This window comes from Drosophila gunungcola, assembly GCF_025200985.1.
Source record: "Drosophila gunungcola strain Sukarami chromosome 3L unlocalized genomic scaffold, Dgunungcola_SK_2 000005F, whole genome shotgun sequence".
In the NCBI taxonomy this organism is placed as follows: Eukaryota; Metazoa; Arthropoda; class Insecta; order Diptera; family Drosophilidae; genus Drosophila; species Drosophila gunungcola.
The window spans coordinates 4,659,501-4,789,005 of NW_026453180.1; the positions used below are offsets into that span (position 1 = coordinate 4,659,501).

Genomic DNA, 129,505 nt, shown 5'->3' on the forward strand with positions numbered 1-129,505 from the left:
TTACATATTACAAACATTTTAATTAAACTTATTTCTTACAAATTTATTTCTTATAATTTATTAGTACTAATAAGTCTTAGCCTTAATTTTTTCCTGTGCATGTTCGTGCTGTACTCAAATTGTTGTTAGAATTCCGCAATTTAGCGGTTTTATGGCCGCGCTTTTGATTTGATCACGAACCCATAAAGCAAATACTACATATTTCGACTAGAAGCCAAATTTGGAGAAACGCAAGTTTTCTTCATCAAAGGGGCGCGGCAGGTGCAGATTTTATTTTGGTTTTCCCACGCGCCTAGAAGCTATTTTTCGGACGAGGAATAGTCCCCCCAAAGGGGGTTCCCCCGCCATTGTTTCGGGTGCAATCTGCCATCTTGGCAGTTGGTCCACACTAACAAGCTGCCGAACGGTTCGCTCAGTTCCACCTTTATTATTTTTAATTGGACTGATTTCCCGCTACAGATACATTTGTATCTGCGCGTGCGCAGCGTTGACATATGGCATCCACTCGAGAGTCGTCGATCCAATCATCCTAGGCCATCACCCATCGACGTCCATAAAGCAAGACGCGACTGTACAGTAAGGCAGCTGGCCAAGGACCAGGAATCGAAATGGGAATCGGAATCGGAGTCATCTTGACCAGCTGTGTGTGTGGCTCCTTTCGCCGGGATCAAGGGAGGCCAAGGGTTGTCGTTCTGGGTTCTGGGATGTCAGGGTTGCTGCCACAAACTTTTCCCACGATTGCGTCAGCATCAGCTGCACTTTTGCTCGCTGTTTTCATCTGGATGCACTGGGGAAAAAATCACTATATGATTAAAATAACAAAAAAAATATCAAAAAATAAAACATGAAATAAAGGTCATGATATCTAAATATGAAATGTGAATTATGAATTGTAAATCATGAAATGTAAATCATGAAATGAAATACAATCATGCAATGTAAGTCACAAAATTTAAGCTATGAAATTTAAATCATGAAACGTAAGTCTTGAAATGTAATTCATGTAATGTTAAAAATGAAATTTAGATACGTAAAAGTGAATAATGAAATGTATATCATAAAATTTTTATTCATAAATAGTAAGCCATCAAACCATCAAAATAAACCATGAAATGTATATCTTGAAATGTAAATCATGAAATGGTAATTAAAAAACTAAATCATTAATGGTAATTCATATAGTGAAGGTCCTGCAAAAATAAATCATGAATTATAAATCAGAAGTGTCATTAAATTGGAATTATGTAACACTGATTAAAAATCTCAAATCAATTCCGTTACATTAGAAACTATAAAATTTACATATATTACTATATCTAAATACTATTTTAAAAACCTTAAAGTAAATAATATTAAATTAATTTAGCATATCTGTGACATTTGCTATTCTTGTTCATGTTTTTAAGCCTTTTCTATATTTAAAGTTCCTTAATTTTTGCCAGTGCACGCTATTTGATTTTCGCTTTTTTTCCGCGATTGTTTTTTGCGCCGCCCGGTGAGTCCTGGCGAGCGTCCTTGGGGTAGAAGAAGAAGTCGACAGCGGCTGTGGCAAGCGACAAGCGGCAACCTCAATTAGGGGTTGTCATCTGCCGGATCTCGATAAAGGAGTCGCTGACATACTGCGACATTGTGACGTCACAATGTGATTCACCGCATTGTGATTTCCCAGATATTTGCATTCATCCAATGCCCAGGTGTTTAGAGGCAGGACTCGACGCCTTCCAGTCAGCGAACGCCTTTGTCCTCCGCTTGACTTGCCACAAAAAGGATTCCTCTTTATCGACGGGAAACGCCTCTAAAATGGGTGTGCTGTTTTGCCCCGTGGGTAAAAGCCATGGGTTAAGCCTAGATTATGTGGGCATTTTGTCGTTATTGATTGCTAGCGGGGATCACAAATATATTAAACGATTAGGACTATTAAAATCCATGGGAAATTGCTGCTTTATAATAATAAACTTTTGCCGATCAAAAATGTGAATATATTTTATATTATGGAAAAACTCCTTGAGAATTGTATTTAATGTACGGATATTTGACGTGATAATTAAATACATATGCAATCAATGCCTTTCTGATACATAACTAGTTTTCTTTTTGTCTTAAACTTTTTCTAGTGCTTAGATTGCTAGCAAAATAATAGTACTAAATATTAATGAAAACATGTTCCCAATGCAGTTCCTCCGCTGCCATCAATCAACTTAAATTTTGTAAAACCATTTTTAATGCAGGTATTATCTGCATTATTAAGTAAATAGATTAATTTAACCCCATTCGCCGGGCCGAAGATCAGCCAAAACTGTCATCGATCTTTCTCCGATTTTCTCCGCGAAAAAAAAAAACAAAAACTGTCAAACGGCAGCTCCATTGCCGAGTTGTTAATCAGCCGAATCAAAAGTGTGCCAACCATTTAGACATTGAAGTCGGCTCAAGGATTTTGACAGCTAAGCTGACATGCAGAAAAGCGAGGGGCCGGCAAAGAAACAAATCCATAAGTCAGCCGGAGATGCAGGGAACACATGTCGGGTGTCTCGGAGTTTCACGAGTACATATGACTGGCAACCAGGTGAATATGCCAAGCTCAAGCCCAGTGCTCAAAATGCAATGAAACAATCAATCAAAGCGCTGAAAGAGGCTTGTCGAGCAGAGATCGAAGCGTAGAGTGTATGGCTATGAGAGCTATAGTAATGGGCCTGGCCGCCCGTCTAACGGTGGAACTGCGCACAAAAGGCACAAAATCAAATTACCGGCAATGATTAATCAATCAGCACGGGCACACTGCTTTTCTGAGATCACAAAACGAATATCAAGCTCAAACATCCCATTCCCATATATGTATGCTGGCGATACACTATTGCAAAAATAAGTAATTAGTACAATTATTAACAACTAAAAATCTTAACAGTAAATTTAACCTTCAATGTAATACCATTTGTTCTTTTAATTTGGGTAAAGTGATTCTGGGATTAAAGTAGCAATTAAATTTTAAAACTTGCCAAAGTTTCCAATACGTAACTGGCAAAAAATTAAAATACATTTCAAACGAATAACAGCAATTATTATTAATGAAAAAAAAATATATTTTAGATTAAAACTTTAATAGAAAATTAATCTCAGGTTGCATGGAATTTTTTTAGTTCGAGTTATTAGAAAATGTAATTATAAAAACTAAAGTTTTTATGTTCACAATACGTTTTTTTCTCTTTTAACAGCTAGTAAATCAGAGTGTTAACAACTTTGTCGTTTTTAAATATAAATTATTGTGATTAAAAACTATGATTATTTCATTAGGAATTGAGGTAAAATCTTCTTTTTTCTGTCTGTGTGGTCGTAAAGCCACCGCATGAACACGATATTTGCCGCTGGCCTCGTCTGGACCCGCTGATTGTGGGTGTGTGTGCGGGTGTGTGCGGGTGTGTGTGTGTGCCGGCCAAGTGGGTGCGTTCTCACAGCTGGATGCCCGGCGTCCAAATCCAAGTCCAAGTCAAAGCCCAACTGCCAGCAATCACGATCCAAGTCCAGAGCCAAAGCTACAAAGAGCGATACAGCAGCACACACCTGCGATCTCTCACTGCCCGCAGTCCCCTGAGCACTCCTCAAAACACATGCCACAACCCCATGAAACCCCCACCCCCCAACTCAAGCCCCCATCCCATATACCATATACCATATACCATACCATTCCGTATCCACGTGTGCGTTCTGCCCGACGTCTGGCCATTGGCAATACCAATATCCAATGCCCAATACCAAATGCAACTCCAAATCAATGCTCCTAGTCGCGGGCTCCTTGTGGCGGCTTCTTCCCAAAAAAGGTTTGTGCTCAGCGATCGTGCCAAAAATGGGTTTGCAACTGGAATTCGCTTTTAGCCAAGCAACATACTCGAACGTATGGGGACCAGGTTCAGCATCTCAGATCCAGCTCTAGCACCAATTGATGCACTTCAAGAAAATATTACGTTTGTAGAATGTCGAATAATTGTTATATCCTTGCAGAGGGTATAATAAAATGGGTGAAAAGTTTGTAAATTGTCTATTGTCTTGATCTGCATTACTAGACAAGTTGATAAAGCCATGTCAATTTGCTTATATGCATGTTGCGACCTTAGTTTTCTTCCGTTCTCGTTTATTTTTACACTTTAGTAATCTGCATGTAATTGGTTAGTTAACTATGGACTTTTAATTTGAAGTTCCTTTAAAGGATCAATATTTCTGCGAGTGTAAGGCCTCTGGCAGATCTGCCAAACTCCCAAGTGCAGGTGGCGATTGGCCAAGTCCAAAACTGAGATCGAAAGAGCAGCTGGTGGTGTGAACAGCTAGAAAGTTTTAGTGCCGGCATACCCGCAGCCATACACCGCAACTCCCCATCATCTGCTAGATCCTGAAATCGTGAGAATCAGTGCGGCAAAGCGAAAATTTATTTGTGTGCTGGCCTGGCCAAAACAAATGCCGCGTGATTTCAATCTAATGAAAATTTGACAAATAGCAAATGGGCAAGCTCTGGGTTCGGGGCCAATAACATACATCATGATCATGATCATGATCACATTGGCGAAAAAGGCACTTCCGTCAATTGATTGAAGTGCCTGGGCCCATGGCTGGGCACTGGCATACAGTGCCGATCCCGAGGAAATCACAGATCTCGAGCAGTCTGTCAAAGTCCCCGCATCAAGTTGTTTGGCTGCTCCGATTTGTGTCCGCTCGATGGAGTCAAAGTCGTGACCCGCGAACATTGAACTCCCAATGAACTGATCTTGTTGTCTACTGCGGAGCTCAAATTATGTGGATTCAACCAGGGGTTTTTCACTGAGCAAAATAAAGCCCATCTTAATTTCGTTTCTTTCATTACAATTTTTGTGAAATTGGATGAGCCCTTTCTATTCCAATGATAGGTTTTGAATTTTAATTTAATGATATAAATAATGTAATAACAAATATAACCTTAAAAATTAGTAATTATTACATTTTATTTACGCAGCATTTTCGGTTTTGGCCGCTGTTTATAATTTTTGGTTCATTAGGATCTTAACAAAATCAAAACGGCTTTGAATAACACTCAAGTAACTTTTCTTTTTGGTCAGATTAATCATAACCTAGTCCATCCTGTTAAGGTTGTATTTTATAGACTTAAAAGTTTTTTTTTATAACTTCCAAGTAACTTTTATTTTTGGTAAGACTAATCATAACAAAGTAATTATAATGAGTTATTATTGAATTTTATTTAAAGGATTTTTGTTCACAATGTATATTTTTTTATTCATTACTGGTTACTTTTTAAAGGCTTTAAAGTTTCCTAAATCCTTAATCAAGTTCAAAAATACTCCCATTTCCTTCAGTGGTTAGATGAAATATAAACCATACTGGTCGATTTTTTGTCTTCCACTAACTAACTACGGGACTTGAGGTTTTTGGGGCCCAAAGGCAGCGCCACACATTTAAGCGAAATGAATTAGAAATCCGTCTGCACGAAGTGCAATTTTCAGGCAGGCAGGCCCGAAAGTGTTATTACTGTGGGAGCTGTTCAACATAATGAAGCCATTGCCATGGGCAGCCGCTAAACAAAATCAAAAAAGAAAAAGAAATAGAGACCCCCGAACCATTGTCAATCATATTCAAGAGTTGATTTTCCCACATTTTATGCCCCGCTGATCGCGTTTTGGTCCGACTCCTCATGGGAAAATCAGTGAGTTGGCTTCGCCTAGTTGCGCAACAATTATTTGACTCTGGTTTTGGTAGGGATGTGTATATACGGAGGGTCTACAGAGTCCAGACACCTTCTACAAAGTTGCGCTTCGCTGAACCCCCTACCAAAACTTATGGAAAAAGCAGCAAAGTCACTCTTTCTGGGGTTGCAACTACTATGTACTACTGTTTTTTTTTAACATTTCACGGTTATTATCTGGTCTAGAACGGAAGTGCGCTTCTTGAGATCTTCTGACCAACTTTTTCACACATTCACCTGGGAGCACAGGTGCTACTGAAAAATATGCCAAAACATTGAAAACAATGTGCGTATGTAAATTTTTGGTTTCATTTTGAGCGGAAATTAGATGGACATGCTCGATTGGTTTGCTGGGGATAATGGGCTTTGAATTAGATTCCACGATATGACTTTTAATGGCATAAAATTCTACTTGGCTGTTGCCCAATAAATTAGCGGGCTAAGTATTTTCGAATAAGCAAGTTAAGGTAACAGGATGACGTAACCCTTGATCAATTAAACTTGTTTAAAAACATAAACAAATTTCTAGAAGTCTATATACAATATACAATTTTTTTTGTTATACACCCTTTTTCTTTTAAAAACTAATATTTAATTCATCAATAAAAATATTTTTTATAAAATTACTTAATATTTAGGATTTTTACATATTTTATTATACACAATGTAGTACAAAATTTCACGGCGACATCTAGTGTGCTTTACTAGAACCGCTGTTTAATTCTTTTTTATTCCAACAGATGGCAGCAGAGCACTAACTAACTTCTTGCTTTAGACGTTTTTGAAATTCTTTAACATCTTAGCAGGGTGAAACTATTTGGCTTTCATACATATTTTAAAAATCATTTTTCATTTTCCTTTAAGAAGTAACAAGGAAAGGATGCGATTTCATAAAAATGTTGTTTAAGGGTTTGTATAGAAAATAGTGCAGTGTCTTTTGATATTGAAAATTGTTTGGAAAGAATATTGAAAAGCAATATATTAATCAATATTCATGAGAGCATAAATTGAGGCTAAAAATTATAAAATTTTTAATTTTCTTTAACCTTGAGTTCCTTTTTCTGTGAAAAACGCAAAAAGTATACATTCATACATGTACATTTTTTTGTTACACCGTTGTTTTTAATTTAAAAACTTTGAAGGTTAAAGCTGCAATTTAATGATTTATTTTGGAGTTTTTGTGTTGTAGGCAGAAGGACTATTGCACAAAACCAAAATTAAGGATCATCGATCAAGAACTTTACCCGGGAATCTCTGAGAATCTACCAAAAACAATTTTCGGAGGAAAAGAATTGAAGTTGGTAATAATAATTTTCACAAGACTTGGAAATTGAATACTTAAAGTAATATATTAAATTATAAGCTATATTTAAGTAATAAGCTAACATACGAACGCGAAATTCCATCTCCAGTTTGTGCTACCTAAACGATAGTTATCGATTGATACCAAACGGAACAGCTGCTGGGATCATGATACCTTCCCCCCGCGATAACAATAGCCACGCCGTCGCTGAAATGGGCAGCCTAGGAATCAATACAATACTTTTTCGTCATTGAGGGAGGGTTGCTATTGTAAACAATGGACTTTAAAAGTAAGTAGAATATTTGAAAAAGTACTCAAAAGCTAAGCGTTTCTGTTACCTAAAAATCCAGCTGATGAAAGGAAGTGGAATTCAGCAAATACCCAAATGTTGCTATCCCTTTACAATGAACGACAAGCTGAATTCCGAGATCCAAAGAGAAAGATCAAGGAAGTCTGGGGCGATATGGTCGAGGCTCTACAAAGTGAGGGAATGCTGGATATTGATGCCGTTCAGCTGGATCGGAAATTCAGGAACCTGAAGAAAACCTACTACTGTATAAGGAACAAGCACTTGGCCAAGGGTCCGCAGTTCCATCCGAACTGGCAGTTCTACGACCAGATGTCGGCGATTCTGAAAGATGACCCCATCCCGTCGCAGCCTCTTAGCATGGATAATTTCTCGGCGATGAGAACATTCCTGTGCGACGGCGACGATGATACGGCGGACAATATGGTAATCAGCGATACGCAGGATGGCAGGGTGGTATCCTTGGGCACTGTTCAAAAAGTCATTCCCGGCCAGGTTCGTCAATACCGCAAACGAAAGTCGGCGGATGCCGGCCGACTGGGGATGCAGAAAATCCGAAATTTGCAAGCGGCGGAACCACCAAGAGAATTGGATCACATCACGGTCTTTAATGCCGCAGAGCCCGAAATGAACGATTCGGGGGCCAAGGATGATGAGCTGTCCATCGGCAGCATGGAGGAGGCCTTAAGGCACCTGAGAGCCCTTCAGGAATACGCCATGATCCAGGACAATTTTCGTGCCATCGGATTGCTCATGCAGGCGGAAAATGCCATTAAATATCCGCCCAAGAGCAACGATTTCGAAGAGGATCAAACGTAGTTTTTCCATAGATAACCATAAAAACTAGCTAGTACAGGAAAAATATATTTAATTAATTTTATTTCAGTAATGTGTTTGTATTGAGGTTTTAAAACGAATTTATATCGGTAAAGAATGGCCATAGTAAAATGGTTTAATATGAGTAACAAAAATGTGGTTTGAGTATTAGCTAAAGTCAACTTCGGCAATCTGGCATTTGGCAGCTCACAAACATTGTTGTGGTATGTAAAAAAAATTTATAATAAATAAAATAATTAAATAAAAATTAGTAAGAGGCTGGTAATAACTGTCTATAAATAATGTTTAATATAGTGAAATGTAATCGAAATAGTGTATTGGCAAAACAATCAGCAGACGCATAAAATGTGGTTGAAACATAGACTTAAGCATACCAGTCTGGCAACATTAATGATTACATATGGCAGCGCAAAGGCGCATTCATTGGTTGTAGGTAAAATAAAAATTAAAACAAAACTAAATGAATTAATTTAATTTAAGTAAGACAATTTTTAAACTAAGAATTTTAAAATTTCCTAAACTTTATTGATTTCCTGATATGTAATCGATAACTGCGAACTGGCAACACCCAGTGAAGCAGTTTGGCAATATCATTCGCAAAGTACGGCAGCCCAAAACACATCTCCGTGAAATTTTATTTAATATTGGGCCATGGAAAAACAAGCGATAACGGAAATATCGAAGTCAAGTATATTCGCCTTGGGTCCTGCCCCACCAGGATTTCAGGCTCCGAATGCGGTGGCTTTCGCCACCACGGAGTCGTCTCTTCGTGATGTCATTCGACACCTTAAAGATACGAACCAGAGACTCGAAAATGCTCGTGTTTCACTTCAATCGGAGAGAAATCCGGTGAAGCGGCAGGCTTACAAGGAGAAAACGATGATATTCGCCAAGGAACAGATACGGGCGAAGAAACTTATCGTCATTTACCAACGGAAATTGATTGACCTGCAGGATGCGGAGATCTCAAAGGTCACCCGACACCTGATCCAAATGGAGGATCTCCTCCGAGACGTAAACAATCGTTTGGGGAACTTGAGGTTCAAAATTAAAGCGGAAACCGATCCCAAAAAACGTGAGATGTACGTGGGCAGCTCCTTCTACATGGTGCGTGAGCAGCACAAGACGAAGGGTCTATGCGTGCGATGGAGAGATCGCCTGGAGCAGCTTAAGAAGGCCAGGATTAGGAAGGACCCACCAGCTAAAGATAAGCCACAGTTAGCCAATGTAAGAAATATTTGGACTTATCATTAAATTATTATTAGATCACCAAAAAGTTTGATTTACCAAGTGATTTTAACTCGAAAGTTTTATATCTGATTTTTACTTGTTGAGGAGCAGGTGATTTAAATAAATATTTAATTGAAAATCAAGAACAGTATTATTCTTATATAATTGAATTATATATAATAGTTCGCAAGTCATAACTAATTGAAAGCCTTAATAATTAAAAACCAATTTTGTTTCAAAACAAAAATGGAATGAAAAAAATAAAACAATGTTTTATAATTTAAATGTTCTAAAAAATTCCCGGTACGGATCTCAATACTTTTTAGAAACCTCAAGAAACAGCGAAAACGGAGCAAGCCCTGGTTTTAAAAGCATCAGTAAGTAATATTGAATTTTTTTTAAATTTAATTCTAAAAATTCTTAAACCAATTTTAGGAACCAAAGGCTGACCAAAATGAAACTGGCTGCAAAAGGTGTGCCTTCCTTACGAAGACGAATAAACAAGGACAAACTAAACTTTGTAAAATTTGTAAAAAATGGGCTGAAGATAAGAACAAGCTGAATATCAATTTGGTAAGATATAATTAAATTAAAGAAAGTGCCCATATATAATAATGCTATTCTTGCAGACTGAGCCAAACGAATTAGAATTAAGACATTGTGTAGATTCTAGTTTAAATGAATCTACCATTAAAATTGAGATCGAGGTGGGTTTCCCTAGTTAATTTTTAGTAGCTTAAAAACTTAGCCAGTTTTTTTTTAGCCTGTTGAAATGACTGAGATAGAGGAAATGAAGTCTTTGGAAAAAGAAACTGCCTCGAATGCCAATGTTAGTAAGGTGAGTTTTTTTATTTAAATTTTAAACTCATTTTTAATCTTTGCAATACGTTTCCATAGCCTTCGATAGTACCCATAATCGTAGCTGTTAAGTCCGAAGCCGAGGTGAGTTAATAAATCAAAAATCATTGGAGTTAATAATATAAAATTGCTTTATCATTAGGAGGAGAACAATGTTAGAAATGATGATTTGGTCGACCCTCAAGTAATCACATCCTTACAGAGTACACTTAAATCAATTGACTGTAAAAATATGGCTCTGGCACATCTGAAGATATTACAAGAGTACGCCATGTTAAATGATAACTTTCGGGCCATAGGCCTGCTTACTGAAGTTGAAAAATCAATCATTAACCCTCCCCAGAACGAAGATTTCGATCTCTGATTTGCTTCTTATAAGGAAAACATTAATCCAATCGTCAAAGAAAAGTTTTATTTGTTAAGTCGAAAAATCTAGTTGTTAAGTTTTTTAAGAAATTAAAAACACAAATGCAATTCACAGAAATAGTTTGAAAATATCGCTGTGATCAACATATCCCTTTAATTCCAGTTAAATTTTCTATGCCATAATACTATATATATATATGCATACACGTTTAAAATGATGATTGCAAACGTTTCAAGGGGTTAGAAACAGACAGAAGGGGCAAGACTATAGACTTAACTGGCCTAGTGTTGCTGTTCATCAATATGCAAAATTATTTATTTAATAGAGGCGAAAATGTCTCTTTTACTATAACCAAAAGTTTTTATACCCTCTGCGTCGCTATAAAATGTTGATGTAATGCTTACTTTATTAAAACTCAACAGATAATAGGAAGTCTTAGTTGTTGTTTTATTGGAAAACAAATTACAAGTTAAACAAAGCCCCTGCGACAAATTGGCCTGAAAAATAAATAAAAATGTAAAACCAGTTCTCGGTTAGATTACAGTGATAAGGCGATTGGTCTATTTTGGCATGAAAATCCACAAACCAGTTATAGCCGCTTTTGGGAGAGTCAAAACAACAAAACGACGCTCACTTACCAAGCACTATTTACTCGATCCGTTTAAAAATAAAACCCAAGCAAACCATTCCATACCCACATAGAAATGTATAATACTATAGCTCTGTTCGGGAGGCAAAGAGAGCTTAATCTCTCTCTCTCTCTTAAATATAATCTCGTCGAGCGCGTTTTTTATTCTCCGGCGAGCGTGAGAGAGAGTCGATCCCATCAAAATTTTTTGGCTCACATGTTCATGTATTAGTCTTCGATTTGCATTCACTGGAAACGTGCCTCCGATTTGTAAAGTTAATGTGCCTAAAAAACTGCTTCACATTTGTCCAAAACTAGTTTAAATAAACTAACAGGTGCAGCTAAGAGGTAAGAAATATTTACGTAAGAAGTATTTTTATATCTCTACTATATCTTTCTTTATGCACAGACTTTCTCAATAGCATTGCATGAGGGAGAGGAGAGCACGCTAAAAGAGAGTGGAGAAGAGCGGGACATTGTTTTTGTGTGTGAGTGGAAATGTACTCTGACGTAAGTACTTTTGCAGTACTATGATTCGATAATCAAAATGTTACTCAGTTTTGACTGTTGTATCAGACTTTTTTAAGAACATGCACTGGAAAATATTCTAAGAAGCATTTAAAATAAGGCTGTATTTCTTTTAGAAAGGGAATATTTAAACAAGACTTTCAATAAATACAATTTTGTATATTGCCGAATTATGTTAAAGAAAAAAAACACAGAAATGGTTTAATATATTACTTACAAATAATTTAATTGTTTTAAAGAATCAAATAAATATTACTTAAATTAAAATCTTTCAAAAATAATAGATTTAGCAATCAAAGATCCTGACAAATTTAGGTTATTGTGGTAAAAGTTTATAATTGGTAAAAATAATAGGTTATACTTGGTAAAAGTAAACTATTTTTGTATTTTTACATGTATTAATTTCTTTATTTTATCTGATATATGAAATCATTTTTTTATTTAAATTTTTAATTTTATTCTGATGTTGACCTGTTTAAATATTTTAAGGAGCACAACGTTGTTTTTCTTTAAAATACATAATTTTCGTTAAATTAGTATTGGTTTAAAAAATGTATATTTTCTTCTATTTCCGTGGCTATTAATTTTGACTCCATTTCTTTACTTGAACTTTTCAAAGATACGTATGAAATTGACCACGATCCAATTGCAGAATGACGAGACGCACGATAACTCTAGTGGATCACAGCGCATCCGGAATGTGTTGACTCTGGAGGAGCGGGTGGCCGTCATCCGGCAGTACGACATCGTGCCCATGTACAGCAAGATTGCCCGGAACTTCAACTGCAGCTGGGAGCAGATCAAGAGCATTGTGTCCAATCGCGAGGCGATTCTGGAGTTCCACGAGGCCACCAATCGCATGAGCCAGCCGGCCAACAAGGACGGCGAGCTGCGCCGGCGCAAACTGAACTTTCTGGGCCACTGCCTGTACGAGTATATCCAGAGGGCCCAGTTCTATTTGCACAGCGATGTGAACGAGGAGATGATCCGCAACCGGGCGATAGAGTTCCGTGACCTGATGAGAATCGAGGGCTTTGTGCCGAACAAGCCGTGGATCAATCACTTCAAGGCCGCCTACAATATAACCCTGTCGAATCGTCAGATCACGATAACCCGTCGACCGCCACGATCGATGGATTTGAGGGACATAATGTCCTATTGTGGGCGACATACGTCCATGGCTTGTAGTTTGGTGCCCCGATCGCCGGAACCCAGCGCTCCCACGACCAGTGACCAACGGGCCATCGATCGACCTTTGTATCGCACCAAGACATTGGTCACCACATCGTGTCAAAATCAGGCCACCTCGGATGAGGTGCATCTGCGACGCAAGCGGAAGATAACCTTTCTGGAGAAGTGCTTGTACGAGTACATCCAGCGATCGCAGCTGCATCACAAGGGCAGACTGGATTTGGACAACCTGCGAACAGTGGCCATTAGTTTGAGGGACATTCTGAAGATCGAGTCCTTCTTTCCCGACAAAGTGTGGTTCAATCACTTCAAGAGCCGATACAACTTTACGTTTTCCGTGGGCGTGCCGATGACCAATCGCCGAGTGCCTCTTTCCCTGGACCTTCGGGATGTAGTCAGTTATTGTGGTCGGAATGAACATAAAATTACCCTGGCCCACAAGAAAACACAGGATGAGCTGGGAGCTGGCTTTGTCCACTTACCGCCGGTGGAACAAAAGCACGAAGAATTGGAGCCCGAGGAGGATGACGATTGTGTGGCAATAGAAGTGCCGCAGGAACTCATAGAAATTAAGGACGATGAGGATGACGAGCCACCGGAGAGGATAGCTAAACGAAGATTGGAGGAAGATGATGGTGATCCAGTAGCCTGTGGCCTGAAGATACAAAAGATTCAATCACTTAGTGATATGCAAATACCACCCGCCCATAGTCCCGGTCACTATTCAGAGACCAGCGATGAGGCGCATCTGCCACGTTGCGTGGAAAGCTACAGGGATGCACTGCGCCTGCTAAAACCCCTGGAGGAGTTTGCTCTGATGGAGGAGAACTATCGAGCCATCGGACTGCTCACCCAGCTGGAGAAGATCTTTGAGAGCGGAGCAAAAAAACATGCCGAAAAGGACACCTCCGTAGAATAGGAAAACAACCATAAACTTGTGCCTTAAGTTCAAAGATGTAACATACCATAGGTAGTTTGTATGTCGCCAACTATATCAGGAAAATCAAGACTATGAGCCCAAGAAAAGAATAATCGAACTGATCCAATCAAAAACTATATTCACACAACTGAAAGATAATAATAAGCGCATTGCCGAATTGGACTCTGAAATAAAGTTCCTACATGAAGTATTCGCTAAACTAAATGCTGCTCATCTCGAAAGTAGAGAACAACTGAAAGAGAAGAAAAGAATACAAGTGCAGGAAAATCAAGATTGAGATCGAGAAAAGAGTTAACTAACAGATCCAATCAAAAACTATAACCAAACTAGGTGAAAATGTGGCCAACGACGCATGTATCCGCTTCAAAAATAGCTTATAACTAAGTGAAAGAGAACAATTTATATTGAGCAAGTCTTTTTACGAACGATGTCATTATTTACAAACCTTGAATCTGAGATGAGGGAAGGTCATAATTTGAAAATTGAATTTGGAATATAATAAAAAATAAATATATATATATTTATATATTTGTTAGAACCCTTATTTACACTTATTTGTAAGAACTCCAAGGGTATATTTCGTGTTCGTTTCCTTTTAGGTAAACGTTAAATCCATTATAGGGATTGTCAAGCTGACAAAAATATCCTTGATTTTGGGGGTTGTTCCCCCGGCCTTTGACCAGGTCTTATAAATATAATCGCCTGTCATTTTTCTACTCGCCTTAGCGAGAAGCACAATCAGCGCCAAAACTTTACGTTCGTCCTCTAAAACTTTATGCGTCCTGCCTGCCAAAGGATGCGGGATGTGGGATGAGATGGAACGAGTCCGAATGACCTGCAGCGAAGTTGAAGTGGAGCGTGCGTGGAACAGAAGCTCCGGAAGTGGGCAGATGGAGAGGGAATGGTGCCCTGTAGGTGCTACATCAATTCTATATGGGTAGTACAGCTAGAGGTGGGCTAAAAATGAAAGGGGAGGGGCGAAAAGCGAAGGACGAAAGGCGAGGAGCGGATGCCAGCAGCGTAGCATCCCGGCGAGGGAGCTTGCGGTGCCAGGAGGTGGACGCTCCTCACAGTCGCCATCACAGATTGTTAAGCATATAGAGGCACTGAAAAAAACAGTAACACATCCTGTTTTGAAAGCGTATAAAGTTAAGGATGCTTACTTTGAAGTCCTTAAAGCCCTTAATATTTGTATTTATGACAGAGTAAACCAAAATGTCGGTTGGTTTTAAGATTAGAATTTAACATGAACCAAATAAAAAAGGTCTATTAATTTTAATGTGTACGACATTGTTATAACAATGTTCTTTGGCTTCTTATTGCATTTGTTTTAATTTTTATTTAGAAATTTTTGCAAGAAAATGCAAGTTTAAGTATATTTTGCCTTTTCCTTTACTAAAATGTCAATTTTCATTCGCAAATGTAAGAAAGTGCAGCAAATTTTTCCATAACATGAAGGTGTACTGAAGTTTTTGCAGTGTAACTAAAGACTCCTTTAGTTTTCTCCCCTCGGGCATTTATTAAGTGATATTTAGTTATAAATTTTGCAGTGTCGATTGAGGGCGCTACGGTAACACAATTGGGTCTATGAAACGTTGCAAACGCCACATTGCCGTCAACGATTGCTGCAAAGTTTCGCCATACGATGGCAACCCTCCTGGGCAGCAGAAAATGAAGCTGAAGCGACGGGAGCAGGAGCTTCAGGACTTTCGTTTCAAGGATTTCCGACCGACGTCGTCCGACTCGTCTGACGGCTTGACTATAGCACTCGCAGAAGCGGAAAACCTACGAGTGTGTAGGGTTAGGTGTGCGGGGCTTAGGGGTTGAGGGGTTGAGCGGGGTCTTCCCCGATAAACGTGGAAGAAGCAACATCAATGCAAACACAACAACTTTGGCTCAGGTTACTGCCACACGGCTGCGCCCCAAAACAAAATTGAAACCCCAGCGCGTTAAGAGCTCTGACATAAAACCCTGAAAGCGGAATTGCCGCTGAGGGATATACGACGAGCAAAGGACAGACTATATATACCTCTACCTCAACTTCAACTTCATCCTCATTCTCGTCCTCTGTCTGCCCGCCGCTTCTTCTTCTTTTTCCCTCGAGAGTTGTTGCTGGGGTTCGGTATATATACATATATAGTACGGTAGAGTACATAGGCCAATCGCAGGATGGTGAGGATGTATAGCCGGAGGGCATGTAAAAATGTACACGGCCATGAGCTTTTTGATGTTACGCAATTGTTTGTGATCGCTGAAATTACAGAAGTATATAATAGGGGTAGTGCATTGAAGGGATTTTGGGGTGAAACAGGAAAAATACATTTGATACTCTTACAAAGAGTGCTGTTATCAAATCGATATCTTCCGAAAGGGATTTTATAAAAAAAAAGTCAAGAAAATATGAAAAATAAACACAAGTAACATAGCTGAACAATAAAATCTCATTATATCCAATTCTCCTCAAAGTTATTCAAGGTCTTAAAAACATCCTTACTTATACCAAGCATACGAAAGAGTATTTTAATGTTTAACAAAAGTCAATGCTTACCATCCTTTTAATAGACTTATATTTAAGAGCCCTTTGCCATTTAATTGTGTATTGCATTAAATTGGTGAACGTTTTAATTCCTCTGTATTTATAAGAAAAATCGTATGGCGTAGCATTTTATTAAGATTATAAATGTTAGAGCCCTGGGGCCTCTTCTATTTATAGCATTTATATGGCGCTCCTGGGTGTAACTTTTTTTGTTGTGTCAGAATCATCGAGTCCCAGTGGTTCCAGGCACTTTATTCACCCACAAGGGTGGGTATCGAGTATGGCGTGACTGACGGCCATGCAATGATTCCCAAGGTTTATGAAGGTAATTTTATCTCCTATATATATAAAAAAAAGTTTTTCATTGTTTAATCTGCAGATTTTAAGTCTGAAGATACAAATATAAGGAAATAATATTAATGTACAAAAAATAGTAAACAACAAAATTCAAAGAATTGTGATTTACCTTTATGTGGTTTTTCAACTGGAGAAACCTAACCACCATATTAAAACTTTGCCTATTTCGGTTAGTCACCTTCAAGAGATCATTCGCAATATCGGGGAAGTTTCCACGGGAAGAACAAAAGTCAACCATTCAATTACCTATTTCGTCATCTCCCCTCTATCCATTGGCTTCCTGTAAATGTATTCCATTTCATTTATTTACTTTGGCCGGCGGTTAGTTGCATATATAATATTGATTCTTTTACCATACCAGACTCACCCATTCGACCCCCTTAATCCACAAACATACATATACGATGCCATAATCGTTTCCATTGTATGCCAAATATGAACGGCTCGCCAAAACTGTAGACCCCGGCTTAAGAGCGACTCTACGAATACCCGTTCATCTAGAGTGCAGATATATATACTCGCATATATACATTCCGAGCGGAAAACGTGAGAACCTGGACTGGATCTGAGATGACTATGGCAATGATGGCGAAACAAGTCTGTTGGTTCTCTGAAACTGAGTCTCTGGTTCTGCTATTTAGCTTTATACCCCGTACTTCTTATTTGGGTTGTCTCTGTTCGGCATAAGCCTCTTGGGCTTTTCGAAGCGGCAGGCAAACGATGACGACGATGATGGCCCTTGAGCTGAAACTCTGGAGGTTCTGATGATAATGACGATGTGCTGCCCTCAGCTTCCATTTCAGTCCCCGGCTTTCAGTCATGCGCCGCTTCAGCGTTTCGAGTTCGTTTTCTGTACTCGCTCTTCGTTTTCCTCGTTCTTGCAGGCACCCAGCTTTCGATAGATGCTAATCTATCTTTATTGTGCAAAAGATGTCGAGAGGATTCGAACGAGGGTACCTCCAAGAGCCGCGTTTCCCTCCAAACCCCCGAAAAGACATACCACGAAATAAAATCTGACAGCCGGGCACTCTGTCAGTCCCTCAATCTCAATCCCTCAGTGGTTCCGACTCCTTTCGGAAGGCCGCTATAAATACCAATCCAACCGTCTTGGCCAACGACATGTATTGGATTTCGCTGTTGGGTTCGCTTTTGGTATGAACAAATCGATTTGTTCGTTTTATGAATTGAAAGTAAATCAAACAGTTTTTGCGCATGTTTGTCTTGCTAGAGATGACTAACCCAAGGGATGACTAACCCAAGGGATTCCCTACAACATATTAATGACAGTAAGGGGATTTGTATGTACCATCAGGGGCTTTAAATTTTTAATTGGCATTTACTTAATATTATGAATTCTATTTAAGAAAAAACAAATATAAAAATCTGTTGTATATTATTTATAGATTTAATTAGAAAGAGGTATTCATTTTTTTCTTAATACATATTTTTAAATATCATACAATATTATATTTATTTGTTTTCTATGATCGCTATGTGTGGTATACTATAAATTAGTTAAATATATATAATCATTAAATAATTTCAATAATTAATACTTTTCGTAAATCATAGTTTATTGGTGGCATGGGTGACAAATCGCAGCAAGAGTATTGATGGACCGCCTTAGATTTAATCAGCTTTGTTTTTATTTCCAGTACTCGTTTCTTTTATTTGCAGGCAATTATCGTTTCGTTAGAATTGGTAGGCATCACTTAAACACATGAGAATTTGTATTGCGGCACTATGACTAAGCGCCACCTACAAACAATTATGGACAAAAAATTAAAAACTATTTTATAGTATCTTAACTTATCTTGTTAAAAATTTTTAAAATTTTCAAAAGTAAAAGTAAAAGTAAAATACACAGCTATATAGATTAGTTACAACTTATTAGTAAGTGATAATATTACAACTAACCCTATTTTAACAAATATAAGTAATACACCCAAAAAAAAAAACTAAAAATATAGATTTAATAAGTGTGTCTGGAAAATAAGCTACAGACAGTATTAAAGTAGTAACATTAACTCAGAACTTTTGAGAAATTTTTAATACGCAATAGTTTAAAATTTATGTAACAATAGCTTAGTTTCTATGACAATATTTTTTTTTGGGTGTAGATAAAATAGTTATTTTTGTTGATCGCATACATTTCATAATCTCCAATCCGAAACTGATTTTCCCAATATTCAGTTGCCACCACCTCAGTGTAAATGGAACGATATTACACCACCGAGTAGTTCAGGGCATAACACGAGATGTAAAACCCCGATATGGAAATAGCAATAAACTCGTCGTAGTAGCGACAGCAATGAGTTCACATGGTACATGGACGGTGGCAGGGGATTGGAATCGGAATCGGGATTGGGATTACTAAACAGCGGCGTCGACTGTGCTAACAAGGGGGCAGTGGCACGGAATCGAGAATCGCATTCCAGGCGCCAGGGGAAACTGGAAACTGGAGGGCAACTGGAGTGGCAAAAGGCACAAAGGAAATTACCAGGAAAAATTCAGGTCCCTATGGTGCTTTTGGGTGCGACAGTCGTCGCATAGATACTCACACACACAGCTACAGCTACAGCTACAGCTTTATAGGGACAGATAATCAGGAAACCCGACTGAACGACCGACTGACGCTGCAGGCGGACATCACATATAGATTATAGCGAGCAGCACAATGGGGCACAATGAGCAAAAGATGCAGAGATACCAGTGGAGATACTCGCGTACATACCTTCAGCATTCGGTCGAGGGACCGAAAACGGAACACTGAGACCGAAACCGAAACCGAACCTCAAACTGGCATCGCATCGCAATGGAATCCAGCGAATAACAGAGGCCAAGGCCCGGGACCTAATCAAAAAAGGTAATGGAAAAATACTATCTCGGGTCGTGGCAGCGATTTCACAATGCTCACTCTGTCTCCCGGGGGATGGCGGATAGTGGGGGAGGGATGCGATGCTAGGTTCAATATAATACATAACCATAATAAATTCCGTGGCTAAATCCCCGCATCTGGCTCTCCAAAAAAAGGTCATAATAGATGAGCTTAGTCGAGCTCTGGGCGAATGGGCAGACCTCCCACTCACAGTGGAACATTATTGTATATAGTTGTGTATTATGTCATTATGTTTAGTTTCAATAAAACAAAACACTTTTTGTTTGTGAGGCACATACAAGGAGTTATTCCACAAATATTTTAACGATCTAAGTCTATGACAGCTATACAAATAAAAAAAAATTATATTAGCCCCATTTATTTATCAAAATATTTACAGTATGATTTTTTTTCTTTGGAAAATATTTATGTTTGTACTTAATTAAAATAAAGCTTCTTTTGATTTTTACTCCACCTTGAATATTTCGTATCTAGAAACGTTTAAGTTGAGGCTAAGAAGTCCAAGCTGTACAAAGCTTATCATTAAACCCTATTACCACTCAATTTTCCTCGACATTCGGCTTAGTGAAATGCGATTTATATGTTACTGTGCAAGTCCAAATGTGTGTGCTTGAGGGTGTGTGTGTGCTTGTAGGGTTCCTGGCTCATCGCAATCACTTCGGATTCGAATTCGGAGTCATGAAATGGCAAAAGGAAAGGTCATTTTCTTCGATGCTCCAGCTCGTTTTCTAAAGGTTGCCAAGGGCTTTTTACCCCCCCGCCGCCACCGCCGCAAAAAAGCATTTGTGGAAAAGTTTCCTTGGCTGGTCAGTGGCGGATAGCTGCTGGAATATAATATAATAGAGTCGAGTCATCGTCAAGCATCCGAGCATCCGAGGAAACCCGGAGTCCCCAAGCGCACAGACCACCACCAAACTGTGAGCCACCCACCCATCAGCACCACCCGCCGCAGAGGTTGATGCTGTGGTTTTATACCTTTTCCAATACTTTTCCTTTTATATATACACATACCTAATATATATACTAGCTGTGGGATATATGCTATGTGTGCGACTTCCCACCACCACCGAAAAGCAAATCGAAATGGAAGGGAACCGACCGAAAAGTACGAACCCAAACTGAGTGTTATCCATTTGTATCTTCAACTTGTATTAAGACTAATCCATCAAAACGTTTTCGACCTCTGCCGACGTCGCTGTCGACAACCAAGTGAGCTTGGTCCCAATCTCAAACCCAATCACCTACCAAACCGGGCAGCGATACTACAAGTTACAGCATATATACAAGATACACATGGCCACGGTATGTCAGCTACCCAGCATCTCTAAGATATGTATGTGTTTTGGCTTGGAATGGATTTTCAGTTCGTGCACTCATATATATACACATTATAGTTGCCCTGGCACTTTGCTAGCGGATGAGTGTCTCCAATGCCTATAATGAATGTCCCAAGAACCCGATCCAAGCATCTCAGCTTCACGACTCGCTTATATGGAGTATCCATAAGAAAACTTGTTTAAATTGGCCCGATGCCAAACGAAAATTAAAGCTTACAAGCCGGGCCATTCAAGTGGACCAAAAAGCAGGGAAACTCAAAGAAGATCATTTTGGTTAATAGGTCATTAATCTGAGTTATCTGAAAGAAAATGGAAGACTCAATTCTACATTATTTTTGGTGGTTCAAAAATATCTAGATTTTAAAACTTTTTGAGCTCAGTCAAATATTTCACGTTGAACAATTTCCAAAAAAAATAATCAAATTTACCTCATAGAGTGTACCCAAACATGGTTCACCCCAAAAACGATTTATATAGTCGAAAAGTCAATAATTATACCCAAAAATAGATATAATCACCAGTGTTTGTGTGTAGGCATCATACACATTTAAGATATATAGATATACCTGGCTCAAGCAGATAGATACCGGAATTCCAAGCGAATTTCGTCAGACCCACAATCAAAACCACTCACCCACCTTAAAAAAGCGATATTCAGATACACACAAACATGGCGAGACGGATGATATAGGAGTGGAAGGGAGGCAGTTTCCATGACGGACTCTACGTAAGCCCGAAAACCCGAAAGACCCATCAGAGAGCTCTATGTACCAGCGCCCCAACCTGAAGCCGTACAAGTAAAACGCACCCCAAAGGTAGGACGAGACGAGATGACAGGTTGTGGGCTTCGTATTCGTTTTAGTATTCAGAGTCGGATTCTGGTTCGGTTTTCGGGTTCGGTTTGGATTTAGAGTTCGGTTCTTCGGGCATATATCGCCGACGGCTGACAGACGAGACGCCCGACAACTGACACCACCCCTGCTTTTGTCTGCCTCTCTGCCTGTCTGTCTGTCTGGCGGTTCCACGCTCAGTCGCTCGTTCAGTTTTTGCTACTTTTGTTGTTGGTCGCTATGACTGTTTGTTTTTCACGTCTTGCGCCGACGCCAGCGTCGACTGCGGCGCCCCCTTATAGAGTAGATCTGAGGACATGGATATTTTCTGGCGCCCTTTGTTTTTTTTAAGTTTTTTAATATTGTTTTCAATATTACCCTTCGTTGGGCGCCAAAAATAATGCTATAACTTTTTGGCAGGACCTTCAATGATTTAGAACTAATGGAAGATTCTTAATTTTTCCAACTAATTCTAACAATTTAAGCTAAAATTCTTAAACATTTAAAAGTTTTATTAAAAAATAACTTCTTAATCATAATTTCTATCATTTTGATTTCTATAAACCAAAGTGTTGGTGTTTAAGAAGCTTGACTGTATTAATAATTTTTTCTATGGATAGCTAACTCGAACGGCTATAAAGCTATATGTAGGTATTAATGCTCTTCATTCGTTATTTACTGATACTAAGGGGTATCTGTTCAAAGGTATTATGAAAAAACGAGGCAATCAGACGAATTGTCTCATGCCGTTCCAGACTCGCTTGAAATTCAGCTATTTCCATAGCATCTTTGGCATCTCAGGTCGAGAGGTTCTTGGCATCCAGCCGTCCTTGCCGTCGTTTCTTCGCTTCTTCAACTTCTGCTGCTGCGCTGCCGGCGCCTCTGCCGCATCGCTGCCACTGCCACCGCCTTAGGTTTTTGGTTTGGCATGGCTTGTTTGGGATTAAATATTTCCTATAGATGGGAAAAACGAGTCGGTCGGGGTCGTTCGTCGAGTCGTGGCTGTTAGCCGTAGCCATAGCTGTAGCTGTAGCTGTAGCTGTAGCGATGATGATGTCGCTAGTTTCGTACACTCTGTGCTGAACGTTCGTTGGCGGTGGTTCACGCATCGCGTTCCGCAGGTTTTTTCCAATTGATTCCCGAGTGGTTCGAAATATCGTATATATATATCGCGAGAATACCATACTTATAGGGGCCTGGATTTTTAGACCGGCGCATGTGGATATATCTGAACGCATTTGCGTTTTTCGGTGACACTGGATGTGAGTAGTAGTGGCCACTGGGCGGATGGTTGATAATACGCCATGTGAATAGTGGGGTGTAAACAAACGGGGTCTTGAGATTCTGTCGCCGCCGCTGCCGACGCCTTTGTTGTTATGGTTATCGTGTGTTTGCAATTAAAAAAGCCGCATTTGCATGTGCGCTTTGTTGTGTTGGTGTTGGTGTGTGTGCTTTTGAAAAAACCACGCTTTTGTTTTTATTTGAGTTCCTTAGACGGAGCGGCGGCAGAGCGGTTTGTTTTGGTTTTTCGCATTTGTTTGATTTTACGCCAGTTTATTTATTTTGGTGTTTGGCTGGCGAGTGAGTGGCTGGGCTGTGTTTGTGTGTGGCTGTGGGTGTGATAAGGGTACATTGCCCGCTGATTTGGCGCCAATTGAATAAACGTGCTCCTCGGCAAGAGAGTCCTTGAAACGGCCAAGGACAATTGATAATTGAAGAGGGTGTGTCAGTGGGGCGGAAATGGGTGTTTTTGGATTAAATGGGGCATGACTAATATGTAAAGCTGCCTATTCATAGGCACTTTATTGAATTAAAGTAGTCCTCTTTATAATAAAGTGCTTATAATTGTTTACTTGCCTTTTTTAAAACATGTTAATACCTTAAATTACTAAAGTGCTTTATTATTCGAAGAATTTAGGTTTTCAATTATACGGGGCGGCCTACAAAAAAGTTGCGTTTTCAACACAGTTGCTATAAACACAGTTCGATTTTATAAAAATATTTTGTATTTATTGAATAGGCCAAACACTTAATTTGTGAAAGCCCATTTGTATTTATTGAAAATTAGTTTTTTGAAATTTCTTTGTCCCATTAATGAATAAATAATGATGTTTTTATCCCATCAAAACAAATTGGGTAATTCATATATTTTGTTAGAAACTGTTGTTATATTAGTCATCAAGTTAATGTATCGTTCAAAATATCGACAACAAATATATTTTATGATGAAAAACATTACTCAAAATCAATAATTCTCACTCGAAAGCATAACATCCAATATAACGTCAAAAAAAATGACCTCATAGACATAAAACCGAGATACAAACACACATAGTACATGTACCCAGCATAGACATAGTCTGTTTCTTTATTCCCATGAGTATATCTTCCCCCCAAATCTGAACAAACTCACAAACACAGCGACAGACCACAGACCGAAATTCGAATCATGGCATGCCATGCTATATAACATCCATTTATGCGCTGCTGCTGCTAAACCAGCCCAAAAAGGTCCGACCAAACCACCTTGAGATATAAGATAAATAAGTAAAACTCATGCCAGATACCGAGCCCAAGAAAGACGAAAACCAATCGCAAAATTACCTGACATCGTGAACCGAGTGAAACCCAAAACTACCAGCTTAATCCCCAGAGCGACGGGTATGGGCATGGGCATGGGAATCCGGATCGGGGGAATACTTATACTTACTTGTATATATAGAGTATAGTATAGAGTATGGACGAAAAAGGGCGCGAGGCAGAAGGTAGGTAGAACGTATAAACGAACCGAGCGAGCCAAAAAACCGAACCGAAAACTTCCTAGGCGAACAATGGCTGGAGATACTGCGATACAGAGATACAAAAGATATGTGGCCAACAAAGGGAACCCATGGGTTCGGTTCGGTTCGGTTTGGCTTGGCTTGGCTTGGTTTGGCATGGTTTGGGAACTGGAAACGGGATTGGGATTGCGACTAGGACAGGGACTTTGACTCAGGCATCATTTTGATGGCTCCGATGATAATGACGCTGCACGAAATTTCACGAAGAACCCAGGAGCTAAGGCAGCCCAGCCGACATAGGCGGCCATTAGGGTGAGTCTGTGGGAGGGGAATCATCGGACTCGGAATCTGCGGATGGGGAGGAGGAGGACTCGGCACGGGGAATCCCCCCGGGGGCTGGCGAGGGACAACTCTCGAGGCGATTAAGATAAAGTGCCAATCGATATAAGGGAAAGAAAGGCAAGAACTGAACAGGCGAACTGAACTGAGCGAGCTTAGATGTCGAGATACTTGTACTTGGAGCTACATTCACGTCCAACGTCCGCATCCGATGCTCTGTATATATTTACAGACGCCGCCAAAATAATAGCGGCTTTAACAGGATATCCATTGAAGTTTTTAGTACTTTTAAAAGTTTTTCTATAAATTGCAACCTTATCAAGTATTAAAATTAACCCTACCGTGGTAATCTAATGGAAATTAAGGCAGTTTTCAAATACATTTTTAGCTACACCATAGTTACATTTTAAGAATTTGCAAAATAAAAGATTGGCGATCATCAGTTGCAAAAATTAAATAAATAACTACAAATATAATGTTAAAATATTTTAATTACAGTTTATATTCCTTTAATAAACTTTGTGTATTACAAATTTATATAATACACCCCAATCAAAAAGTTTGGTTCACTTTTGGTTCAAGACATTAAGATTTCTGTGGTAATTCTGGAACACCAACCACAATTTTTTTATATAATTTTTTAAATTTAATTTAAATAAATAAACTTTCTCATATCTCGAAAATTTTTGAAAACCGACCACTATTAGTTTGGCCGCTGCTGTAAATATATAGCCATACTCAGAGTCTGAGCCATTGCCATAGCCATAGCCATAGCCATAGCCATACCCATAGCAATAGCAATAGCCATAGCTTGGGCCATAGAGAGCGACATAAAAGGAAATATAAAACCATTTATAAAGCGAGTCAGTCAGGGGAGATTTGAATTGGAATTGATGGTGTAGTGCACTCGACCATGCCTTGGTGTGCGTGTGTATATCCACATACACACACAGATTCCCACACACACACACACACACACACACACACACTTGTCCAAGCCATAGACGAAGCGCAGTCGCGTTGTGTGTGTGTGTCAAGGTGCGAGTATCTTCAAGATGGAAAAGTGGAAGGGTTCCTTGGGCTTGGGCTTGGGTTTGGATTCCTGTTCCTTCGGTTCGACTGAGTTTGGGTTTCTCGGGCTGCGAAACTTTGACGTTGGCAGCGCTGCTGCCAAGAAGTTTCCGGCACAAAAACTTTGCTCAAGTAGAGCGCACAGCTGCCCGAGGCACGGCAAAAAGGGACGGGAATCGGAATCTGAATCAGAATCAGAATCAGCCAGAAAGAGCGATGGAACAGTGAGCAACCCCTAAGCTGGCCGAGGAGATAAAACCCAATTCCGTAAATCCGTGTCAACAACTTGGGAAATGGATGAAAGTGGTGTTTCCCCCACCGGACGTAACCCCGAGTCAACCACCCTGGGAATTGGGCATCCGTATCTGTAAAATTAACATGAAATCTTCAGCATTTACTTCCGAAATGAGTGTAACAAAGGAAATATTTTCATTATTAGCAAATCTAAACGGATCCTGAGATTAGCCAAGTTGTCATATCAATTTTAAAAAACTGAAAGTTGACTCAAAAAGTTGATACTAATGATAAGTACTATAAAATTATTCTCTTTTACACACCTAAGCAACAGTTGCTCCCCTTTTGATTAATTTTATATATACTATTTACTATTATTTATGCAGTAATAGTTTCTGTAATGTTAAATTAAATAATGACAATAATAAATGTATATTAGATTGTTAATATAGATTTTATTAAAAATCTTTCTAAAAATCATGTAAGCACTTTTATAGTATAGTGAAAGTAAAATCATAAACTCAAATCCAAATGCAAAGAAATAAATCTCAGTTGTTTGACCCGATTTTAGTGTGAGAAAAAAAATGAAACGGACATGCTGTTCGCATTAAGTCATTTGGATCTCGTTCTCGATCTCTGGGGGGTTGTGCTAATCCAAAGACCGGCTCTGACTCAGGCAGGTGGGCTTGGACCCATGACTCAGCTAAGATCTACAGATGTATCTCTGTGGCTCCGAAACTCTGGGGGCGTTCAATAAGGGGCGCGGCCCAGAGTCGTTCGCTTTAGCCAGGCACCTCTGTTGAAATCTCCAGTGGTGTGTATCTGAAAGATATAAAGTACACGATACCAGTGGGTGTGTGTTGTGAGGTTCTGGAGGTATGGCTTTGGTTCTGGTTTTTTGGGGGCTGTATCGATTTCCGAAGGCGTGCGCATCTTTTCCAACTATCAGCACTTTGAAAGCTTTCTGTAGTGTGGTGTATATCTAAATCATTATCTGCCCTCGTATTTCTCTTGCGTACTCAAACTCTCTGAAGTGCTATTGGCAGATGCTATTTTGAGGCCTCGAGGCCTCGTCTATATAAGATACTCTGATATATTTTTGTGTATTTATGCATTTGGGTCGGCAATATTTTGATGAGTCATGTGCTAGAGCTCAAGTCCCATGAAATAAACACTAGCTTGTTCATCGAATTGGTTATGCATTTATTATAGTTGTCCTTCTCGAAAAGCTGATTCATTGAAATATCTGAGTTCTGAGAATCTGAAATCGAACGGGGAATTTACCCATGTTAATGATTCGATCGAAATCAAATTATACGTGTTTTTTATAAAATCAATAAGTTAGTTTTGTTGCCGCTTGCAAAATAGTCTTTATTTCTAAGTAATTAAATAAATATATCAGTAATACAATAATTTAAAAATATTATCATTGCCAAAATTGTTTTTTTTTCAAATGGTAAAATAAAAGATGTATTTTAATTTTAGAATTATAGACTTAAACAAGTCTTAAATAAACTGACAACCTATAACACTAGTTTTCATTTTATTTTAAGTAATATGGCTTACTTTTTTAAATAGATAAATGCAGTCATTTAATCAAAAGCAGAGTGCAAACACTTGTTGCCTACATACCGCCAAAACAAAGGGTTCAAAGTTGCCAGACCGCATTTAATCAATTCAAAAAAATCTTTCCAAAGCGGGCAAATCAAAACAATGCCCGACTGTTGTCTATGGTGTTCTAAAACAACATCAATAATATTTTCATAACCTTCTCTTTCAGATTCCGGTGACGTTGTTTTAATTTTCTTTTCATTTTGTGGCCTGGCGAAGCGTGAGCAACGCCAGCACCTCAACATTTAAGATTCGGGGCCAACAACAATTCCATCCGCAGGTCGAGATGCCGACCATTCGGCGTTGCTGCATCATCGGTTGTCTGTCCAACTCGCGCCAGCATCCCAGCATGCAGTTCTTCGCCTTTCCACGGCCGGAGAACCCATTCCACAAGTTGTGGAAGGAGGCGTGCCACGCCTCTTTGCGTAGGATTGTGCCCTTCAAGAAGCCGGTGGTGTGTGCCCTGCACTTTGACCCCAGTGTTTTGGGCGGCAGGCGACTGCAGTCGAATGCTCTGCCCACCTTGCGATTGGAGGTACCCTCTAATCTCGAGGCCGTGGAGCAACAGGCCATGGTGGAGGAGATAGAGAGGAGCCGGAAGTGCGCCTACATCAACGCCGTGGTCTACGAATGGCTGGTCAGAGCCAACATTAATCCCCAGCTGCGGGGCAGCATCACTCATGGCATGATCAAGGATAAGGCGGAGAATGCGAGGCAGGTCGTGGGTAGCACCTCCTTCATAGCAGACAATCGATGGTTGAATCGCTTCCGGGAGACCCACCTCCAGGGATTTGCCCAGAAGCTGGCCAGCAATCAATTGAAGCCCCTCGGATCCTCCCTGTGGATTCCAGACATTGTCCAGGATCTGGCCCATCTCTTTCCGCCCGCCAGTGCTGAAAGAGTGGCCAAGCTGGAGGAGATGCCCGAGCAGTACATGACCTATATGCAGCAGTATGGCGAATACGAAGAGGATGATGACAGCATGGATGTCAAGGAGCAGAGCTACCAGGAGCAGCAGCAGCATCAGCAGCAACAGCAACACTTTGCCCTGCAGCAGCAGCAGCAGCAACAGCACATGCAACAGCAGATTGGTCATCCTTGGCCACCATTTCCCGGACATCCGGGACATCCTCCACCACCGCACCCAGGATTCGCCAGCTTTAATGACTTTTATTTCGAAAGGCATCAGCAGCAAATGCAGCAGCAATTGCAGCAGCAACAGATGCAACAGCAGGCGCAATTTCCACCCACCATGCCACCGCAAAGGGAACCTTTTCAGCCCCAATTGCCGCCAAATGTTCCTCCCCAGCGATCGAGTCCCTTCCAGCCTGTTCAGTTGGCCAAGAGGCCCAAAATGGAGTCGCCCGATGACGATGAAGTGCAGGAGATCAACTCGTCGGTAACATCTCCACCGCTTCCCCTCGCAGAATCCACCTCAACCGGCAAGGACAGCCGGAGTTGCAGTCCCAAGGAGCAGAACAACAACAATAGCGGGGGCAGGGATAGTGCCAGTAGCAAGGAAAATGCCCCCAAAGCAGGCGGACCGAGTGGCAAGTCCACACCCGCACTCTCTGCCAAAGGAAAGGATTCACCGGCTCCAGCCAAAGCAGCACCCTCTTCTGCACCCGCCTCGCCCAAGAAGATCTCGAATGGAGGAGGAGGAGGGGGAGGAGGCAGTACCAATGGCCACTCATCGTCCCCTGAACTCGAGGATAAGAAAGCATTGGCCATGCTCAAGGAATTGGAAAGCTATCACCAGGCCTTGGAGTACCTAAAACCTCTGGAGGACTTTGTGCTCTTCAAGGAAAACTTCCGGGCAATTGGTCTGCTTTCCCAGTTGGAATTGGTGCTCCGCAAAGGTGACAAAGCCACGCTGGTGGACGGTTAAGATGCAAGGGTCGTATCGCAGGAGAAGCACAAAAAACAAAAATGTGATGAAAAATGTACATATGTATCAAGTAGTATTATTAATTCGTACTACCACCAAATGAGATGTCTAGGATTACGAAGAATCTCAACTCGCATAAAGCTGAACATAATTCATTAATTTATTAATAACTATAAGGACATTAAAATTAAATTTTAATAATGATGCAACAGTTTGTTTGTTAATTAAAACTTAAAAGGGGGGCTTTCACTTTAGAATCAATTAAATCATGGGGATCAAGAAGATTTTTAGGACCCAAAATACTCCAGTTACAAATACCTTTGAATCGGCTGGAAATAAACAATTCCAAAGAACTTACTTTAATCCTTGAAATTGACAGTCTGGCAATGCTGTCTTAAAATCAGAGTGACCAAGCTCTACAAATACGTTAGGATTTTTACCCAACCCATAACTCGATCACACTCCACCAATGTTTACGTTTTTTTTGTAGCGAAAAAATCAAATCCTCAAGTTACTGCTAAACAAATCAAATTAAAAAACAACAGGAATTAAACCGCACAAATGTCGCTGCTTGAGCAATACGAACAGCAGTATGCCTCATTAATAGCCGAAATAACGGCCCATATTGGAAGACTACAGCAGCAAAACAACAGCAGTGAGTGTGTGTGTTGATTTTCCAGGGACATTATGTTTAGTTTTTTCCCAATTTCGCCCCAGGTGAACGCCATGATTTGTGCAGCAAGATTGACAACAGTTTGCCCGAGGCCCAGGAACTGCTGGAGCAGATGGGCCTGGAGGTGAGGGAACTGAATCCTGGACAACGGAGCAGCTTCAATGGCAAACTGCAGGTGGCCCAGGCGGAACTGAAACGCCTGCAGGCGGAATATCGGATGACCAAGGACAAGCAGAAGACCCAGTCGAATGCATTCACCACTCTGGATTTGGGTGACAGCTACGAGGATGTGTCCATCAGCACGGATCAACGGCAGCGCCTGCTGGACAACTCGGAAAGAATCGAAAGAACGGGCAATCGCTTGACCGAGGGATACAGAGTGGCTGTGGAAACGGAGCAACTGGGCGCCCAGGTCCTAAATGACCTTCATCACCAGAGGGAAACTCTGCAAGGGGCCAGAGCACGTCTTCGGGAAACCAATGCCGAATTAGGCAGAGCCTCCCGCACGCTCAACACCATGATGTTGAGAGCTTTGAGGGAGAAGGTGGTTCTGTACGGTGTGGGTGTCTGCTTTGTGGTGGCCGTGGGTGTCAGTCTTTATTTGACTTTTGCACCCAGCTCCACCAGCTCCGTCACCTCGTAGTAATTTTAGCTGCGAAACCAAAGATAATACCTTTACCTAGCCCAAATTTAGAGGGTATAGAATCGACTTCCCATTCCAGAGTTTTGTGAATTGATTATTTATTGTTTAGCAAATTGTATCTTTACGAGATATTCTGTGGAAGAAAGCTGCAGACTTATGCACTAATCTATATACGATAGGATGGGTTCATTACTTTCAATGCGAATCATTTTTACTTATTCATTAAAAGTGTAAAATTATAGCCAAAAATAGGGAACTTTTTAAAAATATTTACTTAGGTTATTAAAATGACATAACCATAAAGTACATATTATCATAAGTTATTCTGCTTTTAAAAGCTTTTGTATTTTAAGGATACTAATTTAATCTCATTCATTTAATTTCAACTCAAAATTCAGTAGAACTGCTTTCTTTGTTTTACGTGTATTAACCCATCCTAGTTTACGTGTACAAAGTTTAATTGGTTAATGTTTGGCGTCTGTTTAATAGTAACTAATCCTACTCTATGACTCGTGTTTGCATTCGGGACGTATTTATCGCATAAATTCGAAATGAACATGTATCTAAAAACCATAAACATAGCCGAGAACTGTTAATAAATAAAGGAAACAGAAAAAATGCATCTCTGCATGGGGCATTGAGCCTGGCCAATGGAAGTGTGGATACCTAGCCAAACTCAATGTTCCCCAACTGCTAGCAGCCGCAGGAGGAACCATCCTCCTCGTTGATCGCCCCATTGCTGCCCGAGGTGTCCACCTGGAAACTCTTGTGCTCCAGAGCCTGTAGCTCCATCTTGGAGCGATTGGCTTGGACCAGTTGCCTTGAGATGTCGCGAAACATTTCCTCAACGCCGGCACCGCTGCGACAGGAGGTCTTGTAAGTGGCACTGATCAACGAGTGGCACTGCTCACAGAAGGCCTCCACCTCCTCGTCGCTGACCTCCGACTCCCTGCCTTCCAGATCGCTCTTGTTGCCGCAAATGAAGATCTTCGCGTTCTCCGCATACGTCACAATGTCCAGCAAATGCTGGGATAGCGAGTGAAACGATGCAGCATTGTCCAAAGCAAAGACCAGGATAGCTCCCTCGGCGAACTTATAATACGAGGAGGTCACCGATGCCACGCGCTCCATGCCACCAGTGTCCCAAAGTTGGAGCTGTCGATTGGAGTGGGTTTATCAATGGGTTATCATACGCTTAATAGGTATATCTATATAAGTTCGCCCAAAGTGCTAAAAAGTGTTTTAGGATAGCCAAGTGCACAAATTTATTTCTTGAAGAAATTAAAATGTGTTTATAAATTTAAGGCAAAATAACTGGAGACGGTAATTGAGAATTATTATGGATTAATTACACTATACATATTTCAGCTTAATCTAAAGAATTCGGGGACCAATTTTTTTCTTGTAAGGACGTCACCATGGATGTCAGTTTACCTTGATTTGCTTCTCATTGACGCTGTATTCCCTATCGATGTGGTCCAATCCCAGCGTGGACTTGCGATCCGTATCCGTGACAAAGGTGTTGGTGGCGAATCGCCGGAACAAGGAGCTCTTGCCCACTCCGTAGTCGCCGCACAGGATCACCTTCTGTTTGGGTATGCGCATCGTGGCCATGGCTGTGACTCGCTTTGATTTATCCCCAACTAATCCAATTACTTTATTAGTTTGCACCTTCAGACACAAAGCGACGAAAACAACAAAGCGACAACAGCTGTTCTTGCAAAAACAATGTCCATTACAGCGTTGCCAGAATTTAAAACATTATCGACAGCCGATAATTAATTGGTTATTCATCGAATTTAAATTGTCTTATCAGTTCTTATCATATTCTTGTCTACTTGTAAAACTGATGATCACACAATGTTATTCCGTTTACAGTTTTTTTTTGGGAGAGTCTGATAATCCCACGGAATGTGGTCTGCACAGACTTTAATTTATCATGCACTCTTTAAGCCAAATTCTCATCTTTATTATTGTATATTTATCTATCTGGTAAAGAATTGGCTGAAAAAGACTTTAAACAGACTCTGTTCAACTTTTAAATACATATACAAAATTACAGTAGACCTACTTGTGTTGGTTACTGTGAATTTCAGACATTATAATACCGATCAATGATGAGACGGAGATTCCAGAGAACCAGTTCGATGGATGTGTCTATCACTTTTTAAAAACTATTATCGGATGGCCACTGCTACTGATAATGACTTACCCTTTAAATAAAGCCCCAAACCCCATTGTCACTCCCAGTTGAAGATGTCGATTTGGCTGGTAACATTCTTGGCGTTTTTCGCCGCCTTGGCTCATGGTAGGAATAATAAATCAAGTGTTATCTTTTAATGGAAAAACTAAGTTAATAGCTTATCATATTGTAAATTGTAGGAAAGCCAGGCTACGGACCTGGAGATCAGGATTGGGGCTACGTGGATGTGCGTCCTGGTGCTCATATGTTCTACTGGCTGTACTACACCACGGCCAATGTTTCGAGCTACACGGAAAGACCACTGGCCATTTGGCTTCAAGGAGGTCCTGGTGCCTCATCCACGGGTTACGGAAACTTCGAGGAACTCGGACCTGTCGATCTGTACGGCAATTGGCGCAGTTGGACTTGGGTGAAGGACATGAATGTCCTGTTCATCGACAATCCCGTGGGTAGTGGCTTCAGCTATGTGGACAACTCGGCCCACTACACGGCCACCAATAAGGAAATTGCCCTGGATCTAGTGGAGCTGATGAAGGGTTTTTATGCGCTGCATCCGGAATTTGAGGAGGTACCGCTGCACATCTTCTGCGAAAGTTACGGCGGCAAGATGGCCCCGGAATTTGCCCTGGAACTTTACTACGCCAAGGAGCGGGGAGAGGTGAAGAGCAATCTCAATTCGGTGGCTTTGGGCGATCCTTGGACCTCACCCATCGACTCTGTGCTCGCCTGGGGACCTTTTCTCAAGGAACTGGGCATTGTGGATCACGAGGGATACAAAGCTATCCAAGAGGCGGCGAACTTCACGGCTCAGTTGGTGGAGGAGGAGCGATGGATCCAGGCCACCTATCAGTGGGGCAACACCCAGTGGGAGGTGATGAAGGCCTCCAAGGGAGTGGACTTCTACAACGTTCTTAAGGAAACAAAGGGAGGTCTCTACCAGCGGCAAATGTCCTTGACTTCCGAAGGTGATTTGCTTATTTCCATACAAGACTATCCATTTAACCCTGCTCCTGAAATTCTAACTGCAGAACGTCTATATCGCACAATGGTAAAGTACGATATCGATGAGGATCGCGACAAGTTGCTGGAGGATCTGATGCGAGGTCCTGTGGCCGAAACCCTGGGAATTCCCTCGAATGTCGTCTGGGGATCGCAGAGTGGTACTACCTTCGACATCCATAGAACCGACTTTATGAAGCCCGTCATACACATAGGCAAGGATCAATATATCATACTTTTGAGAGATATTCATAACTGTGAGCATTTCAGTGAACGAATTGCTTGAGAAGACTCCTCTGAAGGTGGGCGTATTCTCCGGTGGCCTGGACCTGATTTGTGCCACTCCGGGTACTGTCAATTGGATAGCCAAACTGGACTGGAGCCGCAGGGACGAATACTTAGCTGCTCCAAGAAACGCCATTTCCGTGGATCGCATATTAGAAGGCTATCAAAAGTCTGGCGGCAACTTCACCATGTTCTGGATCAACCGAAGTGGTCACATGGCCCCGGCGGACAATTCGGCGGCCATGAGTCACGTCCTGCGAGAGTTTACCACTTTTGGATAAATTTTTTCTGTTGAAATTAATAAACTCAGTATGCAAAACGTTTGTGTACTCTATTGGTTTAATTATATTTGTTCTGTTGATCTTAAAAGGCTCAGTATACAAAATATTTATATACATCATTGGCTTAACTAGACCCACTTTTTCTTTGTGTATCTCTACAAAACATTTGGCCAAATGTATTTATATAATGCTCATAATTATGTAATGAGAGAGATTGGATTATGCAATTTTAAAAACTTTGCAAGGCTAAAACTGGGGACGCAATTATAATTAAACTAGGCCCCGACCTAAAACCATTGTAACAACACCATTAATTTCTAAGCTTATTTAAATTGCATTATGACAGTTAAGTCCAGTTATTTAACTTTAATCCGTAAGGTGTAAGTTTTAGTATATAAAAAATCTTTAAAAGATATAAAATATATTCCTTTTAATCCATTAAAATTAAAAATGTTTTTTTTCCCTATTCCAGAAATGTCACATAGGACAAAGTGCAAGCGAACGGCGAACGATATATGGCACAAGCTTCGGAAAACCCACTCAAGATAACAAAATGCAATCTAAGTGACAATTTTGGTAGTCTTAGAGGCTCTATCTTTGACACAAAGATTTGCCAAAAACGGACAAGTGTCAGAAGCAGATTGAGCAAAAAAGACGTGTCATTGTCCAGTGAAGGGCCATAAATACTCTGCAAACACAACTCCCCCGTCCGAAGATTACATATTCCAGGTGTGTCAGGTGCCTAGGGTACTCTACCTTCGATGTTGCGGATCCACCAGCAATCATTCGGCGGTAGAACTGCCAAGTGTTCGGTTGGGTTTCAAGCGGTGTTTCTTGATTTTGGTGCACCATGGCTGGACGGCTTATCACCGCTCTTTTGGCTCTGCTCGCTATTGCCAGCTTGGGTGCTGTTGACGGTGAGTAGCCCATTTTATATTCCGATCAGGGGTGCTAATCAGCGAGAAAGTGTTCCAAGCCAAACGGTTTTAATAGCTTGTAGAGCAGGTCAGCAGAGCACAAGAAAAAAAAAACTATCAGTTACTTTAAGGCGTTTATTTCAATTATATACACTGAACAAAATTCATTTAAGTTTGTTCCTTCACGAGATAGACATCAAAATGGCATCATTTATTAGACAATAAAATCAACGATCTTCAATATCTATGACAATTAACCTTATCTAAATGGCTACTCGTACAGCCATTAAATACAATACACCTAAAGGCTTGATTACACTTAAGTGTTCCAAGAAATCGTTGCTTATCAACAATACAAGTTTATGCGGTAGCAATATACAATGTGTTAATAATAACTCAAACTTTATTTCTTAAAATTATTTTCAAGCGTTTAATCAGCAAGTTCAGAAACCCCTTCAACATGAACTCTTAAAAACAAACTTTTGAAATACATCTATACATATGTGTTAAAATGTAGCTTGACTTTGCAAAGGTTTATTTTTAGAAATTATTGTTAAGGCACTCAATTAGCAGTAAATTTTAGAAAACATTTTAAAAATGACATTGGTATGTTACTATTATTGGGATGTAGTTGAGAAACAAAATGTTGTAAGGAATCTCGTTTACAAGAAACCTTATCCAAACAACGAATTATGGTTTAAAAAAAGGTTCCTCCTTTTCTAATTAATAGAAAAAAGCTTATATTTTACATAACCTTTTATTGTTACCAGCTCGCAAAGGTTATGGCTCCGGAGAGCAAGATTGGGGCTTTGTGGATGTCAGGACTGGAGCTCATATGTTCTACTGGCTGTACTACACCACGGCCAATGTTTCGAGCTATACGGAAAGACCACTGGCCATTTGGCTGCAAGGAGGACCAGGTGCCTCGTCCACAGGATACGGCAACTTTGAGGAATTGGGCCCTCTGAAGCTCGATGGCAGCTACCGCGACTGGACTTGGGTGAAGGACATGAACGTGATGTTCATCGACAATCCTGTGGGCAGTGGTTTCAGCTATGTGGACGGATCCTCCTACTATACGACTTCCAACAAGCAGATTGCCCTGGACCTAGTAGAACTGATGAAGGGCTTCTACAATAACCATCCGGAATTCAAGACCGTGCCGTTGCACATCTTCTGCGAGAGTTACGGCGGAAAGATGGCTCCGGAGTTCGCCTTGGAGCTGGAGTACGCCATCCAGCGTGGAGAGATCGAGAGTAACTTCGTATCGGTGGCACTGGGAGATCCCTGGACCTCCCCCATCGACTCTGTGCTCTCGTGGGCTCCTTTCCTCCTGCAGTTGGGCATTGTGGATCAGGACGGCCATGACAAGATTGAGGCTGCGGCTCTGAAGACAAAGGACCTTGTGGATCGAGAGAAGTGGACCCAGGCCACTCTGCAATGGAGCTCCACTCAGTCGGTGGTGCTGCGTGAGTCAAAGGGCGTGGATTTCTACAATGTGGAGACCCCGACGCTGGGTGATCAGTACAGCAGACTGATGGCCCGAGCTGCCATGACTCCAGAGGGTAGGATCCGTAGTTATACTTACCGCACTAGTCCTAACCGACTGATTTCCTAGAGCTCATGTATCGCACACTGGTGAAATTCGACGTGGATGAAAACCGGGACCAGATTCTGGAGGATCTGATGCTGGGACCTGTCACCAAAGCCCTAGGAATCGATTCCGGAGTCAAGTGGGGCGCCCAGAGTGGCACCACCTTCAGCAAGCTGATGGGAGATTTCATGAAGCCCGCCGTGGATGTTGGTAAGTCTCCGTTCACTTTTATCAAATCCCAGCCTTGTTCAATATTTTCAACCTAAATTACTAAAACAGTTTAATTTTGTATAATTTACTTTAAATGAGAAATCAGTTTTGTATATTTATATTGGGAAATTCGATTTTTTAAATTGACAAGTTTAATGATATTCTATATACCACCGGAATAGTTTTGAAAGATGTCTCTAGGGAACCTACAATGAAAAAGGTATTAATCTTATTAATATTGTTAGTGGGTGAGTTGCTGAGCAACACCACTGTGAAAGTGGGTGTGTTTTCCGGAGGCCTTGACCTGATCTGCGCCACTCCGGGTGCCGTCAATTGGATCGCCGACATGGAATGGAACGACAAGGATTCGTACAAGGCCTCTTCTCGCGTTGGAATCACCGTGGATCGAGTTTTGGAGGGCTACGAGAAGACCTATGGTAACTTTAGCATGTTCTGGGTTAACCGTGCTGGTCACATGGTACCCGCCGATAATCCTGCAGCCATGTCGCACATCCTCCGACACTTTACAAAGTTCGGTTGACCGACTAGCAAGGAGGTGAAGAAAAATAAATAAAGATTATCATTGAAATGTCTTGGCACTTGTTATTTTTGGATCAGAAATACTTAAATTTGAGGTGTTCAGTTTCAACTAATTCAAAATAATTTTGAAGAATATTGTTTCGAACAAGAAATATTTACAAACTAAATTAAAATCGTCTCTAAAATTTGGAATGTCTTTAAAATTTTTATTTTATATTCTTTGATTGTTTTTCTTGTATATCAGTACACACTGTGTGTGTGTGTAATTGCTTTCTTATATTTGCATTTATATTTAAAAAAATATATTATTATTTTTGAAATCTTAAAGATAGTTAGTTAGTTTACCCCTATTTTGTATGTGACAGAAATAAGATAATTTCTTATATCTGAGAACAAATTATTACGGTCCCTTTATTGGTAAATATTTTTAAAATCCCTCCTTAAATGCGGTATATAAAAAAACGATCGTCTTGCGGCGTTGCCACATCGATAAAGTAACAGTAATGTTGTCGCATGCGCAGTTGCACCCTCTCAGCTGCCACACGCACACACACACGGCGACGTTCGCTCTCTTTCTAGCTGCCCACGTTGCGCATGCTACTGGGAGAGAGAGCGAGAGAAAAAGGCGGCAGAAAAAAACGCAGAGATAAAGCGGCAGCTATTTTTGTATGGGTCGTCGTCTAGTTCACACGGACATCGGAAATTACAGAAGCGCAGCGCACGGCCTGTTGGAAAATCACTATCAGCAAGTGAATTATAAGACCCAGGCAAAAAAAACGAAGGCGAATTAAGCCAAAGCAAACGGAAAGACCATAGAAAAGCCAGCAAAACAATGACGAAATGAGTTGAATTCGCTGGGCAGTCAACGCGCATAATCGTAGCCATCGCACACACACAAGCAAACGGACACACACACACACAGTGAGTGATTGAGAGAGTGTGGGAGAAGGAGAAAGGGGGTGGGCGAAATTGAGTGGGCGCAGCAGCAACAACAATAAAAACAACAAGACAAAAACAAACAACAATTGCCGTGTAAATTGCACGGGAAAGCACAAACAATGCGAATACGCGAAAAACGCAAGTTGCAAAGGGTGATGAGGGAGCAGCGGGAGGAGAAGCGGCAAAAGGAGATGAAGGAGTCCCCGAAGAAGGAAGTCAACAACAAGGAGAAGGTAAGTGGCCACAGTGAAGCTTCCCTTAATGTAGCAATATAGCTTGACTTTTCAAATTATCTAGTCTAATTGACAAGATCTTGTGATTAGTTGTTTAAATCACAAGTTAACTAGGTTTGTAGTAAATATTGATAAGCCTAAAAGCCCGGTTTGCTTTTTCGATTCCAATCACTTAAGACATTAAAAGCTTCTCTTACCTAGATTTATTTTGCTTATCTTGAAAAAGTGAGCATACATTTAAGATAAATCAATTCTGCAATTTATCCTTTCACTGGATACTAAAATAAAGCCAGAATGCGTTTGTACACAAGTTTTAAAATCAAAATAGTTACTAATGCCAAAAGTTGCTTTATCAATCAATAAGTACATAAAGTCCATAAATCCAAAAATCCAATTTTTAGCTCCTCTGTAGTGGTTTTACATACATAGTTCTGACTGTATTTGCCATAGCACCAGGTCCTGACAATTCCCTTTTTTTTTGTCATTAGGCAAACGACACGGAAGTTCTACCACCAGTTACAGCGCCTGCGCCTGCACCTGCACCAGCTCCGCCGCCAGCAGCACCACCCACTTCGACCACACCACACACTCCCAGCCTGCCGGCGGCCGAAAAGGTGGCCTTCGACAACCGCATCAAGCGCAAGAATGTCCTGGCCCTCAACGAAAAGGTGGCTGCCCTGCGGGAATACGATCGGCTGCCGGTGTACAAGCATGTGGGTCGTCTGTTCAACTGCAGTCCGGACCAGATCAAGCGGATCGTGCAGCAGCGCCAGGAGATTCTAAACGCCTGGGATCAGCGAACGCGACGGAGTCAGGATGCCAAGACCATGGAAACGAAGACCGTGAGGGTTTCGATGCTGGGAAAGGCCGTTTACGATTGGATACGGCGCATGATGTACTACAAGGACTTTAGCATCTCCGACGGACTTATTCAGAAGATGGCGCTACAGTTCAAGAGCTCCATGGGCCTGGCCCACTTCTTTCCGCACCAGGAGTGGTGCGACAAGTTCCGTCGCACGTACAGCATCCAGCACAGCGACACCCGGCTGCTGAAGATCGGCTACACGCAGAGCTATTCGGTGCAGATCAAGGACATTGTCAAGGACGTCATGTCGGAGTGCATGCCAGAGAGTGGGCCCCGAAACAGCGAGCAAGTGGGCGAAGACGAAGAGGAGGTCAGCTTGGGCAGCCCGCTGAGCAGCAACCCTCGCAGTTGCGGCGAAGACGAGGATGACGAGGTGGATGTGGATGGAGGCGATGAAGTAAGCGGCAGGGAGGATGAACTGGAAGAAGAGGAGCCTGATGTCAAGCCCTCGCTGAGTGAGCTTAACCTGGCCCGAGCTCTACAGCCCTTGCCGCCACTCGTTAGACTACCCCTGCAGACCAACACGCCGCCAGGCACGTCCCAGAAAGTTCTCCTGGCCACGCCCATTGTGCCGCCGCAGGCAGGGGGGCAGCCAATGACCATGACCATTATACCACTTGCCACCTTGGCCCAAAGCATCACACAGATTCCTTCCACCCAGCAGCAGCAGCAGGACAAGGGTCCAGTGGTGCCACCGCCCAAACTGGAGATCAAGCAGGAAAAGGACATCAAAACGGAGCCCAAGGATCCAGACGAGTTTTCCTCGGAGCAAACTTCAAGGGAAAATGAGCTACCAACAGTGCACATTAAGCAGGAGCCAGATACTGAGCTGGATACGGAAATGGACCACGAAGAATCCGCTGATCCCGATGAAGATGCCAACAATGGTCGCTCTAGTGTCACCTCGCTGGCCGAGGTTCTGGCCGCCAATGTGGAGGACGAGAAGGAGTATATTGAGCAGATGCGCCAACGCAAGATAAGTTCGCCTCCGGCCATCGAAAAGTCGCTGAATCCCCGCCAGGGAACCAAACGTCGCCATGAACCCGCCCAGGACGACAACAACAATGGCGAAGGAGGCGGATCAAGTGTAATCAGCTGTGCCGACGCCCGCAAGTATCTAAAACTGCTAGAAGAGTTTGCGCTGTATAAGGAAAACTACCGGCTGATTGGACTCATCACACGAGCCGATGAGGTTATGCGGGAAATGGATGACGATGTCCCCTCGTAGGATGCTCCAAACAGGACTCACATTGCATAAAGGATGAACAGCTGCAGCCAAAGAGCATTGGGTATGCAAACTGCCGCGTCTTAAAGATACGGTACTGTCGGATGCAATCAATCACTAGATCTAAGGTAACCTTAATTTGTACTCGATCCAAATAAACGCAATTAAATCAATAGTCTAAGAGTCTTGGCCTGAAATGTAATGTTAGTCCCGGGGTGAAAGAAAGTACTTAAAATTGTGTAACTTATATAAACTAAATTAACAGTTCTTCTTTCGGAAATTATACATTTTATTTTTTTTGACCATATTATCGTAGTTAACGAGGCAAACACGGCATATTGAAGACTCCGATTCCATGGTTCTGAAATAGAATAATACTGATTTAGGTTTCGGAGATAAATTAAATTCACTGTCCTACGGTTTTATGGTATGTACGTGATATAGAATAAATACTTGATTCTTTTTTGTGATCAATGCGGCACTGCAGATATGGATAAGTTCATAGAATTTTCATACAACATGTTGTATGGTTAGTGATTTTACCCAGCATGATACGTTTTTTCAGCTAGTCAAATTAAAGGGCAACTTCATTAATTAAAATTCCGCGCAATTCAAATGTCATATTTATCGTCACTATTATGGCCCTATAGTATTAACTTCTTACTTTATTCTCCTTAAATTGGTGTCTTGTTTTGTACCTAGTTTTAACCCTATTACACTGACCTATGTTGTATGTTTTCACAGTTATTCACGGTCGGCACAAAAAGTCGGCTAAATTATACATATACGAATGCGCATGTCTGCCCTTAGTGCCGCTTCTTCTTCTTTTACTTTGCCGCGCGGGAGGTCACCAAATACCACCCACGCTCCCACACACACAAACACGAGAGAGCGAATGAGAGAGAGGGAAAGAGAGGAGCACTGTCTACCAAAATAACTGTTAAAAGAGGTCAATCATTAGATTCAATCTTCAGGTAATCGAGTACTTTTGAAACTTTTTCCGACCCATATATATTACATATTACACATATGAGACCGAATTGTTAATACTTAGCATTTTTCTGAAAAGGTCGACAATCTTGATTGGGAAAAACTAGGGAAATGCGCATGTCTGCCCTAAGTTGAGTTCTGAATATTTGTTATTGTTTTGTTATTCCCCTCTCTCGCACACAAGTGCATTCAAATTGCGGGGGAAGTTGGCTCTCTTTATTTACAAAGTCGCCTTTAACAGTGCAACATATTAATTTAATGTACTACATTAATTTCAAATCATATTTATTTGTAGGTACCTTTTGTTTCACTGATATGATAAGGCAGAAAATCCAAAGATTTATTGCGCATTTGCACACGCACACATCGACCCGTCAGCCGACTAATCAATCATTCAATCGAGGCACACAAACACACACACACCCGCTCATTGAGTTCTCCATCAATTCAGTTTGTGATTGGCGCTTGAACGTTGTAGAACGTCGGTCCCCAGGAAAACAATAACAGAACGGGGAGTAAGTGACACGTTTTCCAGCACTCCAAATCCGATAGAGTTGCCAGAGCTGCCAAAAGTCTTGTAAACAGAAACAGCTGATTGGGCCAACGAGAATCTGAGGTAAATATTTACGCTTGTTTTCCAATATTTTTATTGTTGTTTATACACTGTTTCTACTTATTTTCTAAGACCATGTTATTAAGTTACTAGAAAATACAAATTTAAATAAATTTTCTATTTAAATTCAACTTTAGAACATTTTTAATTAATATTCAATACATCTGAAAAGGGTATACTTTACAAGAAACTAAGGTAAATTGTTTTCCAATGTTTTTATTATAAAATTTTTTTCTTGTTTTTTATAAAATTAAGGATTTATTTAAGCCCATGCTTTTAAGGAAATAGCAATTTAAATTGAAATCAATTTAAGTATCTTTTTAATTGATATACAATGTTCTTTTTTCTTCTTTGTGCTTTTGCAAATAGATGCTTAGCATCTATGTACATTTTTTTTTAAAGTTTCCTAAACTGTTTAATCTTTGTACATACTAATTTATTTGAATAATCTCTCCGTAGATGGCTGCTCCCCTGCCGGATCGTTTTAGTGCCGGTAAACGTCAGTTCTGGCGAGAATTCCTCGAACTTTATCAGGGAATGCCGGAGCTGTGGGATGTCCGCAGCTTTAATTATCGCAACAAGGAGCTACGAAATCGGGCATACGAATTGCTGGAGCGGAAACTCCGCGAGATCCAGCCAAATGCCACACGTACCGAGGTGGGCAGACGTATCAACATCTTTCGGACAAATTACAGGCGGGAGCAGATGCGAATCCTCAAGCAAAAGGAGCTGGGACTGCACTCGGACCTCTGTAAGCCCACTCTCTGGTTCTACGACTACATGGGCTTCCTCCTGACCCAAGAGACCTTTCAGCACAGGACTAGAAAAGGTCGAGGGGGTAGGCAGAAGGCGGTCTTTCGTCTGGAAAATAACGTAAGTTGAGTAGCTCATATAAACGATACACACATTTAAATACATATGAAATTAAAATCCCCCGCAGAACACAGATCTCAAAGCGGACAGCGTTTGCGATTGGCTGATGACGGAAGACAACGAGCCAGTTGTCCCACCATCCGAAGAAGGTTCACTTCTCAGTCCAAAAGTGGAGATAATAGAGCCAGAGGAGGAGGTCCCAAGCAATGGGATGGAGCATTCTGATCTCAAAGCGGAAGAGAAGGTGGAAGATGCATTGGATATTAAAGAACCCGCCTGTTCAACGCAACCACAGCCCAACAACGAACAAGGACCCCAAAACACAGTTCTCAGCGAGTCCTCCGAAGTGCTGGCCAAATCCTGGGCCATTCAGTACGAGGAGATGGCGCCCACGCAACGCATCCTGGCCCGAAAGGCCATCGCGGACATCCTGTTCGAGGGCTGCATGGGCAACCTGCGAATAAACCGCGGAGATCAAGGAAACATCGTGGGCAATCATTTATAATTTGGATTTTAGGTTATTTTTAAGTGCTGTTACGTTTCGAGTAATCATTTAATCGATGTGCTAAATGCATACATATTTAAACTTATGAAATGAATTTAGAAAAAAAGATCTTGCTACTACTACATTTTAATTTTCCATTTGCTACCAAACAACTCAGGCTTATAAATCTATTAAAAACGAATTAAAAAAAAACTAAAACGAAGAGAAAAATAATGAGAAATCAGAAAAATTAATTTAAATTTGAATTAAAAACAAATAGTTATTGCACAAAAATACGGAAGCCCAATCAAATATATATTTTGTAGTTTTAAAGAACTGCATTTAAAAATTTGTATTTAAATGTTGCGCCCAACACCAATAGTGTTGGAAATCGGGTAACAGCCATATGTTTTTTATGAAGCCATACGCATAACTTAGAGATTTCTTTCATTTTAACACGAGCACGCACGGCGTTAAAATTTATACAAATGCGACCCTCATTTTTACTTTTCGAGAACAAACAAACCCTTAATTTACTTGCATTTGGCTTTTCTTGCTTTATGGCCGGGTTTTCCTTAAATATTATTGGGCGACGGCCGTTCGTGCTGGGAAAAACAGTCACGAACCCATCTCTTCCACAAAATTGTTTTGGTCTTCCACTAGGAAGGATAAAAAGGAGATAGTTTTTCGGTTCTACCTGGATTTAAAAAGTGCTGCGCATGCGCATGTCTGCAGGACTCATTTCCGCACATGTTTCAACTGGACCACCATCGTTTGCAGAAGAGCTGGTTGATTTTATCGTAAGTGTTTTGTTTATCTTTGTAGTACAGCACTTTAATAACTCGTAGTTTCACTGCTATTGATATTGCAGATACATTTCATTATTGGACAATATAAAGATATTTTAATCAGTCATATCTTAACAGTACATGGATTTTTCAAGACCTCGATTTATTCAGTCTATGCAAAACTGCAATGTAAGTAATATGCTACATATCACAGTACCACTTATCAATATTTACAATGTCAGCGATGCAGTGACCTTCACTAGAGAATAAATTACATATTCCGGCTCCAAAAATCTTTCGACTGCGATCAATGATGCAAAGGTGCAGCGAACTGGGAAAGAATTCCATGTAAGTATTAATGACTTTATAAATTATAGACTTTCTTTAAACTTCTCGTTATCCACCCAAATCGTAGGGCCTGGCAGCACTTGGTTCGTTTTGGTCGGAGCAACCTGAAGGTGAAGAAGGGCCCAAGCGGTCACTACCTGGAGAAAAGGTGCCGGGATGAGCTGGAAAAGTCGCTACCTGCCGAGTCTTTCAAGGAACTTATGGTCTTTGTGGCCAAATGGCTGAAACGTCTGGACGACAAGAACGGTATGAAGCACCAGAAAGAGGCTGCCCAGCCAGACACGGCGGCTAAGACAGCTGTTGAGAAACCAGGAGGGATTCAAGCACCAACGAATCCAGCTGTTGTGGACCTGTGCAGCGATGGAGAAGATGAGAAGCCCAATGTCTGCATGCTGGACAATGAACCCTTGGACTCTGATTCAGTCATCTCCAGTTCCTCCATTGTAATTCTCGACGATGAGCTGGGCGAAGTTAACTTGAAGGACTATGCGGATCATGTAGACGGAAAACTGGATGCTGCCGCTTTAAAGAAGCGGAATAGCGTGGATGAGGAGAGAACCACTTCCAAGGCCAGGAAACAGACAACGATAAAGGAATTCTTGACACCCAAAAAGACGCTTCCCGACACAAGTCCCCCTAGTGCCTTAAGACGCTCTTTAAAAACGTATGTCAGAAAATCAAAGGTCCTTCCGACTGTGGCAAGTGGCACCGGAAAGCAAAGCCCCCTGATACTAAGAGAACTGAACCTCGAAGGAGTAACAAACTCCAATGGTTCGGCTAGGGAAGAAACACAATCCGACCTGATAATAATTGATGACCTAAGCGAAGAAAACTTTGTAAATGAAGAAGACAAAAATACTACTTTATTGGGTGAAAAAAACAAACCAAAGACTACGCATAATGATGCAAAAACCAAATCTGAGGAACTCAAGTCGATTGTACTTGATGAACAAAGAAACTCCAACTTGTGATCCATTAAGTTGCAATGAAATAAAACCGAAATTAACTGTTAATAATCCACAAAATGCGGCCATTAAGATCGATAATGAAATGCCTTTAAAAACAAATGGAGAAGCCAAAGAAAATAGCGAACCAAGTAAAGTTATTAGCTCAGAAGTGCCAGCATTTGAAAAAAATGAAGCAAGTCCGCCCAAAAATGAAGACCCAAAACTAAATTCAACAATAAACGACTCCCTAAAAAAAGAAGTTGTAAAAGCCATGCCGCTGTTAAAGGAAATGCTGTTGGCCGACCCACAGACGGACAGCGAAAAAAGGCCTCTCCCTTCTGCCCCAACTGATTTTATAAGGGTTCGCACTGATCTGATAGCACCACCTGAAACTCCCAATCAATTACAAGATCAAGTTGACCGGATGTCACAAACTCAAACTTCCAATCCATCGGAAGCAGCTGATAAGCGAAGGCTGACGCCGGAATCGATAGGATATCATTTACAGCCGAAAAGACCAGCCTTGGATAACTACAACCCTGAGTCAGTTAACACCTCCAGATATCCACCGAACATCCCGGTGAATGCCTCCAGCTATCAGCCAATTGTGCCTATGGGTCCTGCCGCAGTAAATACCTCTAGGTATTCACCAGTTATCCCTGCAATTGCCTCGACAGTTTCCAACGCAAGATATCAACCAGCTTCTGCTTCGGGAAACACCTCCAATTACCCGAGTAATGCATCTGTAGCCACTGCTCCGATTTCCACCTCCAGTATTCCACCAGTATTCGATGCTCCGGCACCACTTAGTATACCCAGTTATTATACGAATGCGGGCTATCCACCAGTTGCCCCTGTAGTTGCTCTACCTGGATCCGCTACTATCATCATGCCTATGGCTCCTGGATCAGCGAACGCTTTTGGCTTCCCACCACCCAGATATGCGCCAGGAATCCCTGTGGCTCCTGCAACACTCCCCACTACCTGTTATCAAGGCATTAACCCTTTGCCTCCCGCACGCGCCTTAACCTCAAGCTATCAACCTGCAATATCTGCGACTCCAGCGTCAAAACATCACCCACCTCTACCCGCTGCTCCTGCACCAGTTGTCACTCCCAACTACCAGCAAATTAATCCTGTGAGTCCTGCGCCAGCGACATCCTCCAGCATTCAACCAAATATTCCTGCGGCCTCTGCTCCTCTGGGCAAGTCCAGCTACCAACTAACCGGAGGCGATCCACGCTCCGATCTGGCCAACATCATGGGCATGCTAGCCCAGGTGGAGTTGTTTGCCTATGGTCAAAAGAATCAGGAGGCTTTCCATCTCGTCAATCAGCTACGCATCAGTCTTCAGAGGGGAGCGGCACAAAGTTGCCAAGCTCGACAGCGAAAAGCATAGATTTAACAATAGCAACCTTATTTTTGTAGCCCTAAGGATTATTTTAATTTCAAATTTATACTTAACTCGTTACTATGCTAGTATTAGAAATTGTTATAGATGCTTATATAATTTGATTCATTATATCAAAATAAAACATTACTTACAGTTTTATTATTCTGGGAATTTAGGGCGGATTTAAATAAGTTTTCCAATGATTCTTGCACTGTACATGGTTTAGTTACTAACAGCTGGAATGCACACCAAAAATGTTTTTGTGCTATGCTCACTGACAAAAGCTGCCAGATGTGTAGCACCAGTTTTTCGGGATGTCAATTGCTCACTGACAGAAACTCGGAGATACATGACATTTTTGGCAACAACATACTTTTGGGCAGACGATACTTGTTGTAATTTTGGTTGTTCTTGTAGTTTTGATGTTGTTGTAATATTATTTTGATGTTGTAATTTTGATGTTGTTGTAATTTGATTTTGATGTTGTTGTAATTTGTTTTGATGTTGTTGTAATTTTGATGTTGCTGTAATTTGATTTTGATGTTGTTGTAATTTTGATGTTGTTGTAATTTTGATGTTGTTGTAATTTTGATGTTGTTGTAATTTGATTTTGATGTTGTAATTTTGATGTTGTTGTAATTTTGATGTTGTTGTATTTTTGATGTTGTTGTAAATTTTTGTTACAACAACAACAACAACTAAAATTACAAGTATCGTCTGCCCAAAAATTTTGCGTGTCTTCAAGCTTCCGTCAGTGAGCATAGTAAACATGATGCTTCGTATCTTCTAGCTTCTGTCAGTGATCATGGAACAACGCAAACATTGTGCTAAAACCTGTCAGCTTTTGTCAGTGAGCGTGTGACCCCCCCAAAAAATAACAGAAATACAAATACAAATTTTTGATCGTTTATTTAATTATGAGAATGAGGATGAGGAAAAAACTGTTAGGGATAGAATAGCTTTGGTCGTTAGGAGTACAAACAGCCGATCCTTACTTTGGTTCTGTGTACAGTGAGCTATTTTGCAAAAACACTTTTCGGAGTAACTTCGTTGAAAATGTTTTTGCTGGATGTCCAGGGTAATATACGGCACAAAAGCAGCGCAGAAAGCCTTTCGTCGGAGACTCCCGTTCCTGTACGCCTGTAAATTATCAGCCAACCGCCTGGAAAAATACAAATCACAAAGAGATGTTATTCAAGGCTGTTTCTGATGGTTCTGTGTTGTTGAAGCACTTTGCACCTGTCGTTCGGCCAATGCAAGTGAAAAATCAAGCTCAGCTTTAATTAAAACAACTGCAATGGGCTGGAAACCCAGGATGAGATTCTGGAAGAAAAAAAGATGGGACGCAGACTAGTCCGCAAACTAGTCGCGGCAAAAATGCTGTAAGAAATGCAAGGCAGCTGTCACTTACAAGCCGGGGAGTTTCAAAGTCTTTAAGGTTCAGGGCCCCACAATCAGGAGAATGCGGGATGAAAATCGCCTTCGAGGGGACGTGTCCTTATTGGACAGTTGCCTAAATGCTGCAGCTTGGCTTGGACTCTGACTCAGCGATCCCGAATTGGCCTCAGACTTGTTTATTAATGGTGAACTGTTTAAGTTTGTATTTATTAACATGTTAGTTAAATTATTTTTAGCGACTTCTAGGCCATGTCCTCTCCTCTTCATGGTAAGCTAAAAGAAAATACAAATATTATTGTTTTTAGTTTAGTAAATTCAAGAAATAAATAAAATAAGAAATATAAATGTGAGAAAAAAGCAGGAAGATTACGTTTTTTTTAACAATAAAATATTGTGTTGAGATACTTCCTTCTGCATTTCTTATACAGTAGATGTAAGCCATCTGACGGGATAGAAGGGACGGCCTGTTCAAATCTGTAAAAATGCCACAATCGCTGCCCCAGTGGGCGTGGCCGTATAGCCAGGATTATCCGCGGTGGTCGCCAATTTCGTCGTCTTGGTGGGCGCCAGCAATCTGGTACAGCAGCAGTCTGCATCAGAAACGGCAACAATCTGCGACACGGCTTCTTTTGCCTTTTTGGGACATTTAATGGGAGTTGCCGATGCCTTTTTTGGTGCAACGAAATCAAGCAACAAAAATCTTTTTATCGTTTTCTTTTTTCTTTTTTTCCCCTTTGATGATGATGATTTCGTTTGTTTGTTTGCAAGTCAGCAGCAGCAACGTCGATAACTGCCCCGATTTGTTGTAATTTTTACGATGTTACCCCTTTCTAAAACTCAGAAGGATGAAATTCCAGAAGAGACTAAAAACCTGCAGTTCTAAGTCCATAACTTTTTTTTCCGCCATCCGATTTCCAAGTGGAATATCCTTAAAGTCTTATGGCGTAACCCTCTAAAAACTTGCATTTAAATTTCTTGTTTTAAAATAATGACTTAAATATTTTACGATTTAACTCCTTAAATAATTTCCGAAAAATAGTTTTGCAGAAGGTGACCAAAATCCGGCACTTTTAAATCTATAACTTATCTATTAAGTATCCGATTTCAAAGTGGTATATCTTTAATGTCTTGGTGCTCAGTTTCCTAAAAAACTGCGTTGAAAACTTGGTTTGTAAATTCGGGTCGATTTTTTGCAATTTTAATGATGGTACCCCTTTCAAAATTTCCGAAAAAATCGTCTTTGCAGAAAAGTGACTAAAAACCTGCAGTTCTAAATCCATAACTTTTCTTTTCGCCATACGATTTCCAAGTGGAATGTCTTCAAAGTTTTCTAGCTTAACCCTCTAAAAACCTGCATTTAAATTTGTTGTTTTAAAATAATGAATTAAATGTTTTACGGTTTAACTCCTTAAATAATTTCCGAAAAATAGCTTTGCAGAAGGTGACCAAAATCCGGCACTTTTAAATCTATAACTTATCTATTAAGTATCCGATTTCAAAGTGGTATATCTTTAATGTCTTGGTTCTTAGTTTTCTAAAAAACTGCGTTAAAAACTTGGTTTGTAAATTCGGGTCGATTTTTTGCAATTTTAATGATGGTACCCCTTTCAAAATTTCCGAAAAAATCGTCTTTGCAGAAAAGTGACTAAAAACCTGCAGTTTTAAATCCATAACTTTTTATTTCGCCATACGATTTCCAAGTGGAATGTCTTCAAAGTTTTATAGCTTAACATTCTAAAAACCTGCATTTAAATTTGTTGTTTTAAAATAATGAATTAAATGTTTTACGGTTTAACTCCTTAAATAATTTCCGAAAAATAGCTTTGCAGAAGGTGACCAAAATCCGGCCGTTTTAAATCTATAACTTATCTATTAAGTATCCGATTTCAAAGTGGTATATCTTTAATGTCTTGGTTCTTAGTTTTCTAAAAAACTGCGTTAAAAACTTGGTTTGTAAATTCGGGTCGATTTTTTGCAATTTTAATGATGGTACCCCTTTCAAAATTTCCGAAAAAATCGTCTTTGCAGAAAAGTGACTAAAAACCTGCAGTTCTAAGTCCATAACTTTTCTTTCCGCCATCCGATTTCCAAGTGGAATATCTTTAAAGTCTTATGGCGTAACCCTCTAGAAACCTGCATTTAAATTTGTTGTTTTAAAATAATGACTTAAATATTTTACGATTTAACTCCTTAAATAATTTCCGAAAAATAGTTTTGCAGAAGGTGACCAAAATCCGGCAGTTTTAAATCTATAACTTATCTATTAAGTATCCGATTTCAAAGTGGTAAATCTTTAATGTCTTGGTTCTTAGTTTTCTAAAAAACTGCGTTAAAAACTTGGTTTGTAAATTCGGGTCGATTTTTTGCAATTTTAATGATGGTACCCCTTTCAAAATTTCCGAAAAAATCGTCTTTGCAAAAAAGTGACTAAAAACCTGCAGTTCTAAGTCCATAACTTTTCTTTTCGCCATACGATTTCCAAGTGGAATGTCTTCAAAGTTTTATAGCTTAACATTCTAAAAACCTGCATTTAAATTTGTTGTTTTAAAATAATGAATTAAATGTTTTACGGTTTAACTCCTTAAATAATTTCCGAAAAATAGCTTTGCAGAAGGTGACCAAAATCCGGCCGTTTTAAATCTATAACTTATCTATTAAGTATCCGATTTCAAAGTGGTATATCTTTAATGTCTTGGTTCTTAGTTTTCTAAAAAACTGCGTTAAAAACTTGGTTTGTAAATTCGGGTCGATTTTTTGCAATTTTAATGATGGTACCCCTTTCAAAATTTCCGAAAAAATCGTCTTTGCAGAAAAGTGACTAAAAACCTGCAGTTCTAAGTCCATAACTTTTCTTTCCGCCATCCGATTTCCAAGTGGAATATCTTTAAAGTCTTATGGCGTAACCCTCTAGAAACCTGCATTTAAATTTGTTGTTTTAAAATAATGACTTAAATATTTTACGATTTAACTCCTTAAATAATTTCCGAAAAATAGTTTTGCAGAAGGTGACCAAAATCCGGCAGTTTTAAATCTATAACTTATCTATTAAGTATCCGATTTCAAAGTGGTAAATCTTTAATGTCTTGGTTCTTAGTTTTCTAAAAAACTGCGTTAAAAACTTGGTTTGTAAATTCGGGTCGATTTTTTGCAATTTTAATGATGGTACCCCTTTCAAAATTTCCGAAAAAATCGTCTTTGCAAAAAAGTGACTAAAAACCTGCAGTTCTAAGTCCATAACTTTTCTTTTCGCCATACGATTTCCAAGTGGAATGTCTTCAAAGTTTTATAGCTTAATTCTCTAAAAACCTGCATTTAAATATGTTGTTTTAAAGTAATGAATTAAATATTTTACGATTTAACTCCTTAAATAATTTCCGAAAAATAGCTTTGCAGAAGGTGACCAAAATCCGGCCGTTTTAAATCTATAACTTATCTATTAAGTATCCGATTTCAAAGTGGTATATCTTTAATGTCTTGGTTCTTAGTTTTCTAAAAAACTGCGTTAAAAACTTGGTTTGTAAATTCGGGTCGATTTTTTGCAATTTTAATGATGGTACCCCTTTCAAAATTTCCGAAAAAATCGTCTTTGCAGAAAAGTGACTAAAAACCTGCAGTTCTAAGTCCATAACTTTTCTTTCCGCCATCCGATTTCCAAGTGGAATATCTTTAAAGTCTTATGGCGTAACCCTCTAGAAACCTGCATTTAAATTTGTTGTTTTAAAATAATGACTTAAATATTTTACGATTTAACTCCTTAAATAATTTCCGAAAAATAGTTTTGCAGAAGGTGACCAAAATCCGGCAGTTTTAAATCTATAACTTATCTATTAAGTATCCGATTTCAAAGTGGTAAATCTTTAATGTCTTGGTTCTTAGTTTTCTAAAAAACTGCGTTAAAAACTTGGTTTGTAAATTCGGGTCGATTTTTTGCAATTTTAATGATGGTACCCCTTTCAAAATTTCCGAAAAAATCGTCTTTGCAAAAAAGTGACTAAAAACCTGCAGTTCTAAGTCCATAACTTTTCTTTTCGCCATACGATTTCCAAGTGGAATGTCTTCAAAGTTTTATAGCTTAATTCTCTAAAAACCTGCATTTAAATATGTTGTTTTAAAGTAATGAATTAAATATTTTACGATTTAACTACTTAAATAATTTCCGAAAAATAGTTTTGCAGAAGGTGACCAAAATCCGGCCGTTTTAAATCTATAACTTATCTATTAAGTATCCGATTTCAAAGTGGTATATCTTTAATGTCTTGGTTCTTAGTTTTCTAAAAAACTGCGTTAAAAACTTGGTTTGTAAATTCGGGTCGATTTTTTGCAATTTTAATGATGGTACCCCTTTCAAAATTTCCGAAAAAATCGTCTTTGCAGAAAAGTGACTAAAAACCTGCAGTTCTAAGTCCATAACTTTTCTTTTGCCATACGATTTCCAAGTGGAATATCTTTAAAGTCTTATGGCGTAACCCTCTAAAAACCTGCATTTAAATTTGTTGTTTTAAAATAATGAGTTAAATGTTTTACGATTTAACTCCTTAAATAATTTCCGAAAAATAGCTTTGCAGAAGGTGACCAAAATCCGGCAGTTTTAAATCTATAATCTTATCTATTAAGTATCCGATTTCAAAGTGGTATATCTTTAATGACTTGGTTCTTAGTTTTCTAAAAAACTGCGTTAAAAACTTAGTTTGTAAATTCGGGTCGATTTTTTGCAATTTTAATGATGGTACCCCTTTCAAAATTTCCGAAAAAATCGTCTTTGCAGAAAAGTGACTAAAAACCTGCAGTTCTAAGTCCATAACTTTTCTTTCGCCATACGATTTCCAAGTGGAATGTCTTCAAAGTTTTATAGCTTAACATTCTAAAAACCTGCATTTAAATTTGTTGTTTTAAAATAATGAATTAAATGTTTTACGATTTAACTCCTTAAATAATTTCCGAAAAATAGCTTTGCAGAAGGTGACCAAAATCCGGCAGTTTTAAATCTATATCTTATCTATTAAGTATCCGATTTCAAAGTGGTATATCTTTAATGTCTTGGTTCTTAGTTTTCTAAAAAACTGCGTTAAAAACTTGGTTTGTAAATTCGGGTCGATTTTTTGCAATTTTAATGATGGTACCCCTTTCAAAATTTCCGAAAAAATCGTCTTTGCAGAAAAGTGACTAAAAACCTGCAGTTCTAAGTCCATAACTTTTCTTTCCGCCATCCGATTTCCAAGTGGAATATCTTTAAAGTCTTATGGCGTAACCCTCTAGAAACCTGCATTTAAATTTGTTGTTTTAAAATAATGACTTAAATATTTTACGATTTAACTCCTTAAATAATTTCCGAAAAATAGTTTTGCAGAAGGTGACCAAAATCCGGCAGTTTTAAATCTATAACTTATCTATTAAGTATCCGATTTCAAAGTGGTAAATCTTTAATGTCTTGGTTCTTAGTTTTCTAAAAAACTGCGTTAAAAACTTGGTTTGTAAATTCGGGTCGATTTTTTGCAATTTTAATGATGGTACCCCTTTCAAAATTTCCGAAAAAATCGTCTTTGCAAAAAAGTGACTAAAAACCTGCAGTTCTAAGTCCATAACTTTTCTTTTCGCCATACGATTTCCAAGTGGAATGTCTTCAAAGTTTTATAGCTTAATTCTCTAAAAACCTGCATTTAAATATGTTGTTTTAAAGTAATGAATTAAATATTTTACGATTTAACTACTTAAATAATTTCCGAAAAATAGTTTTGCAGAAGGTGACCAAAATCCGGCAGTTTTAAATCTATAACTTATCTATTAAGTATCCGATTTCAAAGTGGTATATCTTTAATGTCTTGGTTCTTAGTTTTCTAAAAAACTGCGTTAAAAACTTGGTTTGTAAATTCGGGTCGATTTTTTGCAATTTTAATGATGGTACCCCTTTCAAAATTTCCGAAAAAATCGTCTTTGCAGAAAAGTGACTAAAAACCTGCAGTTCTAAGTCCATAACTTTTCTTTTTGCCATACGATTTCCAAGTGGAATATCTTTAAAGTCTTATGGCGTAACCCTCTAAAAACCTGCATTTAAATTTGTTGTTTTAAAATAATGAGTTAAATGTTTTACGATTTAACTACTTAAATAATTTCCGAAAAATAGTTTTGCAGAAGGTGACCAAAATCCGGCAGTTTTAAATCTATATCTTATCTATTATGTATCCGATTTCAAAGTGGTATATCTTTAATGACTTGGTTCTTAGTTTTCTAAAAAACTGCGTTAAAAACTTGGTTTGTAAATTCGGGTCGATTTTTTGCAATTTTAATGATGGTACCCCTTTCAAAATTTCCGAAAAAATCGTCTTTGCAGAAAAGTGACTAAAAACCTGCAGTTCTAAGTCCATAACTTTTCTTTTTGCCATACGATTTCCAAGTGGAATATCTTTAAAGTCTTATGGCGTAACCCTCTAAAAACCTGCATTTAAATTTGTTGTTTTAAAATAATGAGTTAAATGTTTTACGATTTAACTCCTTAAATAATTTCCGAAAAATAGCTTTGCAGAAGGTGACCAAAATCCGGCAGTTTTAAATCTATATCTTATCTATTATGTATCCGATTTCAAAGTGGTATATCTTTAATGACTTGGTTCTTAGTTTTCTAAAAAACTGCGTTAAAAACTTAGTTTGAAAATTCGGGTCGATTTTTTGCAATTTTAATGATCGTCTTTGCAGAAAAGTGACTAAAAACCTGCAGTTCTAAGTCCATAACTTTTCTTCTCGCCATACGATTTCCAAGTGGAATGTCTTCAAAGTTTTATAGCTTAACATTCTAAAAACCTGCATTTAAATTTGTTGTTTTAAAATAATGAATTAAATGTTTTACGATTTAACTCCTTAAATAATTTCCGAAAAATAGCTTTGCAGAAGGTGACCAAAATCCGGCAGTTTTAAATCTATATCTTATCTATTAAGTATCCGATTTCAAAGTGGTATATCTTTAATGACTTGCTTCTTAGTTTTCTAAAAAACTGCGTTAAAAACTTAGTTTGAAAATTCGGGTCGATTTTTTGCAATTTTAATGATCGTCTTTGCAGAAAAGTGACTAAAACCTGCAGTTCTAAGTCCATAACTTTTCTTTCCGCCATCCGATTTCCAAGTGGAATATCTTTAAAGTCTTATGGCGTAACCCTCTAGAAACCTGCATTTAAATATGTTGTTTTAAAGTAATGAATTAAATATTTTACGATTTAACTACTTAAATAATTTCCGAAAAATAGTTTTGCAGAAGGTGACCAAAATCCGGCCGTTTTAAATCTATAACTTATCTATTAAGTATCCGATTTCAAAGTGGTATATCTTTAATGTCTTGGTTCTTAGTTTTCTAAAAAACTTTCAAAATTTCCGAAAAAATCGTCTTTGCAGAAAAGTGACTAAAAACCTGCAGTTCTAAGTCCATAACTTTTCTTTCCGCCATCCGATTTTAAAGTGGTATATCTTTAATGTCTTGGTTCTTAGTTTTCTAAAAAACTGCGTTAAAAACTTGGTTTGTAAATTCGGGTCGATTTTTCGCAATTTTAATGATGGTACCCCTTTTAAAATTTCCGAAAAAATCGTCTTTGCAAAAAAGTGACTAAAAACCAGCAGTTCTAAGTCCATAACTTTTCTTTTCGCCATACGATTTCCAAGTGGAATGTCTTCAAAGTTTTATAGCTTAATTCTCTAAAAACCTGCATTTAAATATGTTGTTTTGAAGTAATGAATTAAATATTTTACGATTTAACTCCTTAAATAATTTCCGAATAATAGTTTTGCAGAAGGTGACCAAAATCCGGCAGTTTTAAATCTATAACTTATCTATTAAGTATCCGATTTCAAAGTGGTATATCTTTAATGTCTTGGTTCTTAGTTTTCTAAAAAACTGCGTTAAAAACTTGGTTTGTAAATTCGGGTCGATTTTTCGACCTTTTAAAATTTCCGAAAAAATCGTCTTTGCAAAAAAGTGACTAAAAACCAGCAGTTCTAAGTCCATAACTTTTCTTTTCGCCATACGATTTCCAAGTGGAATGTCTTCAAAGTTTTATAGCTTAATTCTCTAAAAACCTGCATTTAAATATGTTGTTTTGAAGTAATGAATTAAATATTTTACGATTTAACTCCTTAAATAATTTCCGAATAATAGTTTTGCAGAAGGTGACCAAAATCCGGCAGTTTTAAATCTATAACTTATCTATTAAGTATCCGATTTCAAAGTGGTATATCTTTAATGTCTTGGTTCTTAGTTTTCTAAAAAACTGCGTTAAAAACTTGGTTTGTAAATTCGGGTCGATTTTTCGCAATTTTAATGATGGTACCCCTTTTAAAATTTCCGAAAAAATCGTCTTTGCAAAAAAGTGACTAAAAACCAGCAGTTCTAAGTCCATAACTTTTCTTTTCGCCATACGATTTCCAAGTGGAATGTCTTCAAAGTTTTATAGCTTAATTCTCTAAAAACCTGCATTTAAATATGTTGTTTTGAAGTAATGAATTAAATATTTTACGATTTAACTCCTTAAATAATTTCCGAAAAATAGTTTTGCAGAAGGTGACCAAAATCTGGCAGTTTTAAATCTATAACTTATCTATTAAGTATCCGATTTCAAAGTGGTATATCTTTAATGTCTTGGTTCTTAGTTTTCTAAAAAACTTCGTTAAAAACTTGGTTTGTAAATTCGGGTCGATTTTTTGCAATTTTAATGATGGTACCCCTTTCAAAATTTCCGAAAAATCGTCTTTGCAGAAAAGTGACTAAAAACCTGCAGTTTTAAATCCATAACTTTTTATTTCGCCATACGATTTCCAAGTGGAATGTCTTCAAAGTTTTATAGCTTAACATTCTAAAAACCTGCATTTAAATTTGTTGTTTTAAAATAATGAATTAAATGTTTTACGATTTAACTCCTTAAATAATTTCCGAAAAATAGCTTTGCAGAAGGTGACCAAAATCCGGCAGTTTTAAATCTATAACTTATCTATTAAGTATCCGATTTCAAAGTGGTATATCTTTAATGTCTTGGTTCTTAGTTTTCTAAAAAACTGCGTTAAAAACTTGGTTTGTAAATTCGGGTCGATTTTTTGCAATTTTAATGATGGTACCCCTTTCAAAATTTCCGAAAAAATCGTCTTTGCAGAAAAGTGACTAAAAACCTGCAGTTCTAAGTCCATAACTTTTCTTTCCGCCATCCGATTTCCAAGTGGAATATCTTTAAAGTCTTATGTCGTAACCCTCTAGAAACCTGCATTTAAATTTGTTGTTTTAAAATAATGACTTAAATATTTTACGATTTAACTCCTTAAATAATTTCCGAAAAATAGTTTTGCAGAAGGTGACCAAAATCCGGCAGTTTTAAATCTATAACTTATCTATTAAGTATCCGATTTCAAAGTGGTATATCTTTAATGTCTTGGTTCTTAGTTTTCTAAAAAACTGCGTTAAAAACTTGATTTGTAAATTGGGGTCGATTTTTTGCAATTTTAATGATGGTACCCCTTTCAAAATTTCCGAAAAAATCGTCTTTGCAGAAAAGTGACTAAAAACCTGCAGTTTTAAATCCATAACTTTTTATTTCGCCATACTATTTCCAAGTGGAATGTCTTCAAAGTTTTATAGCTTAACATTCTAAAAACCTGCATTTAAATTTGTTGTTTTAAAATAATGAATTAAATGTTTTACGATTTAACTCCTTAAATAATTTCCGAAAAATAGCTTTGCAGAAGGTGACCAAAATCCGGCAGTTTTAAATCTATAACTTATCTATTAAGTATCCGATTTCAAAGTGGTATATCTTTAATGTCTTGGTTCTTAGTTTTCTAAAAAACTGCGTTAAAAACTTGGTTTGTAAATTCGGGTCGATTTTTTGCAATTTTAATGATGGTACCCCTTTCAAAATTTCCGAAAAAATCGTCTTTGCAGAAAAGTGACTAAAAACCTGCAGTTCTAAGTCCATAACTTTTCTTTCCGCCATCCGATTTTAGAGTGGTATATCTTTAATGTCTTGGTTCTTAGTTTTCTAAAAAACTGCGTTAAAAACTTGGTTTGTAAATTCGGGTCGATTTTTCGCAATTTTAATGATGGTACCCCTTTTAAAATTTCCGAAAAAATCGTCTTTGCAAAAAAGTGACTAAAAACCAGCAGTTCTAAGTCCATAACTTTTCTTTTCGCCATACGATTTCCAAGTGGAATGTCTTCAAAGTTTTATAGCTTAATTCTCTAAAAACCTGCATTTAAATATGTTGTTTTGAAGTAATGAATTAAATATTTTACGATTTAACTCCTTAAATAATTTCCGAATAATAGTTTTGCAGAAGGTGACCAAAATCCGGCAGTTTTAAATCTATAACTTATCTATTAAGTATCCGATTTCAAAGTGGTATATCTTTAATGTCTTGGTTCTTAGTTTTCTAAAAAACTGCGTTAAAAACTTGGTTTGTAAATTCGGGTCGATTTTTCGCAATTTTAATGATGGTACCCCTTTTAAAATTTCCGAAAAAATCGTCTTTGCAAAAAAGTGACTAAAAACCAGCAGTTCTAAGTCCATAACTTTTCTTTTCGCCATACGATTTCCAAGTGGAATGTCTTCAAAGTTTTATAGCTTAATTCTCTAAAAACCTGCATTTAAATATGTTGTTTTGAAGTAATGAATTAAATATTTTACGATTTAACTCCTTAAATAATTTCCGAAAAATAGTTTTGCAGAAGGTGACCAAAATCTGGCAGTTTTAAATCTATAACTTATCTATTAAGTATCCGATTTCAAAGTGGTATATCTTTAATGTCTTGGTTCTTAGTTTTCTAAAAAACTTCGTTAAAAACTTGGTTTGTAAATTCGGGTCGATTTTTTGCAATTTTAATGATGGTACCCCTTTCAAAATTTCCGAAAAAATCGTCTTTGCAGAAAAGTGACTAAAAACCTGCAGTTTTAAATCCATAACTTTTATTTCGCCATACGATTTCCAAGTGGAATGTCTTCAAAGTTTTATAGCTTAACATTCTAAAAACCTGCATTTAAATTTGTTGTTTTAAAATAATGAATTAAATGTTTTACGATTTAACTCCTTAAATAATTTCCGAAAAATAGCTTTGCAGAAGGTGACCAAAATCCGGCAGTTTTAAATCTATAACTTATCTATTAAGTATCCGATTTCAAAGTGGTATATCTTTAATGTCTTGGTTCTTAGTTTTCTAAAAAACTGCGTTAAAAACTTGGTTTGTAAATTCGGGTCGATTTTTTGCAATTTTAATGATGGTACCCCTTTCAAAATTTCCGAAAAAATCGTCTTTGCAGAAAAGTGACTAAAAACCTGCAGTTCTAAGTCCATAACTTTTCTTTCCGCCATCCGATTTCCAAGTGGAATATCTTTAAAGTCTTATGTCGTAACCCTCTAGAAACCTGCATTTAAATTTGTTGTTTTAAAATAATGACTTAAATATTTTACGATTTAACTCCTTAAATAATTTCCGAAAAATAGTTTTGCAGAAGGTGACCAAAATCCGGCAGTTTTAAATCTATAACTTATCTATTAAGTATCCGATTTCAAAAGTGGTATATCTTTAATGTCTTGGTTCTTAGTTTTCTAAAAAACTGCGTTAAAAACTTGATTTGTAAATTGGGGTCGATTTTTTGCAATTTTAATGATGGTACCCCTTTCAAAATTTCCGAAAAAATCGTCTTTGCAGAAAAGTGACTAAAACCTGCAGTTTTAAATCCATAACTTTTATTTCGCCATACTATTTCCAAGTGGAATGTCTTCAAAGTTTTATAGCTTAACATTCTAAAAACCTGCATTTAAATTTGTTGTTTTAAAATAATGAATTAAATGTTTTACGATTTAACTCCTTAAATAATTTCCGAAAATAGCTTTGCAGAAGGTGACCAAAATCCGGCAGTTTTAAATCTATAACTTATCTATTAAGTATCCGATTTCAAAGTGGTATATCTTTAATGTCTTGGTTCTTAGTTTTCTAAAAAACTGCGTTAAAAACTTGGTTTGTAAATTCGGGTCGATTTTTTGCAATTTTAATGATGGTACCCCTTTCAAAATTTCCGAAAAAATCGTCTTTGCAGAAAAGTGACTAAAAACCTGCAGTTCTAAGTCCATAACTTTTCTTTCCGCCATCCGATTTTAGAGTGGTATATCTTTAATGTCTTGGTTCTTAGTTTTCTAAAAAACTGCGTTAAAAACTTGGTTTGTAAATTCGGGTCGATTTTTCGCAATTTTAATGATGGTACCCCTTTTAAAATTTCCGAAAAAATCGTCTTTGCAAAAAGTGACTAAAAACCAGCAGTTCTAAGTCCATAACTTTTCTTTTCGCCATACGATTTCCAAGTGGAATGTCTTCAAAGTTTTATAGCTTAATTCTCTAAAAACCTGCATTTAAATATGTTGTTTTAAAGTAATGAATTAAATATTTTACGATTTAACTCCTTAAATAATTTCCGAAAAATAGTTTTGCAGAAGGTGACCAAAATCCGGCCGTTTTAAATCTATAACTTATCTATTAAGTATCCGATTTCAAAGTGGTATATCTTTAATGTCTTGGTTCTTAGTTTTCTAAAAAACTGCGTTAAAAACTTGGTTTGTAAATTCGGGTCGATTTTTTGCAATTTTAATGATGGTACCCCTTTTAAAATTTCCGAAAAAATCGTCTTTGCAGAAAAGTGACTAAAAACCTGCAGTTCTAAGTCCATAACTTTTCTTTTCGCCATACGATTTCCAAGTGGAATGTCTTCAAAGTTTTATAGCTTAATTCTCTAAAAACCTGCATTTAAATATGTTGTTTTAAAGTAATGAATTAAATATTTTACGATTTAACTTCTTAAATAATTTCCGAAAAATAGCTTTGCAGAAGGTGACCAAAATCCGGCAGTTTTAAATCTATAACTTATCTATTAAGTATCCGATTTCAAAGTGGTATATCTTTAATGTCTTGGTTCTTAGTTTTCTAAAAAACTGCGTTAAAAACTTGGTTTGTAAATTCGGGTCGATTTTTTGCAATTTTAATGATGGTACCCCTTTCAAAATTTCCGAAAAAATCGTCTTTGCAGAAAAGTGACTAAAAACCTGCAGTTCTAAGTCCATAACTTTTCTTTCCGCCATCCGATTTCCAAGTGGAATATCTTTAAAGTCTTATGGCGTAACCCTCTAGAAACCTGCATTTAAATTTGTTGTTTTAAAATAATGACTTAAATATTTTACGATTTAACTCCTTAAATAATTTCCGAAAAATAGTTTTGCAGAAGGTGACCAAAATCCGGCAGTTTTAAATCTATAACTTATCTATTAAGTATCCGATTTCAAAGTGGTATATCTTTAATGTCTTGGTTCTTAGTTTTCTAAAAAACTGCGTTAAAAACTTGGTTTGTAAATTCGGGTCGATTTTTTGCAATTTTAATGATGGTACCCCTTTCAAAATTTCCGAAAAAATCGTCTTTGCAGAAAAGTGACTAAAAACCTGCAGTTTTAAATCCATAACTTTTATTTCGCCATACGATTTCCAAGTGGAATGTCTTCAAAGTTTTATAGCTTAACATTCTAAAAACCTGCATTTAAATTTGTTGTTTTAAAATAATGAATTAAATGTTTTACGATTTAATTCCTTAAATAATTTCCGAAAAATAGCTTTGCAGAAGGTGACCAAAATCCGGCAGTTTTAAATCTATAACTTATCTATTAAGTATCCGATTTCAAAGTGGTATATCTTTAATGTCTTGGTTCTTAGTTTTCTAAAAAACTGCGTTAAAAACTTGGTTTGTAAATTCGGGTCGATTTTTTGCAATTTTAATGATGGTACCCCTTTCAAAATTTCCGAAAAAATCGTCTTTGCAGAAAAGTGACTAAAAACCTGCAGTTCTAGGTCCATAACTTTTCTTTCCGCCATCCGATTTTAAAGTGGTATATCTTTAATGTCTTGGTTCTTAGTTTTCTAAAAAACTGCGTTAAAAACTTGGTTTGTAAATTCGGGTCGATTTTTCGCAATTTTAATGATGGTACCCCTTTTAAAATTTCCGAAAAAATCGTCTTTGCAAAAAAGTGACTAAAAACCAGCAGTTCTAAGTCCATAACTTTTCTTTTCGCCATACGATTTCCAAGTGGAATGTCTTCAAAGTTTTATAGCTTAATTCTCTAAAAACCTGCATTTAAATATGTTGTTTTAAAGTAATGAATTAAATATTTTACGATTTAACTTCTTAAATAATTTCCGAAAAATAGTTTTGCAGAAGGTGACCAAAATCCGGCCGTTTTAAATCTATAACTTATCTATTAAGTATCCGATTTCAAAGTGGTATATCTTTAATGTCTTGGTTCTTAGTTTTCTAAAAAACTGCGTTAAAAACTTGGTTTGTAAATTCGGGTCGATTTTTTGCAATTTTAATGATGGTACCCCTTTCAAAATTTCCGAAAAAATCGTCTTTGCAGAAAAGTGACTAAAAACCTGCAGTTCTAAGTCCATAACTTTTCTTTTTGCCATACGATTTCCAAGTGGAATATCTTTAAAGTCTTATGGCGTAACCCTCTAAAAACCTGCATTTAAATTTGTTGTTTTAAAATAATGAGTTAAATGTTTTACGATTTAACTCCTTAAATAATTTCCGAAAAATAGCTTTGCAGAAGGTGACCAAAATCCGGCAGTTTTAAATCTATATCTTATCTATTATGTATCCGATTTCAAAGTGGTATATCTTATATGACTTGGTTCTTAGTTTTCTAAAAAACTGCGTTAAAAACTTAGTTTGAAAATTCGGGTCGATTTTTTGCAATTTTAATGATCGTCTTTGCAGAAAAGTGACTAAAAACCTGCAGTTCTAAGTCCATAACTTTTCTTTCCGCCATCCGATTTCCAAGTGGAATATCTTTAAAGTCTTATGGCGTAACCCTCTAGAAACCTGCATTTAAATTTGTTGTTTTAAAATAATGACTTAAATATTTTACGATTTAACTCCTTAAATAATTTCCGAAAAATAGTTTTGCAGAAGGTGACCAAAATCCGGCAGTTTTAAATCTATAACTTATCTATTAAGTATCCGATTTCAAAGTGGTAAATCTTTGATGTCTTGGTTCTTAGTTTTCTAAAAAACTGCGTTAAAAACTTGGTTTGTAAATTCGGGTCGATTTTTTGCAATTTTAATGATGGTACCCCTTTCAAAATTTCCGAAAAAATCGTCTTTGCAGAAAAGTGACTAAAAACCTGCAGTTCTAAGTCCATAACTTTTCTTTCCGCCATCCGATTTTAAAGTGGTATATCTTTAATGTCTTGGTTCTTAGTTTTCTAAAAAACTGCGTTAAAAACTTGGTTTGTAAATTCGGGTCGATTTTTCGCAATTTTAATGATGGTACCCCTTTTAAAATTTCCGAAAAAATCGTCTTTGCAAAAAAGTGACTAAAAACCAGCAGTTCTAAGTCCATAACTTTTCTTTTCGCCATACGATTTCCAAGTGGAATGTCTTCAAAGTTTTATAGCTTAATTCTCTAAAAACCTGCATTTAAATATGTTGTTTTAAAGTAATGAATTAAATATTTTACGATTTAACTTCTTAAATAATTTCCGAAAAATAGTTTTGCAGAAGGTGACCAAAATCCGGCCGTTTTAAATCTATAACTTATCTATTAAGTATCCGATTTCAAAGTGGTATATCTTTAATGTCTTGGTTCTTATTTTTCTAAAAAACTGCGTTAAAAACTTGGTTTGTAAATTCGGGTCGATTTTTTGCAATTTTAATGATGGTACCCCTTTCAAAATTTCCGAAAAAATCGTCTTTGCAGAAAAGTGACTAAAAACCTGCAGTTCTAAGTCCATAACTTTTCTTTTCGCCATCCGATTTCCAAGTGGAATATCTTTAAAGTCTTATGGCTTAACCCTCTAAAAACCTGCATTTAAATTTGTTGTTTTAAAATTATGAATTATTATTTTACGATTTAACTCCTTAAATTATTTCCGAAAAATAGCTTTGCAGAAGGTGACCAAAATCCGGCAGTTTTAAATCTATAACTTATCTATTAAGCATCCGATTTCAAAGTGGTATATCTTTAATGTCTTGGTTCTTAGTTTTCTAAAAAACTGCGTTAAAAACTTGGTTTGTAAATTCGGGTCGATTTTTCGCAATTTTAATGATGGTACCCCTTTCAAAATTTCCAAAAAAATCGTCTTTGCAGAAAAGTGACTGAAAACCTGCAGTTCTAAGTCCATAACTTTTCTTTTCGCCATACGATTTCCAAGTAGAATGTCTTCAAAGTCTTATAGCTTAACCCTCTAAAAACCTGCATTTAAATTTGTTGTTTTAAAATTATGAATTATTATTTTACGATTTAACTCCTTAAATTATTTCCGAAAAATAGCTTTGCAGAAGGTGACCAAAATCCGGCAGTTTTAAATCTATAACTTATCTATTAAGTATCCGATTTCAAAGTGGTATATCTTTAATGTCTTGGTTCTTAGTATTCTAAAAAACTGCGTTAAAAACTTAGTTTGAAAATTCGGGTCGATTTTTTTGCAATTTTAATGATCGTCTTTGCAGAAAAGTGACTAAAAACCTGCAGTTATAAGTCCATAACTTTTCTTATCGCCATCCGATTTCCAAGTGGAATATCTTTAAAGTCTTATGGCGTAACCCTCTAAAAACCTGCATTTAAATTTGTTGTTTTAAAATTATGAATTATTATTTTACGATTTAACTCCTTAAATTATTTCCGAAAAAAACTTTGCAGAAGGTGACCAAAATCCGGCAATTTTAAATCTATAACTTTTCTATTAAGAATCCGATTTCAAAGTGGTATATCTTTAATGTCTTGGTTCTTAGTTTTCTAAAAAACTGCGTTAAAAACTTGGTTTGAAAATTCGGGTCGATTTTTTGCAATTTTAATGATGGTACCCCTTTCCAAATTTCCGAAAAAATCGTCTTAGCAGAAATGTGACTAAAAACCTGCAGTTCTAAGTCCATAACTTTTCTTTCCGCCATCCGATTTCCAAGTGGAATTTCTTTAAAGTCTAATGGCGTAACCCTCTAAAAACCTGCATTTAAATTTGTTGTTTTAAAATTATGAATTATTATTTTACGATTTAACTCCTTAAATTATTTCCGAAAAAAACTTTGCAGAAGGTGACCAAAATCCGGCAATTTTAAATCTATAACTTTTCTATTAAGAATCCGATTTCAAAGTGGTATATCTTTAATGTCTTGGTTCTTAGTTTTCTAAAAAACTGCGTTAAAAACTTGGTTTGTAAATTCGGGTCGATTTTTCGCAATTTTAATGATGGTACCCCTTTCAAAATTTCCGAAAAAATCGTCTTTGCAGAAAAGTGACTAAAAACCTGCAGTTTTAAATCCATAACTTTTTATTTCGCCATACGATTTCCAAGTGGAATGTCTTCAAAGTTTTATAGCTTAACATTCTAAAAACCTGCATTTAAATTTGTTGTTTTAAAATAATGAATTAAATGTTTACGATTTAACTCCTTAAATAATTTCCGAAAAATAGCTTTGCAGAAGGTGACCATAATCCGACAGTTTTAAATCTATAACTTATCTAATAAGCATCAGATTTCAAAGTAGTATGTCTTTAATGTCTTGGTTCTTAATTTTCTAAAGAACTGCGTTAAAAACTTGGTTTATAAATTCAGGTCGATTATTCAAAATTTCCGAAAAATTTTTTCCGAAAAGTGACTAAAAACCTGCAGTTATAAGTCCATAACTTTTTTCAGAGGCATCCCATTTTAAAGTGGTATATCTTTAAAGTCTTGTCGCTTATGTGAATTGTAGAGCAACGGGTATTTTGTATTTGTTAAAAAGTATGTAAAAGGTAGAAGGAAGAGTTTCCAACCCCATCAAGTTATACGCCCACAAATCGGGAAAGTCTGCCAGGTCACTTTGATAAATACAAAAGATTATTGGCGGTAAATGTGTGTTTCGGTCATATCTATCGGTAGACACAAACATTTTACGAATCAAAATTTTAATATAGAAGTAAATTTTTTCTTTCCTTCGTTCTTTCTTGTTTTTACTTTCTCTTTGCGTAAAGTAAATTTTTAAGAAAATTATAATAATAAATAAGATTAATTGAATTACAAGCCCTTTCGTCTTCCGGCGCAGATACTTTTTGAAAACAAAGCCAAAACAACAGTTCAACTGAAATAAAACTGATTAAATTTGAGTTGCCGACAGCCTTTTGTAGAGCCCAAATGTGGGCAAACAGTTGAGTAATAACAAATTACAGTTCTCACACACTTCGGCACGCGTCGAAAGCCACCCCAAAATCAGAAACGCATACAGCGGACTGCAGGTGCTGATATAGTAGTCTACGCTGAAAATATAGGGGTGGGAATATCATTCGATCCGCGGAGTTATCAAGGTTCTGGACAGGCGGTGGCTTCTCAGCTCATCGCGAGAATCGGGAATCGAGACAGTCACACGAGAACCGAAACAGTTGCTCATGTTGGGAATGAGAATCCGGGTGAATTACCATCCAAAGTGAGGGTGGGATTCTCGTGTCGTGTGAACTTTGACGAAGAATTATTTGCGGACTAATTGAGTCTCCAGAGTGCAGGAACCAAGTGTAGGAACCTGGAGTAAGATTCAAATGAAGTTGGAACAGTTTTTCTCAGGAGGTGGGTCTGGCTTAATGTGGGAAACGGAGCGGAATGCGAATGGAATGAGTATGGGAAAAGCAACTCGCAATTTTTGGCCTTTTCTCAAAATGATCAAAAATTCTCCTCGCATTTTTTGCCGCATTTTTAGGTCCGAAATATCTGAGGTGCTTTTCGCATGACCAAAGTGTGGGACTGAGAACTGAACTGAATCAGATACCCATACCCATATATTTGCTATCCTGCGTGCATCTTAATGAATTGCCGGTCATTTGGGGCCGCGCTGCTAAACGGGCATTACCTATTAAAGCCAGGCCATAAGACGCATTAAAGTTGACAAGAGCAGCTGGAAATTCAAAAATCCACAACCAGAATTTCGGTTTCGACCCCAATGGAGCATTAATGATGGGCGAACCGAAAAAAGAGGATACGGCGCCTTTTGATTCTCCGCATATTTTCCACTCTGCATGGCTTTAGATTATTTCTCTTAACTTTTTTTGAGACCGAAACTTTTATGACCAGCATGAGTAAGCCCAAAAATTGAGTTGAGTTTTCGGCGACACCTTTTAAGCGCGCCAACCGAATCAATGTTTTAACACGAGAATACCATTTCCGAAACGAGCTAATTAACGACTCCCGAAATAAAAAAAAATATATAAAAAGTCAGGCCAAAATTCTACGAATAACCGTGGCAGCTGCAAACGAAGAATTGGGCAAACGGAATTCATATTCGTTTGATTCCATTTCGCCATCCTGCGAAAGTGAAACCGCAGCCCGCAGCAGGTGATCGCCATAATTTTGTATTTTTTGCCAACAAGTTTTGGCAATTTGAAAATCTCTGCGCTAATTACTGACGACTGGACTGGAATCGGGGACATGCAGCTGCCTGAGAATAGCATTGGACATTGGGCATTGGGGAGTGGGAATGAAACTGGGACCTTGTTGCCTAATTGAACCCATCAATTTGGAGTTAATGAAGTGGCAGACGGTTCACAAAATGTCGCTGCGCATTTTCAACTCCAGCGACGTTGCAATTCATGAGGCATCTTTCTTTTTCGACCGATAACGGGGCATAAAACACATTCACCAGCAGAGAGCTTCCTGTACAGCAGCCACTGGCTACCGTGGCAGTCGTTTAATTAGCGGGTTAATTGGCCATGAGGCATCCCCATCCACTTCGCCGTCCCCCAGTTGCATCTTCAGTCCCAGGTTTTCGATTTGGCAACTTCATTTATAACAGAGATAGCCAGATTTTCCTTTAGCCAACAGTCGTTTGTTAAAGACGCAAGAGCACAAAAAAAAATTGGTTTTCATTTCAGAAAACTCTGTACTTTTTCTGCTAAAAGTATTTTATATAGCTGAATAACTAAACTGACATCAAAATTGAAGCAAGGAATTCATTTTTGTACGCATCTGACACAAAAAAAAAAATAATTTTGTTAAAAAATAGTATTTATATAACTAAAAAACTAAATTGGCAACTAACTAAAATAAATTATTTTTAACACATCTGACATGAATTAAAAATAGTTATGATTGATGATTATGATAAACTTAAAAACAAGTTGTTTTTGACATACAAATATTATTAGATAAAACACAATATTTTTTTTACATGTAGGAGGAAACTGCAATCGAAGTAAGGAGTTAGTTTTTTTGGATGAGAGCCTCTACCGATGCTTCAGTGACAAATGATATGTTGACAACAACCAACAGGCGGTTGCAAAATTTTGACTTTTGCTTATCGTCGAGGTGCGAGTTATTGTACGGTGATGTATGCGCACAAGGCGGAGGGTGGAGGCCCCATCTGCCGCAGCTTCATTTGCGAAATCTCTCACTTACGATGATCATTTACCGCCTGACAATTACTTATTGTTATCAGCTCCAAGGAGGGGATCTTTATTTAGAGGAGCTCTTCTGGTAGTCTGGCTCACTACGGATCATCGATCATCATTTGGGAGCACTGTCAGTTACTTTTAAATAAAAAACTTTGCTCGCTAGCTTATAATGTCAACAAAAATGTACGTAAGTGTATAAATAACTATTTGATATTTGCAAAGGATTTAAAACACAATATATATAATTTTGTTATAGTTAGTTAACTTTTCCTCAATTAATATTAACAAAAGTACAAAAAAAATAGGGGAAATGAAAGGAAAGCCTAAGAAAATTTTACTTCACAGGTTTATTTAAGCCAAAAAATGAACACTATATATGTATTTTCAAAAGATTATTAACGAAAGCCAAAAAAAATAAATAAATAAATAAAACTAATAAGCAACATTTTTACTTGCCCCTTGAATTTTTCCCCGCATACGTAATTAGTAGAACTTAGTTTACGATCCAATGGAGAATTTACATCAAAACTGTATGTTTAAGAAAGATAATAAGCGCCAGCGACAAAAATTAAAGATTTCTTAGAAAACAGAAAAATATGTTAGGAAAAGATCAGAATAAATGCTTTTATAACAAAGCAACAAATTTACTTGCCCCCGAATTCTTCCCCTCGTACGTAATCAGGGGTTATAAATTCACGATCCAATGGAGACTTTACCCCAGTTGCCAACCCTGTGAAAACCCCTTAAACCAAACCCACCACCTTTTTTTATGATATTGGAACCCCTTAACCCCTGAATGGAAACGAGTTCCACAGAGAGCTTCCCCTGAATCGCCCCTGAATTTCTCCTCAATGAGCATGCGCGGCTGTTTCCCCAGCTTGAGAAACTTCTCCAGCTCAGAAATTGGAGAGAAATCAGGGAGCTTGATATCTCGGAGCTCTCTCGTAAGATTGGCTCTCGGAAAAATTCAAAGTTAAAGTCGCGATCGAATTGGATTCGTAATCATGTGGAAATGATCGCGCTACCTTTAGACAAATCCACAAACTGCTGGCTGCGCTCTGCATTTTTCCGACTGATTTGTCTGCATTTTGAAGAAGCTTTTGTGATTTATAAGCCCGGGACACAGGAAATATATGGGTGAAAAATTAATAAATAAGACTACTACATGAAAAATGGGTGACAAAAATGAACTTTTTAAAATGAAATTTTGAAATAAGCCAGAGAACCCAAATGGAATTTTTTTAAAAAACCTTTAAGTCAAATGTTTAAAGTATAGTTTAAGCTAGTCTAATTGACAATTCCCAATTGTCTAATAGTTGATTTTTATTGTGATTAGAACTTTCCACATAGAAGGTTTGATTATTAACAACCGCCGGCTTGTCCATTTATAATGAAATATCAGTTACGCTTACTGCAAACTTCGTTCTCTTAAGAATTTACTACTCATCTCCTGGGATTTCATGCAAATAATCTTAGCGGCAGTAATATCAGCATCGACCTTTTGATCTGCTTTGCTGCACTCAGTCAATACAATTATTATTGATTTGCGCCGGCTTTCGCGGGACCGTGCTTTATTGGGGCGCTCCAAGGTGAGCCTGAACCTGCGCCTCGCATCACGATCCTTGGTTTGGGCTGAACCTGATCTCAGCCCGAACCTGAATCTGAATTTGAACCTTAACCGAAGCTCATGGCGCGCAATTTGCGGCTACGTGCCTGAGATTTGTAGTTGCAATCAGTTTGAACTGTCGACTGGCGGCTGAAAAAAGAAGAAGGAACCCGTGGAGCAGAGACTACGTGCCAGGGCCAGGTTCAATTTCTATCTCAGACTTCGGTTTATTTTCGGTCCTGCACTTGGACTCCAATTTAGGTTCAATAACTGTGAAATAATCATCAGCCAATGGAGGGGTAAAAGTCAAATATTGGTCATCAATTTCGATACGGTGCACTTAAGATATCAAAAAATGTTTTTCTATAGAATATATTAATTTTTGTTTTGTTATTTTTTACATTTAATTATAAGCTTTATCTATATTGTTGGTTTTACCATTACCAATTTGTGTGCTATTATTATAAAAATTATAGTTTTAACAAGATTTTGTTGTTTGATTTTATATCTTTTGAGCCAGCAAATTTCAGACCTCAACTAATATTACTGTTATATCTTATTTATCTTTTAGATATTATTATTATAAAGTGTGGCAAATAATGCATAGTCATGTTATATTTTAAAAACACATCACATTGGTTAAACTGCTCGTCTAGCAAGGATTCATCCATTATGATGCGCATTCATTATGGCCACAATTAGTAACTTAGCGAGGGCTATACTCTCGCAGTCACGGCGATCCACCGGATAACTTTATTTAAGATGCCCGACCATGTTCGACTGCAGCTTTGGCTAAATGGCATTTTAATCAAAATTGTCGCCTTGGGGCCTTGGCCGGCATTAATGCGGTGCATTATGGCCGTGGCAGCAAATTAAAGCCGCCTAAATGCTAAACAATTTGCACTCGAGTTAGTCACAGAGTCAGGGAGCCAGGGAGATGGCCGAAAAGCGTTGTCTGGCTGGATAAAAAAACCCGTCTTTTGCCAGCGATCTTGGTCAAGTGGTCGGATCGTCTGGCTTTCTGACAAGTTGAGTGACCAAGCCGGGTCTTCTCTAGTCTAGTTAATTTAATTTCAACGTCACGTCGTCGCGGTTTTGCTGCTCGTCGCAGTCTGATTTGAATTTCTTGCCTCTACTTTTCAGTTTCTGCCTTTTTTTGTGGTCAGCGTCTGATATTACCCGATTTCGAGGTCATGGGAAAAACAGTTTTCAGTGGGCCGCACAATGTGCACCTTATTTATTTTTAATTCTCATGCAATTGCAATTGGAAACGGGAACTGGTTAATTAAATGTATAAGCCGAAGTATATTTTTATACCATATTTTAATAATACATTAAATGTATAATAATATTGTTTTAAAATTATTTAAGTGTAGATTTTCAAATTGTTTTAAGACATTTAAGGTGTTGAGTATCAAATTTAAAATGAAAACTAATATCATTCAAAAATTTAACATATACTCTATACAGGCTAACTTAGAATAAACGCTAAGAAAAGTTTTCTAGGCGGAGTAGTTTATGCAGAAGTTTTTTATTAAATTTAAATTATTTTGAAACAAGAATAAATTTCGTTCATAATTTTAATTGGGTCATGCTTTTAAATAGTTATTTTAAAAGAGTTTAACTCATGGGGAGTTTACTGATGCCTGACAAACTTGACCCACTTGAAGCTCCGACATTCCCGGGAGTGTTTCTCCAAAGATCTTGAGGCCGCTTGCCGATCGCCTATGGGCAATGCCAAACAATATCAGCTTAATGACTCAATTCCGTTTAATTGAACATCGGGCCTGGGCAATTACACAAGACATTTAGTGGCTGTAATGCGACCACTTGACTCGTTTCGTTTCGTTTCGCTGTCGTCTGACGTTTCCACATAATTAAAAGGCCGGATTCTAATTACCACCCCGCGCGGTGGGGAAATGTGTCAGAAGGCATTTAGAGGGGCATTCGTTTATGCAAATGCCACAACACAGAAAAACGCCCAGCTGCAAAGTCGGGTGTGCGAATGACAAACGACTTGAACTTGCGACTGGCGGCCAAAAGAATCATAATAAAAACGAAAATAAAAATGAAATTCGCAAAATTTAATAAAGTTTGTCGGCCGCCATAAATTGCGTTAAGCGTTTACCATTTACATGTGTGCGACATGCTGAGAAGTCTCGAAGGTGAACAGCACGCAGAAACGCAGACAAACGGCGGCGGCAGAGTCAAGTTTGTGTCTTAAGTCTTTCGTTTTTTTCGGCACAGTGCGTGCGCATTTGCATTTGGCTGCTGCAGCCATTTTTTAATTGATTTTTAATTGCAGGCGCACACACAACTAAACGCAAATTAAATTATATAGTTTTTTTATGCCCGCAGCTGCAAATTGAATGCAAATGTAATTTGATTTTATTATTTTATTTTTATTGTTTACTCATGAGCTTAACGGGCTACTTAAGTTTTTATTGAAACCTGAGAGCAGCAGTTTTAAGAAGACAATGGGCTGCAAAAAGGTGGCAAAGTTTTGAGGGCAGGTGCTCGATCTGCCCTATACCCATCACATATCTAACCATTGTCCCTGAAAAACCATAACCCTTGTCTAACACTCATCAAGTTCAATTGAAGTTCTCACGTTCGCATTTGTTGGGCTCATTTGAGTGGGTACCTTTGTAGTTTGGATATATTCCAGTGAAACAGGAAACACACTCTAAGCGCTTTGGTTTCTTGTGTGGGAATCCATGGAATTAATGATTACCTGGAAAATGGCCAGCGCCAAAAGCAAAGCTCACAGCTCCTTCGAACCCCTCTAATTGAGACTAACTGTGCCAAATTTGTCTTCTCTTTAGCTAACAGCCGAATGTTGGCGTTGGCGGGACTTTGATTCAAATTAAATTGGCTCGCAATTAAGTTAAACAAGGTGAAAATCGAGTTGAGTGCAAAAGGGGTAAATTTTACTCTCTTTGTTTTTCTTTGTTGTAACTTGGGGTATTATTATCCCGCATAATTTACGAAATAAATAATTAAAATAACCATTGATTTTTATTTCTTGTTATTTATTTAAATGACATCCAAAGCTTTTTTTTAACTTTTATATACTTTATCAAAAATGAATTGATTGTCAAAACACATATAATGTCAGAGTTGAATATATTTATTTAATGTTCGACAATTTGTGCCTTTGTTAAATCGAAATTCCCATCTAAAAGACAGACTGTATTGTGCAATTTACGACCTAAGATCTAAGTTTTCGGCTGATTTGCGAAAATACATTTTTTTTAAGATAATTTCGCTTATCAAAGTCGCCTTTCCTACAACAAACTCTACTCCACGAAGTGATCTCCCGTTTTCCCTTGACCATGGCTCCAAATTGGTGGCTTTCGGTAAACTATTCATGGCTATCTGCTTGTCTATATCTTCACATCGGCCACTATCTGGCCATTTGGCTGCCTGCCCGCGGCCTAAATGGCCAGCAACATTGAACTCGACAAGCAAAACCAAGGATTTTGTTGCGTCTGCAACTTTCTTGGCTTGGCGTCTGCAACCCACGGTCAAGATTTGGCGCCATTGAAATTGAATAACATGCAAAGCAAGGCTAACACAACAAAGCAAAAAAGGCCCACTGAACAAGGAGAACTCGAACTGGAGCTGCGGAGCAGACCACGCACCTCAGCCTCAGATGCAGACTCAGATTCAGATTCAGACGCGATTCGTGGGGTTTTGTTTGCCCACAGCCACAAACGGGGGCATTGAATGCTTTATTTGGTAGTGAAAACGATTTGCCAGCTTGGTGCCAAGTTATGCGTCGCCCATGGCTGCAAAAACAAAAAAAAAATGGGGGAAAAAAATGGGTAAAAAATAGGCGCCCAGCTGCATTTGAGGCTCGAATTTCCGTCTATTGAACTTTTGGCTTGGAGCAGCCTTCGATTAACTGCAATTTGGGCAGCAAAATCTTTAGTGCTGTGCAGCATTCGTGTTGCTGATGGGCAGATGTTGCTGCGTTTGTCATCGCATCGAATCGCATCGGAACGACAACGGCAACTTGCAACTTGCAACATGGCTTGTCAGCCTTTTTGGACAGCAACAGGGACACAGAGTATCAAAGGAGACCGCATTTGCTTCCGCCATCATTAATAATCCCAATGGCCATATGCTGATGCTACCAATGCCAGATACTGCTGCTCTTGTTCTGATGTTGCCTGATCTTGTTGCTGTCATTTCGCTGGGACTTTTAATTTATTTATGGTTTGCCTTTTGCCCGGCATTCAACTGCCAATGAAAAGTGGGCAATCCGTGGATGGGATGCAACCTAGCAGCCAGCAGTATCAGCCAGCAGCCAGCAGCATCCAGTGTCCAGTGTCCCCCTAAATGGCAATTAAGCAAACAATTTATAGCGAAAATGTTCGATTTAATTAATGTTTGGGCTGCACGCAGAAATTAGCAAACACATGTGCGAGTGAAAAGGCTCTCCACTGATCGAGAACCAAGTGGTACTTCTTGGCCAGAAGTTACAGGCCATAAACACGCCAAAATTTCAAACCAACAGGACAGCGCCAGCAATTTAAATAAAACTTTTGCTTAATTGCATCGCTTGCATGTGCTGGCTGCAACTGCTACTCTGCGATCGTTAATTTAAATTGAACACATTTAGGACATGGACTTGCAGTTGGAGTTGGAGTCGGAGTCGGAGTCGGAGTCAGAATTGAGTTTGGGCCGGTCTTTCTGCCGATGGGTGCCTTAATTGCCATCGAATCCTTTCTTCGGAGCTTGTGGCCCCTTGAGCCGCGGCTAAACGATTTCGTTTAATGCAAGTGCCCATCATTTTGGTCCGCTCCACGTGCTAAAAGTGATTTCTTTCGGTTGCCCGCCGGACATTTTGGTCATGGCGAACCGGCAATTAAGGCTCCTTTCCTTTCCCTTCTCCTCGCACAACAAGAAAAGGGGAGTGGATTGGGGAGCCCCCCGCCTAATGACTTTTTAATTGGGCTCGCCAAATGCCCATCCTCGAATAGACCAGACCAGAGGATAACTGGAAATTCGAGCCGGGATCGGATTGAGCCATCCGATGGCTGGTAATCCGAGCCGCCTCCATCTAAGCCCCAGTTCGCACTTGGCAACCAGGACACATCGCCAATTCGTGTCAGCTGCATCATTAATGTCTCAATCCATGGCCATAAAGAACATAAAGCACAGAAGCTGCAGCTGGAACAGTAGCCAAAAATCGGGGCCACTCGAGTTACAAGTGGCACGCTCTTAACTTGATTTTAGGCATTACTTCGAGCGAATTATGTTCGTTAATTAATTTTAAAAAAGTAGCAATTTATATAGCTCCTTGTTTTAATTGAAATACACTTTTAATGTCTTTTTTTGCCTTCAAAATATCAAAATCCATAATATAAAGTAAAGTAATCACTCATATATTAGCACTTTCTTACTGGTATTTAACATAAATTATTTTAAATTTTTTTCACCTTAGCATTGGTGTAGCATATTTAGTAACAACATGATTTCAGATTTTTATTTCCTTAATTTAAAAAATTTCATAAACTCATTTAAACTCCGAGTTCAGAAAAAAGAAATAGGAATTACTTTTAGATTAGAAAAAAAAAAGTATTTAGCCTTTTCATGTCAAGAAGTATACGTTTTTTTCTTCAAAACAAAAAAAAATCATACTCGTACTTATTATTTTGCCTATATGTTCCGTCTGAATTTTATATTCATACTTAAAAATTTGCACGAAATATTTGTATCTTTTAAAAAAGCATATGTACTATTTTGTACAGTTTATTTTGTTTACCAAGGAGTCTTTCTCTGTTATTACCTTCAAGGAATGTTTTACCCAATCACTCACAGTAATTTTTCTGCAGAACTCATATTTTGTTTGGCCAGCCCAAAATAACATAATTTTTTCCCAATTTCGCTCATCAATTTTCCCCTCCAAAGTTACATCTTCATGTGGCTCTGGCAAACCGACAAATGATGAGTATTCCCGTGTTCGGAAATGAGAAATTAAAGCGGGCACGCAAGCATTCGCTTCGACAGGGTAAGAAATTCAATTAAGGAACTGTCGTTCTTGGGGCTTTGACATAACTTAGATGCGGTTGGCTCCCACTCGAAGTTCGGTGCTGGGCTCTCGGATTGGGGATTGGGTGTATGGAGTGGGGATTTGGGAAGGCACCCCAGCAGGGTGTGGCGCCTATAAAGGACATGGACATGGACTGGGAATCGGAGGACAAGCTCAGCGGGTCTTGTGCATTTTAATGCCTCCGACGGTGGCAATATCGAGCCAAATGCCGGGATTGGGATTGGGATCGAATCGAAGCGATGCGAATGGAATCGAATCGGGCCTGTCTTTCGACTGGTTGGTTGTTTATGCTGGTGTTATTTTCATTGCAAACAAATGATGAGGAACACGCAAACGCACTCAGACTCGCTCCTTCTTCTTCTTTTGCGCCAGAGGCCCCGGGGTCTCAAATTGAAATCACAATGACTTGAGGACTTCTGAAGTCCGAATGGCAGGCACATAAATTTCATCGCAGAGAAAAATTCGAACAAACTTATTGGATGATTTTTATGGTCACTTAAAGTGAATTTTATGTGTCCCAAGGAGCAGCAGCAGCAGCAGCAGCGAACTGGGCATATAAAAATAAATGGAAAATCGCAAGAACATTCTGCACAGCCTGTGATTAAAAAATATTTAAAAATTCGCCTCTCAACCGCCTGCAAAAATCGATTGCATCTCAATTTTTTTCCGTCCGCTTTCTTCATTTTAATTTCGTGTTACGAATATTTTATGCGATCCCAAAAAAAGGACAGACGAAACATTTACAGTTTATTAAGGCTGATTGAAATTTATGCGGCCTCGCCGAAAAAAAGGCAGCGAAATGAGGCGAAATTCCATCAGAGTGCTAATGCGTGTTTGATGCTGCTCGCAGGTGTTGAAGCAACTGCGTTTTTTATGATAAGATAGCGCCCGGAATCGGAAAGAAGCTTTAATGAGCCAGCGGTCTGGGGTGCCCAGCATGAAAGATCTCCAGCCATTTTACACAGAAAAAAAATATATAATAAATTTAATCAGCAAACTACCACCAGTAAGATTGTGTTGAGAAAGAATAGAATTTGAATTTATTGATCTTTAACTTAAATTTATCTTTAGTAAGGTAAAAAAAAAATTACAAAATTATTTAACTGCATTAAAAGAAATTAAACATTTAACGTGAAAACTGTAAGAAAGATATTTTTGCTGTGCACAACAAACCTTCTGGCTTGGACTTATCGCTCGAGTGCTGTTGGAATTATGCGAGCAACTCCTTAAAAAGCCAAACTCTTGGAAATATGTTATGTGCTTGGCTTGCTTTAGCCCGGTGATTGACCAAGTCGTGACTTCGCCACCGCCCACGCCCCGCCAACATTTGCAGTCAGAGTCAGAGGACTCCACTATCGGCAAATTGAGTTTGCACTGGATGGAGCCTTTTGTTTGCCGGCCGGCCTGCTAGACAAGTGCGTGGGCCAGGAGGCCGAGACTCTAAGCCGCAGCTGCCTCCAAAGGGACGCCAGTCTGGATCCCCTTCCCAGTTACCAGTTACCAGTTCCCGGTCTACTGGCGACATCTGCGATCCTCAGCAGACTTGCCTTTTAAAGGCAAACGAGCCGACATCTTGTGCCGCCAGAACCCAGATCCCAGACACTTCCCCTTGCCGCCGAGGACTCCAGTCCAAGATGTGTTGTTGTGCTGCAGCTGCACTCCTCATCTTTCAGAGGTGGTCTTGCTGCTCCTCATTCACTTCGATTTGGATGTGCACACAACGCTCTCAGATATCTTAGAACTAGTTAAACAAAATTCTCAAATCTCACTACAAAGTCGCACAAGGAAGAAGAGATGTTTAAATTTAAAACTGAAAGCAGTAGTAAAGTTTGTTTAACCATTCTTGTTTGATTGGTAACCATTTGGTCCAAAATGTATATTTTTAAAAATCTTTTATGGTATTTGAAGACCATTAGACTTTACTAAATCTGTTTACTATTTTTATTAACTTGCAAACCAAAACAAAATTAGAAAATGGGCATTTACTTCTATATTTTTACAAAATAATTGTATACTTGTAATAATTATAAAAAAAAATTACAAAAAAATTAATTTTAGTCTAAACTTTTCTTTGCAAGTCGCAGCTCGAGTGACTTTAGTGTTCTGCTTTGGATCAGCATGACGCTTTTTTCAACGTCAGAGAGCTGGCCAAAGTTGCAAGATGGTTGTGTGGAGTCGTGCTCTAAGGAGTGGGCGTGGCTGAGGGGCGGTGGGTCTGCGTGGGCCAACTGCAGGTGTTCCCACAGACTGATGGGCGCCATTAGCAGACGAGATGTGGGCGCTGCGGAACGCCCATTTCAATGAGAAGGCGCCAGGAAAACGCGAAGCGGTATTCTTTGATGCGAATGCCACAAGGCCTCGTCTCGCAGCTCAACTGCCGTATGCAAATTACCCATAAGCGACACTTGGTGACACATAAAACGCAGTTAAAGGTTGGCCACTCGCCACTAACTGGTTGTCCAACTGTCGTCGATCGGCGATCGGCGATCCGAGTGGAACGGCTTGGAATGGTATGCTATGCTATGGCCAGCAATGTCAAAGGGGAGACAGACAATTACGCTAATGGGACACCAGCAATGGCAAATTAATTAGCCGCGGGCACCAAAAACACTCGACTATGCAATAAGTCTAAATAACTGTGACAGAAGCAAGAAAAATTTAGCTTTAAAATCAAATAATAATTCCATGAATGTATAGAAGTTGTTGACAATAAGACCTACTATAATAAATAGTTAACAAGAAAGATGTAATCTAGTAATTGTCCGAAATAAAACTCAACTTTTAACTTATTTAAAAATTCGTTTTCTTTTTCTTGGTTATAAGACCACAAGAATTTATTTCCATTTATAGTTCCCCCCAGTGGACCAATTACTAGACACCCCAAGAAGGAATCTCCCGAAAGGTTCATTAGGTTTACCATAAACTTTATGTATTTCCCTGGGCAACACAATTGCCGGCCCTTGCAAAAGGCATCCACTAATCAAGTTTAATGGGTAGTGAATCGGGTAGTGATTAATCCCGGACAGGTGTCGATCATAAGATCATAAAGGCGCACTTGATCTCCTTGCCCAGGTGTAAGTGGATATATATTCGGTAGCCGTTTGTGGGACCGCCCTGCCGATTGTTAATCGACCTGCAGCTCGAATTGCTGGCGCCGCAGCAACAGCAATTGCATGTAGATTTCGTTGTAAGCCAAGAGCAATAATAATAATGTCCATAATTACATACTATACAGAGTGTACAGCGCAGAGCGCAGAGCCAAAGTCAATGAACAAGCAACGACGGCGACAACAATGCGAAAACAGCACGGCGGCAACATGTGCGACAGCAACATGTACGGCAGCAACATCTAAGGCAGCAACAATGGCCAATGGTTCTTATCGCTTACAACTTGTTTCGATTTCGTTGACCAACTATGGTCAACGGGCTTAATTTGGCCAACTCGGAGGCATTGGCATTGTTGTTGCCGATTGTTTAATTGCCCGCGTATGCGGCGCCATAAATGCTTCACAATGCCTCTCAGCAAACTGGAAAACGAAGGCTGCGATCCATAATTGCCGGGGACAGGGACCAATTGATGGCATCGGATGAGAGCGATCCAGGAGGATGATGTTTCTGCTTCTGCCCAAGTCTGGTGGCTAATAATGGGCCCCCGCCAGCCCATAAAAGTGAAAAGAACATAAACTTGAAGCGCAACGATCGCCGTGACTTTGGGAATTGGTGTGAAATTGGCCAAGTGGTCGCCTTCCAGGAAGCCCCAACACTCGAGCCGTGTAATTAGTTGTATGCCCGCCACATTTCGCTGCTGTCGAGGCTGTTTAAACCTTAAAGCCTGTTGCTGCTCGCATTTATCAGTGCAAACAAGCGCTAAGAGGCCGCTTAAGCCAAAATCGAAAGCAACGAAAAACAGCAACAAAATTCGATATCAAAAGGGAGACAGGTGAACTCCCTTGTAAAGAATTTTCTCAAATAATACACCCGAATTGGCTGCCCATATACATACTCCATATTTAAATTATCCTTGAAAACATTTGAAGATGATATTTCGTTTTACATTTTGAAATTTGAAAACTGATTAGAAAGTAAAAAACTTTATTAAAAAAAAACATTTAAAAAAACTGTTTTTTCGAAAATTAAAATATTTACAAAGAAACGTTTGCCCTTGCTCTAGCCAATTACCTTAATTGTCTATATATTAATTTTCTTAGAGTGCCAGGTGGTGGTTATATTTAAGCTGCATCTACTGTATGCCCTTTGGCAAGGAGACCGATGTTTTATGCCACAACTAATAAGGATAATTGCAACGCCGACTGGGCGTTAAGTGAGTCCAGACGAACCGTTTCCACTTGGCTTCAGCTTCGGCTTCGGGGTTTTAGCCTTAGTTTTATGTTGGGCTTTAGCCTCAGCTCCAATTTCGATGCGGAAATTTGACAAATTGCCATCGTCTTGGCGGTTGCCCATGCTCATGTTGCTGTTGGGCTGCTGTTGCTGCTGTTGCAGTTGCTGTCGTGTAAACGGTTGCAGGTGTTTCGGGTGGGCGTGGCCACTCCGATTTGGATTCGGATTGGAATTGGGTTTGGGTTTGGGTAAGAAACCCTCACAGTGCGATCAGTCCGATTTGTATCGCTGTCCAATTAAGCCGCGCAACATGCGGCGGCAACATGTTGCCGCTGTGCGATATTGCTAACGAACCACTGACAATGCAACGCCGTCACTTTGACACTCCCGCGAAAACAAAAAAAAAGAAACCACGGAGGAGAACTTGGAAAAATTCATTACGATTTCGATTTAAGTTGAATAATTATTTATCTAGATAAACCGACTCTCCGTGGCGGCGTGTGATTCATATCGCCGCAATTGCAGGCGTGTCAGCGGCAACAATTGCTGCTGCTGCTGCTGCTTGTGCTGCTGCACCGGGGCAACCGTTGCAATCTCGACCGGCGAATGGCAACGGCCGCTGCCTGACATAAAACAAATAGACTGTCAGTTTATGTAGCGTTTGGTATGACTAAATGCCGCTGTGATTGTGCCGAACGCTCTGAGTTTTTGTTTGAATCCTGCTCTTGGGTGGGTGGAGGATAAACGTAATTGCAACGCCAGCGGGAGTGTTAAGTGTGATGGATAGTATAGTACTCCACATGAAGATTAGTGGGTATTAAAATTATGTGAGCACCCATTCAGGTTAATTCAGTAGCTGCGATATCTATATAGTTAATAATTGTTTCTAAGGAAAATAGGTTTTTTGTAACTGAAAACAAAACACTGTTAAATGAAACTATTTGTTTATACATTGGTAAACTGGCTTACATTTTAATACCAACTGATAAAATTATATAAACATTTATTTATAAATATCCACATAATTATATATGTAAAACTTTATGAGTTATCAATTTAATTGCAATTTGACATGGTTTCCACTTGCTTAAAATATGAAATCAAAAAATCAATTTCAAGATAGCATTGAGATATAAATATTGAATAAGGAATAATCGAACATTGGTAACCAATTTGAGCAAGTAAGCTTTATTAATATTTAAGTATATTTTAACTATTAAGCACATGGTGGATAACCAGAAGTTCTCTTGGAATTAAAAGATCTCTAAACGATTCGTGTAATAATTAGCATGGCCCACAGAAGCGAAGTAAAATGCGATATCGTAGCTGATGTAATGCCGCGATTAATGTCATGCCACATGGCCATATATGGGGAGCCGTGTGACTTTGCCTGAACTCTTGGAATTACAACGATTTGCAGAGAGCAATTGCACCTGTCAGCTGCCATCAACAGCTGGTCGACTGACTGACCCCTTTCCACCCCCTGATATATATGAATAGGGGCGGGGTTATGCTTAGCATATTTCCCAGGTAGTGTGATTCAATTACAGGTGGCCGGCTGCACACGACATGGCATTATCGCTCGATCGCTCAGATCGGATATACACGTACATACTGTATATGCAGGAAAAGAGGGAGTAATTAAAAATGCGTGAAAGCGCGCAGAATTTTATCTTTGCCGCCGCTGAGGGGCTCAAATAAATCAAAGTGTGGACCAGTTTGCAGCTCAATTGCAAAGTGAAAAAGCGAAAAATCAGCTGAAAAACATATAAATAAATAAAGGAAATCCATTGGCGGACAACGGCAAATTTTAGCCAAGATTTATGTGGCCATAAAGGCGATTAGAGAACCAGGCGAAACGTCAAAAGACAAAATGCGCTGCGAAAAATGGAGGGAAAAAATAAAGAAAAAGAGAACCACCATCCATGTCTGAGTCCAGTTTGCACTTTACACGGTTTTGTAATTTATTTCTGACGCTTCGATTGGCGGCGGCATTCTAATGGCAAGTGCTCATATATATATGTGTGTAAGTATTGCATATTGCAGAGGGGAAGTTGACGCTGTTGCTGATGTTGCTAGTGTGTTGCTGCTGCTGCTGGGCTGCTGCTTTTGCCACTGGCGGTGTTCACACTTCCAATTGCCAATTTGCATATTTTTGGCATACGTAATGCCAGCAACAGCAACAGCAGCAAGACACGGCTGCAACATCAGCAGCAGCAGCAGCAACAGCACAACAGCAACACGAGCATAAATCAGAGTCGCGTTTATATTCCTTATCGCCCGCCAACATCTCCGACTGGCAATTCATCTCGCACTCAATTTCCATTCGTTTTGTATTTGTTTACGCGGCGCATAATTAATTCCATTTGCACATGCGAGCGTTGCGCATACGCCGTGTTGGTTCACACCCAGAGCAAAGTCGCGTGACACGAGCCAAATTGAGCAATTATCAAATAAACTCGGAATTGACCTATTGTTTTGAAGAACATGAGTCGTATTTGACGAAAGCTATTGATTTCATCGTTTTTGATAAGTTTCATTTGCGAAAAATTACTAAGCCAACATAATTATATTTTAATTTGTTTCATGAGCGAAATTCCAATCAATTCTTTTCCTACTAAAATTAGGCTTATATTTTCCAAATTCGTAAAATAAAATGTTCTAGTTATTTTGTACATAACAAAACAAAAAGAGCCATTAATTTATTTCGCATTAAGAAGAAGAATGGTTAAAATATTAAAATTAAAATGGCTTTAGTCAGCATTTTGTAAAAAATTGTCTGTTGAATTTTATAGACTCTTGTAATAATGGAATTAAACTCATGTTTAGTTTTGTGGTTTGAATTCTTTGGAATGTAGAAGTAGGATTAAACACCTTCGAAACTTTCGTGTTATTTTTTCCTTTTTGACAGGGACATGGTTATATGCGCTTTATTGTCCTCACGCCACCACCTCTGTATTTTCCGCTGACTGGCTTATCGTTTGAAGTGATTTTCGAACCGCCCCGTTTGAAATTGGTCTCGCCGCATGTGGGTGTCTGCAGCTGGAGGGTTTGCGGATTTTTCACCGCTTTCTGGCATGGGAAGCTCTCAAGTCGAGATTGTGTTTGGGCAAACGCACGGCCAGTTGGCCATTGACCATTGATGCTGCTGATGTGTTTTGACCGCTGCGCTGATTTACGGCCGCGCCTGTCGAGCGGCAATTTGTTTGGACGTTTAGTTTAGACCAAGGCCACGGAGGCAAATTAACGCGGCAGTCGGCAGTTGGCAGACGGCACATAGCTCGCCGTACGCATAAAACACGTTAAGTAATCAATTGCCGGCCCTGCAAGTCGGCAGCCACATAGAATATCCAGCCAAGTGTCCAAGTCATGGCCAAAGGGCCAGCCAACAATTGCCGCATTTTTAAGGGCCTCGAAACACGTGCAACTGCTCCTTCTACTCTTCTTTGTAAACTTCAAAGTGTCCTGCGGCATAATGCGCTTAATAAACCATGAATCACTGTCCGCGAGGAGGCTGTCAGAGCTTCAGCTTCAGCTGCACGGCAGCAGCATTGCAGCATCAGCACCAGCAGCAGCAACATCGCAGCAGCAACATCGCAACGGCAACGGCAACAGCAACAGACGGGCAACATTGATTTTGTCACGACGCAAACACTTTAAAGGCAATTGCTGAAGTGCGCTGCTGCGTCCCTGTCTCCTTTTCAAGTAAATGATGTGCGCATGTGATAAAGGGCCCGGCCGAAACGAGCTTTGGGCCAGGTTTACTACACTTCTTGGCCCCTCACTCCACTTCGGTCGCGGATCTTCAAGACCCTTGTGGCAGCAATCCCTGTTGTCGCCGCTTGAGTGGCATAAAAAACGACTTGCACTTGGACTCGAGCTGGTTCTCCTCCTTTTTTCCTCCTGCTGACCATCTCACCTCCACTCCCACTCCGTCGGACTGCCTCCGTGGGGCTATCAACATTCTCAGGTGCGCCTGCGCGGCCTTTGTTTCGGCCATGGCCATTGGGCTTCGCCATCGCCATCGCCATTGCCACCGCCTTTGCCTTTGCCATTGACTTTGCCATTGCCTTTGCCTTTGCCTTTGCCGGGTTTTGTTAGCCCCTTACTCAGCTGGCCGAAAATTGACTGAACCTCTACTTCTACACGCCAAAAAACACAGATGATCTATAAACAACATCAATTTTGCTAAAGTAGACTTCAATTTCATTATTAAAATATTTTGTTGGTGATTAGACAAACACTAAGGCTATTAAAGATGATAGATAACATTTCTTTATACACCAAATAATAAACTATTTGACAAGAAAAGTCCTTAAACATACGTAAGTTCAATTTTTCACATACATACTTTAAATTAATGATTGACCAAAGAAATATTTAGTATGAGGTTTAGTTTCATGTACATAGGGGAATATGTCAATAAACTTTTCAAAAACAAAAAATTAACCCAAATTTCTCCCACTGCTTTTATTGCTACCCTAAGCCCACCACTGAACTAGTTAAGTTGTTAGCTGGGCCTCAGGGATTTTGGAGGAGGGGGTTGGGGATCGGGACTCGGGACTCGGGATTCGGGAGTGTAACCCCATCGGTCTTGGCAGTGGCAACTGCTGGCCTGCTGGCCCATTCCTTCCCATCCAACCATCATTAATCAGTTCGGGTTCATCAGCGGCAACATGGTTCATTAGCTTTGGTTGCTTGCGGTTGATGTTGCTGCTGTTGCAGTTGCAGTTGCTGTTGCTGTTGTTGGTGTTGCTGTTTTTGCAGTTGCTGTTGCTGTACCCGTTTGGCGGCCCGCTGACGACGATTCTAATCATAAGGCACAGCACCAGCACCAGGTCTCTCCTCTGCCGCCGGCCAAGTTAATTGGCTAGAAGTTTTGCATAGACCCAACCTCAGTTGCAACTTTGGCGGCTAAATCCGAATCGTCTGCCGCGACTTATTTGGTAGCAGCCTAGCAGCCTAGCAGCCTAGTAGCCTAGCAGCCGAAACCAACCACACAGAAAACCCCAGGCATTATCAGCATCTCAGAGCCTCGAATTCTCCAGACGCAGCATATGTATATGTAGATTTGCATGTGGGCAATGTCGTTGGCATAGGGCTGAAACCAGCTGAGCGTATACTGGTATATAGTGAAACTCTGGCAGTGATCTTGTCGCGGAGTCACGTCCGATAATGTTGACAGTTTCCAGCTGCTCCGGCAGCTACTGTTGCCAGTTTGGCAGTCTGCTTGACTTCGCGAGCGTGGGAATAAACCTGGCAACACGCTGGGCTTCGGCTTAGGCCTACATGTTGCTACTGCTGCTAGACTGCTAGGTACTCACACTCACCCATCACTCTGTTGGTGGAAGATAGCTGTCAGAGCTTTTGAATGTGGTATATGTCTCTCAAATGTATACAAAGTTTACTGCAGTTTGCCTTAGTACCAAGACAATTTGTCAAAAACGGCATACTACATTTGATTATCAAATGTAATAATGTGTACTGCAGTTTTTCTTATTACCCAATCAATTTGTGAAATGCCGCATACATTTCAATATCAAAAGTAATAAACGTAATGTCTTTTCTGATTCATCATTTAAGTAATTTAAATACTTTCAATTTCTGCAACAAATGGGATATAGCTTTCAGAGTACAATTTGAACTCTTCTTTATCTCAATTCCAGAAAAGATGAACAAAAACTAGGCGATGCTAAGAGAAATCAGTGGAGACAAGAATCTAAGCACCACGCCAAGCCAAACCAACCGCCGAGGAGTCGTTGACAAATCGCTTTGGCAGCCAACAAGTCTATCAAAACTTGACAACATTTGCATCTGGTCTGGGCCAGATAACTCGACTACTACTACATGGGGCAAGTTGCAGTTGCTGCTGGGAGCCCCATGTTGCTGCTACCGAGTTCCGCGACGACAGGATGCATAAAATTTATGAAACAACGACGCCTTTTGCGCACATAATTAAATCAGACAAAGCGTAGCTCATGTAAATCCCGAGAGCCAGGTCCAGCCCATCCCCATACCCATTCCCACTCCCATTTTCGTTCCCAACCCACAGAGACACCAGCCACATCGCCACCGGATGCTGAGCCAGAAATGCAGCTTGACTATTTATAATTACCGGGCAACATCTGCTCCAGCCTGCGCTTGAGTTTGGGTTCGTGTTTGAGCTCCAGCTGCCAGCCAAAAGGGGGGTGGCCTTCAGAGATGGTACGAATTTTTACCCAGGTGGGGTACATTATTAATACATGTACCATTTTTTACAATATGAATTAAAAAATATCAATTCCTAAATTAATTAAATACGTAAGTAACGACGCAAAAAATTTGTAGCCCATGTGGGTTGCATTAAAAAGGTTACTGGATAGGAGTACCCAATAATTTTTTTAATTTTCTATAAGACTAAAAATTAATTTATAATGTAATCCTAAAATAGTATACTGGGTATTTTCCTAGGTATTTCCCATCTCTGGACAGCTGGCTTTGGAATTGTTATGGTTTGTCATGGGGCTGCGAATGGGATGGGTTCGGATTGAAGCTAAATGCTGGAGCTGTGGGACTCTTAAGGGGAAACTGGTAGGCAAAGGCGAGCGAATCAATTACATATTACAGCCGTCGCAGCGATTAACTGCAGTGACTTTAGAGAACTGTTCAACACTAACCTGTTCGAGTGGATGCGATGCCGCTTTCATTAAAGTGCAAATTATGACTTGCCAGTTCCGCCAGGTGTTGTGCCCGCCTGGCCTATTTGTCTTGAGTGGCCCGGCTTTGCTGTGCTGGGAAAGAGCCACCGGGGCGTTTGGTTTAAGCCACCGCCAGTTTAAAGCCACCTCGAAGACAGGGCTCTGCCCTTTAACGTATGAAGTTATCAACGCCATCGTCGCAGCATCCAATCCACAGCCCCACATTATTTACCGCTCTTGCTACGTTAATTGCTACCTGAGCACATTTGAAGTTGTAAGTGGCTCGGTGGCATTTCTTTTCAGCCAGCTATATGTATAAAACAGAAAATTATGCCAAGGAAAAACTACATCAATGATCACTAATGAACTACAACATATTTTTAACTTTTAATAACATTTATTTAACATATAAAAATCAATTTTATTCTCTGGATTGAACTTATTTATTTTGGTTGCATTAGATCCAGCAAAATGGTTTCTTCCACAACATTTAATATTTGTTAAAAGACTTTTAGCCTTATTAAATGTTCAAATATAAGAAACACTTTATTCTCCAGTTTCAATCCAATATCCACAATTCTTTAATAACATTTATTAAACAGGTAGGAATTCTCTGGATTCAACTCAAAAACCAAATGCTTTCTTTTGGTAAAAATGAAATTATGCAATAACAATTTAAAATAGTTTTTGAGAGACTTTCTGATAAAGTTAAATGACAAATGATTTTTTGACGTAGTCTTAAATGGATTTAACATGGTATCAATTCTTTGGTTAAAAATAAATAATAGCTCAACTATTTAAAATAGTTTTTGAGATCCTTTCTCATAAAGCAAAATGGCCAATGACTTCATAGTCTAAAACGATATCACTTTTTTTATAAAAAGGCTTCAAAATTTCTCATTTTTAAATGTTACTATAAGTACTTTTGCAAGTGCAATGCGAAATTATTCAAATACCTTAACCTTATCCGTTTGAAACATGTTTGAAGTGGTCCCAAAAAGCTACGTGCACTTGTAGCAGCGAATGTTTTCGGTGAAGCAAAGGTTGTAGCCCTCAAGCTCCAGTATCTGGTTTTGAATATTCTCCTCGATGTGTTTGTATGCCACATGCCAGCAACAGGAACTGCTCCGTTTCGCATTAATGATGCTGTGTAAGAAGGATAGCGTTTAGAGAAATAAAATCGTCAGTTTAAGACCCAATAAATACCGGCAAAAATACTTCATCACGTCGTATATGTGATTCAATTTGTCGTTTTTAATCATGTGGGAGATCTGTCGGTGAATTATTTCCACGTCCTTTGGCTTAGGCACCTCCTCCCGGCTGACCCATTCGTTGAGCAGGCTCTTGTAGTTGTGCTCCATCAACAGTTCGGGCACTTCGTTGGCGGGTCGCGAGATGTACTCCAGAATGGCGGGATGCATGTGCTTGGGCAGCTCATCAATGTATTCCGCCACGATCTCATCCGATCGGACGCTAGGCGCTTGCTCCTTGCGAATAGTACGCTCTTGCAATCGGGCCACGGCAGCCCGGGAAGTAGATGGTTTCAGATCGCTGGCGTTTAAGGGACTGCCATTTGGGGAGCGGTTGAGCCTCATCAAAGGCGGCGGAGAACGAGGACCAGGAGCGGTGTTTCCATCGCTTTCGGCTATGCGCAGGTATTGCTCCTTATGCGAGAGCACCTCGAGGCGTATATCCTCCGGCAACTGAGCCAGAATATCCGAATCGAGTTCAGCACCAGGTGGCACTACTTCTACGTTTAGCCTTTTTTTTCCCTGCACTGCTGCTGCTGTCAGCATGGCCATCACGTTCCTGGGCTCCCGGGCCTTGGCTTTGATCTCATCTGCTGGTGGTTTGTCCACTGCACAGCGATTTGCGGGTGATTAAGGTTATTATCAATAAAACTACAATAGCTGCGGTCTAAATAACAGTAGTGGGACAATCAAAAACAGACTTTTAAAGCGTGGGAAAACCTTTTTTTTTAATTTATGAAAATGCGAGATACCAATAATCAAAAATAGGTTTGTAAAACCTTTAATATAGTTTTAATTGCTCAAGGAAAATGTTAATAATTCTTTAATATTAACATTACAACATACTATAGTTAATGATTTTACAACAAATTAAGGAAATAACCATAAATTCTTGTTCATCTCCACTTTGTATTGGAATAAAAATGATTTAAGTGTCCGAACTATTATTTAAGTTATAAAAAAATATAAAAAAGCATTTTAAAGGTTGCTTCCAAACTATTTTTGATAGCTATTTCCAAAAGTTTAAAAACTACTATTATTTTGACCGCAAATATGTATATGTCGGCTTAAATACCTTTGTCTCCGTTTAGTGACGTGGTCGAGTGTTCTAGTGCCACAGACTTAACTTCGATTGATGGTTTCTTCACAGCAGGTTGATCTACAGGTTATGTGGAGATATTATTTCTATGCTATGCTACTCCTATCGACTAAAGTACCTTTCTTAATCTCTGACATCTTGACGAACATGCGCTTGATGACATTCTCCTTGGGAACTTCGCTGGCATCCTCCAACTTAGTGAGGTGTATGCCAATCCCGCGCAGTTCAACGGGCGACAGATCGGCTTCCTTCATTAGGTTGAGGACTTGCGAGGTGATGACATTTACATCATCAGTGGCATGCTTAATAAGCGCGGACTTGTTGATGGTGTCGCACACTCCGTGACCCATATACTTGGAGGTTTCCACTGGCGCTTCGGGGGCACGCACCATAATCTTCAGGTTGATTGACCTGGTTTTGCGCTTAATGTCAACAAGTCTCTTGGTAACCTCGTCGCTAAGCTGGCGCAAAAATTTTTCGCAGTCATTCGAATTGGTGAAGCGGATGCCGAAGTTTACCTCGGCGGACACCGTTTTGCGCGCCTAAAAAATAAGTAGTTTGTTAAACAATAAAAACTAAAAACATTGGGACAACCAACTTGTTCAAAAGCCAAGGGACGTTCATCAATGCCCCTGCAGTTCTGGAATAAATTCTGGCCCAGTTTCTTGCCCAGCACCGTTTCCAGCCTCTCCAGTGATGTCCCCTGCACATCTCCACAGTTTTTCAAGCCGGCCAGCTTGAGCTTGTGGCTCATGCTGCTTCCCACTCCTGGCAGAGCATCAAGCGACATAGGCGCCATGTAGGCCAGAATATCCTGCTTGCAGTCCAGCAAGAACTGGCCGTTGGGCTTGGCTTCCTTGGTAGCCATGCGGGCCAGTAATCTAAAAAGAGGTAATTACTCTAGTTTGATTTGATTTTTAGGTATTTTGACACTCACTTGTTGCCGGACACACCCGCTGAACACGGACATCCCGTCTTGGCGTGCACTTCCTGCCTGAGATGCCCCACAAAAGCAATCACATCCACCTTCAGTTCGTCCACCAGGTCTGTTAGCTCCACAAACATTTCATCGCAGCTCACTGCCTCGATGTTCAAGGTGTACTGGGCCACTGTGTTGTACAGGGCAAAGGCCACTTCCTTGTAGCCTTCAAAGTCGTAGGGGATCGTCTTCAGCTCCGGGCAGAGCTTCAAGGCCTGACCCACGAACATGCCATTGCGAATGCCCTTGGCCCGAGCCTCGTAGCTGCAGGAGGCGATCTCCGAGAGCGACATCTTCTTGTCGAAACCAGAGCGTACCTTATCGGCTTTGGTGTTGTCATGAAGGTGGTGCTCAAAGCGCTTGGCGAACAGCTCCAGCTCGGCCTTTCTATCCGCCTGCGGATGCACGGGCACATCGGTAGCTGCACTGCCGCCTTTTGAATGGGTCACTGCAATGGGCAGGCCACGGAGCTCGGGATGCGAGCGCAGGCCCACGGACACAAAGAAACAGTCCATGTCGATGTGCATAACAAAGCGCTCTGAGCCCATTTGGTTGGATTTTTTTAGGGATTTCAGTGCCTCACGCTTGGGGAATCCCTTCAAGCCTTGTTTCTGGCGCAGCTCACACACATACTGCTTGAAGCCAGCTCCCAGAGTAGCAATGTGGTGCAGGCGGGAGTTCTTGTAGAATTCGCTCAGAAAGTTAGGATCAGCGGCGGTACGTGCTACGCTAGAAGTATTTGCAGTGGTGGTCAAGTTGGTGACCTTGGTCTCGGATAAACTGGCCTCCTTTTCTGGGGAAGTGGCCACTGCCTGCTGCAGCTCCTTGAGAATTCCGACCAACTCATCTTTGGGGGGCTCCTCCACCTTCATGTTGCTCTCATTTACTGTACTGTCTTCGGTGGACAAGTTGGTGATCTTAATTTCGGTTAAGCTGACCTCCTTTTCTGCCTGCTGTAGCTCCTTGAGAATCCCGCCAAGCTCATCTTTCGGCGGGTGCTCCATCAGCATCTTGCTCTCACTTATACTACCATTCTTGGTCATCTTTCCAAAGTCAAGCCTGGGTTGCGAAGTCTTCTGGTTGGTGTACAGCAAATAAGGCTTGTAGTCCAATATTTTGTTGTTGGCCAGACAATCCACCACCCACTTGGCACTGATAGTCTTGCTGAGATTCATGTTCCTGACCTTGACGTCTGGAAGCACAGAGCCTATTAGGAAGGTCGTGTGGCTCCTTTCGTAGTGGTGAAAGGTTCCGCCGTGTACCATCATAATGCGCTTAAGTTCATCCGCCGATGGATTGGTCAGGCCATTAACAAATATCGAAATACCTTTAAACAGGTCAGATTTGCGAAATGGATCGCTGGCGGCCGCGAACTGCTCCTCCAACTTGGATTTCTTGGCCTCGAAGTAGCCGCCCTTGCAAAGAGAATTTGCGGCTGTTATTTTATGTCTTAAATGTTTAATTATAGTCTTACCCATTCACTAAATCCATTATTTTCGTCGCGAGACATGTTTTAGTTCACTTTTGAAATCATAAGGACAAATTCGACCAAATGCCGCTCAGCTGTCAGTCTCGCGATTTCCAGCACTTACTAATTGACGGTCCATCTGGCAACTCCCTCGCTGCTGCAGTGTTGTAAAATCTCTCTCCGACTTCTCCACAGTCTACCGCAGTGTTGCCAGCTAAAAGTATTTCAGGCTAGATATAGCATATTTGAAAATGGAAAACATATAAACGAAGAACTAAACAAAAATTAAAAAACAGAAAAGTTATAATTTTTTTCATTTATTTTTCCGATTGTTCCTATGGGAGCTATATGCTATAGTCGTCCGATTTTGATGAAATTGAAACCGTAATTCTGAAATATAAACCATTACTATATCTCGAAGAACTAAACAAAAAATTAAAAAACAGCAAAGTTATAATTTTTTTTCATTTATTTTTCCGATTGTTCCTATGGGAGCTATATGCTATAGTCGTCCGATTTTGATGAAATTTAAACCGTAAATCGGAAATATTTTACCATTACTATATGTCGAAGAACTAAACAAAAAATTAAAAAACAGCAAAGTTATAATTTTTTTTCATTTATTTTTCCGATTGTTCCTATGGAGCTATATGCTATAGTCGTCCGATCCGGCTCGTTCCGACTTATATACTACCTGCAATAGAAAGACAACTTTTGGGAAAGTTTCATGCAGATAGCTTTAAAACTGAGAGACTAGTTTGCATATAATGCATTGTTAGGTCCATATAAATACGCACATTCAAAAAAAAGTAACAATTATATTATGTGCATAATATTATTTTTTATTATATTATTATTAATTGAAAGAAATATTATGTGGTTCTTATATGTTATTATGGGAATTATATCTACTATTATTTAAAAACCCATATTTTGTTGTATATTTTCTTCCTTATGGATATAGTTTGTTTTTAAACCAGAATTTAGCGAATTCGAGAGCTCAACACCTAGCAGCACTTAAATGCCGGCCCAGCTGTTTGGTTAACTGCACTTTTGACGCTTTCCAACACCGCACTTTCTTAAGGTTTCCACAATTGCTGTTTGTTATTTTTTAAGATTGCAAAAATGTGGAAATACGGACAAAACCAAGGAAACCAGGGACCTGCTGGCGCCGGCGGAGCAGCTGGTGGCCCCAACATGATGCCCATGGGCGGATTCGGCATGCAGCACGGCAACATGCAGCAGATGCACATGTCGCCGCAGCATCAGCAGCAGCAACAACAAATGGGCATGATGGGCGGACCGGGTGGAATGCAGATGAATCCCCAAGGACCTGGAGGTCCTGGCGTCGGCCTGATGCCCGGCATGTCGCCGCAACACCAGATGCAGCAGCAGCAGATGATGCAGCAGCAACAAATGATAATGCCCCAGCAAGGAGTGGGCATGGGAGTTGGTGTGGGCGTGGGCGTCGGCGTTGGAATGGGAGGCGTTGGGGGCGTGGTGCCCCAACAGCAGCAACCGCAGCAGCAAAACATGCCACAACAAAACATTCCCCAGCAGCAGCAGCAACAACTCAACCCAGGAGCAGGAATTCCACCTGGTGGAAATGCTGGAGGGGGCAACAACAACATGCTGGCCATCTCCCAGCAAAATCCCCACAAGGAGATCAACATTGTCCAGCTATCGCGTTTGGGCCAGGAAACCGTGCAGGACATCGCCTCGCGCTTCCAGGAGGTGTTCGCCTCCCTCAAGAACATCCAGCCCACTTCGCACCGGGACAACAACACCGAGAAGAAGGTGCAGGAATATTTCCGCACCATAAGGTTGCTTTTCAAGCGCGTTCGCATCATCTACGAGAAGTGCAACGACGCTGGCATGGACTACATGAGCGCTGAGAGCCTGATTCCCTACCGCGATGAGCCGGAGCCGAGGATCGAGCCCTCGCAGTGCGATGAGTACAGAAAGGTCCTGCAGGAGAACCACGAACTCATCGAGACTGTGAAGCTGAAGAACCGGCAGCTACGCGAGATCATCGATAGGACACGCATCATCATCTGGGAAATCAATACTATGCTGGCCATGCGGCGGTCATAGGTTTTTAGGCTCTAGAACACTTAATATTTAACACTTAAATAAAACTACATAAGTTGTAAAATCTTTCACTTTACTGCTAAGGGATTATAATATAACTTGCGACTCAGATTAAATTAATGAAGATTAGGAAACATTTAAATTTTCTGTTAGAACATCGTTATCGCTTAACATTTCTGTTACGAAACCGTTAGTTTTTAACATTTCTGTAGGGAAATCGGTCGACACATCGATATTTAAAGAACATCAAAACATCGATATCAGCAGTTGGCATCGATGCTTTTCCACCTCTATTGACTAATTATTTTAGAATTGTTTTAGCAAATCAAAGTAAATAAAAACACCTGCAAACATGGCGAAAATGGCATTTCAGCATCAGGCCGGCACGGCAATGGAATGTTTGAGCGTAAGTTGTGAATGGTTTAAGCCTGGCTCACACGCACACAGTCGCATGGGTGTGTTAGTGAAATTGGGTCGCTGGAGCACCCAAAAAAATTATGGGAAGCTACTTGAATTTTTGAACAACAAACTAACTCAAATGTACAATTCCCAGATTCCCATCACGTTGCACAAGGAAAAGGATTACGATCAGGAAGGGCGGGAGATTCTAAAGTGCGGCTTCAAGATCGGCGGAGGAATCGATCAGGACTATAAAAAGAGTCCCCAAGGCTACACGGATTATGTGAGAAGCTACTAGGGAAACTGCACTCAGAAAAACCACTAGGGAACCTAATTCTTGACTTTAAAGAGAACTAAGCCTATTTATATTTATAACAAGAGTGTATTGAATGACTTGCAATTATAAGCTATAGCTTAAAAAGTAACCAATAGTTTTATCCAAAGATACTAGGGAATCTGCACTCAGAAAAAACATTGGAGTATTTAAAGGCCGACTCTAAAGCTAGGTTCTGTAAGCTTACATATTTTTATAGCAGTAGTATTGAAATATCTTCTCTCAAATTGTTTCCAAACGATTCAAAAGTAAAATGGAGTTTTATTAGTATTGTGTGAAAAGATACTAGGAAGTCTACTCAGGAAAAACACCAATATTGACATCAGGTTACATATATATTTATAACAAGAGAATTTTGAAAGTCAGCTAACGTTTAAAAAGTAACCAACTGAGATTAGTTGTTCTTCAACAAATACATAAAGGTTCCTTAAATTGATAAACAGCTAAATGTATGTATGTTTTTTATAACAAGAATTTGGTTCTGCCTATTCTGGTATTTTCGGAAGAAATCATGATTTAATAATATTTCGAACTATTTTAAACCAGGGCATCTATGTGACCGAAGTGCACGAGGGTAGTCCAGCCGCCCGCGCTGGTCTGCGGATCCATGACAAGATCCTCCAGTGCAACGGCTACGACTTCACCATGGTCACCCACAAAAAGGCCGTGAGCTACATCCGTAAAAACCCGATACTCAACATGCTGGTGGCACGCAAGGGCGTGACCTCCACATAAGTGGATCTCGAACTCCAGTGACTCCAGCAGTATTGAAGCGGCATCTTAACTATCCCCTCCACTGCCTCCCTTGGCTAGGATCTCTTCGCCCCTTGGAAACTATCCGAACTCCTAGATATTATATATATATATATATATGTATTCATAACTTATGCATATCGCGCACACATATAGCCAGCCGTAAATGTAGCACCCAGTAATGCTTCTTGTTAAATTCGATTTCGATTTCTTTGCCTCAACATCCGTTGTTGAACGAATCTCGCCAAGCTCTTGAGCAGAAAACAGATTGCCAAATACCCATATAAACAAACAGTTCCACAAACATTAGAATCCACCATATAAACAATTTTGTACTTTTATATGTGCAGACCATTCCAAAAACCAAACCGAAACCGAAGCAAATGACGAACGCAAAGTTGTTGAAACCAACATACATTCATAGTACTTACTTGTGATAAATGACTTTAACTGTGCAGATATGTGCGTAGAAAGCGCATCACTTAAGTTTTAAAATTGAGTTTTTAATGTTAAATTGCAATTGAATAAATGTTTGCTATATAAATGTGAGGGAAGTGTGTCTAGCATTCTATTTGTTGGTCTTACATAGTAGTTTTCTAAAACACTTATAAGCGGGTTTTTAGAGTGAATCAGTTTTGGATTGAGATCTGATTGCCCTCAGGTAAAATATGAGCTATTACTAAGTGAAAACTCCCAGTGACGACTTCTGCCACCTTGGCTCCGACCTTAATTACGCGATTGCGCCAATTGGTGCGCGTCAACATCAACTAACGTCAACGATGCCAGCGGTCACCAAACACAGTAATAGGCTGAGAGTTACATGACAACAGCGAAAAGCCTTTTTAATTACAAAGTACTTTGGATTTACATACACACACTTGCACACATCGAAAATAGGGGATACTACACGCGAATTTGGAAAGAAATATACACAAACTGGCTAACCTGAGTTATGGGGCAGGTGTAGTAACTCAGGAACTGACGGACGGGCAGACGGGCCACTACTTGTTGGCATACCCGTTGGGGTTCTGGCTCTGCCAGCGCCACGTGTCCTCGCACATCTTGTCGATGCCGCGCTCGGCCTTCCAGCCCAGCTTCTGATCGGCCAACTTGGCATCCGCAAAGCAGGTGGCCACGTCTCCGGAGCGGCGATCCACCAGGGTGTAGTTGACCTTCTTGCCGGAGGCCTTCTCGAACGCCTTCACCATGTCCAGCACCGAGTAGCCCACGCCGGTGCCCAAGTTATAGGCGAAGAAGCCAGTCTCGGCGATGTTGCGCAGCTTGTCCAGCGCCTTCACATGTCCCTCTGCGAGGTCCACAATGTGGATGTAGTCGCGCACTCCCGTGCCGTCGTGCGTGGGAAAGTCGCTGCCGTAGACACTCAGGCTGGCTCGTCGGCCCACGGCCACCTGGGCAATGTAGGGCATCAGGTTGTTGGGCTCGCCATTGGGATCCTCCCCAATCCGCCCGCTGATGTGGGCGCCCACCGGGTTGAAGTAGCGCAGCGATACCACCGCCCATCGCTGGACACAAAACATTGTTAGTTGGGATCTTAGAAAAGCCAAAGGGACTGACTACCCACCTTGTCTGACTTGCACAGATCCCTGAGAATCTCCTCGGTGAAGTATTTGGTCTTGCCGTACGGCGATGTGCAGTTGCCAGTGGGATGGTCCTCGGTGACGGGCAGGAATTTGGGCTCGCCGTAGACAGTGGCACTGGAGCTGTAGACGAACTTGAACACGTTGTTGTCGGCCATCGCCTCCAGCAGTACGTTCGTGCCGGTCATGTTGTTGTGGTAGTACTGCAGAGGAATGCGGCAGGACTCGCCAACGGCCTTCAGGGCCGCAAAGTGGGCCACCATGTCGATTTTGTGCTGTAAAAGAGAGGGGATTTATTTTGATTAGTTAAAAAATACATTAATTCGTTTTGTATAAAAAAACAAGAATTATTCAATGCAAAATGAGTGTGCATTTCGATTAGTTACGGAAATTGAGGAGTTTCCTTAATTGTAAGGTATGATAAGGATATATTTATACAGAAAAAATACTGTAATATTTATTTGTAAAAAAAGCAGTTTTTTTTTAGAAAGATTCAACCTATTTTGATATTTCTTGAATTACTCATTGGAAAAATAGTTTGTCAATGATTCGTTGAAGGTTATTAACTGGGAAATAGTGATTAGTGCAAAATCTATTTAGTTATCAGTATTCACAAACTTGATTATCTGTGGCCGGTTAAAGTTATGTATGTGCTATTATTTATGAAATACATTTAAATTTAGTTAGAGCTTCATGTTTTAGTTAAGATACATTTGGTATCTATATTATAAAAACAGTGTCATTATAAGCTTTGCGTTTTTAAAGCTCACTGATATTTCATGGCTGATTGGGTAATAAAATGCTTTTTTCGAGGCGTCAACGAACCTAAATAAATGAAGAAGACTGAGTGACTAAAGAAAAACCAACTTTTAGTTATTTTCTTCGGTATTTGGTAAGTGAAAACCTGCCTAAATGATCTATTACACGAATTTTAGCGAATTCTCTTGGTAATGTGTACATGTAAATTGATAAACATGCTTTTCTTAAGGCTTTAACGAACCTAAATAAATAAATAACTGACGGAATTGAGTACTAAGTACTTGCAGACCTGCCTAAATTACCCATTTCATTGATTGTATCGAATTCTTTTGGAAATAGGAACATGTTAACTTTGTTAGCTATGCTGAGTGATTGTCTTCCTATTTAGAACGAGTAAACCAGCCTAAATATACAATTACATCGGTTGTAGCGAATTCTTTTGATAGCAGAAACATGTTTACTTGGTTTTTTGGTGTTTTTGGCCTCCCAATCTTCTCGAGAGCAACGTACGTGCCCGGGAGTAGAATTGTGGATGTGGATGCCAGCGCGTCGCCGCGACTCGATTCCGACCTCGCCAAGTGGGTCTCTTGTTCAGGGTCGATCGGCGCGGTTCGTCGGAAGTGCCCGCCCGACCACTTGAACAAACAAAAAAGCGCAAGCGAAACGAGAAAAAGCTGATAGCGCGCATGCCAGATAAGGCTGATTGAATGGTATCCAGTTGGCACATATGTGTATGTAGAACATACAGAACTGCTGACGTGCCCATCGCACCACATGTAGTCTCACCTCCTGGAAAACGGAGCGCACTTGCTCCCTGTCCGTGATGTCCACTCTGTAGAAGTTGACCTTTTTGCCGGTGATTTCCTGGACGCGGCTCAAGGCCTCCGGCAGTTTGGCTGCTCCACTGCTGTACGCATTGCAGAGGTTGTCCACGCAGATGACGTTGTAGCCCGCATTGAGCATCTCCAGAACCGTGTGGGAGCCAATGTAGCCGGCTCCTCCGGTGACCAATACGGTGGGTGGGGCCATCCTCTGGAATTGTGTACGAAATTAGGCCACACGAGCGCGGAATTCTCATTGACGTCACCAAAAGCAAAAAACGGTTCTACCCGTCGTCTGCCGTGCAAAAACAACTCGCTCACCTGTTCTTTTTACAGGTGATTATGTTAAAGAGCTCCCGTATGGTGATTCAGTTGGGAAAAAAACGAGGGTTGCCCTTGAATGATGCCTAAAACGACCGATGTGCGAGTTGGGTGAGTTTGCAGACGAAGATGCGATTGCGATGCCAAAGATCGCTGACCGTTGAGTGTTAACGTTTCTTAACCCGTTTCTGGCACTCGTTCACTCATTCATCTGTGTTTTCGTCTTCGAACGTCCACGGCTGTGACTGTTTTGCTCCACGTTTGCTTTCCAACTGAGCGTTTAGCTCTGCACGACTTGTATTTAACTTGTTCTCCCCGTTCTGCGAGCCGAACTTCTTATCAGTTTTGTTGGTTGGGGTTTGGGGTTTGGGGTTGGGGGTGCTCTTAAGTGCCGATTATAGAGGTCACCCTCGAAGTGTCTTCTTATCAGCGTCGACCTTTGGCTTCCGTTTCCATGCCCATTTATGCAATTACTCTGGGCTTCTCTTTGGCAAAAAAATATTATCAATAGGTAAACAAAGTTACGGCGTTGCCAGATCAGCAGATTTTACTTTCGATTGGCGAGCCGTATTCCGATAAGTTCCCTGCTTTGTGATCGACATTTAAAATTAAACAAGCTTTGGATATTGCAAGTACCTTTATTTCCTTTGCACTGGGATTCTATAGTTTTGAGATGGACTCATCGCCATTTTCCGTTTCCATTTCTAACTTTCTAAATGAAGCGATTTTAATCTTTTTAATATATTGTGGTTATATTTATTTAAAGTTTCTGATTCCGAATAATTAAGTAAAAGTCGCAACTAGCCCGCTTGCATTTGTTTGTCATTATACCATCGTCAGAAACCTTTGGCTTGTAACGGACATTTTAAAATATTATTTTTATATTTTTTTGAATTTTTAAAAAAATTGTCTTGAGCTACATAGAAGCGGTCTTAATTGATAAACCTATTTTCTACGATCTGGTATCACTGTCAACATATTCTCTACGTTTGTGTAGATAATTCATTAATTTTACATGTCGCTTTTAACGGAAATGTTTTTCAAAAATGGCATTAAACATGTTATTAATATGTAGCCCAGATGAATCGATTTCTTAAGTTGCTAAAGCTAATTATAATCTAATGAAATATCAGTTGGTAGGTCAGTTAATTGGTGACAAAAATTCTAAATATTTTTGTATATATTTACAAATTAAATATAAGCGTAATTTCGCCATCGATCGGATCCAGTTTTCAAACAAAAATATCATTTGACTACTGACTTAAAATCCAATACAATCCCTGTTATCATTAAGAAACGGATCCATTCTTAAACGCAGAAGATCCCACTCGATAAGGCAGACACCATATACATGTATGTACATTTATATGCCATATAAACCATAAGACCATGCATACCGCATACTGGTCGTTGTATATTTTCAGATTCTCGAGCACACACATACTGACAATTGAGGATCCGGCCGACACATAACCGGAAATGAGTTAGTTGAACTTCCGTCATCGCTCGCCTCTGGATGGCCTGCAATATTTTTTATATGAGCGACAATAATTTGCACAGTCACAGAAACAGAAACCAAACCGAACAGAAAGAGAAAGACAGAGCTGCGAAGTCTCGAACTCAAAGTGGAAGTGGTCGTTCCTACAGTTATGTATATGCACACTGGTAAAAAAAAACGTAGTATATTCAAGTCGTTCACAATAAGCTTAAATATTTTTCGCTCTACTTTTCATCTATTGCGGCTTTACATTATTTTAATTATGAAAAAATAATTAATTACATAAATAAAAAAAAAAATGTTTGTCTTTTTTGAAACTGACTTTAATATCTGAAAGTTCAAAGTTAAATTGAAACTATATAAATCTTAAATAGGACACATTGTAAATTTATTACTTGACATGGGTTCAAATATTTTAATATTAAATCTTCCAATTGAATATTTTAAATTCAATTTCCAAATATTTATTTACAGATCCCATTTTCCATTTTTTTCAGTGTATAATATAGTGCGGTCTGGTCTATATAATAAAAGCGTTCTGGCACACACTTTATGGGGCGAACATTATGGCATCGGCATCGGCATTATCAATTCGGTGCGAGAGTCGTGGTGCTGGTGGGGTTAAGGTTTTCGGGGGCCTGTAAGCTATATTAATGTTATTGTGAACGCACTCGAAATCCGGGAAAGCGACCTGAAGATCGAGGGGTTTGGAATGAAGGAAGTCGAAGTTGGTGATTCTCCAAAAACACTTTTCATAAAAACTTGCCAGATTTAAAAAAAACACCACTATATTAATTGTTCTTACATTTACTTTTTTCATTGATTTTTCAATTTTAGGTATTTTAAATTAAAGTATTTAGTTGATTATATCCAAAAAACTAGCTCATAAGTTTAACAGTTTTCCAGACAAATAGATTATCTAAAATAGTTTTAAACATTGATAAACTCAACAACAGTATAAATAGATCCTACATCAAAGGATTTATTGATTTTTCAAACCTAAGAAATGTAAATACTTTAGGAACTATCTTGTTGTTCAATAAATCAATAAAAGTATTTTATAAGTTTAATTGACCTTTTAAGGCAAAAACTAATCTCAATATATATTGCTTTGTATCAATTCATAATTTGGTTACTTTAAGCGCTTAAATCTTTAAATCTCAAACAGTTTTAGTCAAGTAATTAATTTAATTATTTGAGTTTGTATTACAACTTCTTCCAAAATATACACTCATGGAACAAATAGAATTTTCTTCGCTAGATTAAATGTAAATTTCGGTTATCCATCTTAATAAAAGCAATTTTCCGCATTATTGTTTTCGCCCGATAATCATCTACGTTCTGGGTTCTGTGAGAAGAATTGGTGCCCACAGCACTGAAACCCGGACTCCGGGCACTTCAATTTGACATCGGGGCGGGAATATGGGGAAATAGTGAAAGTGCTGCACTTTTCACATGGCCCTGATCCAACGAGAGCGACTTTTTACTTGGACTTGGACTCCGCCTGGGCCTGGGCATGGGCCTGGGCCTGGGCCACCATAAATGTTTATCACAAATTAAGCAATTTATATTTTCGCCCGGCAGAACCCGCATGGCAAGAAAGGGCGACTGAAAGTTTTTCAATTCCTAAATTGAAGATATGGAAAATAAAATTCATAACGCACATGAACATATAATTAGCCAATTATCTAAAACTTTTCTATGCCCGATCCGAAGTTGAGACTACATACATAAATTCATCACACTTGAATGCTTGGGTATCTGGACGGTCTTTTAGAGTACTTTCGACTCGGCGACAAAGCACTGGGAAAATAATACTATTGCATACAAAGTGGCTATAAAATTAACAAGTTCCTAAATCCAAATGGATGATACTTCTTTTGATTGATTGAAAAATCATGACAAAATAAACATTTTCATAAATAAACAAAATTTGGAGTGCTTTTAATAGGTTCTTTGAATTCCATAGAAGTTAGCTTACAATGTGTTTTTAAATACTCCTTAAATATAATTTAAATTACCCTCTAAAAAAAATTAGATATGCGTTTTTTTTGTGGATAGCTAGAATTTGAGTACAATTCTTGGTAAATTGCTTTAAAAAACAAACGACTGTTGAAGAATATCGAATTTATTTGTTTTTATATGCAAAGAAAGCAAAATATTGGCGTGGATTCAAATTTAAATATAGATAGATTTTCTTTCAGTGGCAAGCTAAGTCTCTTGGCTTGAATTTGAGTACGATTCTTGGTCGTTTTCGTTGTGAGTAAGTGGAGTACAAGTACACGCGCATGTGCGGCGTTTTCGGCAAAAGTTTCTCACCAACAGGAGACACTGCGAAACAACAACTACAACAACATTAAGAACAACTACAGCAACAACAACAACAACAACAACAATAAAAACAACTACAACAACAACCAACAACTTGGTTGGCCAAAGTTTTACGCAAGTTCTCGACTTTCCAGTTGTCAGTGATCTCATTTCGTAGTTGTTTTTTTTTTTTTTTTGGCAAAACTACCACAAAGGCTTAGAAGGGGTTACGAGGGTTGTGGGGTGGGTATTTAGGGTATCTCGGCCTAGCAACAGGCAACAAATGATGAACACGTGTGTGCTGCTTCTGGCGAGGAAGATATAGTACAAGATATAGGGGGCAACCACCCTGAACGGAATTGGAATTGAAGTTGGAATCGGAGATCGGAGATCGGGGATCGGGGATCGGGGATCTGGATCTTCGGCACCCCTCCAGTTTTCACACACTTTTTACTTTTTACGAGCTATTGATGGCGGTGGCAATGGGCTTATGAATATGAATAGATCGCCCTACTTCCTACCTGAGCCTCCTCAAAGGTAATGGCAACTTAATAAGACTTCTTTGCGCCGAGGATCTCGATTTTGGGTTCGGTTTTTGGTTTTTCGTTGTTGGTTGTTGGTTGTTGGTAGTTGGGAATGGGGGTTAATGCGACAAAAGCGCATTCATACCATAGAAAATTTAATTAGTTGTCTGTGTTGGCTGCCTGCCCTTAGGGGCATGTTTATTGTTGCGAAAATGGGAAAAATAATGGGAAGCAGGAGGCGGACTTCGGTGGTTGCTGCAAGAATAAAGAGCCAAGAGATACATCTGCATATTGTATGGCAGGAAAACACGATCGAACACGATGCGAAAACAAACTTCAAGTAGTTCTGTGCATTCGTAATTTATGCCCTTTCGCCTTTGTTCTCCTTGTAACTTACAGGATTTTCACAGGGGTTCCTTTATGTTTCGAAAAACAATCTGAACTCGATTATAAACTAGTTTTCTTTAAGTCGTTGTTTTCCTTTTGCACGTGCATAAAGGCGATGCAGTTTTTAAGGGGAAATATGAGTGCACAAATAAAACTATCTTTTAATCTGAGAAAACAAACTATTAAATATATATAAATTAAATACCACTAGTATTATGAGTATTTAATCTGAAATAAAAAAGTAGATTATTGAATTAAATTTATTAAAAGATCTATTTTTAATCTGAGAGCTCCTAAACAAATTAAATGCTGTGCGTAGTATATAATCTCATTTGTATAACTATATATTAATTCATAATTTGTATATCAGAGCTTAATAACAGCGCAATTTGGAAAAGCCAACTATCACAGGCAATTTCCTACCAGTTTCCGTAACAATTCGAAATCAGGATCTGGCTGAGCGCGTTTCCTTTGGGTTGTTGGAGTGATATAATCTCCGTGGGAAATTCGAGGAGGAAAACACGAATCACACGAAAACGTGGCCAAGTGAAGGCCAACCCAAAACCGAACCCAAATCCAAGCCCAACCCACATCACCTGGCCAAGAGTACGAGTACAATGGAAAGTGCATTAACAGAGTTAGAGCCTCCGGTGATTTTTTTTCGTGTTTCTCTATTGCGGCAATTGCGGCTCTTTTCTCTTGGCCCACAGATGTATCTGTGCCTGTCTAAATGTATCTGTGTATCTGTTTCTGTGGCTGCAGCGAGCTTTATGGCCAAAGCCCCCCGACTTTCCCGGTTAGTGCCACCAGCCACATTCCGATGCGTATCCGGGATTGTGAAATGTTTTCATTTCAAGAAACGGAGACACATTTACCGCCGTCTAGCGTCTGCAAGCTGTCTGTATCTGTATCTGTTTCAGTGCACTAAAAAAAAATAATCAAAACCAGTTAAGTATCTTAAAATTATAAGCTTTATCGGGCTCCAATCTTTAGAAACCTACCCTATATAAAAAATTTATGCAGGTACTGAAATTTAACAGTATAGAGTTCAGATCAATGCCCAAAGGTAACAAGTTCAAACCAAAACTAGAAAGATTTTAATTTTTAAAAAGGATTTACTTCTTAATTTATTTTATCTCAGAACCTTACCATTTTAAAATCAAAAACAAACTTTGTTTAAACACAATTAATCATTGATATTTATTAAGTTTTTAATCATACAAGTAATCCTGTTTCTAACACACTTGTTTAGAACAAAAGAGTTTCTATGCCAAGCTTTTACAAAGCTGAATAGCTTTACATGAAAACACAACCCTAATTATCAGTCCATTGCATTTTCTTATTTTCACAGTTTTCTTTCGAGTGTATGTGCTTTCGGCTGTTTCTCTTTCTTTTGGCCACTCTTCTTCGGATACGTGCCGCATTTTAAACAATATCGGCCCGGCACAGTTGAAGCCAAGGAATCGGAATGCGATGAGCTAAGCTCCGTAGAAGTTTCTCCTGGTCAACTATTTCTGTATCTTGGCCATTTGCAACACTTGGAACTATTCTATTTATACGCATTTTATTGCAGCGAATCAACATTCCTTTGAGTCGAGCTCAGCGGCATACATTGGATTTATTAGAGGTATTAATATCGTTAACAGACATTTTGATATATGCGCTATAATAAATATTTCTCGACTTGGCTTTATATTCTATTTAAACGCAATTCTTTGTGTCTCTTTGTTTATTTTGGATTTATTTCATCGCAAATAGAAATAAAAGTTGATTGCTAACAAAAACTCGTGTAAATAACATAACATAAAAACTTCAAAATAAAAATGAATTGGGAATGTCCTATAATAACATTTAAAGACTTGTAAAACGCTTTGAAAAGATTCCAATATTTTTGTAGACATTAACAAGCCGACAAAATATTTCGGTCTTGTTTTTGAATAATTTTACGTCTTGGTCTTCCATCTTAATGAGATATAACAAAATAACTGCCCACTAAATTACAACTTAAAGTGGCACGTCTTGGGCCAATAAAACGTTTAAATTTAGTTACACAATGCATTCCAGGGCGGATTACGAATGTTCGCTCCAGTTGGCAGTGCCTAGAATATTACTATTAGAATTCAAGGAAATCGGAACTGGGAACTGGGAAGGGAAGTGGGAAGTGGGGAAGAAACAGCTGCAGCTGCCACGGGGCATTTAGAAAGTCAACCCAAATCCGAATCCAAATGCCCATGCCCATGCCCATTGCCACTCCGATTCCGATTCCAAATCCAAATCCATCGGATATATGTGTGGTATATACATACATACATACGTGCACCCCTGTGTGGAAATGTATTTATGTATGAATGCTGATTAGCACCTTGGCGATGGCATGTGCTATGCTATATGCTATATGCTATGTGCTATATGCTATATGCTACATGCTACACGCTATATATGCTGTGACTTATGTAAGCCAACGCGTGTTTGTGTTGGAAAATAATCAATTGGTAAATATGTTTATCACGACTTTTTCGGCCGCATAGCTTTCCACCTCTTTCCACCGTGCTCCACTTTGGCGATCGTTTCATGAATGAAAAAAGTCATTGGAGGTTGGAGTTTTTCGGGGTCTTCAACGGGGAGAGTTCATTGTCCACGTACTATAAATCGCTCCCCGAGTGGGCGACATACTAAAACTATATCGCTTATCGCCTCCGTAGCGTTATCAGCGTTTCGTTTACGACTGAAAAAGGGCTTTTGTAATGGGCAAACAAAGCATAAAATACCAACATCAAGTTGTTTAGATTCGGTCGCCGCTGGCATGCTCGGAATGCTGTTTACCCAAGCGGGCGCCCCAACTCCTCAACTCCACAACTCCACGTCCAACTACCAACTACCAACTCACCTTGGGATGACAGTCGAAAAAGAGAAATAGAGACAATATAGCAACAGCCACGGCGCAGGCGCAGCTCTTACACTGGGAAAAATGCTGACCTAGGCAAGAATCTTTCCAATATAAGAAACCAACATTTTGCAGAAAAGAAAATGATGCGTAAATTACCTTTTAAAACAAAGATGTAAAATACCAAAGAAAAAAAAAAATGGTTTTCGTTCTTTCAATATGTCTTGTAAATAATTAAACCAAGCAACCTTGTTATTCAAATAATTTAATTAAAAGTGGCCCTATGCGATTTTCATAGGTAAATGTTTATATTATTGATAAAATATTAATATATTCTTTTCTTATAATAAGTAAATGTTAGATACCCCACAAAGATACATTAAATTAAATAATCACTTTTAACAAGTAAAAAATTACCTATTTTATTCATGTCGATAAGTGAAGAGAAACAGTGAAATGCTGTGATCTTAATGATTGATGAGGTACGATTGGTGGCTTCTTTAGGCTGGATCAGTGAAACATAACCGATTCCCACGTAGGAATGCGAAAATAACAGTGACTCGGGAATTTTGGGTTTTGCGCGACGTGCGTGTGCTAAATTACACTTGTAAATAGGAACTACTTAAACTAAGCTTGTCTAGCGCTCTCCAGAGCGGAGCGGAGACTTGGGGGGAGAGTTGGAGCGGGAGAGCGTAGGTGGAGACCTTTGGAGGAACTGTCGCTCTACACTGGGAAAAAATACAAACGTTTAAATTAATAGTCCTTGTATTTTTCTAATATTATTATAATTGATTAGAAAACAATAATTTTGATACTCAGAGCAGGTGTGATGTTAATTTAAAAATTCAAATTAAATGCCTAGAAGGGTTTTTTATTGGAAGACTTTTGTTACAAATAACAATTTTATATAAATAAAAATAGAATCAACTTAATTTTATTATTTTACGTTAAATACAAGTACATTTTGTAGCAATTGAGTATGGGATAGTACGATCTTGTTGTCCTACAATAAGTATATTTTTTCCAGTGAAGTCTTTCATCCCAGAGCATTGTACTCACCTTCAACTTCTCAGCTCCCATCTCCATCTCTCGCACAAACTCGGATCGGTCGGCATCGGCATTAGTTCAAAGCTTTGTTACACGATATCGCTATATCGCTGTGTGTAGGCAAACCAAACAACAAAAACCATTGGAATGTGGAATGTGGTATTCATTGACAAAATCAGCTTTCAAAATGATCTCACTTGTATGAAAAACAGTCAAACCAAATCGAAAACCGGTTTCGTAGTCAAATCATTGAAGTAACAAACGTTTTTCGTTCGTTTTCCGTTTTTCCTCTTTTGATCCATGGTCTTTATACACATTAACATTAACATCTGTGCGTTTTTCACGCACGTGCCTGGCTCAAATTTAATAACTATAATTACAATGTATGTCAAGTCGACCGAAATTATATGCTGCCAGTTAACACTTTAAACGAGAGACAAGAAAAAAGCGAGGCAAAACAAAAAACCAACGAACTCAAAAGATCTACAAGAAGCGAGAATAAAAATACCTTGGGTAGCCTAAATATTTTCACACGCGCCGCGAGTAAAAAAAATAATCTTAAGGTTTAGTTTTTTTTTGTTTAATAAAAATAGCGCACAATTAGTGGAGCTGAGTTTTTTTCTCTTTTTGGGGGAACCGTAAAATGCTTAAGAGTTATCAAATTGGGGATTACATACCTTTATAAATAGATTCTGCGCAGGCGCGCCCGTATTTCTGTAAATTTATTAGTTTGTGTGTGGAATGCCTAACAACAAATACACAATCTCCATTTAACAATCATTAATTTAGACGTCGTTCCAGCGAGAAAGAGATGGAAGCGTGCGAAGGGAACGGTGGCGCTGCTCCCGCGATGATCACACGCTGCTGTGAATGGCCTGGAATCTGGAATGGGTAATGGGGAACGGGAATGGGCATGGAAGCTGTGTGGGAAAGTATGCCGCGCAGTCGACGTCGCTGAAATAAACAAGACCAAAAGCAAAAACAACAACAAAATTAGGTCAACATTTTTTCATTCACTCTTTTTTTTTGTTGCTGCCATATTTCGACATACATATTTTGTGTGTTTAAGTTTTTAGGTATTTTTTTTATTAACACAAACTTTCTATTGAGCGGGGAGTAGTTTTTGTTATTTTCCCTATTTATTTTTTTTCTTTTTTTACTCTTTGCAGCCACACACGAACTCAGCAGACCGTAGCATTAACCGTTAGTTTTTTTATAGCACTTTTTATGGCAATCCGACGGGCGGAACTTGACAATACAAATATCATTTTTAATTGACATTTATGATGTGATATAAAAACGCTCAGTTTGCTGCCCTGCAACTCTTTTGTTTTTTCGAATGTAAATTTGGTGGGGAACTGAAAATTGTGTTCAGTTTTCCCATCGATAGCCTATCGATATTCCAGTAAAAGGTTTTATTTTTACTGCTGACTTTACGGTTTCCTTGCAGACTATGAACAATGCAGAATAAATGGTATCACTGAGGGCACGAACCAAGAACACTGTTACAAAAAATTAGCTTGGAGGAATTGTTAAACGATCAAATAACTCAAAAATGTATAGTCTTAAAAATACTCAAAAAGTCAAAGTAATTTAATTTGAAAATACAATACTTTCTTCTTACTTCTTTTTACTTTATTTGCCTTCTTTAACTGAATAGTTTTTCTGCATAGCATCTCAGTAACACCTTGACATAAAAAAATAAATTTTTGGTATTTTCAACAGCATGTTTTTTTCAAATTTTTTGTGAATGACATTGATGCTTTTTGATATGTTTCTTACAGTCAACTAATATAACTATTTTTAAAGGATATTATTTTCCTGCTACCTTCCTAGCTTTAACTATTATACTTTTAACTTTTTTTATCTTTAAATGTTTCTCTACAAATCTTATTGATATTTTGATAAGAATCAATGAAAGAATCCTTTTCAAAGGACATGATTTATGATTGTTTCTATAAAGAGTACTTATTCTTAGTTTTCTTCCTCTTTTTTCTCCAAGTGATTGCTGCTCCCTTTTCCCTTTCCTCGTGTGTTCTTGTCCCGCTTCACTCAGCCCCTCTCGCTCGACAAAACGGTTCTTCTGCCTGTCGTTCCTTCTCTTTCCGCCACTAATGCCGTCTCGCCTGTCTGGCAGCCGCATTCTATGCTGGTGGTTGACTTGTTTGTGTCTCCGTCTCTCCTTTACTTCGCCTTCTTTTTGTGCTGAGTGATGCAACTTTTATGACTGTTCCCGTTTCTGTTCCCATTTCCCGTTCCCACTGCTGTTCCGAGGATCGGATCGTCAAGAAGAAACTGGTCTCGAAAACCCACGCTCAAATCGCATGACTCACGCTCGAAAAATTTCAATTTGAATTTCTAAATAACACACAGATACAGCACACACATGCAGCATCCAATTTTAGCCAATAAACGAGGTTTGGTGTGTGAGTGTGTGTGAAATCCGACTTACGAGTGTTCCCATCGAAGGTTAGGTTTTTTTTTTATAGGTTTTTTGGGATGTCAATGGAACCGCGATCGGCCGACGTCAAACAGTCTAAAAACCAAAAAACCAGTTTTAAAGAAATATTTGCTGCTGCTTCTTCTTCCACACACATACACTGGCACACTGAGTTGCAGTTCGAGTTTAGTTTTTCCACTTTCCCCTCCTGCCAGCGATATTTGAACTTTAGGAATGCGGTTGTGATTGCTCTTGGAACTCCTTGGAAACTGCTCTTCGTTGGAACTGCCTTCTTAGAGGTTTTTCAGCTTATTTTTTTTTGTTGGTTAAGTTGAGGTTTTATGTGTATTATATGCCCGTTAAATATTGACTGTTCACACTTTGGCATTTATTACTCGTTTTGGTGCGCGAAGAGCAGACGAGAGCTGCACGACCATGCGGCTCAACAAAAATTTACTGAATGAATATTTTCTTTTCTTTTGCGCCGATCTTTCGTCTTGGCGTTGGAATTCGCAGTCGGCAGTGGCAGCGACGGCAGCAGAGGCAGTGACAGAGGCGTCAGCTGCGGCGCAGGCAGCGACTTCGAAAAAAGTTGTACCTTTCGAAAGTCGTTTTCGTGTGTGTGTGTGTATCTGCTGGATCTCTGCTGTATCTGTGTATCTGTGTGCTAGAAAGTTTCGATACCGAACTATGTTTGAAGTCGCATGCATAAGAAACTTACAAAACGGCATTCCACAAACAAACCGACACTGCCCCTTCCAGACCCCCCTGCACCTCCTGCCCCATCCCCTCGCAGACCGTCTTCAGCCTTCCAAGCCGGCGAGAGAAGTATCTGTATCTGTACATATGTATCTGTGCTACTTTTGCATTTTGTCACCACATCAATGTATATTGCTCTCTCGCTCTCGCCCCCGAAATTCTTCAGCCTCCTCTTCTTCTTGCCTTTTTCCTATATGTTGTAATCTATGGAACAGTAAAAAATGTTGTGTGGCTTTCGTAAGTGTCTTTTTTGGAATTTTTTTTTCGTGTGTTTGTAGCTGGTGGCGTTCTTTTTTTTTCGTTTTTCGTAAACAACACACAAACACACTGGAAAATTCGTCATTGAACGGTAAAAAACAAAAATTCCAACGTGTTTGACTTTGCCTCTAGACAATCTAGCTATCTCGCTCGTGTGTGTGGATTTTTTCAATTACAAGTTTGTAAATGGAATTTCTGAACTTTATGTGAACGAGGTCATTTACAACAAACACAAGCAGGCACACACACATACACTCGAATAAAGAAGGGCGCGGGGCTAAGGTTGTTCAGGGAATTTTTGTTATATTCGTCATGAACTTATTTATAGGAAATTCCATAGGCTTTACTTGTTATTTATGGCTGCAGATCGCTGGGGGGATATTATATAAGGTCCCAAAAGCGGGGGAGTATCGGTCGTCTGACATGCATATCAAATGCCAATGGGACAATCCCCAACTGCCAGAGAAATATCACGAAAACGGAACTGAATTAGCTCCAAGTGATCGAGGGATTGTCTGCTGTCTAATACAGGGTTCAGAAAATATTTCCAGAATAAACTAAATGACGATTATTTGGATTAAAACATAGTTAAGAGATAACAACAAAATCAAGAAGTTTTCTACTAAAAATATTTTGTAATTTAATTAACATTTGTGTTAAAATGTATTTGGTATAAGAACCTGATCTAAAACCCCCTGGCGTATAACGAAAACAACTTGTTTGTTGCCCATTTAATCGCCACCGATGAGGATCCCTTCTATAAATACAACAAATGACTCAGGTTCCTTGAGTCTAAAGCCTATGAACCTTTCGTTTGATTAGCAATTTCTTGAATTCTGCGGGCGCCAGGTGTATTTATGTATATACAATCGTGCGCAATCAGTCCAGTCAGTCCAATCAATCCGCCCAACTGTCCCGTACCAATGCAATCCATTGACAAGCTTTCGTGGCCCCTCGTTTCGTAGGGCCCACTCCAGTAACTCGGCTTTACTGGACGATTGTCTGGGTGATAAGGTTTTCGGGGCGGCTACTTGACGCAAGAATTTCTGGAATTTCGAAAGTGTACACACACCTGTGTCCGCGGGGAGTGGGAAGTCAACCTTTTGAAACAAAAAAAAAAGCCAAAACAAAAACAAAAAAAAAAGGCCCAGACACAAAGCACGCGCTCAATCTACGGCTTATCAAAAGACCCACGATAGGCCCATTTAAAGGCCAAACTATAAATGACATGTGATGCCATATAGCCACGAACATACCAAGGGTACGTAATATGTTTAAGTTTGAGTCACATGCTTAACACTTACCGACCGGCCAAGAAAATAAGAAGCGCCTCAGGCGGAAATTGTAATTTCAGTTTTCAGTTTCTTTCTTTTCTGAAAAGAAAATATAAAAACAAAAAGGGGCAACGGAGATTTCCCAATCAAAAGCCTCTTGGACTTTCGACTGTTTGTACTATTTACAACATCAACAGAGCAACGTCAAGACCATAAAAATAATTAATACACCTTATCAGTATCAAGGGTATGGGTATGGGTATGGCATACCACTTGAAGCCACCTATGAAACCTATGACGTGGAGGCATTGGCATTACTGTTTTTATTCGATTTGAACTCGGTGTGCGTTGATGGTCAACGATCGTACGGTAGATACGATCCGATTCGATGGCAAAGAATTCCCCCTTTCGGTGTAATTACTTTTCGTTTGGTTTGGTTTGGTTTGGTCGAGTCAAGTCGAGTCGAAAGTCGGCCCGAACCGAACCTAATGGTAATACCCGCGATCTAATAGGGAGCACGTGATGCGCATACAGCGCACCAATCATTAGGAAGCAGGGGTGCACTTCGAAAAACCCCCTGTTCTGAATCATATGCGCTTGGGTGTGGGCTATAGCTTCTTTTGGAATCAACAATAACTGGTAAGAATGCGATTTCTGGTCAATGGTATACTTTTGGTAATAAATAAATAAATAAAATTTTCTCCGAGTGCACCTGTAGGAGCCGGAATGAAATGGAATCGGAATCGAGCCGTAGACCAGAGACTAGAGACTAGAGACTAGAGACCAGACCCCTGGCTAGACAAATTGCACATAATTTCTACTCGAGTGAGCGCGGTCAGCCGGCAAAAAGTGCACCGAACCTGCCCAAAACAACGGCAACGGGATGGATGTTAATGTGGATGTGGTTGCCGGGGGCTATATAGTGCTAGTAGTACCACTCGGATAAAAAGACGTCGACGACGCCGCACCGGGAGGATCCCAGCCATTTCATGAAAAATTATGTCGTGTACAATTTTATGCATGAGAGACTTGCACAGCAGCAAAAACTGGGCAGCGAAAAAACTTGGCAAAATTAACAGTGGCTCGTCAGTTTCAGTTGCAGTTGGTGGTGCCGTTGGTGGTGCAGTCGGTGGTGCAGTGGCCGCCAGGTTGGAGATAAGCCGCTGACGCCGCTGCAAATGGGCACACGCACACTCGAAAACCATCAACTGCAACTGCAATTGCAATTGCAATTGCGATGGGTAGGTACAGTGGGGCATGTATGTTGGCAAAAGTTGGGCGGTATGTGTGACTCTTAGACACGCCACAGATAAGTTTTTTTAATTTCATAAACAAGGAATGTATAGTCTCTATTTTTTAAAGCCCTTGTAAAGCTTTAAAAAAACGCAAATCCTAAAGTGAAAAATTTGTTTGAAACAATTTAAATTTGTTATATTTTTTTCAACTTCCGAAAAGCTTTAATCTTAAATATATTTCATTGTTTAAAACTAAATACATTTTGAAACAAAATAATACCTTAAATTTTTTTTTTCTAATGCCAAACGATTTTGATTCACTGTGCTTAGAAAACGAAGGCTGTCGGCATGTTGCATTAGCATACAAGTGTTGGGCAGCGCCACAAAGTCGCACAATTGAAGAGGAGAAAAGAAAAAAAAAAATAGCGCCAGTAGTGACAACAATTGCCCCGCTAACGAACCGCCCGACGGACGCCGCCCCACCCACCAGTAACAGTACCAGTACCAGTACCAATCCCCATTCTCGTTCCCATTCCCATTTCCATTTCCCTCCTGAATGAACCCGATGATAACGATGGGCAGAAGGATGAGGAGCAGGAATGTGGACATGGACATGGACATGGACATGGATATGGAAATGGAAGTGGAAGAAAGCGCAGTCGAGCGTCTTGCATCTTGCCACGCCACCCCGACCCAAATTCCAGTTGGATGCACTGTTCGCCGCCAGCCTTTGTATCCATAGATTCAACAGTATCTGTATCTGAATCTATGCCTGTGTCTATGACCAACCCATGATAGCTTTAAAAGCTAAAAAATAATAATTGAATTTGCAGTTAGTATGAACTACTAGAAATACTGAAAATTAAACTGAACTAATATAAACAATATTAACGAGAAGTACTGCAAATTATTATTAAACAATATTAAGTTGTTTAAAAAAACTTAATTTGGAAATAATATAATTTTCTTCAAAACTTTTAAAAGATTCTTTAAAATATATTTGGGACCAAAAAGGATTTGATGAGAAAAATTATTCATTCATTTCAGATTAATTAAGGACAAAAATAACTATGTTTTTCAAACCAAGCCTGTGAGTTTAAAATTAGTATGAAATACTGGAAGTATTGAAATCTATACGGATATTATAATAAATATGAAAGTCTGATTTTTAGAAAAACTTTATTTTGTTTTCAATTCTGAGTAACTATAAGAAGATACTTTAAAATGCATTTCGGACTGATAAGTTCACAATTTTTGTTGATCTAAGCCAACATCTATCATCTGTTTTCCGTAATAATCCTAAGAATATCAAGGAAACCCAATCTAGGTATGGCTAGATCACTCTAGAAAGTATTACCACTTTTTTTGTTCATCTCGAACACCATATACCCTGTTCCATGGCACATTCCTCATAAGGCGGATGCAGAAAAACGAGGAGCTCTCTCTTCTCTGTTGGTTGGCATAATAATAGCACATTCCTCGGCTAACAAACTGGCTGCAATCGGATGTGGATGTGGCCAAGTAGGAGTCATTGCCGTCGACGTTGGAGTTTGGAATCTGCTCCAAATGTGGGCGTCGCCTTACCCTTACCCCTTACCCCCCCATGACTGCCACTATTTGTGTGGCCCCCGCTGTCAACGCATGATTTGCTTCCCGCTTGCATGTCCGGATCTGATGTATTAATGACATTTGGCCCAGTTTCCAGTTTCCAGTGCCCCCGTCATGTAAAATGCAGCGTGGGGGGATTGGAAATGCGGCTGTGACTACGAATGCGACTGCGAATGGAGGAGGCTCATTCATATTCATAAATTGAACGTCTTTTTGCGTAAGCCTCGCAACGGAAGTAGTGCCCCTCCCACAATCGCCACTTTCTGAGACCCATTCATTCGCGTTCGCCCTTTTTTTGTTTTTTTTTTTTTTTTTTTGCAGCCAAAGCCAAAGCAGCCAGACAATGTGCCGCTCTATTTTCGCTGCATTCCCAGCCACAAAAAGTCAGACGCACACACAAAACGAAAGAGACGGCAACAGGGAGTGCGAAAGAGACGGCGACGGGGGGCAACACAGCAGCTAAAGTTCAAAGCACTATTGAACTCGGGGGGCCCAACAAAAACAAACTCCACCAAACACTTTCGCCATAAATAGCCGCAAGTGGAAGCGGGACGGGGACAGGAGGCATGGATGGGTTTTATCAACGGAAGCCAAAGTGGGGATATATATAGAGGATATATGGCGGGGGGTTGGGGGAAAGGGGGGCCAGGGGGCCAGAGACCCAAAGAAGTGAAAACAAAAGTGACTAATGCGAGTGTGCGAGCATTTCCGCTCACTTCCGGTGCGTACAAATGAGGAAGTGCTGCCAACTGCATTTTTGGAGTGGCCAACAAACAAGCACACAGAAAGAAATGATGATGCATTTTTGAAAACTACACAAAATGTCCCAGATAAATAAAAATATTTATGTTGGGTTAGGTAAGATTCCTTTTTGAAAAGCATAAAAAAAATGCATTTGACAGCAGTGGGATATTTTCCCAACGTATTCTGTTTTTGGAAACAGATTCAAGATTTTTTTTTATAGGAGTTTTTTGTTTGTAAAATAACTTTAAAGTTTTGTTGTCTAGTCCCTGACATGTTATGTAGCAATAATGAATTTATGCCATATTATTACTAACTTAGTAATAGATTTGATATAATTCCTACTTCACATAATATGAAAAAACTGAAATTGGATCTCGAGCTGCATTTCTTTCCGTGCATAATGGGCAGAGAGAAGGGATGGAAAGTGGCAAAAGAAGCAGCAGCTGAAAAGTCGTGAGTAGTAAGTAGGCAGAAGACTCGGCTGCTGATGAAGAAGAAGTTCCGAATGCCCCAGCTATAAATAAAACCCAAGCCAAAAGCCGCCAGGCCGGAAATAATGTGACCAAAACCAAACTGACGAACCAAATACGAGGATGCATGTGTGGGTGGGTGTGTGTGTGCTCGTGTGTGGGTGAGATAGTGTGAGTGTGTGTGAACTTCATTCATTCATAACTGTATGAGATATATAATCACAGTTGTGGGCAAATTAATAGTAGCGAATGGGAAGTCTACAAAAGGGCTATGACTTTAAATATACTAACCAGAGTTTATTTAAACTACAACCTACATCCCAAAAATATATTAATTATTGTTGAGAGATAAAGTTTTAAGTCAATTTGAACTTTTAAATCCCAAATTATTTAACAACAATCAACAATCTTTATATATAGTGCCGCATTATATTTAGTTTTAGAGTTTATGTACAAGATTATTAAAGAAACAATCAACATACCAACAATATATTAATTGTTGTTGAGAGATAGAGTCTCAAGCCAATTTGAACTTTTAAAACTCAATTTCTTTTAGAGCAATCAACAATCTTTACATTTCAGGTCGAAGTAGTGCCACATTATATTTAATTTTAACGTCGCCAACCGGAAATAAGTATAATTGAGTTTTTATTATATTATTACCACAATTTTGAGCTCAATCGTATAATGTAAATAATCGAAATCAGCTCATAAAGGGAAGATGGGTGGGGAAGTGATTCTGTCTTATGTTCCGGGCGATTGCGACAGTTTCAGAGCTCCAGTGCCCATCGTATTGAATGGCTGACCCCATAACAAACAACGACAAACGATAGAGATACGGATCCGTTCCGAACTTATCAGTTATTGTGTTTGTTGTTGCTGTTGTTGTTGTTAGTGGTGCTATTGCTGTGCCATGCGTGCTCAATGAAATTTCATTGAAATTTAGAACAAATCTATAAAATGCATCGAAGCAAGCAGATGGAGGGGCATGGGAAATGAGGAAATTGTGGTAATGGAGACTGGAAACGGGAACCACGGTGTGATTTTGGTCAGAGATAAACAAAGTACACCGCAAGAAATAAAGTTAAATATTCAAAATCAAATGGAATGAAAAGAGTGTTCAGTATTCAGCTTAATTTCCTTCGACAACATTTTTTTTATATACAGGATTAGGAATTCTTGGAAATAAATATTAGGTTATTTATAATTGATGACGATTTATTAACCATCCTATTGATCATCTCATAAGAAGCTGCTAAGTAGGCTACCATATTTAAATTAAAATTCATTGACGTAAAAGTCTACGTATAAATTTGTATTTACAAGATTCATAGTTTAAAATTCTCACTCAATTTACATATATTTATTTTGCTGTGATATATTGAAAACTATGTTGATTTTTTCAGTGCAACAGCAGCAGCAACATAAACACATTTTTAGTTGCTGTCGCTGTTGTTTTTGTTGTTGTTGGAGCGAAGACAGGAGACGTCGACGCTGACGCAGGCAGCGGCTGAGGCAGAGGCCGGGGCAGAGGCGTGGGAGAAGGGGCGGGTGACAAGGGGGCATGGTGAGGGGGCGGGTGACAAGGGGGCATGGTGAGGGGGCGGTTGTTGTTGCTGCTGCATGAATTTATGAATGGATGAAATCGTATTCGTGTGTGAGTGCCGTCGCAATCGCCGCATTTGTGTGTGTGTTTGTGCTGCGCTCGCATTTAATGAATGAAAATCGCAGACAGCGACCAAAACCTTATACACACACATGCACCCCCACACACTCACATTAAATCACACCCACACACACTCACGTACACCCATTATAGTAGTAACGGAAGTAAACCGAACGACAACAACAACAACAACAACAACAACAACAACAAACACAACTAACTCATTCAAGTCCAAATGCGAGTGTCTAAATAAGTCGCTTGAATGCTTGCTTGATTATCAGCTACTTGCCCGGATTATATAGGATTTAATGTGGCATATGGTATGGTATATAGTTGACTACTTATCGATTTAGTCTTGAGCCTCCCCTTGTTCTTTGCCTGAATTGTGCAGGATCTGCGTTAGTTAGGACCTAACAATTTAAAATGAGGGAATCGGACTCTTGAAAGTAAAATTCAATAGTTTTTGAGTTATATTTTGGTTATATGGGTATTATTTTGGTTTATAAAAAATAAACCTTTTTAGAAGTCGGTAAGAGAAAAACGTTATTGAATAACTCTCGGTTTTAGAAACTTTAGATACTCATACCCAAGATACTTAAACTTATATATACAAGACTGGTCGGATTCAGTATATAGAACTGGTTATAAAGAACTAGCCTAAATATTTGAATTTAAGTAAAGAAATCTTATTACTGAATGAAATTGTAAATTTAGCATATAAACTCTTCCTGAAAAGAATTTCAAAACTTAGCGTAACTCAACAAAAAGGAATTACTAATTACGCTTATTCACCAAGACTTCTCAAGAACTTTGGCGACCATTAGTGTTTATATAGATTAGAAAACAGCGGCGATTTGATAGTTCCCGGAATGGGAAATTAGATTTGCACATTTGCAGATTGAGTCACTGACGACGACCTATGAACCAGCCAGCGACCGGCTCTATATCCATATGCAAATAATGCCAGAAACGCCGAGAATGGAAGTTTACTTAGTCACTTTCGGGAGAAATTCGATGAGTGAATGTGAAGCGCCGCGATCAACGACCTCCCCGCCGACAGATTAGGAATATATATAGTCATACACTCCGTAAAAAGTATGGAAATGCCCAGAACAATAACAAAATCGTCAAAGCCCTTAAAACTTACAGAAAACGATGACGCACGAACTGGGAACGAATATACATATCTGTGTACTTTGTGCAGGGCCTGGACTTTTACGAGTTGATATTATTAATGGAGATGCGGCGGCGATAAAATTGCAAAACAACTGCCCAGAAGGGAAAGTGCCTTGGAAATTGCGGGTAAAAAAAATCATCGGCAAATACGAACGGCCAAATGACGCACAAAACTTTACAAGGTTGTCTGCTGCGGCAATGTAAAGGGGCGGTGGGTGGTGGGAGGCCAATGTGTACGTCATCGAGAGCTGAATGAAATCGAAATTGGCTCGGGCCATTTTACGTCAGAGCCAAAAACGAAAAAAAAAAAATGCGAAGAAAACTCTAAACGGTTTCCAGCCATAGCCGCATTTTCCTCTCAGATCTTGTTAATATTTGTTTGGCCGCGTATTTAGATTGCGATTATTTATGCTGCTCGATGACGTTCGATTGTAAAAGACTTTGGCCAGCGCCTTAATTGCGCCAACTGTGCGCCTAATTATGGCAGACACTGCGGCAGAGCGAGTTATATTGCTATATAGCCATATAGCTGGCCAAAAAGAAAGATCCGTCGCGGCATTTATAAATAAATTGTTGTCTATACGAAAATAACTAAACGGATCATTATCGTCAGACATGTGCGACAGCGTCTGGTCAATTAAAAGCCATAAAATGTCATAAAGCATCTAAGATATAGGGTGTCATAAACATTTTTGTTATCATTTCTACAATTTACTGCTTTAAGTTTCAACAGGCGAATACTTCTTGTTTTAAACTCTTCAGTTATTTTGTTTAAGCTTTAATTTTAATTTCATGTTTAAATGTACAAATGTAGCAAATAAATAATATTATTCCAAATTTTTTTATAATTCTTTTTGAACAAGTAAAAAATTTTAGTGTTTTCAAAGTAAAGCTCTTAATTTACCAAAGCGTATACTTTATATTCAAAAGACCTTAATAGCAAGTCAGAAATGTGTTATAAAGAAATACTTTAATTTTATTTATTTATTTTTTCAGCAAGAATAATACAAAATTTTGATTTCCTACGTTTATCATATTTAGATGCGGTTTTTTTTACAAAAGTATTCAATAGTTTTAAAGAGAAAGTTACTCGCTAATTTAAGGCTTGGCTAGCTATACCTGGCCTACCAATTTGTAGTTAAACTCGTTATTTCTCTGCCATTTTAGTTTTGTTCCTACAAACTAAAGAAAGAATCGTGTCAAATCGAATCGGTCAATCACGAATATGGAATATGGAGCATATGGTTAAGTGTTTAACTTAATTTGACCCCAGAAAACTAAATTATTTTAATTTTTGGTCCGTGTTTTTTAATCTGCAGCCTAAGATCTTTTGTTCGCGAATTTGGGTTATGCGATTTTTCGATCAGATTCGGACAACGAATGATAAATGCGTAACACTCAAACTGGTTCAATTTTGTGAATACTTTGATCTTGTTACCGCTGTTGTTGTTGTTCTTCAGCCACGAGCTGTGCCAATCTTAATTGCGCATTTAAATATAATAGAAAGACTGAAACTACAAAAAAGGAAAACAAAAACTACAACACAACAATAACTATAAACACAGATACACATGGCGACCCGTTTGTCAGTCGGTCGATACGAACTTGAGGCTCGAAAAAGGCGCCTCCAAGTACAACAATAACACTAGCAACCATCTAGAACTGGGTACCCCTGCCCCGAAGCCCCGAAAAAAAACCCCTTCCAAAAAACTATTTCGTGTCTGCCCATCTGTATCTGTATCTGTCGGCTCTGTATTGAAGCTGCGCATATTGCGCCTTGGTTATTTATTATGTACTATATAGTATGGACAATACGCAAAGGGGCTGCAAAGGGGTTTTTGGGGGGCGAAAAACTCTTTTTGCGCACTAGTTTTCCCGCTCACCGAATCAAAATTACCGCGGCGCTTTGGCAACCCTAATGGGTTTCAAATTACCCAAAGCACACAAAAAATATTAATAACGCTCGTCGTAATAATGGAAAACGTTGATCAATTATCGAATTAAGTGATTTCATTCCAATTCGCTCGATCTCCCCTACAAGGTTGCAGTTTTTTTTTTTTAAGAAAATGGATTGCAATCAATTTTATCAACAGCTTAGCAGAATAGTTAATGTATTTTTCTAACTTGTTTTAAAATTGATAATCATTTTTGATGTCAAAAGTTTAAATCATTATTCCTAAAAACTTTCTAAAAGAATTAAAATTTTAACCAAACTTAAACTTTTTAGGTATGGTTTTTTCTATCCAAGTTTCCCTGTAAATGGATTAATTCAAATAACAGTAAATGCCAGTCTGGCAACGCTCTGTGGAGAGGGAGAGCAAGGGCTAAATTTATCAGCAAGAGAGTAAGAATTCGCTCTCTTGTACTCTCGCTCCCACTCGCTCTCTCCCATTCGCGGTGTCGGTTGCGTATACTTGATATTTTTTGGTTTAAGGACACATGGCTGCGCAGCCGGCGCCGCCGTCGCTCTTCATTCTTGTTTTCCTTTTTTTTCTTTATTTTTTTTTGTTATTTTACTCTTTTTTTTGAGGACTTGCAGTGGAACAGCTGTTTTGTGTTATGGCAAACAGCTGTTCGCGTTGCACTCACAAACAATCGCTCACGTTGCACATTTTTCGACACGTAATATTATTAACGAAATAAAATAATATTTTAAATAAATTGCATTCAATACTTACAAACAAAGGCCATTAGACGGTGATTATATAAGCACATTGACTGCCAGCCCTGACAGCTAAGTGAGATGGTGTTGCTGTGTGTTGTTGAGTGTTGGTGTAGCTGTTGGTGTGTTTTTTTTTTGTTTCGTTCAGTGGTGTTGGTGTGCGTGTGTGCCAGTTTAGTTAAATGCTGAGCACACGCACTAAAGACAATAACAACAACTACAACAATATAACAACAACAACAACAATAAGGCTAGGCAGATAGGCAAGTTTGCCTTTTAGTTGTTTCTGTAGTTTACTTTGTTGTTTTATTTGTCGACAGCGGTCTGACTGGCTAGCCCTGGTCTGGTCCCCGCCTCCTCCTAGCCCCCCTCTCTTCCTCCACCTTACCACCTCTCTAGCTATATGTCGTATCTAAAACATTTGCGCTTTAAATAAATACACAGAGGGTATTATAAAAAAGGCAAAAGAAACGAGGAAAACTAGTCGCGTACAACAACAACAAGAACGACAAATTAGTTCAATGCACGCCGCCAAAAGAGTGTTATCACCTCTCAACGGACCCACACCTTTTTTAATGGGGTATTTGTTTTGATTTTCCCATATATGTATCTTCAATCTTCTAGGCTCTTTCATTGATGTTCGTACATCAGCCTAGGGCACAATTTCATTCATCATCATTTTACTTTCTTAATCATCATCAGCGTTCGTAGTCTCGTTGTCACTGGTACAAAGTTCATATATATAGATGTATGTACATGCAATCAAATAAAAAATTTTTTGATTGTATAAGTTCACAGTTTCTTTGTGCGCCATTTTTTGTTCTTTCTAAATACATATATATGTACATACGTATGTATAAGCGTTTCGGGTTCTTTATTTGAAATTTATTTAGTGTTTTTTTTGTATTTACTTTTCCGCTTCTAATTTTAATTATTCAGTTGCGAGGCTCAAAAGTCGCGAGCGAGTTTGTTTTTAATTCTTGTTGTTGTCGCGATTGTTGTTGTTGTTTCCTAAGTTTTGTTTCTCTCGTTTTGTGTTTTTCCTTTTTTATTTTTTTTTTGGTTTGTTAAATACGTCGTTTAAGTTACTCTTGGCTGACTTGCTTTGTTTTCTTTGCAACTGCGTCGCAAAAAGTTTGCAAATATTTTTTTTTGTTTTTTCTTTTTTGGTTTTATGTTGCTTTAAGCTAATTAATAATTAGGGTCACTACACAGTTTTGACTTTTTTTGTGGTTAGGTTGGCAAAACAACACTTTTTGAAGAAATCCCGGCACGTTAATCTACAAGAAACCCTCCAAAACCAAGTGTGACCAGATAGATATGCCAGCGACAGTCCTATTTCGCCCTGCACTAAAATTCCCAAGTGCTGAGTCCGGCTCACCGCCTCCTCCTTCTTTTCGTTGGCGCTGTCGGTGACGTACTGAAACAAATGCCTCACGAAACTTTAGTTTGCGGCGGAATCAACGACACACCAACACTGGGGCAGAGCTTGGCACACCGATACGGGTACACAGCAACAAGTATGAATGAATGCCGCCTCTGCCGCCGCCGACGTCGCCTGTAGGTGTGAGTTTGCATGTAATGGTTAACGCCACACAATCGGGGGACTCGGAATCGGAATGGGAATCGGGGCAGGGGGCCCTCGGAAGGGGGGAGGAATCTAAAATTTTTTAGCCCGCTCTGTCTGCCTTTGTTGTTGCTCCTCTGTTATGAAAAACATAGCAAACAAACCTCGCACACACACACTTGCCCAGATACTCGCTCTATCTCTTTCTGGCCAACTGCAGAAGCCTAGCTGTTTTAGCACTTGAGTGTGAGTGAGCGGCGTCTAAGCACAGCGAGAAATTTTCATTAACGAAACGATCAAAAGCAAAATGGCGGATTTGGCGAAGACAACTATAACGGCAATTTGCACAATTTCGAAGTTGGGAATCTATTTTTTCGAATTTTTCTTTGATTTTTCCATTAAAATTACAGAAATTTAGAAATCTTAAAACATCTAATTGCTATTAAGTATTTGACTACATAATAATCATAGCATTGATCACGTTTCATGAATGCTTTTATTTTCTTTTGATGAATTTTCGTGATTCTTATAAAATCCAAACACTTTAAGATGTTTTATTTAAAAATTTGGTTCATATTGGTTCGAAGTAAGAGGAGAAACTATTTTAAAGTACTAATTTATTAGTATTCTTCTGAAAAGAAACGAAACTGAGAAGATACCCAAATTTTTTTAAACATCAAATGAAATGCAGGAGCACGTTTTGAATATTTTCATCCGATACTTTGGAATTGTTTCATTAGTTTTGTCTCAGAAATTGTGGTTTTTCAAATGTTTTCTTGATTACAATTATTGGTTGAACGAACGTTTCTATCTTTTGGTTTTTCTTTGGGTCAAAATTGAGATACGAATTTAATAAAGAGGAATGTATCTTGTTTTTTTTTCTTGTTAAATCAATACTTAATGTTAATTAAGTAACTTGAATTATCATTTACAAGTTATATCATTTACTAGAGACAGACCCTAATGTATATGCCCATGTATAAGAGTATGTAACCTCAAAGCAAACAACAATTAACATTAAATGCTTTTATTAATAAGCGTAAAACGAGTTTATTTTTATTGATTTCAGCATTGTAGATCTTGTTCGCATGTGAGTAAGGCTGGCTGGAATCGATTCAAGGCGTTGCTTTTGATAAAAGTGTTTTATTTGCAATGAAAACGATACCAGAAAAGAAGATATATAAACATGTTGTTATGTCTAATTAAATGCAAATAAATTTGAAATTGATATTAAGTTAAAGAAATTCCATTTAAGATGTATTGAGTAGTAGAAATTCTTATGAGTGAAAAGAACGTTATATGTGTAATTTTGTAATAACCGTTCGTTTAATTCGAACATCTATTTTCACCTTTTTTGAACGCGTTCGATGGAATTTTTTATTCCAGTAAGGCCAAGCTAGACTTGAACTTAGCACATCTGCCTAGCCGACCCTAACCACTTTCCGCTCAGTGTAAAGATTCACACACAGACGCACACGATCAAAAGGCAGCCCGAAAAAAAGCAACAAAAAGGCCCAACAGAAATCCGACAAAAAAGAAGAAGCACAAATTCCTGTGGCAAAGGCGCTCGTGTGGGGAGGGGTACGTGGTTCAGACGGAGGGGTGGGGGTTTTTGGGGAGCTAGTTACGCACACAGTGAAAACACAGATACAGAACCAGAACCAGTCAGTGTGCCATATGAAATATGTAACAGCGAGCTCATATCAGAAGCGAGCGACAGCGACGTTGGCAACTCACCGACATATAGAGATACAGATACATATACAGATACGGCTACTACGAGTTGTGGATGTGTGGGTGCGAGAGGGCTCTCGTCTGCGTCTGTGTGCGTGTGTGTGCCATGGGGGCAACATTTTCTTCTAGAAAATGAATTTCAGATCAAATCATATGGCACACAACCTTGTTGGGGCTGTCCAATTGAAATAATTACAAATTAAACGAAGAACCTTAAGTTTACCCTAAAATTTCCCTTCAAAAATCTACTCTAGAAAGAATTCTTCTGGGCCCGCAACTTTCCCCGTACATCACACATCCGCATCAACCCCAACAGTCGCTGCAGTTATGAATTTGATCCTAAATGTTTCGAGTTAATTAAACGCCTTAATAATAGTCCACGTGCTACTGCTGACGTAAGGGTCGTCAGCAATAATACGACAACTCATAGGGGCGTGCACAACATCCAATACCAGTTCAAAAAAACAAAAAAAACACCACACACCGATACTTTGTTGTGCCTTGGTATTTCACTTATTTTTTCAGAGCATTTCTCACGCACACAATAACAAAAAAACAAGACTCTCGCAGCAAAAAAAAATATTTGCAAAATTTTAACGCCTTATATATGTTTAAATATCGGAACCTTAAAATACCTTGTAACACTTAGTTCTAATCCATCTTATATGTTTAGCCCTAATAACCGAACTAAGTAAAAGGAAGCTGTAGGACGACTTAACGAATGACCCCCACCCAAAATTCTTACTTGAGAGCGCATCACGTGGTCACCCACCCCCTTAAACACCCCACACACATAACACCCCTCCCCCCAAAAAAAATCAGCAGTCCTCTCACACAAACACACGCAAAATCCCCACTATCACACAAAAGAGGCACCCGAAATTAGCAATAATCTCGCCGAGAGCGAAACTCAAGCGAAAAAAAATATATAAAAAAAAAATTAACAACAACAAACAAACTACAACAATGAAAGAGACCGAAAAACAAAATGGCTGTCAGGTGTAGAAATTTCTGTGGACGTGTTTAGTTCCAATTCCAAAAATCATTTCGGCCATTTTTTTTTCCATTGCATTTGCATAATCCACTGCTCGAATTACACACGGCATCGGAAGTGAAAATACCAATCAATAGGCAATTAATCTCCATATTTATATTCGTATACATCCATATGACAGACGAATACAAAATGGCGCCCGTCTAGAATGGCGCCGATTTCGTTTGTAATACTGCCTTGTAATAATATTTTTTCCATTTCCGAAGAAAACTTGATCGGCTTCGAACTTGAATGCATACGATTTCATCAATAATGAAGATTTACTTTACCTTCATTGTTGATAAACAGTAAGAAAATAGGGCAGTAAAAAATATAAATCTGGTTGTGGTGTTATTCTTCATAATATTATTAAAGTTACCTCTAGATTGGTTTTAATTTATTCCTTTAATTGCCAAACAAGTTAATGCTTAACTTATTTAGATTTTTTTATCAAGCTTATATTAAATTGATCTCCGAATTTTTCTGAATTGATTTTAAGGAACTAATTTAAACTCAGTAATCTTTAATAATTTGAATGTTTCCTTACTACACTTCTAACTAAATAATATTTAGATTACTTCATAAAAAAACATAACTCCCTTCAGTCCATTTTTTTCCCTTTAATATCTAAAAGATTAATTGAAAAGCGTGTTGAAATCTTGTAAGTCAAATACTTGTAACTTTATCATTGGGTTCAATTGAGGGTTAGAGCCCTCATAAAAAAATGGATTGAGCTTCAATTTCAATTAAAACTTCAACGGTTGTCAATATAATTATAAGTAATTTGAGCTGCCCATTGCTTGCATCATAAAATAATAATTGAGGTTAGTTGATTTCACTGTAATTCTTGAAATCATTAAACAATAATTATTCGTATTATAGTTTTTAGGCGATCAAAATATATTACAAGTGCTACCAAGACACATTCCAAGTGCCTCAATTAATGGATAGCGGTCAGCATGAGTTGGAAATAGTAACACCGATTAGACGTTTAATCAAATTTGACCCCAATAATTGGCATTCTGCAGCTTTTCGGCTGCAAATACACCTCGTTTGCATCCGAATTCGAGTCCGAATCCAAAAGATTCGACGGGCGACAGCCTCCATTAAAATGCCCCACTAACTGCATTCCAAGAATTTACAAGTCAAAGATCGAATGTGCGCCGCTCAAACGATAGTGCCCCGCCCCCTTAAACCCCTTTGCAGCAGCCCCGACCCCTTAACCCCCTGATGCCCATCAGCACCATCAATAGCCAGATGCATTGTGTTTTTTAGTCGTTTTCGTTTCGAGAGCGGAGACTGTGGGTCCAGGGCCACCGCCAGCGATCAGCAGACAACAAAGACTCAAATTGAATAAATAAAGCGCAAGATTTATGCATACGAAATTAATAAATTGAAATATATGTACAATAAGTATTAGGCGCCAACAATGAGCTGCATCGGGCATTTAATTTTCATACCCTACCCATCTCACTCGGGTGGAGTTTATCAGTGAGTGGGCCACGGCCGAAAAACCGAAAAACCGAAACCCCGAATAAAAACCAAACAGGGGAGATTATTACACACGCACAACTGCAGTGCGAGAAACCAGATATGAATTATGTGCGATAAGAGCCAGAGTGCATTGGTGTTAAGAAACAAGAATGGAATGGAATGGTACGGGTACGGGTACGGGTATTAGTTCGAAGATCGCCGCTGCACCGCACATTTGAATACCCTGGGTGCTCTATGCGGCAAGTGCTGATGGATTTACGATCGCGGAGAGTTAAGATTGGTGGTGACAACTTCATGGAAAGCTGTGGTAAAACCAGGAGGGGGTTGTTTGACTTTGCTTGTATTTCCTGAGCTTAAGGATTTAGGAATGCAACACATTTAAAACCGACTTCGATCTGTGGTAGTAAGAAATTTCATGGATTTCTATTTACAGAACTTTCTATTTAACAATACAATAAGAGATCGACATTAATCAACTTTTATTTATATATCAGAAGAATTTTCTGAAGTGCCACAGGTTTGGTTAAATCCACACTTT

General features: G+C 39.2%; 15 protein-coding genes and 2 long non-coding RNA genes across 24 annotated transcripts; 12 read left to right on the plus strand and 5 right to left on the minus strand.

Annotated features, from left to right (window-relative positions):
- The first annotated feature begins 7,131 nt into the window (after positions 1 to 7,131).
- Positions 7,132 to 8,293, plus strand: LOC128259129 (uncharacterized). The gene is made up of 2 exons (XM_052991324.1): positions 7,132 to 7,311; positions 7,373 to 8,293. The coding sequence occupies exons 1-2, from the start codon at positions 7,299 to 7,301 to the stop codon at positions 8,146 to 8,148; spliced, it is 789 nt and encodes a 262-aa protein (XP_052847284.1). The 5' UTR covers positions 7,132 to 7,298; the 3' UTR covers positions 8,149 to 8,293.
- A 448-nt stretch (positions 8,294 to 8,741) lies between these two features.
- On the plus strand, positions 8,742 to 10,996 carry LOC128259124 (uncharacterized). The gene is made up of 7 exons (XM_052991318.1): positions 8,742 to 9,393; positions 9,723 to 9,773; positions 9,832 to 9,969; positions 10,026 to 10,103; positions 10,160 to 10,234; positions 10,294 to 10,338; positions 10,397 to 10,996. Exons 1-7 carry the CDS (start codon positions 8,818 to 8,820, stop codon positions 10,616 to 10,618), a joined length of 1,185 nt encoding a protein of 394 aa, XP_052847278.1. The 5' UTR covers positions 8,742 to 8,817; the 3' UTR covers positions 10,619 to 10,996.
- A 384-nt stretch (positions 10,997 to 11,380) lies between these two features.
- LOC128259120 (uncharacterized) lies at positions 11,381 to 14,394 on the plus strand. The gene is made up of 3 exons (XM_052991314.1): positions 11,381 to 11,597; positions 11,659 to 11,759; positions 12,430 to 14,394. Exons 2-3 carry the CDS (start codon positions 11,748 to 11,750, stop codon positions 13,885 to 13,887), a joined length of 1,470 nt encoding a protein of 489 aa, XP_052847274.1. The 5' UTR covers positions 11,381 to 11,597; positions 11,659 to 11,747; the 3' UTR covers positions 13,888 to 14,394.
- Positions 14,395 to 15,417: 1,023 nt separating this feature from the next.
- Positions 15,418 to 18,096, minus strand: LOC128259142 (uncharacterized). 2 transcript variants are annotated; one of them, XR_008268033.1, is made up of 4 exons: positions 17,169 to 18,096; positions 16,911 to 17,081; positions 16,457 to 16,782; positions 15,418 to 16,159 (listed from the first exon to the last, which is right to left on the minus strand). It is a non-coding gene; the product is annotated as an uncharacterized LOC128259142 (long non-coding RNA). The 2 variants fall into 2 exon arrangements; XR_008268032.1 differs by having other exon boundaries at positions 16,457 to 16,832.
- A 4,503-nt stretch (positions 18,097 to 22,599) lies between these two features.
- On the plus strand, positions 22,600 to 30,035 carry LOC128259119 (basic-leucine zipper transcription factor A). The gene is made up of 2 exons (XM_052991313.1): positions 22,600 to 23,129; positions 28,072 to 30,035. The coding sequence occupies exon 2, from the start codon at positions 28,189 to 28,191 to the stop codon at positions 29,788 to 29,790; it is 1,602 nt and encodes a 533-aa protein (XP_052847273.1). The 5' UTR covers positions 22,600 to 23,129; positions 28,072 to 28,188; the 3' UTR covers positions 29,791 to 30,035.
- A 212-nt stretch (positions 30,036 to 30,247) lies between these two features.
- LOC128259130 (vesicle transport through interaction with t-SNAREs homolog 1A) lies at positions 30,248 to 31,683 on the plus strand. The gene is made up of 2 exons (XM_052991325.1): positions 30,248 to 30,445; positions 30,508 to 31,683. Exons 1-2 carry the CDS (start codon positions 30,352 to 30,354, stop codon positions 31,104 to 31,106), a joined length of 693 nt encoding a protein of 230 aa, XP_052847285.1. The 5' UTR covers positions 30,248 to 30,351; the 3' UTR covers positions 31,107 to 31,683.
- On the minus strand, positions 31,180 to 32,833 carry LOC128259133 (ras-related protein Rab-14). The gene is made up of 2 exons (XM_052991330.1): positions 32,541 to 32,833; positions 31,180 to 32,261 (listed from the first exon to the last, which is right to left on the minus strand). Exons 1-2 carry the CDS (start codon positions 32,718 to 32,720, stop codon positions 31,800 to 31,802), a joined length of 642 nt encoding a protein of 213 aa, XP_052847290.1. The 5' UTR covers positions 32,721 to 32,833; the 3' UTR covers positions 31,180 to 31,799.
- Positions 32,834 to 33,279: 446 nt separating this feature from the next.
- On the plus strand, positions 33,280 to 34,916 carry LOC128259122 (retinoid-inducible serine carboxypeptidase). The gene is made up of 4 exons (XM_052991316.1): positions 33,280 to 33,414; positions 33,489 to 34,274; positions 34,338 to 34,523; positions 34,579 to 34,916. Exons 1-4 carry the CDS (start codon positions 33,363 to 33,365, stop codon positions 34,872 to 34,874), a joined length of 1,320 nt encoding a protein of 439 aa, XP_052847276.1. The 5' UTR covers positions 33,280 to 33,362; the 3' UTR covers positions 34,875 to 34,916.
- A 714-nt stretch (positions 34,917 to 35,630) lies between these two features.
- Positions 35,631 to 38,184, plus strand: LOC128259121 (retinoid-inducible serine carboxypeptidase). The gene is made up of 4 exons (XM_052991315.1): positions 35,631 to 35,791; positions 36,562 to 37,356; positions 37,410 to 37,595; positions 37,841 to 38,184. Exons 1-4 carry the CDS (start codon positions 35,725 to 35,727, stop codon positions 38,134 to 38,136), a joined length of 1,344 nt encoding a protein of 447 aa, XP_052847275.1. The 5' UTR covers positions 35,631 to 35,724; the 3' UTR covers positions 38,137 to 38,184.
- Positions 38,002 to 42,828, minus strand: LOC128259141 (uncharacterized). Its single transcript, XR_008268031.1, has 3 exons — positions 42,687 to 42,828; positions 41,684 to 41,758; positions 38,002 to 38,140 (listed from the first exon to the last, which is right to left on the minus strand). It is a non-coding gene; the product is annotated as an uncharacterized LOC128259141 (long non-coding RNA).
- Positions 38,798 to 41,568, plus strand: LOC128259118 (uncharacterized). Its single transcript, XM_052991312.1, has 2 exons — positions 38,798 to 39,307; positions 39,796 to 41,568. The coding sequence occupies exons 1-2, from the start codon at positions 39,194 to 39,196 to the stop codon at positions 41,398 to 41,400; spliced, it is 1,719 nt and encodes a 572-aa protein (XP_052847272.1). The 5' UTR covers positions 38,798 to 39,193; the 3' UTR covers positions 41,401 to 41,568.
- A 33-nt stretch (positions 42,829 to 42,861) lies between the features above and the next one.
- Positions 42,862 to 44,500, plus strand: LOC128259128 (uncharacterized). The gene is made up of 3 exons (XM_052991323.1): positions 42,862 to 43,003; positions 43,460 to 43,873; positions 43,941 to 44,500. The coding sequence occupies exons 2-3, from the start codon at positions 43,460 to 43,462 to the stop codon at positions 44,376 to 44,378; spliced, it is 852 nt and encodes a 283-aa protein (XP_052847283.1). The 5' UTR covers positions 42,862 to 43,003; the 3' UTR covers positions 44,379 to 44,500.
- A 147-nt stretch (positions 44,501 to 44,647) lies between these two features.
- LOC128259140 (proteoglycan 4) lies at positions 44,648 to 47,930 on the plus strand. The gene is given in 5 exon segments (XM_052991336.1): positions 44,648 to 45,157; positions 45,229 to 45,334; positions 45,388 to 45,493; positions 45,561 to 46,464; positions 46,466 to 47,930. Coding segments are annotated over 3 exon segments (2,316 nt in total). The 5' UTR covers positions 44,648 to 45,157; positions 45,229 to 45,334; positions 45,388 to 45,455; the 3' UTR covers positions 47,840 to 47,930.
- Positions 47,931 to 48,764: 834 nt separating this feature from the next.
- LOC128259116 (DNA repair protein Rev1) lies at positions 48,765 to 93,265 on the minus strand. 6 transcript variants are annotated; one of them, XR_008268027.1, is made up of 11 exons: positions 93,128 to 93,265; positions 91,612 to 93,068; positions 91,273 to 91,555; positions 90,793 to 91,216; positions 90,651 to 90,734; positions 89,532 to 90,183; positions 89,282 to 89,471; positions 88,305 to 88,632; positions 49,245 to 49,504; positions 49,073 to 49,156; positions 48,766 to 48,995 (listed from the first exon to the last, which is right to left on the minus strand). XR_008268027.1 is itself a non-coding variant. In XM_052991307.1 (8 exons), the coding sequence occupies exons 1-7, from the start codon at positions 93,161 to 93,163 to the stop codon at positions 89,327 to 89,329; spliced, it is 3,081 nt and encodes a 1,026-aa protein (XP_052847267.1). In that variant the 5' UTR covers positions 93,164 to 93,265; the 3' UTR covers positions 48,767 to 49,504; positions 89,282 to 89,326. The 6 variants fall into 6 exon arrangements, 1 of the variants encoding a protein (XP_052847267.1); XR_008268026.1 differs by having other exon boundaries at positions 48,766 to 49,156; XR_008268025.1 differs by having other exon boundaries at positions 49,073 to 49,504.
- Positions 93,266 to 94,158: 893 nt separating this feature from the next.
- LOC128259043 (mediator of RNA polymerase II transcription subunit 30) lies at positions 94,159 to 95,300 on the plus strand. The gene has a single exon (XM_052991160.1). The coding sequence runs from the start codon at positions 94,247 to 94,249 to the stop codon at positions 95,213 to 95,215; it is 969 nt and encodes a 322-aa protein (XP_052847120.1). The 5' UTR covers positions 94,159 to 94,246; the 3' UTR covers positions 95,216 to 95,300.
- A 158-nt stretch (positions 95,301 to 95,458) lies between these two features.
- Positions 95,459 to 97,252, plus strand: LOC128259054 (tax1-binding protein 3 homolog). The gene is made up of 3 exons (XM_052991185.1): positions 95,459 to 95,618; positions 95,766 to 95,894; positions 96,492 to 97,252. Exons 1-3 carry the CDS (start codon positions 95,565 to 95,567, stop codon positions 96,678 to 96,680), a joined length of 372 nt encoding a protein of 123 aa, XP_052847145.1. The 5' UTR covers positions 95,459 to 95,564; the 3' UTR covers positions 96,681 to 97,252.
- A 262-nt stretch (positions 97,253 to 97,514) lies between these two features.
- On the minus strand, positions 97,515 to 108,471 carry LOC128259042 (UDP-glucose 4-epimerase). 2 transcript variants are annotated; one of them, XM_052991158.1, is made up of 4 exons: positions 100,198 to 100,707; positions 99,842 to 100,087; positions 98,281 to 98,571; positions 97,515 to 98,221 (listed from the first exon to the last, which is right to left on the minus strand). In XM_052991158.1, exons 2-4 carry the CDS (start codon positions 100,082 to 100,084, stop codon positions 97,700 to 97,702), a joined length of 1,056 nt encoding a protein of 351 aa, XP_052847118.1. In that variant the 5' UTR covers positions 100,085 to 100,087; positions 100,198 to 100,707; the 3' UTR covers positions 97,515 to 97,699. The 2 variants fall into 2 exon arrangements, with proteins under 2 accessions (XP_052847118.1, XP_052847119.1); XM_052991159.1 differs by lacking the exons at positions 99,842 to 100,087; positions 100,198 to 100,707 and adding an exon at positions 108,218 to 108,471.
- Between the last annotated feature and the right edge of the window lie 21,034 nt (positions 108,472 to 129,505).

Bases quoted from the DNA above. Each gene is read 5' to 3' on its own strand.
- LOC128259124 (XM_052991318.1), top strand. From the start codon at position 8,818: ATGGAAAAACAAGCGATAACGGAAATATCGAAGTCAAGTATATTCGCC. The intron at 9,774-9,831 runs GTAAGTAATATT...AACCAATTTTAG, and splicing joins CCCTGGTTTTAAAAGCATCA to GAACCAAAGGCTGACCAAAA. The intron at 9,970-10,025 runs GTAAGATATAAT...CTATTCTTGCAG, and splicing joins ACAAGCTGAATATCAATTTG to ACTGAGCCAAACGAATTAGA.
- LOC128259119 (XM_052991313.1), top strand. From the start codon at position 28,189: ATGCCGACCATTCGGCGTTGCTGCATCATCGGTTGTCTGTCCAACTCG.
- LOC128259130 (XM_052991325.1), top strand. From the start codon at position 30,352: ATGTCGCTGCTTGAGCAATACGAACAGCAGTATGCCTCATTAATAGCC. The intron at 30,446-30,507 runs GTGAGTGTGTGT...ATTTCGCCCCAG, and splicing joins ACAGCAGCAAAACAACAGCA to GTGAACGCCATGATTTGTGC.
- LOC128259133 (XM_052991330.1), bottom strand. From the start codon at position 32,720: ATGGCCACGATGCGCATACCCAAACAGAAGGTGATCCTGTGCGGCGAC. The intron at 32,262-32,540 runs GTAAACTGACAT...TCCAATCGACAG, and splicing joins TCAATGAGAAGCAAATCAAG to CTCCAACTTTGGGACACTGG.
- LOC128259122 (XM_052991316.1), top strand. From the start codon at position 33,363: ATGTCGATTTGGCTGGTAACATTCTTGGCGTTTTTCGCCGCCTTGGCT. The intron at 33,415-33,488 runs GTAGGAATAATA...TGTAAATTGTAG, and splicing joins TTTCGCCGCCTTGGCTCATG to GAAAGCCAGGCTACGGACCT. The intron at 34,524-34,578 runs GCAAGGATCAAT...TGAGCATTTCAG, and splicing joins GAAGCCCGTCATACACATAG to TGAACGAATTGCTTGAGAAG.
- LOC128259121 (XM_052991315.1), top strand. From the start codon at position 35,725: ATGGCTGGACGGCTTATCACCGCTCTTTTGGCTCTGCTCGCTATTGCC. The intron at 35,792-36,561 runs GTGAGTAGCCCA...TATTGTTACCAG, and splicing joins CAGCTTGGGTGCTGTTGACG to CTCGCAAAGGTTATGGCTCC. The intron at 37,596-37,840 runs GTAAGTCTCCGT...TAATATTGTTAG, and splicing joins GAAGCCCGCCGTGGATGTTG to TGGGTGAGTTGCTGAGCAAC.
- LOC128259118 (XM_052991312.1), top strand. From the start codon at position 39,194: ATGCGAATACGCGAAAAACGCAAGTTGCAAAGGGTGATGAGGGAGCAG. The intron at 39,308-39,795 runs GTAAGTGGCCAC...TTTTGTCATTAG, and splicing joins AAGTCAACAACAAGGAGAAG to GCAAACGACACGGAAGTTCT.
- LOC128259128 (XM_052991323.1), top strand. From the start codon at position 43,460: ATGGCTGCTCCCCTGCCGGATCGTTTTAGTGCCGGTAAACGTCAGTTC. The intron at 43,874-43,940 runs GTAAGTTGAGTA...AATCCCCCGCAG, and splicing joins TCTTTCGTCTGGAAAATAAC to AACACAGATCTCAAAGCGGA.
- LOC128259116 (XM_052991307.1), bottom strand. From the start codon at position 93,163: ATGTCTCGCGACGAAAATAATGGATTTAGTGAATGG. The intron at 93,069-93,127 runs GTAAGACTATAA...TCTCTTTGCAAG, and splicing joins ATAATGGATTTAGTGAATGG to GGCGGCTACTTCGAGGCCAA. The intron at 91,217-91,272 runs GTTGGTTGTCCC...CTTATTTTTTAG, and splicing joins GTCCCTTGGCTTTTGAACAA to GCGCGCAAAACGGTGTCCGC.
- LOC128259043 (XM_052991160.1), top strand. From the start codon at position 94,247: ATGTGGAAATACGGACAAAACCAAGGAAACCAGGGACCTGCTGGCGCC.
- LOC128259054 (XM_052991185.1), top strand. From the start codon at position 95,565: ATGGCGAAAATGGCATTTCAGCATCAGGCCGGCACGGCAATGGAATGT. The intron at 95,619-95,765 runs GTAAGTTGTGAA...TACAATTCCCAG, and splicing joins CGGCAATGGAATGTTTGAGC to ATTCCCATCACGTTGCACAA. The intron at 95,895-96,491 runs GTGAGAAGCTAC...ATTTTAAACCAG, and splicing joins CCCAAGGCTACACGGATTAT to GGCATCTATGTGACCGAAGT.
- LOC128259042 (XM_052991158.1), bottom strand. From the start codon at position 100,084: ATGGCCCCACCCACCGTATTGGTCACCGGAGGAGCCGGCTACATTGGC. The intron at 98,572-99,841 runs GTGAGACTACAT...TCTCTTTTACAG, and splicing joins TGCGCTCCGTTTTCCAGGAG to CACAAAATCGACATGGTGGC. The intron at 98,222-98,280 runs GTGGGTAGTCAG...TTTTGTGTCCAG, and splicing joins ATCTGTGCAAGTCAGACAAG to CGATGGGCGGTGGTATCGCT.